General features: G+C 46.1%; 2 long non-coding RNA genes across 4 annotated transcripts; one reads left to right on the plus strand and one right to left on the minus strand.

Moving 5' to 3' along the window:
* The first annotated feature begins 6,662 nt into the window (after positions 1 to 6,662).
* LOC135018040 (uncharacterized) lies at positions 6,663 to 93,709 on the plus strand. 3 transcript variants are annotated; one of them, XR_010215809.1, is made up of 4 exons: positions 6,663 to 7,201; positions 15,598 to 15,723; positions 93,106 to 93,351; positions 93,462 to 93,709. It is a non-coding gene; the product is annotated as an uncharacterized LOC135018040 (long non-coding RNA). The 3 variants fall into 3 exon arrangements; XR_010215815.1 differs by lacking the exon at positions 15,598 to 15,723 and having other exon boundaries at positions 6,672 to 7,201; XR_010215803.1 differs by lacking the exons at positions 6,663 to 7,201; positions 15,598 to 15,723 and adding an exon at positions 77,680 to 77,902.
* Positions 93,710 to 122,385: 28,676 nt separating this feature from the next.
* Positions 122,386 to 125,119, minus strand: LOC135050771 (uncharacterized). The gene is made up of 3 exons (XR_010241805.1): positions 125,035 to 125,119; positions 124,184 to 124,254; positions 122,386 to 122,838 (listed from the first exon to the last, which is right to left on the minus strand). It is a non-coding gene; the product is annotated as an uncharacterized LOC135050771 (long non-coding RNA).
* Between the last annotated feature and the right edge of the window lie 19,060 nt (positions 125,120 to 144,179).

A 144,179-nucleotide genomic window follows, 5' to 3' on the forward strand; every position in this document is an offset into this window, starting at 1 on the left:
GGACCATCACACTCCTTGCTGTATAACTTCCCTAGCAGCCTCCCACGTGGGAGGATGATAGAGAAGTAATACTCCGGCCTCCTCCACCCCTCAATAGCCGGACCATCACACTCCTTGCTGTATAACTTCCCTAGCAGCCTCCCACGTGGGAGGATGATAGAGAAGTAATACTCCGGCCTCCTCCACCCCTCAATAGCCGGACCATCACACTCCTTGCTGTATAACTTCCCTAGCAGCCTCCCACGTGGGAGGATGATAGAGAAGTAATACTCCGGCCTCCTCCACCCCTCAATAGCCGGACCATCACACTCCTTGCTGTATAACTTCCCTAGCAGCCTCCCACGTGGGAGGATGATAGAGAAGTAATACTCCGGCCTCCTCCACCCCTCAATAGCCGGACCATCACACTCCTTGCTGTATAATTTCCCTAGCAGCCTCCCACGTGGGAGCATGATAGTGAAGTAATACTCTGGCCTCCTCCACCCCTCAATAGCCGGACCATCACACTCCTTACTGTATTACTTCCCTAGCAGCCTCCCACGTGGGAGGATGATAGAGAAGTAATACTCCGGCCTCCTCCACCCCTCAATAGCCGGACCATCACACTCCTTGCTGTATAACTTCCCTAGCAGCCTCCCACGTGGGAGGATGATAGAGAAGTAATACTCCGGCCTCCTCCACCCCTCAATAGCCGGACCATCACACTCCTTACTGTATTACTTCCCTAGCAGCCTCCCACGTGGGAGGATGATAGAGAAGTAATACTCCGGCCTCCTCCACCCCTCAATAGCCGGACCATCACACTCCTTACTGTATTACTTCCCTAGCAGCCTCCCACGTGGGAGGATGATAGAGAAGTAATACTCCGGCCTACTCCACCCCTCAATAGCCGGACCATCACACTCCTTTCTGTATTACTTCCCTAGCAGCCTCCCACGTGGGAGGATGATAGAGAAGTAATACTCCGGCCTCCTCCACCCCTCAATAGCCGGACCATCACACTCCTTACTGTATTACTTCCCTAGCAGCCTCCCACGTGGGAGGATGATAGAGAAGTAATACTCCGGCCTCCTCCACCCCTCAATAGCCGGACCATCACACTCCTTACTGTATTACTTCCCTAGCAGCCTCCCACGTGGGAGGATGATAGAGAAGTAATACTCCGGCCTCCTCCACCCCTAAATAGCCGGACCATCACACTCCTTACTGTATTACTTCCCTAGCAGCCTCCCACGTGGGAGGATGATAGAGAAGTAATACTCCGGCCTCCTCCACCCCTCAATAGCAGGACCATCACACTCCTTACTGTATAACTTCCCTAGCAGCCTCCCACGTGGGAGGATGATAGAGAAGTAATACTCCGGCCTCCTCCACCCCTCAATAGCCGGACCATCACACTCCTTACTGTATTACTTCCCTAGCAGCCTCCCACGTGGGAGGATGATAGAGAAGTAATACTCCAGCCTCCTCCACCCCTCAATAGCCGGACCATCACACTCCTTACTGTATTACTTCCCTAGCAGCCTCCCACGTGGGAGGATGATAGAGAAGTAATACTCCGGCCTCCTCCACCCCTCAATAGCCGGACCATCACACTCCTTACTGTATTACTTCCCTAGCAGCCTCCCACGTGGGAGGATGATAGAGAAGTAATACTCCGGCCTCCTCCACCCCTCAATAGCCGGACCATCACACTCCTTGCTGTATAACTTCCCTAGCAGCCTCCCACGTGGGAGGATGATAGAGAAGTAATACTCCGGCCTCCTCCACCCCTTAATAGCCGGACCATCACACTCCTTGCTGTATAACTTCCCTAGCAGCCTCCCACGTGGGAGGATGATAGAGAAGTAATACTCCGGCCTCCTCCACCCCTCAATAGCCGGACCATCACACTCCTTGCTGTATAATTTCCCTAGCAGCCTCCCACGTGGGAGCATGATAGTGAAGTAATACTCTGGCCTCCTCCACCCCTCAATAGCCGGACCATCACACTCCTTACTGTATTACTTCCCTAGCAGCCTCCCACGTGGGAGGATGATAGAGAAGTAATACTCCGGCCTCCTCCACCCCTCAATAGCCGGACCATCACACTCCTTACTGTATTACTTCCCTAGCAGCCTCCCACGTGGGAGGTTGATAGAGAAGTAATACTCCGGCCTCCTCCACCCCTCAATAGCCGGACCATCACACTCCTTACTGTATTACTTCCCTAGCAGCCTCCCACGTGGGAGGATGGTAGAGAAGTAATACTCCGGCCTCCTCCACCCCTCAATAGCCGGACCATCACACTCCTTACTGTATTACTTCCCTAGCAGCCTCCCACGTGGGAGGATGATAGAGAAGTAATACTCCGGCCTCCTCCATCCCTCAATAGCCGGACCATCACACTCCTTACTGTATTACTTCCCTAGCAGCCTCCCACGTGGGAGGATGATAGAGAAGTAATACTCCGGCCTCCTCCACCCCTCAATAGCCGGACCATCACACTCCTTACTGTATTACTTCCCTAGCAGCCTCCCACGTGGGAGGATGATAGAGAAGTAATACTCCGGCCTCCTCCACCCCTCAATAGCCGGACCATCACACTCCTTACTGTATTACTTCCCTAGCAGCCTCCCACGTGGGAGGATGATAGAGAAGTAATACTCCGGCCTCCTCCACCCCTCAATAGCCGGACCATCACACTCCTTACTGTATTACTTCCCTAGCAGCCTCCCACGTGGGAGGATGATAGAGAAGTAATACTCCGGCCTACTCCACCCCTCAATAGCCGGACCATCACACTCCTTTCTGTATTACTTCCCTAGCAGCCTCCCACGTGGGAGGATGATAGAGAAGTAATACTCCGGCCTCCTCCACCCCTCAATAGCCGGACCATCACACTCCTTACTGTATAACTTCCCTAGCAGCCTCCCACGTGGGAGGATGATAGAGAAGTAATACTCCGGCCTCCTCCACCCCTCAATAGCCGGACCATCACACTCCTTACTGTATTACTTCCCTAGCAGCCTCCCACGTGGGAGGATGATAGAGAAGTAATACTCCAGCCTCCTCCACCCCTCAATAGCCGGACCATCACACTCCTTACTGTATTACTTCCCTAGCAGCCTCCCACGTGGGAGGATGATAGAGAAGTAATACTCCGGCCTCCTCCACCCCTCAATAGCCGGACCATCACACTCCTTACTGTATTACTTCCCTAGCAGCCTCCCACATGGGAGGATGATAGAGAAGTAATACTCCGGCCTCCTCCACCCCTCAATAGCCGGACCATCACACTCCTTGCTGTATAACTTCCCTAGCAGCCTCCCACGTGGGAGGATGATAGAGAAGTAATACTCCGGCCTCCTCCACCCCTCAATAGCCGGACCATCACACTCCTTGCTGTATAACTTCCCTAGCAGCCTCCCACGTGGGAGGATGATAGAGAAGTAATACTCCGGCCTCCTCCACCCCTCAATAGCCGGACCATCACACTCCTTGCTGTATAACTTCCCTAGCAGCCTCCCACGTGGGAGGATGATAGAGAAGTAATACTCCGGCCTCCTCCACCCCTCAATAGCCGGACCATCACACTCCTTGCTGTATAACTTCCCTAGCAGCCTCCCACGTGGGAGGATGATAGAGAAGTAATACTCCGGCCTCCTCCACCCCTCAATAGCCGGACCATCACACTCCTTGCTGTATAATTTCCCTAGCAGCCTCCCACGTGGGAGCATGATAGTGAAGTAATACTCTGGCCTCCTCCACCCCTCAATAGCCGGACCATCACACTCCTTACTGTATTACTTCCCTAGCAGCCTCCCACGTGGGAGGATGATAGAGAAGTAATACTCCGGCCTCCTCCACCCCTCAATAGCCGGACCATCACACTCCTTACTGTATTACTTCCCTAGCAGCCTCCCACGTGGGAGGATGATAGAGAAGTAATACTCCGGCCTCCTCCACCCCTCAATAGCCGGACCATCACACTCCTTACTGTATTACTTCCCTAGCAGCCTCCCACGTGGGAGGATGGTAGAGAAGTAATACTCCGGCCTCCTCCACCCCTCAATAGCCGGACCATCACACTCCTTACTGTATTACTTCCCTAGCAGCCTCCCACGTGGGAGGATGATAGAGAAGTAATACTCCGGCCTCCTCCATCCCTCAATAGCCGGACCATCACACTCCTTACTGTATTACTTCCCTAGCAGCCTCCCACGTGGGAGGATGATAGAGAAGTAATACTCCGGCCTCCTCCACCCCTCAATAGCCGGACCATCACACTCCTTACTGTATTACTTCCCTAGCAGCCTCCCACGTGGGAGGATGATAGAGAAGTAATACTCTGGCCTCCTCCACCCCTCAATAGCCGGACCATCACACTCCTTACTGTATTACTTCCCTAGCAGCCTCCCACGTGGGAGGATGATAGAGAAGTAATACTCCGGCCTCCTCCACCCCTCAATAGCCGGACCATCACACTCCTTACTGTATTACTTCCCTAGCAGCCTCCCACGTGGGAGGATGATAGAGAAGTAATACTCCGGCCTCCTCCACCCCTCAATAGCCGGACCATCACACTCCTTACTGTATTACTTCCCTAGCAGCCTCCCACGTGGGAGGATGATAGAGAAGTAATACTCCGGCCTCCTCCACCCCTAAATAGCCGGACCATCACACTCCTTACTGTATTACTTCCCTAGCAGCCTCCCACGTGGGAGGATGATAGAGAAGTAATACTCCGGCCTCCTCCACCCCTCAATAGCAGGACCATCACACTCCTTACTGTATAACTTCCCTAGCAGCCTCCCACGTGGGAGGATGATAGAGAAGTAATACTCCGGCCTCCTCCACCCCTCAATAGCCGGACCATCACACTCCTTACTGTATTACTTCCCTAGCAGCCTCCCACGTGGGAGGATGATAGAGAAGTAATACTCCAGCCTCCTCCACCCCTCAATAGCCGGACCATCACACTCCTTACTGTATTACTTCCCTAGCAGCCTCCCACGTGGGAGGATGATAGAGAAGTAATACTCCGGCCTCCTCCACCCCTCAATAGCCGGACCATCACACTCCTTACTGTATTACTTCCCTAGCAGCCTCCCACGTGGGAGGATGATAGAGAAGTAATACTCCGGCCTCCTCCACCCCTCAATAGCCGGACCATCACACTCCTTGCTGTATAACTTCCCTAGCAGCCTCCCACGTGGGAGGATGATAGAGAAGTAATACTCCGGCCTCCTCCACCCCTTAATAGCCGGACCATCACACTCCTTGCTGTATAACTTCCCTAGCAGCCTCCCACGTGGGAGGATGATAGAGAAGTAATACTCCGGCCTCCTCCACCCCTCAATAGCCGGACCATCACACTGCTTGCTGTATAATTTCCCTAGCAGCCTCCCACGTGGGAGCATGATAGTGAAGTAATACTCTGGCCTCCTCCACCCCTCAATAGCCGGACCATCACACTCCTTACTGTATTACTTCCCTAGCAGCCTCCCACGTGGGAGGATGATAGAGAAGTAATACTCCGGCCTCCTCCACCCCTCAATAGCCGGACCATCACACTCCTTACTGTATTACTTCCCTAGCAGCCTCCCACGTGGGAGGATGATAGAGAAGTAATACTCCGGCCTCCTCCACCCCTCAATAGCCGGACCATCACACTCCTTACTGTATTACTTCCCTAGCAGCCTCCCACGTGGGAGGATGGTAGAGAAGTAATACTCCGGCCTCCTCCACCCCTCAATAGCCGGACCATCACACTCCTTATTGTATTACTTCCCTAGCAGCCTCCCACGTGGGAGGATGATAGAGAAGTAATACTCCGGCCTCCTCCATCCCTCAATAGCCGGACCATCACACTCCTTACTGTATTACTTCCCTAGCAGCCTCCCACGTGGGAGGATGATAGAGAAGTAATACTCCGGCCTCCTCCACCCCTCAATAGCCGGACCATCACACTCCTTACTGTATTACTTCCCTAGCAGCCTCCCACGTGGGAGGATGATAGAGAAGTAATACTCCGGCCTCCTCCACCCCTCAATAGCCGGACCATCACACTCCTTACTGTATTACTTCCCTAGCAGCCTCCCACGTGGGAGGATGATAGAGAAGTAATACTCCGGCCTCCTCCACCCCTCAATAGCCGGACCATCACACTCCTTACTGTATAACTTCCCTAGCAGCCTCCCACGTGGGAGGATGGTAGAGAAGTAATACTCCGGCCTCCTCCACCCCTCAATAGCCGGACCATCACACTCCTTACTGTATTACTTCCCTAGCAGCCTCCCACGTGGGAGGATGATAGAGAAGTAATACTCCGGCCTCCTCCATCCCTCAATAGCCGGACCATCACACTCCTTACTGTATTACTTCCCTAGCAGCCTCCCACGTGGGAGGATGATAGAGAAGTAATACTCCGGCCTCCTCCACCCCTGAATAGCCACACCATCACACTCCATATTGTATTACTTCCCTAGCTCTCTCACCTGAGCGAGGATGATAAAGAAATTATATTCCGGCCACCAGCCAAATCTAAAATTAGATGACATACAAAAAGATACCTTAAAACTAATTCAAAACAAGGCTTAGAAAAACCTTTGCAGGGTATAAAAACATGGAAAGCATAGATTTCACAAAATTTATTTTGTCTACAAGATGGGAGCATTTTCAGCACATTGCCTTATAGTATTTTTTTTTTTTTTACATATTATATGCAAAAATGTATTTTCTGGTATGCTTCCATCTATTACATGGTGGGCATAAATCTGATTTTTTTATTGTATGGATTGCAGTTCTTGCACTTTACATAGATTACACAGTTTAAGTCTCTGTTGTTGCAGTCTATATTGGACATGCATTGTCCTTTTTTGCTTGGAGTGACCTTTTGCAATATTGTATTATATGGTTTATATTATTTAATGTGTTTTCTTATGGTTTTATTATGCTCACTTTTCACTTATATTCTGTCAACTGTGTTTGTTTTGTCTATATATAGGTCAGTCTTGATGTGATTTTGATGTTTGTAGCCTGACTGCTGTACATTGTTGTTTATACCATGCACTTTGTTTACATTGTGTTTCTATGGTCCCATGTCTCACTGAGTGACATCACTTCTGGTGCATCGGAGGTGCCATGTCTGGAGGTGCTCGGGCAGGAGATTTGGCTGGTGGGATCGTGGAACACATGCTAGGGGGAGTCTCATGGCCAGGTAAATTTGTTTTAAACTTTACATATTTCTTTGCTTGTAGTGTTTATTGATTGTCCTGAGGAAGGGAACACTATCCCCAAAATGTAGACTGTGAATAAACCACTTTTGTTAGGATGTTCATGGATATAGGGCCTAATTCAGACCTGCTCGCAGCAGCAACATCTTTCTCTAATGGGCAAAACCATGTGCACTGCAGGTGGGGCAGATGTAACATGTGCAGAGAGATTTGGGTGGGTTATATTATTTCTGTGCCGGGAAAATACAGGCTGATTTATTTTTACACTGCACTTTAGATTTCAGTTTGAACACACCCCACCCAAATCTAACTCTCTCTGCACATGTTGTATCTCCCCCACCTGCACTGCACATCGTTTTTCCCATTAGTGAAAACATTTGCTGGCGTGATTATGTCTGAATTAGGCCTATACAGCCTCTGAGTGCCTCCTAAGATACCTGCTTGCATATTTGGGGGAGCATAACCTGTAGGAGGGCACCAGAGCAAGTTACCCGGCTTGAGCGTTTGGAGTGCCAGGGTGATGTGTGGAGATATGAATACACAGTATATATATATATATATATATAAAATCACATTAAAGTAACCAGCGCCTATTAATGCCCCCCCCCCCCCCCCCCCTCAATAAAGAATCTTCAGTCCTCAGACCAATAATGATTCATGGTAAGATGCAAAAAAGAAGCAAAAAATGGTGTGTAACGACTTAACTTGCATGCATTCATAACACTTTGCTAGTAAGTGGGTGTTAATGGGTTCTAGAGTGATCCCAACATATCACACTCCATAGTATTATAGCAAGATATTACACATATGTTTAATTTAAAAAATACACAAATAAATCCAGGGTAGATTTGAGCAAGTATCACATGTACAAAAAAATATAAGTTTTAAAAGCTTATCTGTCCATCATAAGGATGTCCAGAGTAGTTCCTTGGAACCCGTGTTCAACCCGGCAAACTACCCGAGTTGGAATACCAGGTCACTCAATCCGGATTATTAAAACTTGGCCCTTTTACACTAACCAGCAACATGAGTTATGTACGTTCATGTGCAATAAACCGTGTTAAATGCTGGCGGTGTAAAAGCGCTATAAGTCTGGTAGCGATACGCTAGATCAGGTGATAAATGTGATATCTTTATGTGTCTGCAGATAAATTCAGTCTCAGCGTTCTGAGCCAGCAACCAGGACATACTTTTCATTTTTTTCACACTCTTTATGCACTTTTTAAAGACTCAGCCACCTGTATAGTCTTTCTGCATATGTCATTAGACTAATGTGAAATTAAATATTTTAACTCTATTTGCAATCAATTGCATTGCAGTTTTACATAACAGAATGTAGTAATAAACAGTAAGTTTATTTTAGATTGATATATGTATCTTTTATCTATCTGCCATGTCAGACCAGTAATTATATTTTTTATTGAATTACTTTTTATCCTTATTTCTATGTAATATAATAATGGTGGCAGTATGAATTGCAAGTAAAAAATAATAAGGTTTCACAAATTATATTTATCAAGATACTAAATGGAACATTTTATTTATTAATATACTAATGGATACACATTATATTTCATAAAAAGGTGCCACAGATCATTAATATATCTAATAAAGGGCGCCCGCAGTATTTCTATTCTACTAAGGAGCAACAACCAATATCTATTTACTAAAGGTGGCACAGGCTATGTTATTAGTAGACTAAAGGATGCACAGATTATTACTATTATTATTATTATTATTATTATTATTCAACTAAAGCAGACATAGGTTATTCATTAGACTAAAGGGGACACAGATTATTATTATAAAACTAAAGGTTATTAATATAAAACTATACGGGCTACAGATTGGCATTAGACTAAAACGGACACACAGACTATTCCACATGCCCAGACCTTAGAATTCCCCTTGTAGGGCCGTCATTTTCCAAGCCAGCTCTGATAACATGGGCATGTTATGTTAGAAAAGGATTATTTGTTGTTTTTACACTGTTGTCAGATTGAATAATAATAAAACATACAAGTAAACATTTCCATATTACCGTGTATATGATTCTTACATATGTGTACAGTAATGTGTGTTAGGGATGAACTGCGTGTCATGTCAGGGGACACATGAGGCTCACACAGTATCTTTGCACAGTGCACTTAGAAGCAGGCCCGGCGCTACCCACTCAGCAGAGTCCGCAAAGCAAGGAGGCGCCAGGCTGGAGAGGGGCTCCCCCTGCTCTGCTACTCTGCTGCCAGCTACAATGACTGAATGACAAGCAGTGGCACCGGCAGCACAGGGATCGGAGGAGGGGGTTAGATTATATGATTCAGACTGTGAGAGAGCAGTAGCAGCAGCGGGGGAAGTCCCTGCAACTCACTGCAGTGCCTCTCCTCCCTGATCTCAGCAATAGGATCAGAAGAGTATGCGCCGAGCTGTGATTGGAGGAGCTCGACACATGCTTATTAGAAAAGACCCTGATTGGAGGAGCTGTCACATGCTCCTCTGACCTCTGGAACACAGAGGATCTGACAGCATGGCTGTGGCTAAAATCAAGATGGAGAAAGGACCTCTGACGTCATCAGGGGGAAGAGCTAGGGGTGAACAGTGTATCCGAAATGAACGATTGCCATGCTTCGGGCACGGTGGCAATCGAAGCGAGCGAAGGGAGTAGTTGGTGGCGTGGGTAGTGGAAGAACTATTCCGCTGACCTAGCACCTCCCCCTGTCATCAGAGGTCATTTAGACCACTTGTTTCTAGCATCTACCCTGACAGCATGGCCTCCTGTCTGTGAGTAATCAGCCTGCCTCCTCTGTCTCCTTAGCTCCGCCTGTCTCTGTCACCTCTCTGTGCAGCTCCTGTCTATTTATCTCAGCCACCTTCTCTATGCAGCTTCCTCTCTCTGACTGCTACATGGTTCATTCTGTCTATGTAAAGTTCGTACCCAGTAACTGCCCACCCCCCTCTACCCATCATCTGCCCCCTCCCTCTCCCCAGCATCTGTCCCCTCCCCCTCTGCCCATTATCTGACCCCCCCTCTCTCTGCCTATCATCTGTACCTCCTCTTACTGCCCATCATTTGCCCCCTCTCCCCAACATCTGCCCCCCCCTCCTTTCTCTCCCCAGCATCTGTCTCTCCCCACTCTCTCTCTGCCCAGCATCTGCCCCTACTCTCTTTGCCCAGCATCTGCCCACCTACTCTCTCTGCCTAGCATCTGCCTCTTCTCCTCTCTCTCTCTGCCCATCATCTGTCCCCATCTCTCTCCAGCATCTGTCCCCCTTTGTCTCTAGCATCTGTCTACCCCCTCTCTCCCCAACATGTCTCCCCCCTCTCTCCCCAGCATCTGCCCACCCTCTCTCCATCATCTGTTACCCCCTCTCTCTACCCAGCATCTACCTCCCCTCCTCTCTCCCTCCCCAGCATCTGTCTCCCCCCTCTCTCCCCAGCATCTCTCTTCCCCTCTCTCCCCAGCATCTGTCTCCCCCCTCTCTCCCCAGCATCTCTCTTCCCCTCTCTCCCCAGCATCTCTCTCCCACTCTCTCCCCAGCATCTCTCTCCCACTCTCTGCCCAGCATCTGCCTCCTCTACTCTCGCTCTGCCCAGCATCTGCCTCCTCTACTCTCGCTCTGCCCAGCATCTGCCTCCTCTACTCTCTCTTTGCAGCCTCTGCCCCACCTCTCTTTGCCCTGCATCTTCCCCCTCCTCTATCTGCCCCCTGTCTCTGCCCAGCGCCCTCCACCCTGCCCAGCATCTATCTCCCCCTCTCTCTGGCCAGCATCTGGCTGCCAACTTCCCCCCACCCCCTTCCTCTGCTCTGCCCAGAATCTGGTTACTTTGCCATTTCTCACACTTTTCTATATCCAGTATCTGTATCCCTCCCTCTCTCTTCCTAGCATCTGGCTGCCTCCCTCCTTTCTTTGTCTCCCTGTACTCCATTTATCATATCTGTACTCCATCTTTTCTCCACCATTTTCCAACAACACCCACTTTTCTCTGCTTCCCCTCACAACACACTGTTCCTTCTTACCTTTCACCTTCTCTCGCCTCCCCTTTCTTATTCCTCTTCTGCTCTTCACACCTTACATCACTACTACGGTGGGCATTTCTGGATATAAGGGACACTATTGTGGGCATTGTGTATAAGGGCCACTACTTTGGGCTTCGTGTATAAGGGACACTACTATGGGCTTTGCGTATAAGAGGAGGCACAAATGTATGGTATAGGGTGTATATGGGGCATTACTGTGTGTTGTCACATAAATAAGGGACACTACTATTAGTGTGATGTAACTATGGGGCTCTACGTGTGGTGCAATGTGAATAAGATTGTGATAAAGTGTGGTGTCATTTAATTGGGGGTACTGTCCTTTGGCCATGCCCCTTCATTGTGAGACGGCACCCCTTAGTTGCGGCTCATGCCTCTGGCGTGTACTGTCCCTTTATTAAATGTAGGAGGAAGGGTGCAAATTTAAAGTCTGCAAGGGTGGCGCTGAACACCCTAGCAGCGGCCCTGCTTACAAGTAACACAAAGTGAAACACAGAACATAAAAAGGAAACTTACTGGAATTGTTTATATTGAGCCAGTTTGATGTTGAACTTGTGGCGCTTTTTATATAAGCAGGAAACGTGCAATCGAAGAACTACATGGGATCATTCCAAGTCGATCACTCGCTACTAGTTTTTAGCAGCCATGCAAACTCATTGCCGCCGCCCACTGGGGAGTGTATTTTCGCTTTGCAGAAGTGCGAACGCTTGTGCAGCAGAGCGCCTGCAAAATCCTTTTTGTGCAAACCAGACCAGCCCTGTAGTTACTCTTCGTGTGCTTTGATTCTAACGATGGTGGGACGGCTTTTGATGTCACACACCCACCCAGCGTTCGCTCAGCCACGCCTGCATTTTCCCCGACACACCTGCGTTTTTCTAAGCACTCCATAAAAACGGTTGGTTGCCACCCAGAAACGCCCCCTTCATGTCAATCTTCCTGCGTTGTGCTGTGCAACTGAAAAGCTTTGCTAGAACCTGTGCAAAACCACAAAGGACTTTGTACCCATAAGTCACGCGTGAGCATCACGGTGCATACGCATGTGCAGAAATGGCAATTTTTAGCCTGATCGCTGTGCTGCGAACAACGGCAGCTAGCGATCAACTCGGAATGACCCCCTTTGTACCCGTACGTCGCGCGTGCGCATTGCGGTGCATACGCATGCGTAGAAATGCCGATTTTTAGCCTGATCGCTGCGCTGCGAACAACAGCAGCTAGCAATCAACTCGGAATGACCCCCACAGACAAAAGGGGGAGATGTATTAAGCATTGGAAAGAGATAAACTGCGGAAGTTGCCCATTGGCTGCTAACTCTCATTTACAGTAATTCAAAGTACAGAATCTGATTGGTTACTTTGGGCAACTTCTCCACTTTATCTCTCTCCAATGTTTGATACATCTTCCCTAAAGTATTACAGACCCATTTAGTCTATCATATGGCTGTTTTATTTAAATGTGCACTAAACATCATACATTCCCTACACAATGGTGACTTCCCACCCACATATATGTAGGACAGCTCACGCAAATATCAGTAATATATTATGTATAACTATTATTATGATAGAGTGGAGATGGGATTTGTGTCACTCATTTAGCAGCTGCAATACTGGGTTATAGGGACTACCTTTATTGTTTGTAATATTGTTTATTTCTCATCACACTAATAGCTATGTCTCACTAACATCTTACTAACAAAACACTAACATTTTGTTTTGCAGCATTTAAAATTGTATTTCAACAAACACTAAGTACAGTAGTGCTTGGTATAACTTGGCCACAAGCAGGTTCGATGAACATCCAGATGCTGGAGAAATGCCACAGCCGCACTCTTCATCTGGGACAAATCCCAAAACAACCACAGTGCAATAACAGATAACTACAGCAGCGCAGTCTCTGACAGCAGAGGTAGCGATGTACAGGCAGCACAGCTGGGGGGCGGGGCTAGACAGCACAACAGACCAACTGTCATTTTCGTGCCCCAGGAAAGCAACAGAGATCATCATATGCGATTAATAAAAGGGCCGATCCCAAGTAATCCCAGGCAGGGCCTCTAACAGCTATGTACCCAATACAGTAACAACCCCCAACACTGAAACACTGTGAAAGTACCACAATGTAGTATATTTGTTATTTATTTCTGCAGTGATGAAATATGCCCTGTATGAGAATGTGGCACTATTAGGTAGTACATTTAATAGCTGACAATAGTGGGGATCGCATTAAGCTTACAGGCCTCTAAGGCCCATTGGTTTGGCAGATTGAATTCAAGTCATAAAATGTACTTCAATCTCTCATCTTATTTATGGATGCCACAATACCACACTCTCAGGCAGAGGTACTAAGCCTTGGGAGTGATAAAGTGGAGAGAGATAAAGTACCAGCCAATCAGCTCCTAACTGCCTTGTTATAGACTGTTTTTGAAAAGTAACAGTTGGGAGCTGATTGGTTGGTACTTTATCCCCCCTTAAGGCTTAGTACACCTGCCCCTCTATGTGAATGAAACACTAAGAAAAAAAATGACAATCAGCTACAGATTGATTGATCCATACTTAGTAGCGGTAGGAGGTCACATTCTCCATATCAAGAAACATTTTACTGTGAAAACCATGTAAGCCTCCTTACCTGGTCTTTCCAATGGAGGAGTGAAATCGGTGGGATCTCGTATTTTCCAAGCTCGTTGATTGTAACTTGAGCTGTAACTCGATAATATCCTCTTTATTGGGATTTTGCAGACTGCTAGATGGCACAGCACCTCTGCTACTAACCTCCACGCTCTTCATGTCTCCGCTCTTGTCTCCACTCTTCTCTCCATTCTTTCTCTGTCCACTCCTCTTCTCTCGTTATGTCTCCACTATGCTCTTCTTGTCTCCTCTCATCGCAGTTTGGGGTTGGGGTCGTTGCTTTCCTTCACCGGGCCCCATCGCTGGCTGCTCAGCTGCAGTCAGTTATCACCAACTGTCACTGTGGCTCATGGAACTCTGGGCAGCCAGTGGCAGTGCGACCAGCTGCATGCTCCCTGCACTGGCTGTCATGTATTGCGGAGGCATTTATTTTTAAAGCATTTCTGGGCCCTATGTAGTAGCCTGTGAGCTGCAGTAACAAGCCCAGTTTTGGCGAGTGAGCCTGTATTATATGTGGCCCCCTTAGCAGCTACTGTCTGGTTATACAATGTTGCCAATGCTACGGAAAAAAAAAAGTTTTCCAATAACGTGGAAAGGCACATTGTGCCCTGTCTCCCCCAAACATGCTATTGGACACAGGAAAACACCCTGGCCTGAAAGGGGGAGTCTCATCTTTCAAACAATTTGGCCCTTTAGTAGTTATTGTCTCGTAATCACCAGATAATAACAGAAACAATACACACAAAAAAAGTGTTTTTTTATTGAAATATCAAGAAAGGGAACCAAAAGCAAACCTTAATTTCATCCTATAAAAACCACAAAGAAAAACTTTCTGTTTTTTGTTTAGCCAACAAACTACCTTTATAAAATAGGAAAAAGCAGGATTCTATGTGTAGGAGTTGTACTTGAAATGAAAATGCAGTTCTTACATTTTTGCTGTCTCTGTGTAAATGTTACTAACTTACTATGGGGGTCATTCCGAGTTGATCACTAGCTGCCGATGTTCGCAGCGCAGCGATCAGTTAAAAGAATGGCTACACTGCGCATGCATATGCACCGCAATGCGCACGCACATCGTACAGGTACAAAGAGCATCGTTGCTGTGCACTGGTTCTAGCGAAGAATCCATTTGCACAGCTGATCGCAAGGAGATTGACAGGAAGAGGGCGTTCATGGGTGTCAACTGACCGTTTTCTGGGAGTGTTTGGAAAAACGCAGGCGTGTCCAGGCGTTTGCAGGGCGGGTGTATGACGTCAATTCCGGGACATTCGTTGCTGGATTCATCGCACAGGATAAGTAACTGCAGGGCTAGTATTGTTTTGCACAAAACTTGTTTTGCAAAGCAGTGCTGCACAAGTGATTGCAGCCTTGCAAAGTGAAAATACACGCCCCTGTGGAGGCGACTATGCGTTTGCATGGCTGCCAAAAGTAGCTAGCGAGCAATCAACTCGGAATGAGGGCCTATGTGTAGGAATAATACAGTAGTACAACAAGGCCTATTATTTTATAAACTAGACACCCTATCACATTAATTGAGGGACCACTTTCTTTTTTTGACAGATGTGGGAGATGTGGGCTTTAGATCCCCCTCATCTGTGGAAAATGTTATTTTGTCCATAGGGGTTTAACGCTGTTTGATGAGTTAGAATGAGTAAAAGAACTAATGGTACTGTATTTACTGAAAATACAAAGTCTTATGAAATATAATTTGTATAATTTGTTTAGGTACCATATCACTAAAAGTGATTCTGACATTGGCATGTGACAAGCACTAATTTTAGAAAATGGCCTCAGCACAAGGGTGAAGAAACCTTCAGCAGTGACAGGGTTAACGCATATTTTTTTACCCAGGTTGGTTTTGTCTTTTAAATTATCACCACATGTAAAATATAGGATAACTCGCCTGACTCTCACTCATGGCTGCATATTACATACGATACACAAAGATCTTGGTATTTCATTAGTAAAACAATTTGTCTATGGATTTTATTCTATTACAGCTTGAGCAGTTTGATGGCTGAGTTAATGCTAATCCTCTTATTTTAACTAAAACCGGGAACAGTTCACTTAGGTATATTGTCAGTTCCTTTCCCAGATTATTTACTTCAGACGTGGGGCGGGATGTATTAAGATGCATCGCCGCCCCTCGTCGGTTACTGCAGCGATGTTGATCGCATATGTACTAACATATGCGATCAGTATCGCGATGCGGTGATGGATGCCCCCCGCGATACCTGTTAGGTGGTCTGCGGGGGGTCTCCGTCACCTCCCAGGGGTCCCCACACTGGCTAGACGCCGGCCTCCGGCTGCGTTGCTAGGGAAAGGAGGAGATTACCTTCCGGGTCCAGGGCAGCCTGGAGGAAGGTAAGCCGGGGGTTGGTGTCTGCGGCGGGGTCGGCGGGTTGCGGCGGTCGGCGATAAGAAGCCCATAGGCTTCTATAGGGTATCGCCATCCAGAGATGGCGATACCCTGGATGGCGAAAACGCTGCAGTACGGTCTTAGTAGATTTGAAAATGCGGTAAAACACCCGTTTTGGGGGGTTTTACCGCATTTTTGCTTTAGTACATCCCGCCCGTGATCTGTTACAGCATTGTCAATGATTTATTCATTCATCTGTAATATTATGGATAATATAAATGTATACAAAAGAAGTATAACATGTGAGATAGGTATATAAATACCTTCACCAATTACATGTATAAATATTATGTATGTTTTACCAAAAGATAGATTTGGAGGGGGACAGTGTCCAACTTTCCTGCTACAATGAAACGATTATTGTCCAACTAGTTGGGAGAAATCAAACATGCCATTACTCCTGCTAATTGGAGCATCCGTTTTCCTGCGTGTAAGAGCAAACAGCAGATAATCATCCGCTTTCACACACCAACAGATTATCGTTCCAACCAGCCAACTGGAACAATAATTGTTTAGTGTATGGCACAACAATGCATAATCCCTTGAGCACTCGATAAAGGGGTTATGTCCTACTTTCTCTACTCATCAAACAGCGATAAACTAAGTTTACTGCTGTTTACCCGTGTATAGCTCTTGCCACCTCTAGATGGCGAAGTTGTAAGGCCCCCATCGCCAGCAATGGGAACCCAGCACTGCCTTTCCAGCTTAAGCCTTCCCGGCATTGCTGGCTCCCCACTGGGTAATGGGGTCACGCACAGGTCACGCACTGGATGCAGTGTATGACTCAGGCTGCCAGAGCGGAAGATACTGCTGAGGGGGAAGACAGAGTCGGACCTCGCTGTAGAGTTAATTCTGAATACCAGCTGCATATCCGTTAGTATAGCAGTGATACTAAACAAAGTATGCCGCTGGTATTTAATATCATTGATAAATGATGCCTTAAGTGAGCTTTGCCTATATCTTATATACTGATTTCTAATGATATGTGGTTATTACACACAGATCAGTAACATTGTACATTATTATTATTTTCTCTAACGTCCTAGTGGATGCTGGGGACTCCGTCAGGACCATGGGGAATAGCGGGCTCCGCAGGAGACAGGGCACATCTAAAAAAGCTTTTAGGTCACATGGTGTGTACTGGCTCCTCCCCCCATGACCCTCCTCCAAGCCTCAGTTAGGTTTTTGTGCCCGTCCGAGAAGGGTGCAATCTAGGTGGCTCTCTTAAAGAGCTGTTTAGAAAAGTTTTTTTTTTTAGGTTTCATTCAGTGATTCCTGCTGGCAACAGGATCACTGCAACGAGGGACTTAGGGGAGAGATCTCCAACTCACCTGCGTGCAGGATGGATTGGGATCTTAGGCTACTGGACACTGAGCTCCAGAGGGAGTCGGAACACAGGTCAGCCTGGGGTTCGTCCCGGAGCCGCGCCGCCGATCCCCCTTACAGACGCTGAAGAAGACGGCAGAACGGAGGTCCGGAAACAGGCGGCAGAAGACTTCACAGTCTTCATGAAGGTAGCGCACAGCACTGCAGCTGTGCGCCATTGTTGTCACACGGCTCACTGACCTAGTCACGGAGGGTGCAGGGCGCTGCTGGGGGCGCCCTGGGCAGCAATATAAGTACCTTATTGGCAAAATAAATACATCACATATAGCCATTAAGGCTATATGTATGTATTTTAACCCAGGCCAGTTCTTAAAAACCGGGAGAAAAAACCCGCCGAAAAGGGGGCGGAGCTTATTCTCCTCAGCACACAGCGCCATTTTCCCTCACAGAAAGGCTGAGGGGAAGGCTCCCATGCTCTCCCCTGCACTGCACTACAGAAACAGGGTTAAAACAGAGAGGGGGGGCACTGATTTGGCAATATAAATATATATTAAATGCTATAAGGGAGGAACACTTTTATAAAGGTTGTCCCTGTATAATTATAGCATTTTGGTGTGTGCTGGCAAACTCTCCCTCTGTCTCCCCAAAGGGCTAGTGGGTCCTGTCCTCTATCAGAGCATTCCCTGTGTGGGTGCTGTATGTCGGTACGTGTGTGTCGACATGTATGAGAAAAATGTTGGTGAGGAGGCGGAGCAAATTGCCTGTAATGGTGATGTCACTCTCTAGGGAGTCGACACCGGAATGGATGGCTTACTTGTGGAAGTACGTGATCATGTCAACACGCTGCGAGCCGGTTGACGACATGAGACGACCGGCAAACAAATTAGTACCTGTCCAGGCGTCTCAGACACCGTCAGGGGCTTGTAAAAACGCCCATTTACCTCACGGACACTGACTCCAGTGTCGACGGTAAAGAAACAAACGTATTTTCCTTTAGGGCCACACGTTACATGTTAAGGGCAATGAAGGAGGTGTTACATATTTCTGATACTACAAGTACCACAAATAAGGGTATTTTGTAGGGTGTGAATAAACTACTTGTAGTTTTGCCTGAATCAGATAAATTAAATGAAGTGTGTGATGATACGTGGGGTTCCTCCGATAGAAAGTTATGGGCGGTATACCCTTTCCCGCCAGAAGTAAGGGCGAGTTGGGAAACACACCTTAGGGTGGATAAGGCGCTCACACGCTTATAAAACAAGTGGCGTTACCGTCTCCAGATACGGCCGCCCTCAAGGAGCCAGCTGATAGGAAGCTGAAAAATAGCCTAAGAAGTATATACACACATACTGGTGTTATACTACGACCAGCAATCGCCTCAGACTGGATGTGCAGCGCTGAGGGGGCTTGGTCGGATTTCCTGACTGAAAATTTTGATACCCTTGACAGGGACAAGATTTTATTGTCTATAGAGCATTTTAAGGATGCATTTCTATATATGCGTGATGCGCAGAGGGATATTTGCATTCTGGCATCAAGAGTAAATGTGATGTCCATTTCTGCCAGACGAAGACACGACAGTGGTCAGGTGAGGCAGATTCCAGACGGCACATGGAAGTATTGCCGTATAAAGGGGCGGTCCATCGGACCTGGTGGCCATGGCAACAGCTGAAAAATCCACCTTTTGTTCCCCGAGTCACATCTCAGCAGAAAAGGACACAGTCTTTTCAGTCTCAGTCCTTTCATCCCCATACGGGCAGGCGGGCAAAGGCCAGTCATATCTGCCCAGGGGTAGAGGAACGGGAAGAAGACTGCAGCAAGCAGCCCATTCCCAGGAACAGAAGCCATTCACAGCTTCTGCCAAGTCCGCAGCATGACGCTGGGGCAGTACAAGCGGACTCAGGTGCGGTAGGGGGTCATCTCAAGAGTTTCAGCACGCAGTGGGCTCACTCGCAAGGGGACTCCTGGATCCTACATGTAGTATCCCAGGTGTACATTGGAAATTCGAGACGTCTCCTCCTCACAAGTTCCGGAAGTCTGTTTTACCAACGTCTACCTCCGACAGGGAGGCAGTATTGGAAACAATTCACAGGCTGTATTCCCAGCAGGTGATAATCAAAGTACCCATCCTACAACAAGGGAGGGGGTATTATTCCACACTATATTGTGGTACTGAAGCAAAACGGCTCGGTGAGATCTGAAATATTTGAACACTTACATACAAGCGTTCAAATCAAGATGGAGTCACTCAGAGCAGTGATAGCGAACCAGGAAGAAGGGGACGAGATGGTGTCACTGGATATCAGGGACATTTACCTACATGTCCAAATTTGCCCTTCTCACCAAGGGTACTTCAGGTTCGTGGTACAGAACTGTCACTATCAGTTCAGACGCTGCCGTTTGGATTGTCCACGGCGCCCCGGGTCTTTACCAAGGTAATGGCCGAAATGATGATTCTTCTTAAAAGAAACTTGGACGCTTTCCTGATAAGGGCAAGGTCCAGAGAACAGTTGGAGGTCGGAGTAGCACTATCTTTAATAGTTCTACGACAGCACGAGTGGATTCTAAATATTCCAAAATCGTAGCTTTTCCGAGGACACGTCTACTGTTCCTAGGGATGATTCTGGACACAGTCCAGAAAAAGGTGTTTCTCCCAGAGGAGAAAGCCAGGGAGTTATCCGAGCTAATCGGGATCCTCCTAAAAACAGGAAAAGTGTCAATGCATCATTGCACAAGAGTCCTGGTAAAAATGGTGGCTTATTACGAAGCAATTCCATTCGGCAGATTTCACGCAAGAACTCTTCAGTGGGATCTGCTGGACAAATGGTCCGGATCGCATCTTCAGATGCATCAGCGGATAACCCTATATCCAAGGACAAGGGTGTCTCTCCTGTGGTGATTACAGAGTGCTCATCTTCTAGAGGGCCACAGATTCAGCATTCAGGAGTGGATGCTGGTGACCACGGAGGCCAGCCTGAGAGGCTGGGGAGCAGTCACACAGGGAAAAAATTTCCAGGAAAGTGTGATCAAGTCTGGAGAATTCTCTCCACATAGATGGAGCTAAGAGCAAAATTATAAGGCTCTAAACTTAGCAAGACCTCTGCTTCAAGGTCAGCCGGTATTGATCCAGTGGGATAACATCACGGCAGTCGCCCACGTAAACAGAAAGGGCGACACAAGAAGCTGGAGGGCAGTGAAAAAACTGCAAGGATTTTTCGCTAGGCGGAAAATCATGTGATAGCACTGTCAGCAGTGTTCTCTCCGGGAGTGGACGACTGGGAAGCAGACTTCCTCAGCAGGCATGACCTCCACCTGGGAGAGTGGGAACTTCATAGGGAAGTTTTTCCGCATGATTGTGAGCCATTGGCAAAGACCAAAGGTGGAAATGATGGCGTCCCGCCCGAACAAAAAACGGGACAGGTATTGCGCCAGGTCATGAGACCTTCAGGCGATAGCTGTGGATGTCCTAGTAACACCGTGGGTGTAACAGTCGGTGTATGTGTTCCCTCCTCTGCTTCTCATAACCAAGGTATTGAGAATTATAAGACATAGAGGAGTATGAACTATACTCGTGACTCCGGATTGGCCAAGAGGGACTTGGTACCCGGAACTTCAAGAGATGCTCACAGAGGACTAAGGGCCTGGGGAGCTAAGAAGGGACTTGCTTCAGCAGGTACCATGTCTATTCCAAGACTTACCGCGGCTGCGTTTGACGGCATGGCGGTTGAATGCCGGATCCTGAAGGAAAAAGGCATTCCATAAGAGGTCATACCTACCCTGGTCAAAGCCAGGAAGGAGGTGACCGCACAACGTCATCACCACATGTGGTGAAAATATGTTGCGTGGGTGAGGCCAGGAAGGCCCCACGAAGAAAATTCAACTAGGTCGAATTCTACACTTCCTGAAAACAGGAGTGTTTTGAGCCTAAAATTGGGGTTCTTTAAGGTTTTAAGTTTCGGCCCTGTAGAATTTCTTCCGAAAAGAATTGACTTCAGTTCCTGAAGTCCAGATTGTCAAGGGAGTATTGCATATACACCCCTTTTTGTGCCTCTAGTGGCACCGTGGGATCTCAACATAGTGTTGGGATTCCTTAAAATCATATTGGTTTGAACCGCTCAAATCTGTGGATTTGAAATATATCACATGGAAAGTGAACAAGCTGTTGACCAATATCTCACATGGACAGTGACCATGCTGTTGGTCCTGGCCTCGGCCAGGCGATTGTCAGAATGGGCGGCTTTGTCTTACAAAAGCCCATATTTAAATTTCCATTCGGACAGGGCAGAACTGGGACTCGTCTCCAGTTTTCTTCCTAAGGGGGTGTCAGGTTTTTCACCTGAAACAACCTATTATGGTGCCTGCGGCTTCTAGGGACTTGGAGGACTCCAGGTTAATAGACGTTGTCAGGACCCTAAAAATATATATATATATATATATATATAGTTTAGGACGGCTGGAGTCAGAAAGTCTGACTTGCTGTTTATATTGTATGCACCCAACAAGATGGGTGCTCCTGCGTCTAAACAGACGATTGCACGTTGGATCTGTAGCACAATCCAACTTGCACATTCTGTGGCAGGCGTGCCACAGCCTAAATCTGTAAAGGCCCACTCCACTAGGAAAGTGGGCGCATCTTGGGCGGCTGCCCGAGGGGTCTCGGCATTACAACTTTGCCGAGCAGCTACGTGGTCAGGGGAGAACACGTTTGTAAAATTTTACAAATTTGATACTCTGGCTAAGGAGGACCTGGAGTTCTCTCATTCGGTGCTGCAGAGTCATCCGCACTCTCCCGCCCGTTTGGGAGCTTTGGTATAATCCCCATGGTCCTGACGGAGTCCCCAGCATCCACTAGGACGTTAGAGAAAATAAGAATTTACTTACCGATAATTCTATTTCTCGTAGTCCGTAGTGGATGCTGGGCGCCCATCCCAAGTGCGGATTGTCTGCAATGCTTGTACATAGTTATTGTTACAAAAATCGGGTTATTCTTGTTGTGAGCCATCTTTTCAGAGGCTACTTCGTTTTGTTATCATACTGTTAACTGGGTTCAGATCACAAGTGGTACGGTGTGATTGGTGTGGCTGGTATGAGTCTTACCCGGGATTCAAGATCCTTCCTTATTGTGTACGCTCGTCCGGGCACAGTACCTAACTGAGGCTTGGAGGAGGGTCATGGGGGGAGGAGCCAGTACACACCATGTGACCTAAAAGCTTTTTTAGATGTGCCCTGTCTCCTGCGGAGCCCGCTATTCCCCATGGTCCTGACGGAGTCCCCAGCATCCACTACGGACTACGAGAAATAGAATTATCGGTAAGTAAATTCTTATTATTATTATCCTTTATTTATATGGCGCCACAAGGGTTCCGCAGCGCCCAGTTACAGAGTACATAAACAAATAATCAAACAGAAAAACAGCAACTTACAGTTGACGACAATATAGGACAAGTACAGGGTAAATAAACATAGCTACATCAGCAGATGACACTGGAATAAGTATCAGGTGGCCGAAGACTGCTGGATTTGGTGCAGCTGAAGATTTTTAAAGTAAGAAAGGGGTAAGCACATGAGGGAAGAGGGCCCTGCTCGTGAGAGCTTACATTCTAAAGAGGAGGGGTAGACAGACAGGGGTGAGACAGATGGGGTACATAGAGAGCGTGGAACAGAGGTTTAGGATGAGATTTGGCTGGGTTTGGTGAAGAAGTGGGTCTTGAGAGCCCGTTTGAAGTTTTGTAGAGAGGTGGAGAGTCTGAGGGGGAGAGGTAGGGAATTCCAGAGAAGTGGTGCAGCACGTGAAAAATCTTTGAGGTAGGAGTGGGAGGAAGTAATCCGTAGGCAGGAGAGTCGGCGTGCATTAGCAGAGCGAAGAGGACGGGTGGGAGTGTAAAGCGAGATAAGGTCAGAGATGTAGATGGGAGAGGAGTGGGTGAGGGCTTTGTAAGCAATTGTGAGAAGCTTGAAATGGATTCTGAAAGGGAAGGGGAGCCAGTGAAGGTCTAGTAAGAGAGGAGAGGTGGACGTAGTGCGTTTGGTGAGGAAAATGAGTCTTAGTAGCATCCTGGGTCAGAAAGGGTCTGATCCTGGAAATATTTTTAGATGAAAACGGCAGGTTTGTGAGAGGTGCTGAATGTGTGGTTTGAAGGAGAGGGAGGAGTCAAGGATTACTCCGAGACAGCGCACTTGGGTAGAGGAGATAGTAGTGCCATCAATAGGTAATGAGATTGTAGGAGGTGAGGTTATGCGGAGGGAGGGAAGATGATCAGCTCGGTCTTAGACATGTTAAGTTTAAGAAAGCGCTGGGACATCCAGGAAGAGGTAGCAGAGAGACAGTTGGAGATACGAGTGAGGAGAGCAGGGGAGAGGTCTGGAGAGGAAAGATAGATTTGAGTGTCATCAGCATAGAGATGATATTGGAAACCAAAAGAACTAATGAGCTTACCTAGTGAGGACATATAGAGAGAGAAGAGAAGAGGACCAAGGACAGAACCTTGGGGTACCCCTACAGTTAGTGGAAGTGAGGGGGAGGTGGAGTCATGAGAGGAGACAGAAAATGAACGGTCAGAAAGGTAGGAAGACAACCAAGAGAGGGCAGTGTCACGCAGACCAATGGAGTGAAGGATTTGCAGTAGGAGAGGATGGTCCACAGTGTCAAAAGCAGCAGAGAGATCAAGTAGAATAAGTAGAGAGTAGTGTCCCTTAGATTTAGCAGCATGGAGGTCATTGCATACTTTTGTAAGGGCAGTTTCAGTGGATTGGAGAGGATGGAAGCCAGACTGGAAAGGGTCAAGCAGTGAGTGTGAGGAAAGAAAGGAAGTAAGGCGGTTGTAGACAATGCGCTCAAGGAGTTTGGAGGCAAAAGGGAGGAGAGAGATGGGTCTGTAGTTGGAGAGAGTGTTTGGATCAAGGGTAGATTTTTTAAGAATAGGAGAGATAAGTGCATGCTTGAAGGCAGAGGGGACAGTGCCTGATGAGAGGGAGAGATTGAGAAGGTGGGAAAGATGGGAACAAGCAGAAGGAGAGAGGTAGCAGAGGAGGCGGGAGGGGATAGGGTCAGGTGGGGAGGTGGTGAGGGGACAAGAACGAATGAGGGCCATGACTTCCTCTCCAGATGCATGGGAGAAAGATGACAGAGTTGGTGCGAGGGATGGGGAGGGTTGGTAAGGGATGGGAGAAAGCTGGTTACTGATGGTCTGGTGTGATGTGATGTCCTGACGTATGGAGTAAATTTTGGATGTGAAGTAAGTGGCAAAGTCAAGAGCAGAGAGTGAGGAAGGGAGACGAGGTGGAGGTGGGCAGAGGAGTGAGTTGAGAGTGGCAAAGAGGCGCCGGGGGTTGGAAGACTGGGAGGAGATGAGGTTCTTGAAGTATGACTGTTTAGCAAGAGAAAGGGCAGCACTGAAGGATGAGAGAATAAGTTTGAAATGGAGGAAGTCTGCCTTAGAGCGTGATTTCCTCCAATGTCGCTCAGCAGTACGTGAGCATTTTTGCAGATATCGGGTGCATTTGGTGTGCCAGGGTTGAGGTGTTAATTTGCGAGGGTGAATAGTGGTTGGTGGAGCAACAGAGTCAAGAGCAGAAGTAAGGGATGCATTGTATGTAGAAGTGGCTTGTTCAGGGCATGAGAGAGAGAGAATAGGAGAGAGAAGTGAGTCAAACAGGGAGGAAAGGAATGTGGTGTCAATAGCTTCAATGTTACGCTTAGTGATGGTAGCCTTAGGAGGTAGAGATGGGGAAGTCGAGAGAGATAGGTTAAAGGAGAGCAGGTGGTGGTCAGAGAGGGGAAATGGGGAGTTGGAAAAATCAGAAATATCACAGCTGTGAGTAAAAACCAGATCCAGTGAGCTCCCATTCACATGGGAGGGTGAGGAGGTCCACTGGGAGAGACCAAGTGAAGAGGTGAGGTTAAGGAGTTTAGAGGCAGGGGATTGTGTGGGGATGTCTATAGGGATGTTGAAATTGCCTAGGATAATGGTGGGAATGTCAGAAGAGAGGAAGTGAGGAAGCCAGGAAGCAAAGTTGTCGATGGATTTGGAAGCAGTGCCAGGGGGGGCGGTAAATGACAGCTACTCTAAGATGGACTGGTTGGAAGAGGCGTATGGCATGGACCTCAAATGTAGAGAATGTAAGGGATGGTTCTGGTGGTATGAGTTGGTAGGAGTAACTAGAAGGTAAAGGGACCCCAACACCACCCCCATGGCGACCCCTAGGTCGGGGTGTGTGTGTGAATGTGAGGCCCCCAGCAGAGAGAGCAGCAGGAGAAGTAGTGTCAGAGGGCGTAATCCAAGTTTCAGTAAGGGCTTGTAGGTGTAGGGAGTTGGAAATGAAAAGGTCATGAGTGGGGACCAGTTTGTTACAAACAGATCTGGCATTCCAGAGGGCATAGGATATGGGGTATGAGTTTGTGGGAGAGATGTGAATAAGATTTTCAGGGTTGCTGTAGTGATGAGGTGAGATTAACTTTGAGGGCAGGGATGATGAGAGAGTAGTGATGGTACGGGTGCCTGAGCTAGGAGGGGAAACTGCAGGAGGTGGGCAGGGAGGGAGGTCAGTGTGATGTGGATGGGGTTGTGGGGTGGTGACAGTGAAGGGAGAGAGGGAGCAGGCCTGAGTTGTGGGGTAGCAGGACCATGGGGCAGAGGTGAATGAAAGTTGGGTAACAGGAAAGGTGGGGGAAGGAAACAGAGGGATGGAGGAGAGACAGAGGAGGGGAGAGAGGAGGAGGTGTAGGAGACTAGGGGGGAAGGATAAAGACATGTGATTAGGTAGACACTGAGTGATGTGGGGAGTATAAGAAAGCCTTGACATAGTGTTAAGTAGGTAAGTAGGTTGGGGGAAAGTGGAAGTAGGAGAGGAGACTGTAAGGGAATCCGAGCAGAAGAATTGCAGAAATGCAGGTGAGAAAAGCAGTGTAGGCTCAAGGGGTGTAGATTTAGTATGAAATGAGTCAAAAGCGTAGATAAAGTGGGTGCAGAAATGTACACAAACAGAAAGAAAAATAGCAGCGCTAAATTCAATTAGTACTAAAAAATGAGATGGATTAGGATGAAAACAGGTTAAAATATTTATTTAATAACTCTGATTAATAGTTTAATACCAATTAAAAGTCACTATGACCACCGACAGAATTAATGAACCAGAAATGTCCGTTTCTTTTAAGTAACTGGACACCAGTTTAAGCAGAATATATAGGCTTAGGAGCTGATTGCACAGTCCCAAAAGGATTATTACCGCTTCTTGTACCGCTGGAGGAGAAATGTCCCATGTGAGATCCTTCAGTTGGGAATTAGTGACGTGATCTCAATCCTCACCAGTATGCGGAGCTTGACTTGCGGAGGAATCCTTGATATGCCTGTTTGTATCCACCAAATTGTAGACTCTGGATGTCCAGTATGGTCCGGGCACTGATTCAGCAACAAATTGACGGTGATCAGGATGGCACCTGACGCGTTTCGCTGCAGGTCCTGCAGCTTTTTCAAAGACCTTTGAAAACACGTATCTGCCGGAGGGGGGGACAGAGGAGGGAACAATATGAAATAATGCCAAGGCTGGGTCCGGGGTAAGGTGGGTATTAAGGACCTTATTGATCAAACCAAAGACTTCAGACCAATATTTAGTTAAATGTGGGCAGGACCAAAATATGTGGAAAATGTCACCTATCGATCCACATAGCCTCCAACATTTATTACTACAGGAGGGCCAAAATCTGTGTAAACGGTCGGGGGTCAGGTATAGTCTGTGGATTAGTTTTATGTGCATCTCAGTGTGGTTCAAGCATTGAGACATGGAGTGGGAAGCTAAAAAGATATGGCGCCATTCAGTCGGAGACAGCACTCTACCTAAATCTGATTCCCATTTTAATTGTGCGTTAGATTTGGATGGGGAAATAGGGGTAACCAATAGTCTGTACCAGAACGTGATGTCACCTCTAGATTTATGTAAGGAAAGACGGGAAAAAAGCTGATGTGAGGTCGTGTCTGGTGTCAGTAAGGCATTGGGAACCGATCTCCACCAATGTGCGAGTTGCAAGTAATGAAAGTGTTCGGAAGTGGGTAAGGAGAACCTTAGTTGGAGGCAGTGGCGTAACTAGAAATTTTTCTCCCCCAAGCCAAAAAATTCTTCTGCGCCTTCCCCCCCCCCACTTCACGCTCCATAATTGGGAGCAAGAAAGGGATAAATATGCGCGCGCCTTGACAAAAAGGGGCGTGGTTTCATTGGAATGGGCGTGGTTTCGCATAAAGGGGCGTGGCATTGCAGGAAAAGACTACCTTATACCCCAGTTTTGCAACCTGCACGCCCAGATGTTGGCCACCACAGGAAAGAAAAATAATCCTGATTCATGCCCCTTACATTATTTGTCATTTTTCCTCCTTATAGTAATGCCCAGTATACATTATGCCACATACTGCAATGGCCCTTAGACATTATGCCGCACACAATAATGCACATGACACAATATGCACACACTGTAATGCACCCGACACATTATGCCACACACCGTAATGCCTGTGACACATTATGCCACACACCGTAATGCCTGTGACACATTATGACAGGAATCGCAATGCCCGTTATACATTATGCTACACACTGCAATGCCCCTGATACATTATAGCACATACAATGTCTGTGACACATTATGACACACACCGCAATGTCCGTGATACATTATGCCACACACTGCAATGCCCGATACATTATAGCACATACAATGCCTGTGACACATTATGCCACACACTGCAATGACCTTGAGACATTATACCACAATGCCCGTGATATAGTATACCATACACCGTAATGCCTGTGACACATACCGCAATGCCCTGCCCGTTATACCCTATGCCACACACCGCAATGCCCGTTATGTATTATGCCACACTGCAATGACCCTGAGACATTATACCACAATGCCCGTGATATAGTATACCACACACCGTAATGCCTGACACATTATGACACACACCGCAATGTCCGTGATACATTATGCCACACACTGCAATGACCCTGAGACATTATACCACATATCACAATGCCCACGATATAGTATACCATACACCGTAATGCCTGTGACACATTATGACACACACCGCAATGTCCGTGATACATTATGCCACGCACCGTAATGCCCATTACACATTAAGTCCTACAGTAAGGCTTCTAATTACTTTTCAATTACCTGCTCGTTGTCAGGGGTTTCATGCACTGGGTGTCATGCTCGTTGCCAGGGGTTTCATGCTCTTGGTTCCATGCACGATGCCAGGGGTTTTCATGCTCAGGGTGTCATGCTCGTTGCCAGGGGTTTCATGCACTGGGTGTCATGCTCGTTGCCAGGTGTTTTATGCACTGGGTGTCATGCTCGTTGCCAGGTGTTTCATGCACTGGGTGTCATGCTCGTTGCTAGGAGGTAGTCCTTGTTGCTAGGGCTGTGCTCCCAGTGCCACATATGTCCCCAGTGCCAGATATTCCCCCACGGTGCCAGGTACTCACATGCCCCAGTGCCAAATATAGCCCCTCCCCCCCATGTGCCAGGTACACATATACCCCCCCAGTGCCACATATGCCCCCGGTGCCAGATATTCCCCCCCGGTGCCACATATTACCCCAGTGTCAGATATGCCCCCAGTGCCATATATTCCCCCCCAGTGCCAAATATGCCCCCAGTGCCATATATGTCCCCAGTGCCAGATATTCCCCCCCAGTGCCATATATGCCCCCAGTGCCAGATATTCCCCCCGTGCCATATATGCCCCCAGTGCCAGATATTCCCCCCCAGTGCCATATATGCCTCCAGTGCCAGATATTCCCCCCCAGTGCCATATATGCCCCCAGTGCCAGATATTCCCCCCCAGTGCCATATATGCCCCAGTGCCAGATATCCAGTGCCAGATATTCCCCCCAGTGCCAGATATGCCCCAGTGCCAGATATTCCCCCCCCCAGTGCCATATATGCCCCCAGTGCCAGATATTTCTTCCCCCACCTCCAACCCCCCCGCCGCTTTTTGGAGGGACACGGAGGACACAGTTCGCCTCTCCTGTGGTCCCTCCTGCTGCATCATCTCCGGCGGCTGCGGGTCTAATAAGGGGAAGTGCCGGTTCGTGAGCCAATTAGAGCTCATGGACGGCACTTCCCCCTATTAGACCCACGGCCGCCGGAGATGATGCAGGAGGGACACAGGGAGGCGCGCTGTGCCCTCCGTGTCCCTCCAACAAGCGTCGGAGGGAAGGAGACCGCAGACTGACATGCGGACGCTCGTCCGCATGTCAGTCTGCTGTAAATCAGTGGCGCCCCCGCAGCCCCTCGCCCCCAAGCCACCGCGAGGGCTGCGGGGGCAGTAGTTACGCCACTGGTTGGAGGGTTGGGAAGGGCAGCAGAAAAAGTCCGTCAAGCATATCACCTAATCGTGACATGCCTGCTTGTTTCCACTTAGAGAGATTCAGATGGGGTATCATCTTTGTGAGTGTAGTGATGGAGATCTGAGTGATACAACAAAATGGGGACTTAAGAGTGGCCGACAGCTTGTCCCAGGTTTTCAACGCAGCTTGTGTGGATGGGAGTAGGCCTGGGAGGGCCGGTCGGATCGTCTTGGGGATACGGAAGAGATCAGCAAGAGGGAATGAATGAGCTCGAGCTTGTTCAAGTTCTACCCAGCCTACCCGAGTATTGACATTAAAATAGTACTTGAGGGAGGCCAGAAGAGAGGCTTCCTGGTATAGGGAGATGTCAGGCAGACACAGACCCCCCAGAGCTCTCGGTAGAAACATCCTAGAATGCGCTAGCGAGGGCGGTTTTGAAGACCAGACATATCTAGACATTATAGAAGAATAGGTTCGAAGGGCCTTCTGCGGAAAGTTATACGGGATTGTGCGGAGTAGGTACATTAGTTTGGGTAAGAGAGACATTTTAAATGCGGCCATACGGCCCAACCAGGAGACCTCCTACGACACCCAGGAGTTCGTTAGAGCTTCTAGTGTCTCTATTAGGGGGGAAAGATTTGAGGCGAAGACATCAGGAGTGTGAGTTTGGATGTTGATGCCCAGGTATTTTATAATATGCTTCTGCCAGTTATACGGGTAAGAAGATTGGAGGGTTTGCAAGGAGTGACATAGGTTAATGGGTAAGGCATCTGTCTTTGTGGTGTTGAGCTTGTAGTAGGAAGCCAGGCCATCTGCATCTAGAGTAGAATGTAAGAGAGGGAGAGTATTGATGGGGTCAGAAATAAAGAGAAGGACATCGTCTGCAAATAGACTTAATTTGTTGCGAGAGGAACCAAGTTGCAATGCTGGAAGTTGGGGATTGTCCCGGATTGTAATGGCTAGGGGTTCAATCGATGAGACAAATATTAGAGGGGAAAGGGGGCAGCCTTGTCTGGTACCATTTGTAATTAAAAAGGAGTCTGAAAGGAATCCATTGCTGAACACCCGGGCCATGGGGGAGCTATACAACGCTAAGATAGAGGTCAAAATACTATCTCTAAAGCCAAAGCGAAGGAGGACTTCACGCATATATTCCCAGTTTAGCCTATCGAAGGCCTTCTCGGCATCCAGGGATAGCAAGAGGAGGCCCTGATCTTTCGAGAGTGAGTCGATCAGGTTGAAGACTCTGCGCGTATTATCCAACGCTTGTCTCCCTGGCACAAAGCCAGTTTGGTCCGGGTGTACCAGCAATGGAAGGATTTGGTTGATACGTGTTGCAATCAGTTTAGCGTAGAGTTTGATGTCGCAATTAAGCAGCGCTATAGGGCGATAATTATGGGCGTAGGCTGGATCCTTGCCGGGTTTGGGAATAGTGACTATACGGGCTTCCAATAATTCTGACGGGAGGGTGCCTAGATCTGAGAATGTATTGAACAGGGCAGTCAAATGGGAGGAAAGAACATCATGAAATCATAGGCGTGCGCAGCACATTTTATTAGGGGGTGCACGACTGGAGTTGTGTGCCTAGCCCCGCCTACTGGGCGTGACTAGCCCCACCTACTGGGCGTGACTAGCCCCGCCTACTGGGCGTGACTAGCACCATATATTAGCAGTTAATGCAATCTAAATAATACAGGGAATTTGATTAAATAGAGTGTACAGTGAGGGCTGACAGAGGTTTATTAAACCTAACAATCTGTAAGCCTGGGACCTCGCTGACATCTGGCAGTGTATATTAGCTTTGCAATAGTGCGAACGCTTTCATCGCAGAACGGCTACAGAAAAAATTGTGCAGTTTTAGAGCAGCTGAAAACCTACTCAGCGCTTGAGATCACTTCAGACCATTCAGTTCCAATCCGGATTTGACGTCACAAACATGCCCTGCGTTCTCCCAGCCACGCCTGCGTTTTTCCGCACACTCCCTGAAAACAGTCAGTGGCCACCCAGAAACGCCCACCTCATGTCAATCACTCTACAGCAGCCTGTGCGACTGAAATGCATTGCTAGACCTTGTGTGAAACTACATTGGCCATTGTGAAAGTATGTCGCGCATGCACATTGCGCCGCATACGTACCGATTGTTTGCCTCAGCGAACAATTTCAGCTAGCGATCAACTCGGAATGACCCCCGTAGTGAGTGCCGACCACCAACTATCTGTATATATACACACACAAAACTTGCAAGGAAAAAACAGATGCACTCGGAGGCTTTTAAAAGTGCAACTAATGTGTTAAAACATAATAGCATAAAACTCCCAACGTTTCGGGGAAATTTCCGCCCCTTTGTCAAGGTAAACTGTTAACCTTTTTCTCGCAAGTTTTGTATCTGTCCAGTCAGAGGGCACCGGAGTGCTCACCGCGCTTTTTTACTTGTATTCAGCATTGAAGCTGTCGCTGACAAGCGGTAACATAAAAACACCCATCAGCGCTGTATGTCAAGGCCGAACAGCGCCGAGGAATGCTCTTTTTCGCCGGCATCCCTAACTACTGTGCATGCGCCATTGTATGCATACTCCCGACACATGCGCGGTAGTGATTTTCTGGACGCGGCGCCCATTTTGGTGTTCATGCTGACTGGTTTTGTTGCAGCGGAGTCCTGTCTCTATAGCAACCCGGCTGCTGTGATGTATGCCGGGATTGCTGCGGGAGGGGGGAATTGGAGCACAGGACAGACACTGCTGTGCATAACGTCTGCCCGGAGCAAGCAAAGCCATTTTAGGTAAGCGAGCGCTATTTCAGAAATAGCGCTTGTTGTTAAATAGACTTTAGTGTGCAGCAGTATAGGGAAAATGAAAGGCTAATAGTGCTGATAGTTAGCAGCGCTATTAGCCTTGTTAAATAGAAATTGGTCCCATTTACCAGCTAAAACGAGTTTCCAGCAAGGAAACTTGTTGATAAATGGGGTCTTTATGTATCTATCTTTCTGAGCAAGTTGTGCTTTTATGGGAGTGATTATATACATAGATAGATATATATAGATATATATATATGTATATAGATATACACATACATATACCTGTGTGCTCGTGCTCAAATAATATAATCCCCCATTGCCGTATTCTGCAATGTGTACGTCACTCCAGGATTGGTAGAAAAAAGTTGATGTTTAGTCCATGTTAAATGAGCATCATACTACAAAAGTGCTGAGTGCAACTATAAGCAGTCTGCACTCAGCACTTTTGTAGTATTATGCTCATTTCTCTATCGTCCTAGTGGATGCTGGGGTTCCTGAAAGGACCATGGGGAATAGCGGCTCCGCAGGAGACAGGGCACAAAAAGTAAAGCTTTTCCAGATCAGGTGGTGTGCACTGGCTCCTCCCCCTATGACCCTCCTCCAGACTCCAGTTAGATTTTTGTGCCCGGCCGAGAAGGGTGCAATTCTAGGTGGCTCTCATAAAGAGCTGCTTAGAGAAAGTTTAGCTTAGGTTTTTTATTTTACAGTGATTCCTGCTGGCAACAGGATCACTGCAACGAGGGACAGAGGGGAGAAGAAGTGAACTCACCTGCGTGCAGGATGGATTGGCTTCTTGGCTACTGGACATCAGCTCCAGAGGGACGATCACAGGTACAGCCTGGATGGTCACCGGAGCCGCGCCGCCGGCCCCCTTGCAGATGCTGAAGTAAGAAGAGGTCCAGAATCGGCGGCTGAAGACTCCTGCAGTCTTCTAAAGGTAGCGCACAGCACTGCAGCTGTGCGCCATTTTCCTCTCAGCACACTTCACACGCAGTCACTGAGGGTGCAGGGCGCTGGGGGGGGGCGCCCTGGGAGGCAAATGTAAACCTATATAAAGGCTAAAAATACCTCACATATAGCCCCCAGAGGCTATATGGAGATATTTAACCCCTGCCTGTATTCACAAAATAGCGGGAGACGAGCCCGCCGAAAAAGGGGCGGGGCCTATCTCCTCAGCACACGGCGCCATTTCCTCTCACAGCTCCGCTGGTCAGGACGGCTCCCAGGTCTCTCCCCTGCACTGCACTACAGAAACAGGGTAAAACAGAGAGGGGGGGCAAATTTAATGGCAATATCTTGATATATATAAAGCAGCTATAAGGGAGCACTTATTATAAGGCTATCCCTGTCATATATAGCGCTTTTTGGTGTGTGCTGGCAGACTCTCCCTCTGTCTCCCCAAAGGGCTAGTGGGTCCTGTCTTCGTTTAGAGCATTCCCTGTGTGTCTGCTGTGTGTCGGTACGTGTGTGTCGACATGTATGAGGACGATATTGGTGTGGAGGCGGAGCAATTGCCAAATATGGGGATGTCACCTCCTAGGGGGTCGACACCAGAATGGATGCCTTTATTTATGGAATTACGGGATAGTGTCAACACGCTAAAGCAGTCGTTTGACGACATGAGGCGGCCGGACAATCAATTAGTGCCTGTCCAGGCGCCTCAAACACCGTCAGGGGCTGTAAAACGCCCTTTGCCTCAGTCGGTCGACACAGACCCAGACACAGGCACTGATTCCAGTGGTGACGGTGACGAATCAACCGTATTTTCCAGTAGGGCCACACGTTATATGATTTTGGCAATGAAGGAGGCGTTACATTTAGCTGATACTACAGGTACCACTAAACAGGGTATTATGTGGGGTGTGAAAAAACTACCTATAGTTTTTCCTGAATCAGAAGAATTAAATGACGTGTGTGATGAAGCGTGGGTTGCCCCTGATAAAAAGCTGATAATTTCAAAGAAATTATTGGCATTATACCCTTTCCCGCCAGAGGTTAGGGAGCGCTGGGAAACACCTCCTAGGGTGGACAAGGCGCTAACACGCTTATCAAAACAAGTGGCGTTACCTTCTCCTGAGACGGCCGCACTTAAAGATCCATCAGATAGGAGGATGGAAAATATCCAAAAAAGTATATACACACATGCAGGTGTTATACTACGACCAGCTATAGCGACTGCCTGGATGTGCAGTGCTGGGGTAGTTTGGTCAGAGTCCCTGATTGAAAATATTGATACCCTGGACAGGGACAATATTTTACTGTCGTTAGAACAAATAAAGGATGCATTTCTTTATATGCGTGATGCACAGAGGGATATCTGCACACTGGCATCACGGGTAAGTGCTATGTCCATTTCGGCCAGAAGAGCTTTATGGACGCGACAGTGGACAGGCGATGCGGATTCAAAACGGCATATGGAAGTTTTGCCGTATAAAGGGGAGGAGTTATTTGGAGTCGGTCTATCAGATTTGGTGGCCACGGCTACAGCCGGGAAATCCACCTTTCTACCTCAAGTCACTCCCCAACAGAAAAAGGCACCGACTTTTCAACCGCAGCCCTTTCGTTCCTTTAAAAATAAGAGAGCAAAGGGCTATTCATATCTGCCACGAGGCAGAGGTCGAGGGAAGAAACAGCAACAGGCAGCTCCTTCCCAGGAACAGAAGCCCTCCCCGGCTTCTACAAAAGCCTCAGCATGACGCTGGGGCTTCTCAAGCGGACTCGGGGACGGTGGGAGGTCGTCTCAAAAAATGACAGCGCGCAGTGGGCTCACTCGCAGGTAGACCCCTGGATCCTGCAGATAATATCTCAGGGGTACAGGTTGGAATTAGAGACAGATCCACCTCGCCGTTTCCTGAAGTCGGCTTTACCAACATCCCCTTCCGAAAGGGAGACGGTTTTGGAAGCCATTCACAAGCTGTACTCTCAGCAGGTGATAGTCAAGGTACCTCTTCTACAACAAGGGAAGGGGTATTATTCCACTCTATTTGTGGTACCGAAGCCGGATGGCTCGGTAAGGCCTATTCTAAATCTGAAGTCCTTGAACCTGTACATAAAGAAGTTCAAGTTCAAGATGGAGTCACTCAGAGCAGTGATAGCGAACCTGGAAGAAGGGGACTTTATGGTATCCTTGGACATCAAGGATGCGTATCTCCACGTTCAAATTTACCCCTCACACCAGGGGTACCTCAGGTTCGTTGTACAAAACTGTCACTATCAGTTTCAGACGCTGCCGTTTGGTTTGTCCACGGCACCTCGGGTCTTTACAAAGGTAATGGCCGAGATGATGATTCTTCTTCGAAGAAAAGGCGTATTAATTATCCCATACTTGGACGATCTCCTAATAAGGGCAAGGTCCAGAGAACAGCTAGAGATGGGATTAGCAATATCTCAAGAGGTGCTAAAGCAGCACGGATGGATTCTGAATATTCCAAAATCCCAATTAATGCCGACAACTCGTCTGCTGTTCCTAGGGATGATTCTGGACACGGTTCAGAAAAAGGTTTTTCTTCCCGAGGAAAAAGCCAAGGAGTTATCCGACCTGGTCAGGAATCTCCTAAAACCAGGAAAGGTGTCTGTACATCAATGCACGCATCTTCAGATGCACCTGCGGATAACCCTGTCTCCAAGGACAAGGGTATCTCTTCTGTGGTGGTTGCAGAGGGCTCATCTATTGGAGGGCCGCAGATTCGGCATACAGGATTGGATCCTGGTGACCACGGACGCCAGCCTGAGAGGCTGGGGAGCAGTCACACAAGGAAGAAACTTCCAGGGAGTGTGGTCGAGCCTGGAAAAGTCTCTTCACATAAACATTCTGGAACTAAGAGCAATCTACAATGCTCTAAGCCAGGCGGAACTTCTGCTTCAAGGAAGACCGGTGTTGATCCAGTCGGACAACATCACGGCAGTCGCCCATGTAAACAGACAGGGCGGCACAAGAAGCAGGAGTGCAATGGCAGAAGCTGCCAGGATCCTTCGCTGGGCGGAGAATCACGTGATAGCACTGTCAGCAGTGTTCATCCCGGGAGTGGACAACTGGGAAGCAGACTTCCTCAGCAGACACGATCTTCACCCGGGAGAGTGGGGACTTCATCCAGAAGTTTTCCACATGCTAATAAACCGTTGGGAAAGACCAATGGTGGACATGATGGCGTCTCGCCTCAACAAAAAACTGGACAGGTATTGCGCCAGGTCAAGAGATCCGCAGGCAATAGCTGTGGACGCGCTGGTAACACCTTGGGTGTACCAGTCGGTGTATGTGTTTCCTCCTCTGCCTCTCATACCAAAGGTATTGAGAATCATACGGCAAAGCGGAGTAAGAACGATACTAGTGGCTCCGGATTGGCCAAGAAGGTCTTGGTACCCGGAACTTCAAGAGATGGTCACGGACGATCCGTGGCCTCTACCTCTAAGACAGGACCTGCTTCAGCAGGGACCGTGTCTATTCCAAGACTTATCGCGGCTGCGTTTGACGGCATGGCGGTTGAACGCCAGATCCTAAAAGGAAAAGGCATTCCAGAAGAAGTCATTCCTACCTTGATTAAGGCAAGAAAGGAAGTCACCGCGAAGCATTATCACCGCATTTGGCGGAAATATGTTGCGTGGTGCGAGGATCGGAGTGCTCCGACGGAGGAATTTCAACTGGGTCGTTTCCTACATTTCCTGCAATCAGGATTGTCTATGGGTCTCAAATTGGGATCTATTAAGGTTCAAATTTCGGCCCTGTCAATATTCTTCCAAAAAGAATTGGCCTCAGTTCCTGAGGTCCAGACTTTTGTCAAAGGAGTACTGCATATACAGCCTCCTGTGGTGCCTCCGGTGGCACCGTGGGATCTAAATGTAGTTTTAGATTTCCTCAAATCCCATTGGTTTGAACCACTAAAAAATGTGGATTTGAAATATCTCACATGGAAAGTGACTATGTTACTGGCCCTGGCGTCCGCCAGGAGAGTATCTGAACTGGCGGCTTTATCTTATAAAAGCCCTTATTTAATTTTCCATTCGGATAGGGCAGAGCTGCGGACGCGTCCGCATTTTCTCCCTAAGGTGGTATCAGCGTTTCACCTGAACCAGCCTATTGTAGTGCCTGCGGCTACAAGCGACTTGGAGGACTCCAAGTTGTTGGACGTTGTCAGAGCTTTAAAAATATACATTTCAAGGACGGCTGGAGTCAGAAAATCTGACTCGCTGTTTATACTGTATGCACCCAACAAGTTGGGTGCGCCTGCTTCTAAGCAGTCGATTGCTCGTTGGATTTGTAACACAATTCAACTTGCACATTCTGTGGCAGGCCTGCCACAGCCTAAATCTGTTAAGGCCCATTCCACAAGGAAGGTGGGCTCATCTTGGGCGGCTGCCCGAGGGGTCTCGGCATTACAACTCTGCCGAGCAGCTACGTGGTCAGGGGAGAACACGTTTGTAAAATTCTACAAATTTGATACCCTGGCAAAGGAGGACCTGGAGTTCTCTCATTCGGTGCTGCAGAGTCATCCGCACTCTCCCGCCCGTTTGGGAGCTTTGGTATAATCCCCATGGTCCTTTCAGGAACCCCAGCATCCACTAGGACGATAGAGAAAATAAGAATTTACTTACCGATAATTCTATTTCTCGGAGTCCGTAGTGGATGCTGGGCGCCCATCCCAAGTGCGGATTATCTGCAATACTTGTACATAGTTATTGTTAACTAATTCGGGTTATTGTTTAGGGAGCCATCTTTCAGAGGCTCCTCTGTTATCATACTGTTAACTGGGTTTAGATCACAAGTTGTACGGTGTGATTGGTGTGGCTGGTATGAGTCTTACCCGGGATTCAAAATCCTCCCTTATTGTGTACGCTCGTCCGGGCACAGTACCTAACTGGAGTCTGGAGGAGGGTCATAGGGGGAGGAGCCAGTGCACACCACCTGATCTGGAAAAGCTTTACTTTTTGTGCCCTGTCTCCTGCGGAGCCGCTATTCCCCATGGTCCTTTCAGGAACCCCAGCATCCACTACGGACTCCGAGAAATAGAATTATCGGTAAGTAAATTCTTATTTTAACATGGACTAAACATCAACTTTTTTCTACCAATCCTGGAGTGACGTGCATATTGCAGAATACGTCAATGAGATATATTTATAATATATATTAATAATAACCCTATATTTTCTAAGTTTTATCCCACCCCCACACCCTGTCTGGCCTGAACTTTGCCCTGGACCTTGGTGCACACAGACAGTGACTGAGTGAGTCTATCACTCACATTCTGAAGGCTCAGGCAGCAGGCACCGACTCCTCTACTGCAGCGGTAGAAAACGGCAGGGCAGGCACACAATACTAACTGCCAATGCCACTGCAAATGAGCACGGGCGGGAGCCTGGAAAACAGCCCACAGCGCAGAGCGAGGAAGGTAGAAGAGGGGAGGGCGCGCGGTGTGACGTCAGCACGTCACACCGCGAGGCAGTCGGATGATGACGGTGGGTGGGCTGGGCTGTGCGGCCAGCCCACCCATCCACGAAGAAGCCGTTTAGGTTCAGTGCAGCTGACAGGGAGCTGTCAGCTGTCACTGTGTGAGTGGTGTGATCGGCGGCGGCGCAGCGGGAGGGGGGTGAAAGCATGCTGTAAGGGCAGCACCAGCGAGCGATGCAGGAGCCAGGAGGACTAGGTTATATCCGATCATCGCTATCAGTGTGCTGCTGCTGTAGTAGCAGTAGCACACACACTGCTACAACAGCAGCACACAGACAGCAATGACCGGAGCGCAGGCGTAACGTGCGGGGGGTGCCGGACATTAGGGGGTGCCTGTGCGCACCAGGCACCCCCCGTGCGCACGCCTATGCATGAAATGCAGTATAAAAATCAGTAATGAACCCATCCGGGCCAGGGGCCTTGTTACGAGGTGACGAGTTAATAGCCGCAGAGATTTCAGCAAACGACCACGGGGCATTAAGTGTGGATAATTGATCTTGGGTGAGAGTGGGAAAAGAAAGGTTATTTAAAAAAGAAGAGATAGAGAGCGGGGTAGGTTGAGGGGTTGAAGGGTCAGCCTGCAAGTTGTAAAGTTTGGCGTAATATTGTGCAAATTGATCTGTTATGTCCTTAGGATGTAAGATCTTTCGTCTGGAGGGAGAGTAGAGGAATTTGATTTTATTTCTGGCCTGTTGGGCTCGTAATTTACGGGCCACCAGTCTACCAGATTTACTGCCTAGGAGATAAAACTTCTGCCTCAACCTATTCAGTGCCGCTTGGGTACGAGCAAGGAGTAGTTTTTGGAGGTGACTGCGAACATTAGAAATTTCTTTTTTAAGAGTTCTAGAGGGATTGGCTGCAATCTTTGATTCGAGATCGGTCAATTTCGACTGTAGTTGAAGGGCTTGTTTTTTGAGGGTGGCGCCAGCTTGGATAGCCGCGCCACGAGTGACAGCTTTAAAGGCACACCAGTGGTTTATAGTGGAGGTGTCCAGGGGGGAATTAGTAGCCAGATAAGAATTTATAGAGTCAAGAATAAGTTTCTTGGACAAAGGGTTATTTAAGAGATAGGGATAGAGGCGCCACGTCTTAAAGGGTATCGGGTGTCATGGAGATTCCATTTTCAGAGAACTGGGGCGTGATCAGACCAAGTAATCGGAAGGATATCAACATCCCTAGTCCTCTGGAGAGACCATTTATCGCACAGAATCAGATCTATTCTGTAATAGGAGTTGTGTACTAGGGAGTGGAACGTGTATTCCCGACCCGAGGGGTTTCGGGTTCTCCAGACATCATATAAATCAAATTCTGTGAGCAAATTGCGAAAGGCTAATGAGGGGCCGGAATGAGCGGATGGGATGGGGTGGGAGGGGTAGCGGGATTTGTCTAGTTTCGGGTCTTGGACTAAGTTGTAATCGCCCAGTATAACCAGAGAGCCCTGAAGTGATTTGCGTATTGTGAGAAACAGCTTGCGTAAAAATGGTTCTTGGTTAGAGTTAGGGGCGTATAGGCAAACTAGCGTAGAGGGTTTATCGTCTAGCAAACCAGTAAGGATCAAGTATCGGCCACTCTTGTCTGAGGTCTGTGAATGGAGGACAAAGGAGACATGTTTACTAAATAGGATAGCCACTCCGTTGCATTTCAACGGGCCATTTGCATAATATCCTACGGGGAAGTTACTGTTTTTAAAAAGGGGAGGGTTAGCAGAGGTAAAATGGGTTTCTTGTAGTACGACAACATCAGCTTTTTGATGGTGGAAGAAAGAGAGGGCCAATCTACGTTTATTGGGTGAGTTCAGTCCCTTAACATTAAGAGAAAGAAGGTTCAACATTGGAAGTATATATCAGAAATAAAAGACAGAAATCTATACAGAGCATTGTAAGTGGGAACATGCCAAACATCAGAATACCACAATGAATAAATGATGGAAAAGCGTCTGGAGCTCAGGGGGGAGGGGGGGGGGACAAAAGGGGGACTAGTAAAAAAGGGTCTAAACCGGGGGTTGGGGAAACAAACAAAAAAGGTCCGCTACATTGGACCTGCATGACTACTGCAGGGGAGGAAAAACAAAAATATGGGAACTTGCAGTAGTGTACAAAAAGATTGGGGCGGGCTGACGGAGCAGACACCTCAGCATAGTATCAAAACACAACGCAAACATGTAGAGTAAGTCACCTGAGACGTAAGTGAGAGCATAGGGGGCTGAAGCACAAGTTTCATCTGGACATATCATCCACCTGCAACAGCACCCCTTAACAATAAAACAAACAGGGCAACAGCAAATAACAGTACAAAACAGCGGCCTCCAGACCCCCACAGCGGCTATGCGTCTCCGGCTGGTAGGCGATGTAGCTAAGGGCCTCAGTACTGGGGTCGAGGGACCACCGGACAGGCAGTGCACTATCTGAGCGCGCAGCTGCGGAGGGTCACAGGAGGGTGAGCACACCAGCACACTGGCGGAGTGAGAGGCAGAGGAACGCTGGCATCAGGGCAAGGTCTGGTGCAGTGTGGTATCAGGTACTCACAGTTCGGGTGTACCAAGATGGCCGCCGCCGGGAGCACAGGCAGGAGATCCTCCAAAGAAACTGCAGCTGCAGCAGGCAGAGAGGACTCCCTCCCACGCCTGATGGTGCCCGAGGGCCAGATGCAGGTAGGAGATGTTGTGGGAGGAAGTTCAGATGGCGGGGTGGCTGCCAGGAGTCCCGTTTCGGCCGCGCTCCGGTCCCGGAGCTCGTTTTCGGGGAGGCGGCAAACTCGAGGGCCAGGCTTCAGAGCCAGGCGAAGGCCTCAATCGTAATTCGGCTGGAAGGGGCACCCGTCTCTTGAACTCGGATTACTGCCCACAGCTCTGAGTAGAGCCGGTAGAGGTAATATGGGCACAGAGAGCAGCAGGAATGGGCAAGTTTTGACCCTTTAGTGGCTGGAGTTCTGGTGCCACACATCCACTCAGAGCAGCGTCCAGGCCACGCCCCGTGACGGGACCATTTTTGTAGTTTATTAAATTCTATACACTGGAGGTGCAAATCAAATTTTGATCCGATTGTCCATTTGGACGTTATCATTCACTCAACGTAAGTCACTCATCAGTAATGACATGGGGGTCTGATCCCTCCTAGTACTCCCCTCTGCCACTGCGGGTCTCCTGGGGCTAAAACCCGGAAGTTCGATGACTGGTACTGATCAAAGGGCAGCTTTTCTCAAAAAAAGCTGTCATTTGCAATACTAATAACATATGTTATTACATATGCGATATTTAGCGGAATGTATAGCCCACTCTTAATCAGACAAGTCTGTTCCATACTGTTAAAGGAAAACTGGGAATTTTTTCCTTTTTTACTGCAATGCTGTAGTGGGGCATAGAACTGTCTAATTGGCTGTACCGTTTGCCATTATTCCTCTGGGCTTTACAGCAGACAGGCGTGAGTTCTTGTCCATAGTTCTGCAGATTTGCATGTTTAGCAAAATGAAAAGTGTATCACTTAAATCAAGGTTCAACAAATACCAGTCACCATGGTGACTAAGATTTCAGACTCTGCAAAAGGATTTTCCTGTGATGGAGGAATCTCCAGTGGCCCCAACAGCCAGGCATCCCCTGTGGAATTGTTGGCATGCCAGTGCACTGTAGAGTGACCTGTTGACTTCAGCTGCATTTAACTCGCAACCCTACAAGGACCAACTCTCTTTTGCTGTGTGTAACTTGGTTCCAGATCCAACACATCCATGCAGTATTCCAGAGCACCTCTGCTGGGCCACAAGTTTTAATCCATGTGAGCAGTTACTCAGTGTTTGTATATTTGTAGATTCTATGCTTATCCAAAATGTAAAGTTTATTTTGTAATGAGTAAGTTGTGCCTAATGTCAGAAATGAAACTGACATTATCCTGATAATGGCTTTAGGCAGCTTTCCAGATTGTTGGAGGAGGTTTGCTTGCTCATCACCAGTGAATTACATACCTGCTTTGTGGTATGTTATGAAGCTGGTACCAGAGATGGGCATGTGCTGTCTTAAGAAGCATAGTGAAGTTGCTTTGGGCCTAATTCAGACCTGATCGCTCCACTGAGGTCTGCGATCAGATAGTCACCGCCCATAGAGAGTGAAAACCTGCCCCGTACAAGTCTAAGAATGCATGTGTACGCCGTGCAAAACCTTCGCCAGACAGCGGACATCTGCAAATCCATTAGCAACTCACTCACCATAAAATGATTTTTCCAATGTGTGCAATCTGTGCGTAGCCCAGGACTTACTCCTACAGTGCGATACAAACAGGCTGATCGAGGCCGGAGTTGACGTCATACACCCACCCTGAAAACACTTGGTAACGCCTGCGTTTTTCCTGACACTACCAGAAAAGGGCCAGTTACCACCCCCAAACGCCTCTTCCAGTCAATCAGCCTGCTTTGGCCTAGCGATAAAAAAAGCAGGATTTTTTCGCTGTTTGGCATCGCGCCTGTGCACTACGATCCGTACACATGCGCAGTCATTCGATAATCGGCTGCTGTGCGAATTCGCACAATAGCGATCTTGTCTGAATTAGGCACTTTATATGGTAATATGTACACATTTCTGTATTGGTTGCGGGAAATGGTCTGGCTTCTAGACTTGAGAAATTTGACCGCTGGCTTAAATGTTAGTTTCAAAACAGCATTCTGCCCATGCGATGGTCACCCAAATTTCCGAGAGTTCTACATCAAAATAATGCTTTAAAAGCATTGAACTGCAGTCAGAAATGTGCTCATGTCAATCCTGGAGGCTGACATCAAGCATTGTTGGCTTTTAAGCCACACCTAAAAACACCCTCTGACTCATTAGACCCGGAGACCAATGTCGCCCAGTATACATCTGTGGGGAGTGATGCTTCATTAGTGGGCTTACTTAACCATTTGTGGGATGTAAGGAGTCCGTTCCTGTAGGTGAAGGTCACTGACTTTTCCTACTACATTGTAAGAGGTTTAGTTGCTGCAACAATCAGTCTCCTGGTGTTTGCACTTGAAGCTCTCACTCCTATGTATGTGTTATGCTGCTGCTACACCAACTGCAGGATGATGGCAAACCCCCCGTAGGTCGATTACTGTGGGCAGTGTTTTGGTAACAAAAATGTTCAGAGACTCTGGGCTTAAATTCATTGCAGCTAGAGAACAGATAAGCATTTGTATCTTACAACTACCACATAAGCGCCGAGAACAAAATTCCCAGTTATATGTACAAGGAATCTCTCAACATACAGATCTTCATAGAAGTTCAGATACGTTTTCTGGCCTCAAAGAGCCTCCTTTTATTCAGTGCAGACAAAATACAGGAGGGGGTAATCCAGTTCTGGTCTTTAAACCAATCCACGTGGTTGCATGCACTGTGCTCCAGTCTGGCAAGTAGTTGAGTGGGGCTCCCAGTTCAGTAGATGGTAAGACTCGGAAGTTGCTTTTGCTGCTGCTGTTGGTAACCTTGGGGTTTGTGCTTTAGCCATACCTCCATTAGAATACCTGGGATAAGGGGGCACCCCAGTAGAACAATTGGTGCACTGTTTCCTACAAAACAGACCAAATCAACACAGACCCTCAGGGTTCCAGATCCTACTAGGCCACCAGAGTTGACTGCATACACTTATTAATTTATAAATTAGTTACCATCTCGTGAAAATGACAGAACAACATTAAAGTAATGTCAGCGCTGGCGGCTGTGCATGCCTGAAAGGAACAACACTTGAATTTCTCCATCGAGGGGCCATATAGTGGCCACCGGCATGCACAACACTTGAATTCACCCCCATAGCGGTGAGGAGCAGTGTTAGCCTTTTATTATATAGGATATTATGGACTAACCACTTCAGTGCTGTAGCAGACAGTCTCCATCTTGTGCTGCAGTGTAATGTTTAAGGAGCCAATTTATACTTACCAGTCCAGGGAGCCGGTGATTGCTGCTCCTTAAGGGCTGCCGGGAATCGGATCCTGTGCGCTGCTATGACCCCTAGTGCTGTAAAGTGAGCTACAGTTTGGTTTGTTCTGGATTGCACAAGTAGAGCTATTGTGCCTTTTCCGCCAATTTCCTGTATCTTCACTGCAGTCAGGTCTACTGTACTTGTGATAAGGCACATTCACCCAGGTCCCTGGGCCTACTGGGTCTACAAGCTGTTCTACCCGATCTTTGCATGGGAGTTTCTGATTTTCACGGTTGTAAATATAAATTATAAAAATGTGGTAAATCTATAGAGCTGTAAATTTGAGATGTCTTAATGTAAGTAAATATTAATCCATGGTTCTTGGCGTTACCCAAGGAGCACCCGTAGCAGATACGGTAATAAGTGACAGGACCATTTTTGTAGTTTATTAAATTCTACACACTGGAGGTGCAAATCAAATTTTGATCCAATTGTCCATTTGGACGTTTTCATTCACTCAACGTAAGTCACTCATCAGTAATGGCATGGGGGTCTGATCCCTCCTAACACTCCCCTCTGCCACTGCGGGTCTCCTGGGGCCAAAACCCGGAAGTTCAATGACTGGTACTGATCAAAGACCAACTTTTCACAAAAAAAGCTGTCATTTGCATTACTAATAATAACATGTTATTACATATGCGATATTTAGCGGAATGTATAGCCCACTCTTAATCAGACAAGTCTGTTCCATACTGTTAAAGGAAAACTGGGAATTTTTCCTTCTTTACTGCAATGCTGTTCTGGGTCACAGAACTGTCTAATTGGCTGTGCCGTTTGCCATTATTCCTCTGGGCTTTACAGCAGACAGGTGTGAGTTCTTGTCCATAGTTCTGCAGATTTGCATGTTTAGCAAAATGAAAGGTGTATCACTTAAATCAAGGTTCAACAAATACCAGTCACCATGGTGACTAAGATTTCAGACTCTGCAAAAGGATTTTCCTGTGATGGAGGAATCCCCAGTGGCCCCAACAGCCAGGCATCCCCTGTGGAATTGTTGGCATGCCAGTGCACTGTAGAGTGACCTGTTGACTTCAGCTGCATTTAACTCGCAACCCTGTCCTACAAGGACCAACTCTCTCTTTTGCTGTGTGTAACTTGGTTCCTGATCCAACACATCCATGCAGTATTCCAGAGCACCTCTGCTGGGCCACAAGTTTTAATCCATGTGAGCAGTTACTCAGTGTTTGTATATTTGTAGATTCTATGCTTATCCAAAATGTAAAGTTTATTTTGTAATGAGTAAGTTGTGCCTAATGTCAGAAATGAAACTGACATTATCCTGATAATGGCTTTAGGCAGCTTTCCAGATTGTTGGAGGAGGTTTGCTTGCTCATCACCAGTGAATTACATACCTGCTTTGTGGTATGTTATGAAGCTGGTACCAGAGATGGGCATGTGCTGTCTTAAGGAGCATATTCAGGTGGCTTTGGGCCTAATTCAGACCTGATCGCTCCACTGAGGTCTGCGATCAGATAGTCACCGCCCATAGAGAGTGAAAACCTGCCCCGTACAAGTCTAAGAATGCATGTGTACGCCGTGCAAAACCTTCGCCAGACAGCGGACATCTGTAAATCCATTAGCAACTCACTCACCATAAAATGATTTTTCCAATGTGTGCAATCTGTGCGTAGCCCAGGACTTACTCCTACAGTGCAATACAAACAGGCTGATCGAGGCCGGAGTTGACGTCATACACCCACCCTGAAAACACTTGGTAATGCCTGCGTTTTTCCTGACACTACCAGAAAAGGGCCAGTTACCACCCCCAAACGCCTCTTCCAGTCAATCAGCCTGCTTTGGCCTAGCGATAAAAAAAGCAGGATTTTTTCGCTGTTTGGCATCGCGCCTGTGCACTACGATCCGTACACATGCGCAGTCATTCGATAATCGGCTGCTGTGCGAATTCGCACAATAGCGATCTTGTCTGAATTAGGCGCTTTATATGGTAATATGTACACTAGTGATCAGCGGGTTCGGTTTCCGAGAAACCGAACCCCCCCGAGCTTTACCTTTTTTACACGGGTCCGAGCCATACTCAGATTCTCCCGTATGGCTCGGTTAACCCGAGCGCGCCCGAACGTCATCATCCTGCTATCGGATTCTCGCAAGATTCGGATTCTATAAGCAGCCGCGCGTCGCCGCCATTTTCACACGTGCATTGGAGATGTAGGGAGAGGACGTGGCTGGCGTCCTCTCCGTTTCGTAGAAGACAGTTGATTTGATTGCTTGTGCTTGTGTATTACTATAATTGTGGGGAGGATTGGGGAGCAGCTGTTAGGAGGAGTACAGTGCAGAGTTTAGATTTTATCCGTTTTCTGCCTGAAAAAAACGCTCCATACCATATCTGTGCTCAGTGTGCTGCATGATATATCTGTGCTGAATGCTCACACTGCTTAATTGTGGGGACTGGGGAGCAGCTATAGCAGGAGTACAGTGCAGAGTTTTGCTGACAGTGACCACCAGTATACGTTTGTCTGCCTGAAAAACACTCCATATCTGTGCTCACAGTGTGCTGCTTTATTGTGGGGACTGGGGACCACCAGTATAATTAATATTATATAGGAGGAGTACAGTGCAGAGTGCACTGCTGTACCTACCTCTGTGTCGTCATCCATTAAGTATACTATCCATCTACATTTCTATACCTGTGGTGCATTTTACTTTAGCAGTTTGCTGACAGTGTCCACCAGGTCCAGTATACTGTATATAGCAGTACGGTAGGCCACTGCTGTGTACCTACCTCTGTGTCGTCACTCGTCATCCATTAAGTATACTATCCATCCATCTACATTGTATACCTGTGGTGCCTTTTAGTTGTGCGCAGTAAATATAGTAGTAGGCCATTGCTATTGATACTGGCATATAATTCCACACATTAAAAAATGGAGAACAAAAATGTGGAGGTTAAAGGGAAAGATCAAGATCCACTTCCACCTAGTGCTGAAGCTGCTGCCACTAGTCATGGCCGAGACGATGAAATGCCATCAACGTCGTCTGCCAAGGCCGATGCCCAATGTCATAGTAGAGAGCATGTATAATCCAAAACACAAAAGTTCAGTAAAATGACCCAAAATTCAAAATTAAAAGCGTCTGAGGAGAAGCGTAAACTTGCCAATATGCCATTTACGACACGGAGTGGCAAGGAACGGCTGAGGCCCTGGCCTATGTTCATGGGTAGTGGTTCAGCTTCAAATGAGGATGGAAGCACTCATCCTCTCGCTAGAAAAAAGAAAAGACTTAAGCTGGCAAAAGCACAGCAAAGAACTGTGCGTTCTTCAAAATCCCAAATCCCCAAGGAGAGTCCAATTGTGTCGGTTGCGATGCCTGACCTTCCCAACACTGGACGGGAAGAGCTTGCGCCTTCCACCATTTGCACGCCCCCTGCAAGTGCTGGAAGGAGCACCCGCAGTCCAGTTCCTGATAGTCAAATTGAAGATGTCACTGTTGAAGTACACCAGGATGAGGATATGGGTGTTGCTGGCGCTGGGGAGGAAATTGACAAGGAGGATTCTGATGGTGAGGTGGTTTGTTTAAGTCAGGCACCCGGGGAGACACCTGTTGTCCGTGGGAGGAATATGGCCATTGACATGCCTGGTCAAAATACTAAAAAAATCAGCTCTTCGGTGTGGAATTATTTCAACACAAATGCGGACAACAGGTGTCAAGCCGTGTGTTGCCTTTGTCAAGCTGTAATAAGTAGGGGTAAGGACGTTAACCACCTCGGAACATCCTCCCTTATACGTTACCTGCAGCGCATTAATCATAAGTCAGTGACAAGTTCAAAATCTTTGGGTGACAGCGGAAGCAGTCCACTGACCACTAAATCCCTTCCTCTTGTAACCAAGCTCCTGCAAACCACACCACCAACTCCCTCAGTGTCAATTTCCTCCTTAGACAGGAAAGCCAATAGTCCTGCAGGCCGTGTCACTGGCAAGTCTAACGAGTCCTCTCCTGCCTGGGATTCCTCCGATGCATCCTTGAGTGTAACGCCTACTGCTGCTGGCGCTGCTGTTGTTGCTGCTGGGAGTCGATCGTCATCCCAGAGGGGAAGTCGGAAGACCACTTGTACTACTTCCAGTAAGCAATTGACTGTCCAACAGTCCTTTGCGAGGAAGATGAAATATCACAGCAGTCATCCTGCTGCAAAGCAGATAACTGAGGCCTTGACAGCCTGGGCGGTGAGAAACGTGGTTCCGGTATCCATCGTTAATTCAGAGCCAACTAGAGACTTGATTGAGGTACTGTGTCCCCGGTACCAAATACCATCTAGGTTCCATTTCTCTAGGCAGGCGATACCGAAAATGTACACAGACCTCAGAAAAAGACTCACCAGTGTCCTAAAAAATGCAGTTGTACCCAATGTCCACTTAACCACGGACATGTGGACAAGTGGAGCAGGGCAGACTCAGGACTATATGACTGTGACAGCCCACTGGGTAGATGTATTGCCTCCCGCAGCAAGTACAGCAGCGAGGGCACCAGTAGCAGCATCTCGCAAACACCAACTCGTTCCTAGGCAGGCTACGCTTTGTATCACCGCTTTCTAGAATAGCCACACAGCTGAAAACCTCTTACGGCAACTGAGGAAGATCATCGCAGAATGGCTTACCCCAATTGGACTCTCCTGGGGATTTGTGACATCGGACAACGCCAACAATATTGTGCGTGCATTACATCTGGGCAAATTCCATCACGTCCCATGTTTTGCACATACCTTGAATTTGGTGGTGCAGAATTATTTAAAAAACGACAGGGGCGTGCAAGAGATGCTGTCGGTGGCCCGAAGAATTGCGGGCCACTTTCGGCGTTCAGGCACCGCGTACCGAAGACTGGAGCACCACCAAACATTCCTGAACCTGCCCTGCCATCATCTGAAGCAAGAGGTGGTAACAAGGTGGAATTCAACCCTCTATATGCTTCAGAGGAAGGAGGAGCAGCAAAAGGCCATTCAAGCCTATACATCTGGCCACGATATAGGCAAAGGAGGTGGAATGCACCTGACTCAAGCGCAGTGGAGAATGATTTCAACGTTGTGCAAGGTTCTGCAACCCTTTGAACTTGCCACACGTGAAGTCAGTTCAGACACTTCCAGCCTGAGTCAGGTCATTCCCCTCATCAGGCTTTTGCAGAAGAAGCTGGAGACATTGAAGGAGGAGCTAAAACAGAGCGATTCCGCTAGGCATGTGGGACTTGTGGATGGAGCCCTTAATTCGCTTAACCAGGATTCACGGGTGGTCAATCTGTTGAAATCAGAGCACTACATTTTGGCCACCGTGCTCGATCCTAGATTTAAAACCTACGTTGTATCTCTCTTTCCGGCAGACACAAGTCTGCAGAGGTTCAAAGACCTGCTGGTGAGAAAATTGTCAAGTCAAGCGGAACGTGACCCGTCACCATCTCCTCCTTCACATTCTCCCGCAACTGGGGGTGCGAGAAAAAGGCTAAGAATTCCGAGCCCACCCGCTGGCGGTGATGCAGGGCAGTCTGGAGCGAGTGCTGACATCTGGTCCGGACTGAAGGACCTGCCAACGATTACTGACAAGTCGTCTACTGTCACTGCATATGATTCTCTCACCATTGAAAGAATGGTGGAGGATTATATGAGTGACCGCATCCAAGTAGGCACGTCAGACAGTCCGTACGTATACTGGCAGGAAAAAGAGGCAATTTGGAGGCCCTTGCACAAACTGGCTTTATTCTACCTAAGTTGCCCTCCCTCCAGTGTGTACTCCGAAAGAGTGTTTAGTGCAGCCGCTCACCTTGTCAGCAATCGGCGTACGAGGTTACTTCCAGAAAATGTGGAGAAGATGATGTTCATTAAAATGAATTATAATCAATTCCTCCGTGGAGACATTCACCAGCAGCAATTGCCTCCAGAAAGTACACGGGGACCTGAGATGGTGGATTCCAGTGGGGACGAATGAATAATCTGTGAGGAGGGGGATGTACACAGTGAAAGGGGTGAGGAATCGGAGGATGATGATGAGGTGGACATCTTGCCTCTGTAGAGCCAGTTTGTGCAAGGAGAGATTGATTGCTTCTTTTTTGGTGGGGGCCCAAACCAACCAGTCATTTCAGTCACAGTCGTGTGGCAGACCCTGTCGCTGAAATGATGGGGTCGTTAAAGTGTGCATGTCCTGTTTATACAACATAAGGGTGGGTGGGAGGGCCCAAGGACAATTCCATCTTGCACCTCTTTTTTCTTTCATTTTTCTTTGCATCATGTGCTGTTTGGGGACAATTTTTTGGAAGGGCCATCCTGCCTGACACTGCAGTGCCACTCCTAGATGGGCCAGGTGTTTGTGTCGGCCACTTGTGTCGCTTAGCTTAGTCACACAGCCACCTTGGTGCGCCTCTTTTTTTCTTTGCATCATGTGCTGTTTGGGGAGTATTTTTTTGAAGGGCCATCCTGCCTGACACTGCAGTGCCACTCCTAGATGGGCCAGGTGTTTGTGTCGGCCACTTGTGTCGCTTAGCTTAGTCACACAGCCACCTTGGTGCGCCTCTTTTTTTCTTTGCATCATGTGCTGTTTGGGGAGTATTTTTTTGAAGGGCCATCCTGCCTGACACTGCAGTGCCACTCCTAGATGGGCCAGGTGTTTGTGTCGGCCACTTGTGTCGCTTAGCTTAGTCACACAGCCACCTTGGTGCGCCTCTTTGTTTCTTTGCATCATGTGCTGTTTGGGGACTGTTTTTTTGAAGTGCCATCCTGTCTGACACTGCAGTGCCACTCCTAGATGGGCCAGGTGTTTGTGTCGGCCACTTGGGTCGCTTAGCTTAGTCACACAGCGACCTTGGTGCGCCTCTTTTTTTCTTTGCATCATGTGCTGTTTGGGGAGTATTTTTTGGAAGGGCCATCCTGTCTTGATTGACACTGCAGTGCCACTCCTAGATGGGCCAGGTGTTTGTGTCGGCCACTTGGGTCGCTTAGCTTAGTCACACAGCGACCTTGGTGCGCCTCTTTTTTTTCTTTGCATCATGTGCTGTTTGGGGAGTATTTTTTGGAAGAGCCATCCTATCTTGATTGACACTGCAGTGCCACTCCTAGATGGGCCAGGTGTTTGTGTCGGCCACTTGTGTCGCTTAGCTTAGTCACACAGCCATCTTGGTGCGCCTTTTTTTTTCTTTGCATCATGTGCTGTTTGGGGAGTATTTTTTTGAAGGGCCATCCTGCCTGACACTGCAGTGCCACTCCTAGATGGGCCAGGTGTTTGTGTCGGCCACTTGGGTCGCTTAGCTTAGTCACACAGCGACCTTGGTGCGCCTCTTTTTTTTCTTTGCATCATGTGCTGTTTGGGGAATATTTTTTGGAAGGGCCATCCTGTCTTGATTGACACTGCAGTGCCACTCCTAGATGGGCCAGGTGTTTGTGTCGGCCACTTGGGTCGCTTAGCTTAGCCATCCAGCGACCTCGGGGCAAATTTTAGGACTAAAAATAATATTGTGAGGTGTGAGGTGTTCAGAATAGACTGAAAATGAGTGGAATGGTTATTGAGGTTAATAATACTATGGGATCAAAATGACCCCCAAATTCTATGATTTAAGCTGTTTTTGAGGGTTTTTTGAAAAAAACACCCGAATCCAAAACACACCCGAATCCGACAAAAAATTTTCGGTAAGGTTTTGCCAAAACGCGTCCGAATCCAAAACACGGCCGCGGAACCGAACCCAAAACCAAAACACAAAACCCGAAAAATTTCCGGTGCACATCACTAATGTACACATTTCTGTATTGGTTAGGGGAAATGGTCTGGCTTCTAGACTTGAGAAATTTGCACTACGATCCGTACACATGCGCAGTCATTCGATAATCGGCTGCTGTGCGAATTCGCACAATAGCGATCTTGTCTGAATTAGGCACTTTATATGGTAATATGTACACATTTCTGTATTGGTTGCGGGAAATGGTCTGGCTTCTAGACTTGAGAAATTTGACCGCTGGCTTAAATGTTAGTTTCAAAACAGCATTCTGCCCATGCGACGGTCACCCAAATTTCCGAGAGTTCTACATCAAAATAATGCTTTAAAAGCATTGAACTGCAGTCAGAAATGTGCTCATGTCAATCCTGGAGGCTGACATCAAGCATTGTTGGCTTTTAAGCCATACCTAAAAACACCCTCTGACTCATTAGACCCGGAGACCAATGTCGCCCAGAATACATCTGTGGGGAGTGAGGCTTCATTAGTGGGCTTACTTAACCATTTGTGGGATGTAAGGAGTCCGTTCCTGTAGGTGAAGGTCACTGACTTTTCCTACTACATTGTAAGAGGTTTAGTTGCTGCAACAATCAGTCTCCTTGTGTTTGCACTTGAAGCTCTCACTCCTATGTATGTGTTATGCTGCTGCAACACCAACTGCAGGATGATGGCAAACCCCCCATAGGTCGATTACTGTGGGCAGTGTTTTGGTAACAAAAATGTTCAGAGACTCTGGGCTTAAATTCATTGCAGCTAGAGAACAGATAAGCATTTGTATCTTACAACTACCACATAAGCGCCGAGAACAAAATACCCAGTTATATGTATACGGAATCTCTCAACATACAGACCTTCATAGAAGTTCAGATACGTTTTCTGGCCTCAAAGAGCCTCCTTTTATTCAGTGCAGACAAAATACAGGAGGGGGTAATCCAGTTCTGGTCTTTAAACCAATCCACGTGGTTGCATGCACTGTGCTCCAGTCTGGCAAGTAGTTGAGTGGGGCTCCCAGTTCAGTAGATGGTAAGACTCGGAAGTTGCTTTTGCTGCTGCTGTTGGTAACCTTGGGGTTTGTGCTTTAGCCATACCTCCATTAGAATACCAGGGATAAGGGGGCACCCCAGTAGAACAATTGGTGCACTGTTTCCTACAAAACAGACCAAATCAACACAGACCCTCAGGGTTCCAGATCCTACTAGGCCACCAGAGTTGACTGCATACACTTATTAATTTATAAATTAGTTACCAGCTCGTGAAAATGACAGAACAACATTAAAGTAATGTCAGCGCTGGCGGCTGTGCATGCCTGAAAGGAACAACACTTGAATTTCTCCATCGAGGGGCCATATAGTGGCCACCGGCATGCACAACACTTGAATTCACCCCCATAGCGGTGAGGAGCAGTGTTAGTCTTTTATTATATAGGATATTGGGGGTAATTCCAAGTTGATCGCAGCAGGAAATTTTTTAGCAGTTGGGCAAAACCATGTGCACTGCATGAGGGGCAGATATAACATTTGCAGAGAGAGTTAGATTTGGGTGGGTTATTTTGTTTCTGTGCAGGGTAAATACTGGCTGCTTTATTTTTACACTGCAATTTAGATTGCAGATTGAACTCACCACACCCAAATCTAACTCTCTCTGCACATGTTATATCTTCCTCCCCTGCAGTGCACATGGTTTTGCCCAACTGCTAACAAAGTTCCTGCTGCGATCAACTTGGAATTACCCCCATTATGGACAAACCACTTCAGTGCTGTAGCAGCCAGTCTCCATCTTGTGCTGCAGTGTAATGTTTAAGGAGCCAATTTATACTTACCAGTCCAGGGAGCCGGTGATTGCTGCTCCTTAAGGGCTGCTGGGAATCGGATCCTGTGCGCTGCTGTGACCCCTAGTGCTGTAAAGTGCGCTACAGTATTCAGCTTCACTTTACTGTAGCGGGGGTCACAGCAGCGCAGATGAGGTCCCGATTACCGGCAGCCCGCACCAGAGCACCGATCACCAGCTCCTGGGACTGGTAAGTATGGTTGTTGTTTTTTTTTACTTTTGTTTTGTTTTTTTCCCCCAGTGATCAGCTTGTGTGCCAATCGGCCACACATAGCTGATCACCGGAGCCTGGACCCTGCACAGCTGTGCAGAAGTAAGAATCTCACAATGATACCTGTGATAATGGCAGCTGGAGCTGGCATAATTATCACAGAGCTCATTGCAGGGTTTTTTCTGATTTTTTTAAGGTAAATTCATCCCAGAACGCATTTCCCATTATAAGTATGGGAAATGCGATCTGATTACTAAAAAAAAAGTGAATTAAAGGATTTGGAGCAGTTTTTCATGAAAACTGCTCCAAAAGCTCTTTAACACATTTATGTGATACTAAAATAATGTGAAAAGGGCATGAAAACACCCTTTTTCACATTTTTATTCGTAAGAATAATGTTAATAAATAGGCCCCTAAATACTTTATTTTCACTATACAGAACTGCAGGCCTGCCACTTTACATTCCCGGTGCTGCAGAGTAAAACCATTTCAAACTTTGAGAACTACAAGAGTGCTGGGACTTATTACTATAGCTGCCAGTTGGTACAGTTCAGTGGCACACATCGCCACATAGCGGGAAATTGTTAGTGCCAGCAGATGACACCCAACACAGCTATTCAATTGTAGCTCTGTTTGGGCACGATAGACTGTCAGCATCTGCATTTTAGTTCGCACCCCTTGGGGGTAGTAAGAAGAAATGCTCGAAAAGTGAGCAGTTTGAGTGCTCAATCGGGACTTTTTTGCACTAAGCCTATTAGTTTGGGTTAAGCTGCTTTACGCCCAATCTCTCTGAAAGTGATCAGGGTGAAACAAACAATTGAATTGCACCCTGTGATTTCCTGTCACTTTAGAGGGGAGACTGGCTGCACAAGACAATTGAATTCTCTCCCCCCCTCCCCCTATCTGTGATGTTAGTGTATTAGAATGCTTAATATTTATAGACACTCCGTTACTAATCTGTGTAAGCCTGAATCTTCAGTGATGGTCCCTAGGACCAGGGGGATGCTGGGAAGTGGGTGGTCCAGTGTGCAGTGTGTCTGGACTTGGTGATGGAATAAACAGCACAGCAGTGAACTCACATGTATCTGTGTCCTTATGACTGGATTTACAAACATGAACCAAACATGGTGTCAGAAGAAATGTAACTTGGACTGCTAGTGCTCTCAGAGTGTGAAAGAATCCTGCAGCAGTCTGTAAGGCTGTGATACTCAGTGTCTGCAAAGCCTGCTATGTGCTCCTCTCTTCAAACAGTGAGTAACCATGGATAAACTGGCTCCTCCAACCGGCATGCTGATGTCTGGTAACTTGTCTGAAAACTGGAAAAGATTTAAGCAAAGGTTTAATATATATCTTGCTGCATGTGGAGCTGATACAGAGGCTGACAAAACTAAGGCATCCATTTTCCTCCATGTGATAGGAGAGGATGTGCTGGACATTTATAATAGTTTTCAGTTTGATGAGGGGCAGAATATGGTGCTATCTTCTATAATGCAAAAGTTTGAAGATTACTTTGTGCCAAGGAAAAATGTGACATATGAAAGATATAAGTTTTCCACATGTGATCAGAAGTCTGTAGATGGATTTGATCAGTATGTTACAGAGCTGCAATCACTGAGTAAAACATGTGAATTTGGTGATTTAAAGGGTTCACTGATTAGAGATCGTATTGTCTGTGGAATACCTGATAATGGACTCAGAGAAACTGCTGAGAGAGCAAGACCTAACACTAGACAAGGCAGTGACTATGTGTAGATCTGCAGAAATAACTAGATTTCAAGCCAAAAAGTTACACAAGAACGCTGATGGTGCTGTCTATGTAATGCAGAAAACAGAGCCAAGCAAACCTCCATTCTCAAGAATGAAGCAGTCTAAGCCACAGTCTAATAAGGAAATGTGTAGTAGATGTGGAAATGCTCACAATCCTAAAATGTGCATGGCTTATGGTAAAACCTGCATGAAATGTGGTAGACTTAATCACTTTGCCAAATACTGTAAAATGAAAAGTGAAACAACCAATGTGCATGCTGTTAAACAGAGGAATTCTTTGTGGATTGCATTGAACTTTACAGTGCAGATAAGAAAGAATGGATTGTCCCTTTAACTGTGAATGAGATTGTCATTCCCTTTAAGCTTGATACTGGCGCGCAGGTGAATTTAATATCGTTTCAAGACTATAAGACTTTTAGAGTAAAACCTAAAATTCACCCAGCGAAAGTGAAAGTTACAGGGTACGCTGGGGAGGAAATTCCTGTGAAAGGTACATGCTTAGTGACACTGAAATATAAGGGACAACAGTTTAAAACATCTCTACTGATTGTGGATAAAAATGTGCAACCGATTCTAGGATTAAGTTCCTGTGAGAAACTAAGCTTGCTAAGGAAAGTTTTTATGGTGACATCACAAGTAGAAGATGATTGCAAATCGATGTTTACAGAATACAGAGACTTGTTTGAAGGTCTAGGTTGTTTGCCTGGAGAGCATAAAATAAATATAGACACGCAAGTTTCTTCAGTGGTACACCCCTGTAGAAAAGTGCCATTTGCGCTGAGAGAAAAACTGAAACAAGAGTTAAATCGCATGGAAGCCTTGGGTGTGATACAGAAAGTTGATGAGCCTACTGAATGGGTAAGCTCCTTAGTAATTGTTGAAAAGAAAAATGGACAACTCAGAATATGTCTAGACCCCAGAGATTTAAACAAAGCTATTAAACGAGAACATTTCAAACTACCAACCAGAGATGAAATCATGTCGCAATTTGTGGGAGCAAAATGGTTCAGTAAATTGGACGCATCTTCAGGATTCTGGCAAATGAAGCTAGATGAGGACAGCTCAAAGCTTTGTATATTTAATACACCAGAAGGTCGATACAGATTTCTTTGACTACCATTTGTAATATTGTCTGCTCCAGAAGTATATCACAAAAAGATACACATGATTTTTTAACATATTCCAGGTGTTGAAACAATGATGGATGACACTATTGTCTGAGGATCTACAAAGGAAGAACATGATTCTAGATTGAGACAAGTAATGGAACTTGTCAAGAAAGTGAATCTAAAGCTAAACAAGGAAAAATGTGAATTTGGCGTGAATACACTTACCTTTATGGGCGACGTGGTCACGGATCAAGGTGTAAAACCAGAACCAAGGAAAATATCAGCCATAGTGAACATGGAACGTCCTAACAACAAAGGCAACGTCAGAAGATTCCTAGGAATTATTACTTATTTAGGAAAGTTTATTTCTCAACTCTCTGAACGAACAGCCTCTCTTAGATGGTTGTTGGACAAAGATAACGAGTGGATGTGGTCTCATGAACAAGAAGAAAGTTGGCAAAACTTGAAACAGATCATTACAGAGCAACCAGTGCTAAAATTCTTTGATCCTGCGAAAAGAATAAGAATTTCAGCAGATGCTTCGCAATTTGGCCTAGGCTCAGTGCTGTTACAAGAACATGAGGATACATGGCAACCAGTAATCTATGCATCAAGAGCACTGACAAGTGCTGAAACAAGGTATGCTCAGATAGAAAAAGAACTTCTAGCGATCACATATGCATGTGAGCGATTTCATCAGTTTGTGTATGGTCAAACATTTACAGTGGAAACTGACCACAAGCCATTGGTAGCTATCATGACTAAATCATTACATGACTGTCCCATGAGAATTCAACGAATGCTTATCAGACTACAGAAATATGATGTACACTTGCTGTACTGTCCCGGCAAATACATGTACATTGCTGATACACTTTCTCGTGCTGTGGACAAAAGTGAAGGTTCCAAAAGTCTGATGGATGAAGAGATAGAAGCCTATGTTAATTTGATCATAGCTTCTCTACCAGTGTCTCTTGCAAGACAAGAACAGATTAGGAAAGAAACTGAGACAGATGACACAATGAAAGTGTTGAAAGATATCATTCTGAAAGGTTGGCCAGCAGAAAAACATGCGTGCCCGCTGTCTATCCATGATTATTGGATGTACCGCAGTACACCTTTACAGAATGGACTTTCTCCTGCACAAATGCTGATGGGAAGGAGGATTAGAGCAAATCTCCTGATACATGATGAACTGCTTAATACACATAACTCAGCGTTGGTCAGACTGAGTAAGGAACGTCAACAGGCGAAACAGACACTGTTCCATGACAGACGAATAAAAAGCTTATCTGATCTAAAATCGGGTGACCAAGTCCATCTCAGAGATCACGAGAAAGGTATTTGGGTACAGAAAGGCATTGTGCAAGCACAAGTAGCACCAAGATCTTATACTATACGTACAGAGCGTGGAACGGAAGTAAGAAGAAATCGGGTGGATTTAAGATCTCAACCTAACCATAATGAAGACAACATGACTGAAGAATACCCTTCACCTGACATGTATGATGATCCTGATAATGGTGAACCAGCCACGATTCTAGAAAGGTCCAACATGGTCAATGAAACACAGAATGTGTATGAAAGACCCAAAAGGGAAATACGCAGACCTGAGAGACTCATTGAAACATGTTAGATGATGTTCTTAATATGACGTTGTTAATTGTTGCATTGAAGCGTATAGGGCTTATCTTTTAAGAAAAGAGGATATGATGTTAGTGTATTAGAATGCTTAATATTTATAGACACTCCCTTACTAATCTATGTAAGCCTGAATCTTCAGTGATGGTCCCTAGGACCAGGGCGATGCTGGGAAGTGGGTGGTCCAGAGTGCAGTGTGTCTGGAGTTGGTGATGGAATAAACAGCACAGCAGTGAACTCACATGTCTCTGTATCCGTATGACTGGATTTACAAACATATGAACAAAACACGGAGTACCATTAAGAAATATACGTACCACCAGCCCACCGCTGGGGCATAATTTATAAGGGACATTTTTGTGTGTGGGACATAACATGGTGTCAGTGGCATAACTGTGTGTGGCATAATATGTAATAGGCATTACAGAGTGTGGCATAATATGTAATGGGCATTACAGTGTGTGGCATAATGTGTAATGGATGTTACGTGTCTGGCATAATGTGTAATGGGCATTACGGTGTGTTTCTTTAACCTAATTTTATCTGACAGACTGCTACCGCTGAGCAGAATTTTTTGAAAGAGGTTGTGGCCACACATCTCAGTTTTAGCCACACACCCCAGTACCCGGGCCCATGTCAGCTCTCGGTGGCCCTGACAGTGTCAAAAGACATAAGTATAGGCATTCATATGCTGTATGCTGTTTAAGACGTTCTCCATGTACACATTTAAGTACCCTTTTTTGTGACAGAATATTATTTTATTGTGACAGAATCTTTACAGGCACAGTGTTAACTGCATCAAATTCTAAAACGCTAACTGAAGCCCTAATTGTATTTCTATTTATGTCTGGATTTTGTGTAGCAAAGGTGAAAAGCAATAATATCATATGTACGTGTGATTTCTCATTGGTAAAACATCCATATCTTCTAGGAATTTAAAAATCATCCAAGATCTACAATCAGTAATGAGGGCACAGTGACTATAATACTGTATACAGTGTTTTATTACCACCACATGGGGTTTATATTATTTATTTTAATATCCTATTCATGTGTTTTTGAGAAATATAACTGAGTTTGTTTGCAGGATGCCGATTGGCCATTTAGCTTAAAGGTGACAACATGCTTTAAATTACAATTTAGAGACTGAATTTTCTGTTTGTAGTATATTAATGTTTCTGTGAAAAAGCGAATTTCACTGTCACAATTTTATGAGTAACGTGTGAGACCTTCTAACCCAAGAGCAAGGCACTTTACAGCAGCAAAACGCTTGTTGTATTGCAACACTTAATAACTGAAAAGCTATGTGCACAAAGCTTTTAGTGTAATGTGAAACCAGATTTTAGTATTCCTAGATTTATACCAGAGAATGTTATGAAACTATGCTATGTATGCCCCCAGTGTGCATGTTTGCACATACTATATACTGTATTAACTTTTAGTTGCTGTGCGAAAAGCATGTAGAAATAAATGTAAACATGAATAATAAGGTGAAAACCACGTTGGTTAACACATTTTTGTGCTCCCTGATAATATAGGGACATATTCAGACCAGACCTGATAAATTTGTTAGCTAATGGGCAAAACCATGTGCACTGCAGAAGAGGCAGATATAACATTTGCAGAGAAACCAGATACCAGAGGACACATGGGGACTGGACAAATAACACAATTAGCCCAGGAGACTGGACCATTGCAGAAAGGATGCTGGGAAAGATGACGAACCACTGGAGGGGTCCAGCACTTGAGACACCGGTCCTGACGGTGAGGTAGGCCAAACAGCATAGGTCGATGGAGCAGACTTCCCAAATCCAGGAAAAAGTCCCTCAGAGTATAGGCTCAGAAGTGGAGCCCACGGGTGTGATATAAAAGATCTACAATTTTTAGATGGACAGTCGATAAGTTAACATCATAAGGTTGGCAGGTAAAAGGTAGACTGTACAAAAGGGTGACAGACTCAACAGGTCGACATCGGATTGGTCAACACAAAAAAGGTAGACCGAGGTTTTTATGGTTTTTTGGTGTCATTTTGTAGGTTTCATCATCTGTGACCCCAATTAGTGGAATGTAGACCCTCACTGGCTCATTTCGCTTGCCACACTTCAGGCAATGGGCCTCTCTCCACTACCAAAGTACTCTGCACAGGTTACTATGCCCATCCGTAGTCCACATGGATGGTGACCCAAGTAGAAGTTGAAAAAGTGAACCCCCCCCCCCAAAAAAAAAAAAAAAAAAGAAAACATATAAAAGAAAGAACACTTGTCGACCATATGTTTTGAACTTGTCAACCTTTTGTACCTGTCAAACCTTTTGACCTGTCTAGCTTTTGCCTGTTGTCCTTTTGACCCTGTTGACCTAATACCTGTAGACCTATAGACAGTGTCTATCCATAGTCCAGAACCTGAAACTAAAAAACAGCAACAAGTCTGGAGCTGAGGTGGACTGCTTCCTCCCAACATGGTTGCCAAGCTATGCCCCCATATTGGAGACAATTTTTGACTTGTCAAAATTCGTAATGGTGCCACTACAATATGATAGTTGTCTCTAGTGTTATCTCTGAATGGATGCAATATGTGTTTTTTCCATGTTTTTTCTTTATTACTTTCACCAGAACTTGATGATTGAAAAGAGTCGACTATCGTTAAATATTGCTTAAGTTATGTTTGTATGCCATTCAGGGGACCTACTGTATAGCAGATGTTAGGGGCTCACCTGGAAATCAAAGTACATACTTTCCTAATTTTAAAAAACTATTTCAGGTAGATAGTGCAACACCTAGTCCACAGAAGGGGGCATATCTTACTGCACCCTGTGGGAGGTGCATGGGGGGTGATTCAGATCTGATCGTGGATGTGCTAAATTTAGCACATCTACAATCAGCTACTCAGACATGCGAGGGGATGACCAGCACAGCCCTGCCCACCTCCCGCACAGGTGCAAAAGCATCACACGACGGCGATGCTTTTGCATCCGCCGAGGAGCGCCCTGTCTGCGCAGCCTAGCCCAGTGTCCCGGGTCGTGGCAGTTGTGTGTTACATCACGCAGCCACCGCGGCCAGCCCCCACAACGGTCTGTGCATGCCTGCATTGTCCAGACCGCGCCCCACCAACGGCGTTCTAACGCTCCTTACCACCCATGCCTCTGCCTGTCAATCAGGCTGAGGCGATCGCAGCCCTGAGATGGTTTTAGCATCTCACTGGGCCTCCCAGGGTGCGCATGCGCAGTGCCCCCAAAGGGCTTCAGACTGCGATCGCTGCCACTGCAGTGATCCAGTCTGAATTAGGCCTATGGTCATCACCTCCATTTGGAACCTACAGTAAGTATGCCACTGTGCAAGTGACATGTCAAAAGCTTTAGTGTCTTTGGGGTCTATTTACTAAGACTTGGATGGTGATAAAGTAATTGGAGATAAAGTACCAGCCATTTGGCTCCTAACTGCTATGCCACAGGCTGCGTTTGAAAAATGACAGTTAGTAGCCGATTGGCTGGTACTTTATCTCCAGCGATTTTATATCCATTCAAGGCTTAGTAAATAGACCCCTGTAACTTTTAAACATCTCTTATAATGTATTATAAAAACAAAAAATACAAATACACATACAAGGAAAAAAATACTTGTAATACAAGCCGTGGGCTGAATCATTTGAGTCACGAGAATCCTCCTTCTTCTTGCTGTTTCTTGATATACAGTATACACATACTGGCTAATGTGCTTGTGCTAGCCCAGACTTGTGCGATGCAGCTTTATCTTGTGCACAAGCCAGCGGTTCATGAGACACACTGGGGAGCTGGGAGGTTAGCCTACAGTATATAGTCATCGTACTGCATTACAGAACTCAATAATCAAACCTATGGTATACCTCAAATAATAACAACTAGCTGTTCTACCTGTTCTTCACACTGGAGTTTCTGATTTTCATGGTTCTAAATATAAATCAGTGTTAAAAATTTGGTAAATCTATTGAGATGTAAATTTGAGATGTCTTAATGTAAGTAATTATTAATCTATGGTTCTTAGCATTACCTGAGGATCACCTGTAGCAGATACAGTATAAAGTGACAGGGCCATTTTTGTAGTTTATTAAATTCTACACACTGGAGGTGCAATCCAAATTTTGATTCGATTGTCCGTTTGGGCGTTATCGTTCATGCACCTCAAGCCATGCTTCGGTGATGACATCATTATGTCAACCCCCTGTTATCTTCTTAGGGGAGGTTTATTAAAATTTGAATTACGTAGTTTTCCTATTTCCCACCTGAAGAATTCCCATACTTGCTGATATTGTGGCTGCCCCCTCTGTGAGGAGGCTGCCAGCTCGGCAAGGTGGGGGGCATGGTGTAGCACACAGGTGGGGTGAACACGGGTGCTGCAGCTGGGGTGGCGGTGTGTCTGCAAATTTGCATCATTGCAGACCCGCCTATTCCACACAATGCCAAGAGCATAGTAAGGCAGGGGGCGGGGCCATGATGACGTGATTCGCCGCAAATCACTTCATCGGCCCCGTTCGGCTGTGGAAGTATTTGAGTGGCAGCAGAGGGTTGTGGGCAGGTGGCGGTGGGTCAGGAGACTTGCCCACTGTTCCAGGGGGTCGGGAGCCATCCGATTTTCTGGAGCATCCCGGCCATTCCGAGAGACTAGGCAAGTATGAGAATACTTTTGTAAAATTTCAGCTTACTGACATATTGGGAGTGAGTGAGGGCTTTCGCATTTATATAAATAGATAATGTAGCCAAAATATATACATCTTATTAAATATATGGGGGTACAATTATTAGATACTCATGTACAAGTCAAGGGGAGCACAAGCCAATACAGGGGTGCACAACATATATTTATCGCTGTGGTACCAGAAGGAGGCTTATTGCTACTTAGCACTGGATCAAGCATCTCTAATGAATATATTAATCATAATGTTGATAGGTGCTACCTTTTCCTTTGGACATTAGCTTTAGTTTAATGTATTGTACATGTTAAGTTGGGAATACTAGAAGCAGAACATTAGCACAATGTGTAAATGTGTCATGTTGGATGGAAAAGATGCTGGTAATCAGAGGCGTATCTAGGAGGGCGAGCGGGGCACGTGCCCTGGGCGCCTTGGCAGGCCCAGGAGAGGGGGGCGCGGCCGGAGGCCAGGGCATTATGCCCCACTCGCCCCCGTCAACCCTAAATGTGAGGGGAGGAGAGCGCAGCGTCTCTCACTCCCCTCACTGCCGCTGCCAGCACTAGCAGAGCTGCCAGCAGCGCTGCTGTGTCCGGTCTCCTGCGTTAGCCAATCAGAGCTTGCGGACCGGCTCCTGATTGGCTGCCGGTCTGCGAGCTCTGATTGGCTAGCGAACTGGCGCCAGACACAGCCGCCGAAGACAGGACGGGAGACCTGGACGGAGCGGTGAGGAGAGAGGCGCTGCGCTCTCCTCCCCTCACATAAGCGGCAGGTAAGTGAACGGGTGGGGGGCACGGGCACAGGCACAGTGGGGCATGTATCTGGCACTGAGTGGGGCATGTATCTGGCACAGTGGGGCATGTATCTGGCACTGAGCGGGGCTTGGCACTGTGGGGCATGTATCTGGCACTGTGGGGCATGTATCTGGCACAGTGGGGCAATGTAACTGGCACTGTGGGGCATGTATCTAACACAGTGGGGCAATGTAACTGGCACTGTGGGGCATGTATCCGGCACTGTGGGGCATTGTATCTGGCACTGTGGGGCAATGTAACTGGCACTGTGGGGCATGTATCTGGCACTGTGGGGCATGTATCTGGCACAGTGGGGCAATGTAACTGGCAATGTGGGGCATGTATCTGGCACTGTGGGGCATGCATCTGGCACTGTGGGGCAATGTAACTGGCACTGTGGGGCATGCATCTGGCACAGTGGGGCAATGTAACTGGCACTGAGGGGCATGTATCTGACACAGTGGGGCAATGTAACTGGCACTGTGGGGCTTGTGTCCGGCACTGTGGGGCATGTATACGGCACTGTGGGGCATTGTAACTGGCACTGTGGGGCATTGTATCTGGCACTGTGGGGCAATGTAACTGGCACTGTGGGCCATTTTCAGTGGCCACACCCCTTCTGGAGGGTGGCAACACACCTTCTGGTGTGTGGCCACGCCCATTTTTCCATTGCGCGCGCCTTCGGTGCGTGCGCATGCTTCTTTTTGTGTGCTTTTTTTTTGGGGGGGGGGGGGGGCGCCATTTTACATCTTGCCCTGGGCTCCAAAAACCCTAGTTACGCCTCTGCTGGTAATAGTACACTGGCTTATGTCAGAGATGGGCAGTAAATAAGAAAGAACCACCTTATGGCAGATGCTAAGGGCACTGGCATGGAGGAAGAACACATCAGGTCCTTAATATGCTGTTTTGTGCTACACATACCAAGAACACACTGTATGCACATGCTTTTCATTTTAGTTTTAAAGGTTCATAGTTGTATTGCAATACATTTTAAGCATATTTTAAATTAAACAGGTTAGCAGGGCAGAGTATTCACCCCATTAATTTTCATGAGTAGGCTATTCAAAATATTTAGAGACTTTACAATGTTGTATAGTTACTAATTTTATATATTGAACAGTGCATTTTATAGGATATCAATGACATAAGGCGGTAATTTAGATCTGATCGCTGGGCTGCGTTTTTTGCTGCCCTGTGATCAGATAGTCACCACCTACAGGGGGAGGGTGAATTCGCTGTGCAAGTGTGCGTTCGCATGTGTAGCAGAGCAGCACAGCAGTCTCTGCTCAGCCCAGGACTTACTCAGCCACTGTGATTGCTTCTTGCTGTTCGGGACTGGATTTGACGTCAGACACCCTCCCTTCAAACGCTTTGACTCGCATGCGTTTGTCCGGACACTAACTGAAAACACTCAGTTGCCGCCCACAAACGGCCTCTTCCTGTTCGAAGGATTCTTCGCACAACCCGTCGCTGACCGGTGATCCACTTTGCAGCCGTCCGTTGCGCTTGCGCATTGCGGTGCATATGCAAGCGCAGTTCGGATCTGATTGCCCACTGTGTGAAAACGCACAGCAGCGATCTGATCTGAATTACCCCCATAATCTTAATTACTTTACATTGGTATAATTTACTCAGAATATTGCTACATCTAGGGGATACTTCTGCAATGATAGTAAAAGGATACTATCCAGTGAGAATTTCATCTTGCACCTTCCTCGGGGATAACAAAAATAGCGTATAGAGTTGGTATTGTTAATGGAAGTGAGGGCAGGGACGGAGCCTGACTAAGAGCTGAAGAGACCTGGGTAAAATGCTAGATCAGGTAAGGGCCACTCAGTGCTCACTAGGCTATAGGACGACAGCCAAGCTTAGGCTGCCTAATGGCTGGTCCGGCTCTGGGTAACAGGATACAATAACCAGGATAATCTGCTTCTCAGGCATTATGATTAAATGAGTGCAAAGAGAAACTAATCTGACAATCTGGTAATTCTAGCAGTATCCTGGTGCCAGTGCTATACTAGATAATCAATGGATTTATTTTGGGTACAAAATGAAATAAATTATTTAAGATACAGTAGCTGAGTGAAATATGTCTGACTGAGTACTTACGCCCCATGAATTGTTATAGATTGAGAAAGTATCCAAGTGATTGTTCCATGTGGACACTATAACCAAGGCACTGCATCAGTGGCGTAACTAGAAATTTTGCTCTCTCAAGACAAAAAAGTTTCTGACGCCCCCCCCCATTTCCATTTGAAAAGGAAAGAATATGCGCTCCAAAAGAGGGGGTGGCCTCACTGCAAGGGGCATGACATTGCAGGAAAAGACTACCTTATACACCAGTTTTGCAACCTGCATGCCCAGACATTGGCCACCACAGGAAAAAAAAATATTGATTGATAATTAATAATAATAATTTTATTTATATAGCGCTCTTTCTCTAATAGGACTCAAGGCGCTTAACAGATACATAGCATAATATAGTACAGAAAATAATGAAGTACAGAACAGATTTTCATAACATACAGAAGCATGGAGACACTAAAGGGACAATTATGGGAATGCTTGAGTAAAAAGGAAAGTCTTGAGTCTACTTTTGACAGATTCTATAGTTGGGGCCTCTCGCACTGTCCGGGGAAGTGAGTTCCATAGAGTCGGAGCCGCATGACTAAAAGCTCGACCCCCAGATGAATTACGGGAGATTCTAGGTACTGCTAAAAGTCCTTCATCTACAGATCGCAGTAATCGAGTGGGGCAGTATGGGGTCAGTAGCTGCTTCAGGTACCTTGGGCCATGGTCATGTAGTGCTTTGAAACTCAGTAAGCCAATCTTGAAGATGATTCGCCATCTTACAGGCAGCCAGTGAAGGGAGTAGAGGATGGGTGTTATGTGGCTAGAACGGGGCTGGTTGGTTAATAGCCTGGCAGCTGTGTTTTGCACCAGCTGTAAGCGGTGCAATTATTTTGCTGGGAGACCAAGGTAGAGGGCATTACAGTAGTCTAATCGAGATGATACAAATGCGTGGATGACTTTTGGCTGATAATCTGAGGCAATTAAGTGCTTGATTCTGGCTATGTTCCTCAGGTGAAAGAATGAGGATTTGATTGTGGCTGATATCTGATGTTTAAGTGTCAAGCCACCATCCAGGACAATGCCAAGATTCCGCACACGATCAGTGGTCTTTAATTCTGAATCCCCGAGTGTAAGTCCAGTTGGTTGGCTATGCTGCAGTCTTGTCCTTTGATGTTGCGGTCCTATCATAAGGACCTCTGTTTTATCCGGGTACAGTCGCAGCCAACTAGCACTTATCCACTCCTGGAGTTCAGCTAGACAGCCATTTAGCAGGGACGTGCAGTCAGGGGAGGCAGTGCCTCCCCTGTGATTAATTATTAAAATAATGCAAAGAAGATACTTTTGACACATATCCTGTGTCATAAGTATTTTCTTTATTTTATTCTAATAATTTTGACCCTTCAAATTAGTTTGGGAGGCACTGATAGCAGTGCCTCCCATAGACAATGGGAACGGGATAGAGCGGGGGGCAGGGCCAAGCACTGGGCTTTAAAAGCCCATTAAAAAAAATGCTGAGTGCGGCACTTAAACAAGTGCCTCACTGACAGGGACACCACCCCCATGTCAGCGAGGCAGCTGTGATTGGACAGCGGATCCAGTGCTGGATCCGCTGTCCAATCACCCATACACAGTGTGACGGGCGGTAGAAGCGGCGGGTCCCGGCGGCAACTGGCATTGAGGCTGTCCCGGGCTCGTGGCAACAGCAGCGGTGGAGCGGTGGCCGTGAAGGTGGTAGCGGTGGGAAGCGGCGGAGGCCAGCGCTCTTCCCTCTCCTTCCTCTGCCCTCCCAGCCAGCAGTAGCGCCTTAACTCAGCTGTCCGGACACGCAGGTGAGGGGGGGGGGGGGGGCGCCGGGCTGGATATTGCGCTGATTGAGACTGTGTTTGAGCAAAGTAAAGGTTACTTTTATGAATGTGAATATAACTTCTTCATTAGCGCGCCCATTGTCATTGTTTCTTTGGTTACTGCGTGCATTTTTAGTCTTCAGTAAATATATTTTTAATCTCTGCATGAGGTATTTGTTTGATGTGAGTTATGGGAACAGTCATTATTTATTTATTTATTTATTTTATTTATTTATATATTACAGTTTTTCATATACTCCTAGTCACTTAAACATACTGTATTAGCGGGTATCCCTATAATCCGGAATAAACTCTTGAGAACTACCTGGCCACATTTTCTTTCTTTCTTTCTTTCTTTCTTTCTTTCTTTCTTTCTTTCTTTCTTTCTTTCTTTCTTTCTTTCTTTCTATTAAATCTGCCTTAACGTGTAAAAAAGGGGACGCTGTCTGCCGTAATGTGTAAAGAGGGGACGCTGTCTGCCGTAATGTGTAAAAAGGGGACGCTGTCTGCTGTAATGTGTAAAAAGGGGACGCTGTCTGCCGTAATGTGTAAAAAGGGGAATCTGTCAGCCGTAAGGTGTATAAAGGGCTCTACCTGGTGTAGTGGTGCTACTGTGCGGCGTAATTTGAATAAGGGAGACTACTGTGCACCGTTATAGGAATTGGTATTATTTGTGGCCACACCCCTTCCCACGAAGCCGTGACCCTATATTTTTTGCATGGAGGGCGGGGGGGGGGGGGGGCTCCGATGCCGTTTCTTGCACACAGTGCTAAAATGTCGGGTTACAGCACTGTTGCTAGGTATCCATTTCTCTGGCCCTGAGCAGGTCCCCCTCACCAGATCCTCTCCAAGGATGAGGGGGCCCAAAGCATTTTGTCGCAGCTGGGACCACCGCTCGCTAGTTCCGCCACTGTATATGTGTGTGTGTGTGTGTATATATATATATATATATATATATATACATATCTATATCTCTATCTATATCTGTATCTCAATCAGTGCCTCTCCAGCCTATGATCTCACCGCACGTTACTGCCATTTAGGGTTGCTATTGGGTTATCAGTGCCCGGAGCAAAGGACAAGTACAGTTGTGTATCATCTGCATAGCAGTGGTAGACTAGCCCATGGCGCCTGATTATTTCACCCAGCGGGAGCATGTATACTGCAAAAAGCATGGGGGATAGTATAGAACCTTGTGGGACACCACATGGCAGTGGCACTGGTGGTGATGAGTATAATCCAGACGATACTCTCTGTGACCTGCCTGTGAGAAATGATTTGAACCAATTTAGGACTGTGCCATCCAGTCCACAAAAATGAATCAGACGCTCAATCAGAAGCCCATGGTCCACGGTATCAAGGGATAGACGGTCTCCGCAGGAGACATGGGCCCTTTCAGAAAGACTTTGACTCTGGGTGTGCACTTGCTCCTCCCTCTATGCCCCTCCTCCAGACCTCAGTTTGATACTGTGCCCAGAGGAGCTGGGTGCATTTCAGGAGCTCTCCTGAGTTTCCGGTAAGAAAGCATTTTTGTTAGGTTTTTTATTTTCAGGGAGCCTGCTGGCAACAGACTCCCTGCATCGAGGGACTGAGGAGAGAGAAACAGACCCACTTCTCTGAGTTTCAGGGCTCTGTTTCTTAGGCTACTGGACACCATTAGCTCCAGAGGGAGTCAGAACACAGGTCTCACCCTGGAGTTCGTCCCAGAGCCGCGCCGCCGTCCTCCTCACAGAGCCGGAAGAGAGAAGCCGGGTGAGTATGAGAGGAAAAGATCTTCAGAGGCGGCAGAAGACTTCATTGATCTTCACTGAGGTAACGCACAGCACTGCAGCTGTGCGCCATTGCTCCCATACACCTCACAAACGGCAGTCACTGTAGGGGTGCAGGGCGCATGGGGGGGGCGCCCTGGGCAGCAATATAAACCTCTTATTTGGCAAAAGAGAGCATATATACAGCTGGACACTGTATATATGCATGAGCCCCCGCCAATTTTACACTTTTAGCGGGACTGAAGCCCACCGCCGAGGGGGCGGGGCTTCTCCCTCAGCACTCACCAGCGCCATGTTTTTCTCCACAGCACCGCTGAGAGGAAGCTCCCCGGACTCTCCCCTGCTTATACCATGGTAGAAGAGAGGGTTTTAAAGAAGAGGGGGGGGGGGGCACATAATTCAGCGCAGATAATAATAACAGCGCTGCGGGGTAAACATTAAATTGCTGTGTTTTTCCTGGGTCATATTGCGCTGGGGTGTGTGCTGGCATACTCTCTCTCTGTCTCTCCAAAGGGCCTTGTGGGGGAATTGTCTTCAGTAGAGCATTCCCTGAGTGTGTGGTGTGTTGGTACGTGTGTGTCGACATGTCTGAGGTAGAAGGCTCTTCTAAGGAGGAGATGGAGCAAATGTGTGTGTGTGGTGTCTCCGTCGACAACGCCGACACCTGACTGGATATGTGGAATTAAGTGCTGAGGTAAATTTATTGCACAAAAGATTAGAGAACAGACAGGGAATCTACCCATGTCTGTCCCTATGTCACAGAGACCTTCAGAGTCTCACAACACTCGCTATCCAAAGTAATAGACACTGATATCGACACGGAGTCTGACTCCAGTGTCGACTACGATAATGCAAAGTACAGCCAAAACTGGCAGAAAAGTATTCAATATATGATTATTGTAATAAAAGATGTTTTGCATATCACTGATGACTCATCTATCCCTGACACGAGGGTACCCATGTTTAAGGGGAAGAAAGCTGAGGTAAATTTCCCTCCTCTCATGAAGAAAAAGAGCGGGAATCTCCAGACAAGAAGCTGCAGCTTCCTAAAAAGAATTCTCAGGGAGTATCCTTTCCCTAATGGGGCCAGGATACGATGGGAATCTTCCCTTAGGGTGTACAAGGCATTGACACGTTTACCCAAAAAGGGTAGCGCTGACTTTACAGCTATCCTCAGGGATCCTGCAGATAGCATGCAGTAAAAGTACTTTGAAGTCCATTTACACACATTCTGGTACACTACTCAGACCGGCGATTGTGTCGGCATGGGTTTATAGCGCTGTAGCAGCGTAGACAGATACCTTATCAGCGGAGATTGAAACCCTAGATAAGGATATCATGTTATTGTCCCTAATATATATATATATATATATAATGTGGAAGATGGTGGCACTCACAGGACTTGTTCCAATAATAAATGACACAGCGGTCAAGAATCAAAAGTCAACGTTTCGTTAATTTAATAACGTCATCAGGATACAAACAGAACAAAAGACAAACAATTTATAGCCACTTACCCCACCTCGTGTGTCCCTGCCATCGCCGTCGGCGCCGGGTCCTGTGACAACACCCTCCGGCGCTGCGCACTTCCTGTGCGCCCGGCCCCATCTGGCGGTTGCTAGGGAACCAAACAACAATAACAGTGACAGCATGAATGGAAACAGCGCAACAGTGCTCGCTCCTATTCCTCTCCCCCTCTATCGTCTACCCAGGATGGCATAGCGTTCTGCACATTGTACATTTATAAAGACAAAGGGAACAAAGTCCCCAAGGAACCAGACACACTATATCAACCAAGATATAGGACAGTGTCACAACTACAATAGCATGGTGGACAGGGGCATAGCGGGTGGACAGGGCTACATCTGAGTGGTACGGAGCAATAAACACAACTTGAATGTATATTATAAGATAGAGACATTAAACCTTATAGGAAGCAATTCAGGGGGAGGTGCTCATTGAGACCTTTAGGAGTAATAGTGTTGAGACAGTGGATCTACCGAGCCTCTTTCTGCAGCAGTTTTATATATATATATATATATATATATTTATATGTAAAAGATGTTGTCATATATATATATATATATATATATCAGACATGCCCAAAGAGACGTTAGTCTACTGGGTTCTAGAGTCAATGCTATGTCGATTTCCGCTAGACGTGTCCTGTGGAACATGCAATGGACAGGTGATGCCGACTAAAAGAGGCATATGGAGTTGTTGCCTTACAAGGGTGAGGAATTGTTTGGAGAGGGCCTCTCGGGTCTCGTCTCCACGGCTACGGCAGGTAAATCAAATTTTTTGCCATATATTCCCTCACAATCTAAGAAAGCGCCTCATTATCAAATGCAGTCCTTTCGTTCCAATAAAAGCAAGAGAGCACGTGGATCATCCTTTCTTGCCAAAGGTAAGGGCAGAGGGAAAAAGCTGCACACCACAGCTAGTTCCCAGGAACAGAAGTCCTCCCTGGCCTCTGCTAAATCCACCGCATGACGCTGGGGCTCCCCTGAGGGAGTCAGCTCCTGTGGGGGCACGTCTTCGACTGTTCAGCCACGTCTGGGTCCACTCACAGGTGGATCCATGGGCAATATAAATTGTTTCCCAGGGTTACAAGCTAGAATTCGAAGAAGTGCCTCCTCGCCGGTTTTTCAAATCGGCCCTACCGAAACAACCCCTGGAAAGGGAGATAGTTTTACAGGCAATTCACAAATTGTGTCTGCAACAAGTGGTGGTAGAGGTTCCCCTGCTTCAAAGAGGGCAGGGGTACTCCTCAACTCTGTTTGTGGTTCCGAAACCGGACGGTTCGGTCAGACCCATTTTGTATTTAAAATCCCTGAACCTTTACTTAAAATGGTTCAAGTTCAAGATGGAATCGCTCAGGGCGGTCATTGCCAGCCTGGAAGGGGGAGATTTGTTGGTATCTCTGGACATAAAGGATGCATACCTGCATGTCCACATATATCCTCCTCATCAGGCGTACCTGAGATTTGCGGTACAGGATTGTCATTACCAATTTCAGACGTTGCCGTTTGGGCTTTCCGCAGCCCCGAGAATTTTCACCAAGGTAATGGCGGAAATGATGGTGCTCCTGTGCAAGCAGGGTGTCACAGTTATCCCGTACTTGGACGATCTCCTCAGAAAAGCGAGATCAAGGTAGAAGTTGCTGAGCAGCGTATCACTTTCACTGAATGTGTTACAGCGACACGGCTGGATTCTCAATATTCCAAAGTCGCAGCTGAATCCTACAACTCGTCTGCCCTTCTTGGGCATGATTCTGGACACAGACCAGAAAAGGGTTTTTCTTCCGACGGCAAAAGCACAGGAACTCATGACTCTAGTCATGAACTTGTTAAAACCAAAACAAGTGTCAGTACATCATTGCACTCAAGTTCTGGGAAAGATGGTAGCAACATACGAAGCCATTTCATACGGCAGATTCCATGCAAGGACCTTCCAATGGGACCTATTGGACAAATGGTCCGGGTCGTATCTGCAATTGCATCAGAGGATCACCCTGTCCCCTAGGGCCAGAGTATCTCTCCTGTGGTGGCTAAACAGGGCTCACCTTCTAGAGGGCCGCAGGTTCGGCATTCAGGACTGGATCCTGGTGACCACGGACGCGAGCCTCCGAGGTTGGGGAGCAGTCACACAGGGAAGAAATTTCCAGGGACTTTGGTCAAGTCAAGAGACTTGTCTTCACATCAACATCCTGGAACTAAGGGCCATATACAACGCCCTACGTCAAGCGGAGATCTTACTTCGCATTCGACCAGTTCTGATCCAGTCAGACAACATCACCGCAGTAGCTCATGTAAACCGCCAAGGCGGCACAAGGAGCAGAGTGGCAATGGCGGAAGCCACCAGGATTCTTCGATGGGCGGAGAATCATGTAAGCGCTCTGTCAGCAGTGTTCATTCCGAGAGTGGACAACTGGGAAGCAGACTTCCTCAGCAGACACGATCTTCATCCGGGAAAGTGGGGACTTCATCAGGAATCTTCGCGCAGATTGCAAGTCGATGGGGACTACCCCAAATAGACATGATGGCGTCCCGTCTCAACAAAAAGCTACAAAGGTATTGCGCCAGGTCAAGAGACCCTCAGGCGGTAGCTGTGGACGCCCTAGTGACACCGTGGGTGTTCCAGTCGGTATATGTGTTTCCTCCTCTTCCTCTCGCACCCAAGGTGTTGAGGATATTAAGAAAAAGAGGAGTGAGAACAATTTTCATTGTTCCAGATTGGCCACGAAGGACCTGGTATCCGGATCTGCAAGAAATGCTCACAGAAGATCCGTGGCCTCTTCCTCTAAGGCAGGACCTGTTACAACAAGGTCCCTGTCTGTTCCAAGACTTATCGCGGCTGCGTTTGACGGCATGGCGGTTGAACGCCGGATCCTAGCGGAAAAAGGTATTCCGGATGAGGTCATTCCTACGCTAATAAAGGCTAGGAAGGACGTGACATCTAAACATTATCACCGAATATGGAGAAAATATGTTTCTTGATGTGAGGCCAGGAATGCTCCTACGGAAGAATTCCTCCTGGGCCGTATTCTTCACTTCCTACAAACTGGAGTGAATTTGGGCCTAAAATTAGGCTCCATTAAAGTTCAGATCTCGGCCTTATCCATTTTCTTTCAAAAGGAATTGGCCTCATTACCTGAAGTACAGACTTTTGTGAAGGGAGTTCTGCATATTCAGCCTCCTTTTGTACCTCCGGTGGCGCCTTGGGACCTTAACGTGGTGTTAAGTTTCCTTAAGTCACATTGGTTTAAACCACTTAAGACTTTGGAGTTGAAATATCTCACCTGGAAGGTGGTCATGTTGTTAGCCTTGGCTTCGGCTAGGCGAGTGTCGGAATTGGCGGCTTTATCACATAAAAGCCCCTATCTGGTTTTCCATATGGATAGAGCGGAATTGCGGACCCGTCCTCAATTCCTGCCTAAGGTGGTCTCATCCTTTCATAGGAACCAACCTATTGTCGTGCCTCCGAGTCCCTTGATGTGGTCAGGGCTTTGAAAATTTACGTGGCCAGAACGGCTAGGATCAGAAAAACAGAAGCACTGTTTGTCCTGTATGCAGCCAACAAAGTTGGAGGCCCTGCTTCAAAGCAGACTATTGCTCGCTGGATCTGTAACACGATTCAGCAGGCGCATTCTACGGTAGGATTGCCGTTACCGAAATCGGTTAAAGCCCATTCCACTAGGAAGGTGGGCTCTTCTTGGGCGGCTGCCCGAGTGGTCTCGTTACTACAGCTGTGCCGAGCTGCTACTTGGTTGGGGTCAAACACCTTTGCAAAGTTCTATAAGTTTGATACCCTGGCTGAGGAGGACCTCCTGTTTGCTCAATCAGTGCTGCAGAGTCACCCGCACTCTCCCGCCCGTTTGGGAGCTTTGGTATAATCCCCATGGTCCTTATGGAGTCCCCAGCATCCTCTAGGACGTTAGAGAAAATAAGATTTTAAACCTACCGGTAAATCTTTTTCTCGTAGTCCGTAGAGGATGCTGGGCGCCCGTCCCAAGTGCGGACTACTTCTGCAAGACTTGTATATAGTTATTGCTTACATAAGGGTTATGTTATAGTTTTATCGGTCTTGGACTGATGCTATGTTGTTTTTCATAGTGTTAACTGGGTAGTATATCACAAGTTATACGGTGTGATTGGTGTGGCTGGTATGAATCTTGCCCTTGGATTACAAAAATCCTTTCCTTGTACTGTCCGTCTCCTCTGGGCACAGTTTCTCTAACTGAGGTCTGGAGGAGGGGCATAGAGGGAGGAGCCAGTGCACACCCAGAGTCAAAGTCTTTCTTAAAGTGCCCATGTCTCCTGCGGAGCCCGTCTATCCCCATGGTCCTTACGGAGTCCCCAGCATCCTCTACGGACTACGAGAAAAAGATTTACCGGTAGGTTTAAAATCTTATTTTAGCACACACACCAGGGCTGTTTCAGTGCTATGTCTTCTCCTGAATCCTGATTGGAATGGATCATAGATATCATGGGTTGTCTGGCAGGTATCCAGTTGATTTGCAACCACTTTCTCAATAAACTTTCCTAGAAAAGGAAGGTTTGATACCAGTCTATAGTTGGTCATGCAGTCGGGATCTAAATTAGATTTTTTAAGAAGAGGTCTAACAATTGCTTCCTTTAGGGGTCCAGGAAATATGCCTGTCACACAACATTTTTCATATTGCACGTAATGAAATCCTTCAATTTCCAAGTAAAACCATTAATAACAATTGTATCCAATTTCTTTGTGCCGTCACTCTTGTGTTGTGTATTATAACTTGTAATAAAGGCCTTTATTACAAGTTATAATACACAACACAAAGGAAAATTCTGCTTAAAGACCCAATTTTGGGAAGAGTAATCCCTGAACGTCCAGTTTTTATATATAAAAAGGCGCCGAATTTGAAGAATGCTCTAGTGAAGAGCTGTGTTCCACAAAAGAAACGAGAAGGTAGAATTATGACTAAGGGTTTCCATCGTTGTGGAGAATGCTTAGGGTGTAGAGAGATTAAGAGTGACGGCACAAAGAAATTGGATACAATTGTTATTAATGGTTTTACTTGGAAATTGAAGGATTTCATTACGTGCAATATGAAAAATGTTGTGTACATTATAGAATGCTCCTGTCATCTCTTCTACATAGGGCGAACCTCACGTCCCTTAAAAGTACGTATAGGAGAGCACTGTCGCAACATTAAGAAGGGACTGGAGACGCATGCTCTCTCTAACCATTTTAAAAGGCACCATAGTTGTTCAACACAGGGAATTGTAAGATTTGCTGGGATAAAGTTAGTCAAATGCAACCAGCGACAGAGAGATATAGCCCTTCCCTTCTGGCCAAATGCGAAATGCAGTGTATTTACAATTTTAATACATTACATCCGCATGGGATTAATAATGATTTTGAATTAAAATGGTTTTTATAGATGGTGTTCATTTTAGGGGGTGTTTATTTTTATTTTCATTTTTATCTTTATCATTGAATAAATTATTTTTTTATTGTAGAACTTGAAGTGTTCATGAAAATTCAGGAATCCTTTTAGATCTTTAAGAGAATATTTTTATTGAAAACATCTTCATTTAAAATTTTTAAGTAATCTAATGAGATCATTTGTTTGTTCTAATTGTAATATGTTTATCCCATAAAGGGTCTTGCTGCACTTTGGAAATAGAAGCTACAATACTACAATGAAATGCTGTTCTTCATGTATAACTGAGAGAACCCGACAGCACATGGAAACGCCTGACCGGAAGTGACGTGACGTAATCACAACCCGCGGGCGGGACTCCAGAGATAGACGCACGAAGGAGACCATGTGGACGCGTCCACGGGGATCAGATGACCGGGCGGAAGTGACGGAGTCCCGAACTTCCGGTGAGGACGCGCCGGGGAGACCACGTGGAGGCACACATGGGGAGGACTGACCCGACGGGCGGAAGTGGATGGACGCACTTCTGGGCGGCGATTTAGTATGCTGACTGACAGGGGAGTCTCCAAATAAGAGTTTAGACAGGGGGAGGAACCTGTATATTTACCTTTGAGTGACAGCCAAATTTATCATAACATATCAGTAAGGAAGGATGTCATTGGGTGGAATTTGCCTGTGATCCACGATTGGTGGAACATGGTTTAAAAGGGGACCAAGGAGGGAACATTGTACACATCGCCTTGAGAAAGACCCATAGCAGTTTGGGTTGAAACGCGTTGGCTGTTATTGTGGATCCTGTGTTCCGGTGAAGGGTGGACTGCCTTGCTTTTACCAGAGAAGTACACCTGACTACCTACCCAGGAGGATCGTTGTGGTGACTATCTAATTACACGCTTGTTTGAGGACTGTTTCGACCCAGTTCTCCAATTGCTCTGGTAATTGTTCCATCTGTAGCACCTTACACCTGGACTCATGAAATTTTCATTTTAGAAGCATTTCGGTTTATGTATATGTGTTGTATTAAATCTTAAACTTTACTACACATGATATGTTCTCATTCTATTTCATGTACTGAGAGTGAAAACGTACTGACCAAAAGAGAATCTTGAGGAACGTCCTCCGCAAAAGAATGTATAAATCCATTTTTTACAAGTGACTCACATGTTGTACAGGGGCGCCTAACCTCAACCACTGCCCATCCATATTATGGACATCAAACTGTTTGCCAAACTTATGGCAAACAGGTTGAAGTTGTTGCTCCCCAATATCATTGATTCGGACTAGGTGGGATTCGTCCCTAGAAGAGAGGCACAAGACAATAACACTAAAATTATTGACCTGATACACCTAGCCTCCTCAGGTCGTAACCACACAGTGGTGCTATCTACTGATGCCTAGAATTATAGAATTAGCTGGGTCTTCATGGAGGGGGTTTTGAGACATTTAGGAGTGGGTGCGGTTAGCCTTAAGTGCATTTTGGTGCTTTATAGCTCCCCCACGGCAAGGATCAAAATTAATAGGGCCCTATCTGCACCAGTTTTGATCAGAAACGGTACCAGACAGGGTTGTCCTCTCTCACCCCTCATTTTTATTCTATGCATGGAGGCTTTGGCTGGCTCTATTAGATGCAATCCCGATATCTCAGGCCTTGTCGTGGATGGTAGGGAATACAAACTAGCATTATTTGCAGACGATCTGTTGGTTGTCCTTTCGAATCTGTTGATCTCGATCCCCAACCTCATGCACGAATTTAATAATTTTGGCTCCCTGTCCAATTTCCAAATTAACTTTTCTAAGTCAGTGGCTGTAAATGTGTTGGCTCCTTCTCAATCCCTGATGGGTTTTAAACACTCCTTTCCATTCATTTGGAACCCCAATAGCTTTAAATATCTGGGAGTCACTGTACATACCCATCCTACATGCCTTTTTGACGAGAACCTCAAGCCCCTACTCGCCACACTTCGATCAAAGTTTAGGGACTAGGGCAACAGAAGACTCTCCTGGTTGGGGAGACTAAGTGTAATTAAGATGAATTTACTCCCTAGGGTCCTATATCTCCTCCAGACGCTACCAGTACACATCCCTGAGTCTTGGTTTAGAGAGCTGCACAATGCGGTCTGAGACTTTGTGTGGGGGGCAAGAGGCCACGTTTTCAGCATGCTATACTTTTTCGCTGTAAACTCATGGGAGGCCTTCAGTTGCCCCATTTTTCTTTATACCATGACGCTATTATTTTCGACAGGATCATGGAATGGTCCCGCACAACTGACATTAAACAATGGGTACTTATAGAAAATGCCACCGTAGCCTCACCAATACACCATTGTCCTTGGCTTTCAAGATTCCTTGTTGTTCTCCATCCCACTTTTAGCCCTACCTTAACACGCTGGAGCAGATTGCAGGCCTTTTCATATGTGTCTTCAACAGTATCTCCCTTGACCCCACTATTTCATAATCCAGATTTTCCCCTGAGGGTCACCGGTCAGGGGCTTGAGGCATAGTCATTGAAGGGGCTCTCACGTGTTGGCCAGCTGGTAGAAAATGGGGAAATTCTCCCCTTCCCTACTTACAGTTGAAATGGCGTTTTCCGTCCTCGGAAATTTGGAGGTTCCTTCAGTTGAAGCACTTTGTAGCGGGGAGCAAGATTTGCCCTGACACCACTAGACCCACAACTATATTTGAGAGTATATGTCTCGATTCATCCCGTCTAGCGCACTTTTTGTCCAAATGCTACAAACTCCTGATTGAACATAAGTTCCCGACCCTTCCTAAATACACTAGTGAGTGGGGTAGGGACCTGAAGGTTGAGCTGATGGAGGAGGACTGGACTCACTGTTTTCAGTCCACCTTTGCCAGCTTGAGTAGTTACTCGGTACTTGAGACGCACTTCAAAGTTTTGATGCGTTGGTACAGATGCCCCCTGACGCATGCCAAAATGTTCCCTGGTGTACCGGACCTGTGCTGGCGCTGTAACACTGAAGCAGGCTTTTGGAAGGATGTGATCTCTATTTCTAAATTGATTGTGGGACCTGAGGTTTCCTCTGATCCTGCTTTCTGGCTCCTGAATCTAGTTACCGGCCCTTTGATGGCATATAAAAAATCCCTTTTGAAATTCCTCAATATTGCTGCTAAGGCAGTGATCCCTGTTTGTTGGCGTAACACCGCCCCTCCCACAGTGAAAGAGTGGTTTACTAGGATAGACATGTACATCTCAATGGAGGAATTACGGGTAACGCCTGAACACCAACGGGTTTACAGCTACTTGGTTTCCCTGGCTGGAGTTCAAGTCTACACAGATGTACTTACTGCATTCGGAATGTGTACAAGTCTCACACACTGAGTTTTCCTTTGGTAATTTATCGATTTTCCAATGTTATGAGGAGACTCTTCTTCCTGTTGGTTTCACTAGATAAATTGATCTTCCGCACAACGCCTCTCCCCCTTCCTACCTCCCGCTTGTCCTCCTTTCCTGCTCTTCTCTGCTCTGCTCTCTGCTCTATTCTTCTGTTCTCTCTTTCTTTTTTCTTTTGGTTTACTAATTTTTTGGGGATTTACTAATGATCAGGCAGGATTTGTGCTGTGTTTACTAGGATGAATGATTTATGGAGACCACTGTCTTGATGAGTACTGGGTACCAGAGTATGCTTGATATATCCTTACTTGATATTTGCTGTTGTTTCTTAAGAGTACTGAGTTCTCCTGACATGCCTGCTCAAGTTTGTATGTCTCTGATGTTTTTTGTTAAAATCTAATAAACATTTATTGGAAAAAAAAAATCACATATCTAACTCTATGGAATATGCTCATTTTCAATATAAGGTATATTATATGATAGGCAGTAGTGGATCTTGCTACGGGGACACGGGATTTTTGCCTGGGGCGCCTCCTTCCGGAGGACGTCGGCGCCATCCGGAGGGCTCCGCGCCATGGCAAGATCCGCTACTGTTTGTCAGTGTCCCCCGGTGCTGTGCAGCGCTGTGAAGGAAACTAGTTGACCTCTAGTGTCTATGCTGTTGTATGGGAGAGACGTCATGACGTCTCTCCCATAGAGCCGAGGAGCGGCGCCGGCAGAGGTCAGCAGCGCTCGGGAATCAGGAGCGGGGATAGTAAGTATTAATTTTTTTTTTTTTTATAAGCGGCGCTAATGGGGGACACAACTCTCCATGGGGCACAACTCTACAGGGGGCGTGACTGACCATGCCCCTGTATGAAGCCATGCCCCTATTTTCGCCCAGGGCGCCACAAGGGCTAGAACCAGCCCTGATCATAGGTATACTTGTATATCTACAAAATATGCAAGTATATAGAATTAGTAAAATAAATTATATTCCTTATGCAGTTTGAGATTTAACAACATTGCCCCTAATTCCGAGTTGATCGCAGCAGCAAATTTGTTAGCAGTTGGCCAAAACTACGGGGGTCATTCTGACCCGATCGCACGCTGCAGTTTATCGCAGTAGCGCGATCGGGTCAGAACTGCGCAGCAGTGTGCCAGTGCATTCCCGACAGCTGAAGGCCGTCGCTGCGCTACGATCGCCTCTGCCTGATTGCAAGGCAGAGGCGGTCGCTGGGCGGGGGGCCAGAATCTCGGCGTTTGGCTGCCGTTTCGTGGGAGCAGTCTGGCCAATGCAGGTGTTGCCGGACCGTGCGGGAGGGGGGGGCCGCAGTGGCTGCGTGACATCACACGCAGCCGCTGCAGGCCGGGGAGTGACGAATAGCTCCCGGCCTGCACGCTAAAGCTGCGCTGGACGGGAGCTACTCCTAAAGTGCAAAAGATCGCTGTGCGATGCTTTTGCACTACTGCGAGGGAGCCGGTACTGACATGCGGGGCGGGGTAGCCCTGTGCTGGGCGTCCCCTCGCATGTCTATGGACATGATCGTAGCCCTGCAAAATTTTGCAGGGCTGCGATCAACTCTGAATGACACCCTATGTGCACTGCAGCAGGGGCAGATATAACATTTGCAGAGAGAGTTAGATTTGGGTGGGGTGTGTACAAACTGAAATCTAAATTGCAGTGTAAAAATAAAGCAGCCAGTATTTACCCTGCACAGAAACATTATAACCCACCCAAATCTAACTCTCTCTGCACATGTTATATCTGCCCCCTCCCCTGCAGTGCACATGGTTTTGCTCAAATGCTAACAAATATGCTGCTGCAATCAACTCTGAAATACCCCCATTGCACTCACATTTCAAATAATCGAACAGGCATATCTACCACCACACACAGGTGGGGTACTCCTTGGGTATTGGGGGATGATGCAGTCTCCCTCCTTGACCAGATGGCAGGTAAAGAGAACAGGTCCCGGAAACTAGATGTCACTGCAGAAGATGAAGACTTTAATGTACTGAATATTTTTTTATAAGATGCTATTGTAATTCTGTACAGTACTGTAAATGGCGCTGTCCTCTGACGTTCTTCTGTCAGGCAGAGTTGGTATGTGTGGGGGCACCATTCGTTTTGGTGTGTTTTTATTACTACAATGCACTTCTTTATCTTCTGTTACCTGTCTGTCGAATTTAAGTAGATCTTGAGTTTGGTTCGGTATGGTTTACCGCCGCACAGGATGCCGAATGTCAGTATACCGACATAGGCATCCCGAGCGGTAGAATGCTGGCAGGGGGCGAGCGCAGTGAAGCCCCTTGTGGGCTCGCCGTACTGACCATGCTACGGGCTTGATGGCGAGCTATGCTCGCCGCTGGTTCTATTCACCCTCTATAGGTGTCATGGACATCCATAGAGGGGAAATCACCTACCTCGCCGGTATACCAGTGGCGTTATGATGCCCCTATCGGAATTCCGGCGTCGATATTGTGACAGCTGGGATCCCGAAAAGTGATTTGTCAACCACATATCCTTGAGACTGCTAAAAGGCGGTGGTGCTAATCTGTTCTGTGCTTGTCTACCATACTGTATTTGGGAATTTGGACAATGCTGCCACAACTGTAGTTTGCTTTAGAAAGCTATAGTGCTTTTGTTTCTCGTGGTTCTCAGCAGTAATGTCACCTTCCATTGGTTTAATTCTTCATTCTTATAGCTGGATTCCTTGTCATTTTCTCTAAAAGGCAGAACAATGGGTATGATGATGTGGGATATGTATGTTGGGTGTTGAATTGATTGAAAATTGGTTTTCAAACTTGCAGATGACAGTTGTGCCCCCCCCCCCCACACTGTTTTAATAACGTATATCTGCACACTTATAAATCACAATATATACATTTAAATATACCCCAAAATACATATTTAAAAAAAAAATCCTATGCACAAATGGGGCAACACCATATTACTGTATGGTCCTTGCACCATATTAAGTCCACACAGTAATGTCCCTGACACCATATTATACCCCCACATTAATACCCTTGTCACCATAATATGCCCACACAATGGAGGAGCGTGTACTCCTGTGAGAGGAGCGTGTACTCCTGTGACCAGCGTGTACCTGTGATGAGCGTGCTGAACAGGCTGCGGGCAGAAGCGGCTGTGCAGGCTGTGGGCGGAAGCGGATGTGCGGGCAGTGAAGAAGCAGAAAATGCACACGAGGGTGCGCGCGTGCACAAGAGAGCTGGGAGCCAGGGAGCAACCTGGGCACCAGGGGGGAGCCGTAAAAAGCGGTTCCATCAGCGGGGGAGACAGGGGCTAAGAGATGGTGGGCAGCGGCGGTGAGCAGCAGAGTAAGATGCCGGGAAAGTGAAAGCAGTGGGGGCTGACTGAGGATGAGGCTGTAGCAGAGCTGCTGGAAAGAGCCAACCCAAGGGAAGCAAGTAGCAGTGAGTAGGTGCTGCTGCAGGTGGTCGTGACTCCCCCGGACATGCAACTATTATATTTATTATTGAATTAACTGTTTTCCATTGATACATTTTTTTATACATTGCATTACCAATTACTTTACTGTGTTGAAAATTGATTCCCTCCACAGCTAGGCTATAGTATCGTATTGTGTAGCATAGTCTGTACTGTTTGTATTGTATTGTATTGCAGTCTGTATCATTTGTATTGTACTGTATTGATTTTCTAAATGTACAGGGAGTTAGAGTTTTTTAAACAAAATGGGGGTGGCCATGATTGAGAATCTCACTCAGTGCATGTTGTGCATGATATATGCACACCTGGAGCAACCGGCCCAGTATGAATACATCTGCGTGAGGTGTATACGAACGGTTGCCCTGGAAGCCCAGGTAACTGATCTAGAGCAAACCATTACGCGACTGAGGGAGATTCACAATCTCGAGCAGAGCTTAGATAGAACGGTGGAGGAGTGGCCACCGGTAGATGAGGACGAGGATAATCAGGTAGCTAGCTGGGTCACGGTTAGATGGAAGAAGAAGAGGGAGAGACAGGACATCTCCGATCTGCCAAACCCCAATAAATTCACCCGATCAGATGAAGATTCTGGGGATGGCAGTGAGGAAATGACGGCACTGGAGGATACCGTTCCCTCTAGCAACCGGAGGAGTGGTCCCTCCAGGACAAAGGGAGCAAAAGAAAACGAGGTACCTAGCCAGATTTTGCTGGTAGGGGATTCTATTATCAGTAGAACAGACAGGGCAATCTACTACCGGGACCGTGTTCGCCGTACAGTCTGTTGTCTCCCAGGTGCTCGGGTACGGCACATTGCGGACCGGGTAGAAAGATTGTTGGGAGGGGCCGGGAACGACCTGGCGGTCTTTGTGCACTTTGGCACCAGCGACAAAGTTAGTGTAGGTGGGATGTCTTTAAGACAGATTATAGGGACCTAGGCCAAAAATTAAAGGCAAGGACATCTAAGGTAATATTCTCTGAAATATTACCTGTGCCACGCACTAGTCCAGGGAGGCAGAGGGAGATTAGGGAGGTAAGTGTATAGCTCAGGGACTGGTGCAGTAAAGATGGGTTTGTGTTCTTAGAACACTGGGCGGACTTCTCAGTCAGGCGCCATCTTTTTTGTTGTGATGGATTGCACCTGAATGAGGAGGGGGCAGCGGTGCTGGGGGGAAGGATGGTTAGAAGGTTGGAGGAGATTTTAAATTAGGTGCCTGGGGGGAGGGATTAGAAAGAATTAGTGGAACAACTAGAGAGCAAAGAAAAATGGGATGTATAAAGTATAATGAGGGGGGAAGGAGAAAAATAGTCAGCAAAGGTAATTTAAGGGAAACTCAGGTTCCTAAGGGAACGTTAGCCAAAACAAAACTTACGGATCAGGGAATTACCAAAGTTAAGTGTATGATTACAAATGTAAGAAGCCTAACAAGTAAAATGGGGGAATTAGAAACAATTGCACTTAATGACCAATATGATATAAGAGGCATTACAAAGACATGGTGGGATGATTCTCATGACTGGGCGGCAAACACCCTCTTCAGGAGAGATAGTACTAATAAAAGGGGGAGGGGGGTTATTTGTCTATATGTTAAACCTTTCTTAAAACCATATTTAAAAGAGGTAATTTACAAGGGGACTGGCGATAACGTGAAGTAATTGTGGGTTGAGATTTCGAATGGGGGTAAAGATACAATAAAACTTTTAATAGGGACATGCTATAAACCGCCAGATATTAGTGTGTCTGATGAATTACTACTCCTGCAGCAAGTCAAAAATGCTGCAGGTATGGGGGACGTCATTATTGTTGGGGACTTTAATTACCCAGACATAAACTGGAACACCGAAACAGTAAATACAACTAGGGGTAATAGGTTCTTAAACATGCTAAAGATCACTATTTGTCCCAGGCAATCGAGGAAACAACTAGGCATAGGGTTATACTGGACCTAGTACTAACTAATAATGAGGAAATGATATCAAATACTAAAGTAGGGGAGACCCCAGGAAATAGCGATCACAATATGATCACATTCGATAGCAGCTTCCAAAAACAACAATATAAGGGTCAACTAAGACTTTTAACTTTAAGAAAGCTAATTTCATATTGCTGAAACAAACAATGAGGGACATCAATTGGGAAATTGTATTTCATGGTAAGAATACTGCTGAAATGTGGGATGTTTTTACAACTATGCTCAATAATTACACTCGTTTGTATAATCCCAAAGTCAATAAAAACAGGAGTAATAAATACAAACCGACGTGGCTTAATAAGAGAGTCAAGGAACATATGGATAAAAAAAGTGCGCTTTCAAAGCATTTAAGTCTGACGGAACGGTGGAATCATTCCAGTTCTACAAGAAATATAACAAAAAATGCAAAAAAGAAATCAGAGCAGCTAAAATAGAAAACAAAAAACAAATTGCAAAGGAGAGGATAACAAACCCCAAAAAGTTCTTTAAGTATATAAACGGTAAAATGTTAAAAAGGGAGAATATTGGGACTTTAAGGGGCGAGTTGGATGTCTTGATTAATGATGATAGGGAAATAAGAATAAATTCTTTTAATCAGTATTCACGAATGAGGACAGGTTGACAAGAGTAGAGCATTACATTAGCTATTATAACGACACGATGCTAGGTACTTGGTTAAACGAGGAAGTAGTCCGGGTGAGACTAAGTACAATTAAGATAAATAAATCGCCTGGGCCATATAGACTCCACCCCAGGGTTCTTATGGAACTTAATGTAGAGATATCGAGACCCCTGTATTTGATTTTCAGAGAGTCAATTAGATCAGGAACGATACCAGAGGACTGGTGTATAGCAGAGGTAGTCCCAATATTTAAAAAGGGTATTAAAACTCACTCCAGTAACTATAGACCAGTAAGTTTGACATCTATAGTGGGGAAATTACTAGAAGGTATATTAAGGGACAGCATACTTAAGTACTTGGTACCTCCAAGGTTATTACCAGGAATCAGCATGGTTTTGTGAAGGACAGGTCCTGTCAAACTAACTTAATAAGCTTCTACGAGAAAGTGACCGATAATATTGATCAGGGTCAAGCAGTGGATGTGATCTTTTTGGACCTCGCTAAGGCCTTTGACAAAGTTCCACATAAGAGACTAATTCTCAAATTCAGGGAGCTTGGGGTAGGTGACACTATTTGTACTTAGGTGAATATTTGGCTGTTCAATAGGGAACAGCCAATAGGGAACAGCGAGTGGGGATTAATGGGATGTACCCTGAATGGGCTTCAGTGCGCAGTGGAATATCGCAGGGTTTAGTACTCGGACCATTGTTGTTTAACATATTCTTTAATGACCTAGGAGAGGGAATGGAAAGCACAGTGTCAATTTTTCGCAGATGATACTCAGCTATATAGAGTTTTTAATTCATACAAGGATGTTGAGTCTCTACAGAATGACTTATCTAGACATGAGGTCTAGGCGGATAAATGGAGAATGAGGTTCAATACAGACAAATGTAAAGTTATGCACTTTGGGACTAAGAACATTCAGGCAGACTATAAACTAAATGGGGAAAATGTAGGGATAACAGTAGTTGAAAAACATTTGGGAGTGCTCATCGACAATGAATTTAGTAGCAATATGCAATGTCAAAATGCAGCAACAAAAGCAAGTAAGGTGTTAGCATGCATAAAACGGGGAATGGAGACAAGGGATGAGAGTGTAATCCTGCCACTGTATAAATCATTGGTGCGGCCACATCTGGAATATAGTGTACAGTTCTGGGCACCTCACTATAAAAAAGATATCTTGGAATTCGAAGAGGTTCAGAGGTGAGCCACTAAACTGGTTAAGGGATTAAAGGCACTGGATTATGAGGAAAGACTTAAAAGGTTAGATCTGTTTACATGGGAAAAGAGGCAACTGAGAGGAGACATTATTAATATTTTTAAATACATTAAGGGACAATACAAGGATTTATCAAACAATTTATTTATAAAAAAAAAAACAACACTACATAGGACACGAGGACATCCCCTGAGGCTAGAAGAAAAAAAATTCCATACACAACGTAGAAAAGGGTTCTTCACAGTAAGAACAGTAAGGATTTGGAATTCTCTGCCAGAGAAGGTAGTAATGGTGGACTCAATCAATAAATTTAAAAATGGATTAGATAAATTCCTAGTTGAAAAAAATATCCAAGGATACAGCATTTAATTAATATTAAAAACATTTTTAAAAATAGAATACAGGTTGAACTCGATGGACAATTGTCTTTTTTCAACCTCAACAACTATGTAACTATGTAACTATGTAACAATAATTATGCAGTACCATCTCAGGGGGGTTCTGCTTGTCAAGGGGATTTGCTTGTTGTCAGGGGGTTATGATCACTGCAAGGGTTTTTTTTTCATTGTCAGGGTGTCCCCCCAACCTCGCCCAGCGCTGCCTCCTAATCGTGCCTGCCTGCTTCCTTTCAATAGTTAGAACTATTGAAAACATCCCTTCCAAAATGGTAGCCGTCTCAGAGGAGACAGTTATTAAAGATACTAGAGCCTCCTCTTTATTAACTGTCTCCTTTGTAGCGGTGGCCATTTTGAGAGGGATTTTCATTAGGACGCTGCGGGCGTAATACGGGTACCAACAACGGCAGTCGGACGGTGGCATGAGCGGCCCAGGTCCTCTCCTCTCTGTTAGAGAGGCCGGGCTCGAGACAGCTGTGCCCGCATCATTCCCCTGATGGTGGGCCTGCTGGTTATAATTTTTATCCATTAATAAAAGTTGTTGACTGATAAAATTCTACCCTATGATACCTTATAACAGCCTCCGATACATGGATTATGGCCACTATAAGCCTTCTACACTGCTCTTATTTGAAACTTTTTGGGGGATCAGGGTGATTTCCTCACTTCTATGCACTTTACATAGTGCATTGCAGAATTAAAGCACAATACTAGTGCAATGTCAACGACTTGACATATCTAATTGAATTTGGCAAGCTCTTCCAATTTTATTAGCAACATTTTAAGGTGACATGTACAGATTAATATCTTGCAACTTCACAGGTGAGTATGGCATTTTATTCTGGGTACTGGTAACTTTTTTTCTGAGAAAAAACAGTGGAAAGCTGCATCTACTTTTGTGTAATTGTGAGGCTATAACTTTTCTGTCATGCCCATTTTTCTGTCACTTGCATTATGCACTAAATAAGTAATGACAGTGACGGACAATTTGGACTGTCTTTATTACCCTTTTCATTATTGTACATTTAAATGTTTGTATGATATTGTTATCAACGGTCATATAATTGTACTTCGAAGGTGTAGAACAACAGTTTTTGCAACTTAATGTTTAGTGTTACAGGAAGTGAAAACTCATTCAGGTATTTTCTGTTATTATAGGGACCCATTTGAAGTAGTCAGAAATCCTATAATATCCCTTTGAAAATAGTCTAGTTAGTGAGATAATCACTAGAAAGGGTGAAGTACAGTGACTTAGGTTTAATAAGTTCTCAGGATATGAGTTCCTCAGTCTTCTCAAGCTCTTTAAGAAACCCCACAGAAATGTAGTGATCAGGAATGTAAGGAAGCAATCTAAATGTGGATTCAAAAACTGTTCAGAGGTTTTAAATTAGTGACATTGTTTCTGCTAAATACCTTTTGGGGTTTGAAACATTTTTGGCATTCCAAAAAATAATTATTATTAAAAACTGTTTTATGGTCTACAAGATTATAGTATATTGTCTCAATCGCTCACCTGCTGTCTTTTATATATCAAAGATCTGAATAGTTTAATGTAGTGCTGGGAATTTGATGGAACTGAGTAACTTAACTGGTTTTGTGTACAAAAGTAATCATCTGGATGTCCTTATGGATAATTTGTAGCATGTGCCTTATCTATCGGCCTCAATATTTTGTCAATTTTGCAGGATAAAACAAGACATTTGTAAATAGTTAGAAAGATGATTGATCGGTAATACCTTATACTGTAGTAAAGCTTTTCTTAGAGAACATGCACACTTTCCTAAGTGCTATTTTTCTGGAGAAACAGGTTCAGGAAAGCCGGGTCTGTGGGTGGAGTATTAAATATTATACAGGTTGAGTATCCCTTATCCAAAATGCTTGGGACCAGAGGTATTTTGGATATCGGATTTTTCCGTATTTTGGAATAATTGCCTACCATAATGAGATATCATGGTGATGGGACCCAAGTCTAAGCACATAATGCATTTATGTTTCATATACACCTTATACACACAGCCTGAAGGTAATTTTAACCAATATTTTTAATAACTTTGTGCATTAAACAAAGTGTGTCTACATTCACACAATTCATTTATGTTTCATATACACCTTATACACACAGCCTGAAGGTCATTTAATACAATATTTTTAATAACTTTGTGTCTTAAACAAAGTTTGTGTACATTGAGCCATCAGAAAACAAAGGTTTCACTATCTCACACTCACTCAAAAAAGTCTGTATTTCGGAATATTCCGTATTTCGGATATTTGGATATGGGATACTCAACCTGTATATTTTTTTATTCTATATAAAACAATCACAGCAGACCAGCACCACTTCCATAGGTGTGCGCACAGGGGGTTCCTGGTGCACACAGGCACCCCCTAATCATGTCCAGCCCCCACCTCACATGCAGATCGATCCCGTGCACGTTCGTTCTAAATTTGGTGTTGGCTGCCAGCCAATCAGAGCTCGCGGACTGGCCGTGGCGGCTCTTGATTGGCTGCCGGACTGCGAGCTTTGATAGGCTAACGGCCGACGCCATGTTTCAAATGGTTGCTGCTGCAGTAGGGCTTCGGTCAGTGAGTAGCGGGATTTAGAAATAGGAGAGACGCCCCCTAAATCTCCCATACTTTACAGATTGGCCCACTTAAAAACAGGGTGTAGATGCTTGGGGATGGGGGGCGTGGGGGGGAAGGGGTGGGGGGGGGTGCATATGCACCTCGGCTCACCACTTGCTACTAGTTCTGCCACTGGGTCAGGGATAGGTTGGGGAAGTGTAAGCAGCGATGCGATGCAGTGGCAGCTATAGCTCAGGGTTATGGCATAGTAGATAGAAAGTACTGGCTGGTTTCATTTTATTTCTCTGGGATGTATTATATCTTCATTATCATTAGGAACCAGAGAGAAATTAGATTAAGCTATGTGATTTTACTGAGAGACTGTAAAATAGTGCTAGACACGCTCAAAAGGCAGTGGTAGAGACGCCTAAAAGGCAATTCTAGACACTCCCCTCCTGCGGTGCACCCCCTAATAAAATTAACTGCGCACGCCTATGACCACTTCAGTTACCACATGTAACGATCATTGCCTTCCTAGGTAACCCTCGGCAAGGTTCCAATATATACATATAGCTTCCAATATATATATATAGCTTCCAGATAAATAAAGTACACTGCAAGAGGGTAATTCAAAATCTGAAGTTTTACGTCACTTCGTCACCATTTTCCTTATGACAAAGTGAAGTAAAACTTCGAAACATTGAATTACCTGCTTGCAGTATACTTTATCCAGGTGCCACCTTTTTGCTTTATATAATATATATTAGTGTATTGTGAGGAAATCAGGACAGGGGTACCCTCTACTGGGGTAGATGGGCACCTCCAAACACACAGCAGCCAGGAAAACAGCACACCAATCCAGAGTTTTTGTGCAATCTAGTCGTGGCTAGTTTTATTTGTGCAGTACATAAAAATAAATCCTAGCCCATCTGGGCACTAACTAAACATAAAAGATTCCCTCTGAGTGGTAGGACCCAATGCCACTACCACAAACACAGGCATATGCACAGTACTTACAGTCATTAAATTACAGTGTCTTATAACAGGCCTGCTGCATGTTTCTCAAGGTACAGTAGTGAGACCCTGAAGTAAGTTCTGATATAGCTTTTATCAGCCTGTTACATGTGCAGGCACTAATTAGCCTGCTCTCAGCCTGAAAGCCTTAACACCCGAAATGGGCCTTGGTGATGGAGCCCTACCTTCTCTGTCAAATCCACACCCCAGGAATCCTTATCCCGCTTTTACCAAAAGCACAAAAAATCTCAGTAGAGCAACCACAACAGTTAAAATACATATGCCAGAAACCTGGGACAAACATATCTCCAGTTTATCACTTACCAGTGCTTCTATCACAATATATCTCTCTCGTATTTACTTACTTTCTTGAATGTCCGGGAGACATACAAATCTCGTGTGGCTCTCCACGACAGCTGGAAAATTGGGTACCTCCCATTTTTCTAGCAAAGTGAGTAGTCTTGGAGGACATTGATGTGATTTGCCCTGATGCACATCATCATGGTCTTGTTGCCATTCATAATGTCAGTAATGGCTGCACTGTGTAGCAGGAGGTGTGTCCATGATGCTGCAATAATGCCATGATGCTGCCAAGTGGCTCAATAGCCACACCATGCCCCCTGCATCACAATCCTGGCTGTCCCCTCACTATATATAGTTCATCACAAAGCACCATATTTTTTTCTTTAATTATTGTACTATGCACACTGCAACAAACTTTTCCCCATCTGCATACAACATCTAATATATGTCAATGCAGAGGGCACAGTATCACAACAGCTACAAACACTGACAAACTATAGTTGACTACTGTTTCTAATGTTGATATAGTATGTGTACTATTCTGTGGTGTGCACAATGTTGTTATTAGACCATGTAAAACAAGTGTTGGAGCACACCAGCTGGATAGACCGTACTATCTTGCCCATTTTTTGATGATTTTACTGATTTTTCTACATGCTAGGGGCCTACAGTCCAAATAGAGCACTGTTTATGTATGGGGTTTCGAGATTTGAAAGTGGTATTTGACTCTCACCACTTGTTCTTTCATACAGACAGGCCCCTCTGAAGCACTGCAGCAGGGTTCGTCGTAGCGTCATTAATTATGTCCGAGGAGATTGGGAATTTGCTAAAGGCACTTCCAAAAGGTCAATCGTAAGGCAAAGATGAGGGCGATATTTCAAGAAACAGTGATTCTGATAATGAAGCAAGAAAGAGCGCAGCAGAGTGTTCAGAAAAATTGGTGGAGATTGACAATGATGGTCCTGATGACCCTTCACCTGTGTGTGGTCACAGAAAAGGTAAGTAATAAGAAAATAATTCTATTGATCATGTGTCTTTATTCTTGGTCACAATAAAAGCTTTTGTCCTATAACAAACACCCCCCCCCCCCCCATTCACTTCCCTCCAGGTGTCACCTTGTCCAGATGACAACCACGTGATCGAGGTGCTAGAGATGGTTCAGCTGCTAAGCTACATGGTGCTGATGCAGCTGCTACGGTTGGCATTCTGCAATATGTCAATAATGACCAGGATATAGCAGGAGACAATGCCGGTGATGCTCATGATGAAGCACAGGATGCAGGACTATAACTTTCTGAGATGACTGTAGTTAATGTTTAAATAAAAAAAAAACCACAATGTTATTTGATCACTAAAGGGTCTCTTCCATGCAAAAGACACCCATCTCTTACACAAAAAAGACAAGTAGCCAGCCCAGTACATGGCACATTTTTGTCCCGGTGATGGTATTGGGGGGTTCACAAAGTCTGGCAGTTGTATTGTTAAATTCTTCACTGTTTGGGAGGAGTGTGGTTGGGGGTGTGTGCTCCTTTTGCACAGGGTGCTAGTAGACCTAGAGCCGGCCCGGTCAGTATGTTACACAAGTATATGAAATGTTATTCCAGAAACCTGAAAAGGTTAAACAAGTAAGAACATATAGACATTTTCAAGTATAGTCTTTTCCACAACTTCAGGAACAAGACTTCAAATTGTAGCATAGGGGTCTATTTACTAAGCCTTGGATGGAGATAAATCCGATGGAGATAAGGTTCCAACCAGTTGGCTCCTAACTGCCATGTCACAGGCTGGGCTTGAAAAATTACAGTTAGTAGCTGAATGGCTGGGACTTTATTTCCGTCGGATTTGTCTCCATCCAAGGCTTAGTAAATAGACCCCTTAGTCTTTTTTGTGAGCACATGATCAGAGTTCTTCTCACTAACAATATTTACCAACAAAACCACTTTCCACAAGCTCACAGATAAATGATGTTTAAGTTCAATGTGCTTGGATCATGCATGAAACTCGGTGCTGTAGGACAGACCAATTGCACTTCTAAGGTCACATTCAATGCTTAAGGTATCATCCTGGCTTACAATACTTTGGGCCTGATTCAGGTTAGATTGCAAATTTAGCTGAGCAGCAGGATTTGCAATCAATGAGATTGCATGCTGGGGGCTGCCCATCGCAGGGCAAGGCTGCCCAGCATGCTGATCCCCCCCCCCCCTCCTTATCAAGTAGAAATTGCGATCGCATCACAATTTCTGCTTTTTAGCAAAAATTAGGGATGCCTCCTGCAGCTGCGCCGGCAGGAGGCCCGCCGCCATCTTTCCAACTGTGACTTCATGCAGCCGCCATGATCATGCTCACTCCACGCCCCCATTCGCACCACATCGGCCCCATTTTTTAGACACGCCCCTGCAACTAGGATGCGGAGCGTTGCTGCCCCATGAACGCCTCTGCCTGATTGACAGGTAATGGCGATAACAGTTTCTGGGGCCCCCACAGAAAATGTGGGTACATGCGCAGGACGGGCGCTGCGAAGGCACCCGCAAACTTTTTAGCAATATTTGCGGTTGGATCGCGATTAGCGATCAAACCTGAATCAGCCCTTTAGTTCACATAAAGTCTCCAAAAATGTAATGCTTCCTTGGCTGACTTTGTTAATACCATATATTCTGCTTCGGTAGTAGATTGGGCTATATGGGGTTGTTTACTGCTTGACCAGCTTACCGCTGCACCTGCAAGTAGAAATAGATATTCTGTCTGGGAATGATGATCATCTTTATCTGTTTCCCAGTCAGCATCGCATCTGATCCTTGAGGCCTGGTACACGTATCCCCTTTGAGCCCTCCTGTCTCCGGCCCTGACTGAGAGATGTCATCTTCTTGTTTATTACTGATTTCCACTCACACCAGTCATCGCTTGACTTTGCCTCTTGGATATTTTGTGGTTCACAGAATGAGATATTTTCAGACTCCTTATCATATTTCTTTGGTGGTTTTCCACTATTTGCTTTTGCAGAAGTTATTTTCTGTGGTTGGATGTCCACATCGGTAGTTTCAGTTTCAGACACACCTCCAGCAGCTGGAGTATCCAATATCACATACAGTTCTCATTTCCAATTCCAGATTTGTTTTAAATGGTGCTGTTTCTTCTAATTTAACATCTCTCCATTTAATATGCTTTCTTTACTTTGGATTCCAGAGCCTGTATCCTTTACTTTCCTGCCAATATCCATGCATGATGTCTTAGTAGTCTGAAATCTTATTCATCACTTCATTTATTTCTTTGTTCATGTGTTGTTCTTATGAAGTCATCGATGAGCATTATGGAGTATCTGTATTCACCAATTGCAGGAGTGCTTCAGCTCTGTTTGATGATTTTGGAAGGGGCAAGACTTCACTTGACTAATACAGTTTTCACAGATTGCCCTTTCTTTATCAGTAACGGATATATCCGTAGCCATCCGTCAAGGAGATTCTGGACATTGTCATATCCAAGATGACCTAACCTTCTTGCCATAGACTATGAGTCATAAGCCATCATTGCATGTCCCGTGTCAAGGACATACAGCTGTCAGTATCACTTACCTGTTGCTATTACAGTTCCTCCTATTGCTATTACATTATTGAACCTGTTGCTATTACAGGAGAAAAGGTGGTGAATAGTAGACCGCAGCAGAAAGAAATGTTGGAGTATACCAGCCAGATAGACTTAAGCAGGAGCTTTGGTTTATTTTTAGTGCACAGATATTGTACAGCTGTACTCACAGATACACAAATGGATATTGGAGATGTTGCGGAGCATTTGGTGGACCAGCCGGTCATGTACTGTATGTAGGCACTTGGCAAAAGGGTTCGCAGGGTCCTTCACAGAGCTAAGTGGTATGCAGCCATGAACCTGCAGCTCTCAAACACATGTCTGTACAGGGGCGCTTTAACAGAGGAGGGGGTGACCAGTATCGGTGGTCATTTTGTAATGGTAAGGTATGGGAAAATGCTTCAAGTAAAGCATTATGGAGGGAAGCGCAGTAGCATTCCCCATATTCCTACATCTAATTTCCAGGGGCATTCCAAGGTTTTCGAAATTTGTTCCTCACATTTTTGTTTATCTCTTGAAATGCCCCTATTTTTCAGTATTAACTGCACAATGAAATTTCTTTTTGTTTTAGGGTCAATTATCATCTATTTTGTTCTCTCTGTGGGGGACACGATATATCAAACCATAGAGAGATAAAGTGGAGAGCGATAAAGTATTAGGCAATCAACTCCTAACTGTCCTTTTACAAGTTGTGTTTGATAAATGACAGAAGCTGATTGGTTGGTTTACCACCTGATATTTAGAGGAGTATTTAAAATGCAAAAACTATGGTAAAACTCACGCGCACCATGTTTACCTGAAGCATTGTCCCTGGAAACTATTTTCGAAAGATGGCAACTCTGTAATTAATGATCACAACTGTCATATTGAACCCAATAGTACTTTTTTTTTTAATTATGTACCAGGAAATTTAATCCATGAATACAATTTCATTAAAAAGTTTGCCTTTATATTACTTTGACTCATTAACACTCAAGCAACCCTTCATACAGACACGTTTCTATAATGGGTGCAGTGCCAATTTTAATACTTACCTTTCCAGAGTCCAGTGATGGACACTAATGTTGCAGCAAAAATTGCTACCAAAATGGTCACCGTGCATGCGCAGTAGACTCCGGCACTATGCCGGAGACTATTGCGCCATGCAGAGGAGGGGGCCCACCCGGAGGTGCACACAGGCCCCCTTCTCTGTTAAAGCTCCCCTGTACAGACATGTAAACTGACTGAGATAAACATTTTATGTGTTAAATGTTGATAACTTAAATGAGTTTGATGCCTACAGACAAAAAAGAGTACATAATCTATTAGTTATATTTATTGAACAAATAAAGACTTCCTCAATATTTCACCATTACATAACACAGTTTCATATCAATAAAACTAAACGGCTGTTTTTTTTTTCCAAACAAGCATTATATCATGAACAATGTGTTCTGATTTAAAAAAAAAAACAGACACAAATGAGCGACTTGGAGGTTCTCCATCAGACTTTGAACTCTGGAGAAGTGCGGCGTTGCGATACAGGTGTTTCCTGTTTGGCCCTAAGCACTTCATAACACATGGTCGCGTTGCTTTTCCCATCTGGATAGAAATGTGGCCTAAACTTGAATACTTTCAACTAGTGTAATGAAAACCAGGGATTAACTATGCTATAAAAATAGAAGATGGTCCTACAGTATTTACTCCATTGAATACCTGAATAGTGTTCATGTCTTACTAAAATAAAAGAAAACAAGATACGTACTTAGCATGCTGGTAAAAAAATAATAATAATGTGCTGTTAATACTTGTAACATTATTGATAGCAAATATGTATATTGAGGATTGAGAGAGAAATAGAAATATATAGGGAGAGATTTATCAAATCTTGGAGAGAGATAAAGTACCAACCAATCATCTCTTAACTGGAATTTTTCAAAAAAAGCCTGTAACATGGCAGTTAGAAGATGATTGGTTGGTACGTTATCCCTCTCAGAGGTTTGATACACTCCCCCCCTCCCCATGCCCGCAGCCTATCCCTAACCCTCCCCAGCATACTTACGTTTGTGATTCCGGACGTTGGGATTCCGGCGTCAGCATTCAGGCAGGTGTCGGGATATTCCAATGTTGATCTCCTGACTGCTGGCATCTCGTACCTCGGGATGCTAACTACATACCGTATAAAATATGTACTGCATGGAAGGAGTAAGGCACTATGACTAAAGTGAATATTACATGATATAAAGCAGTATTTCATTTGCTATTTGTGCTTTATTAATAATTGTTCAAAAAGAAAATCTTTTTAATCTGTTAATTTCTGCCCCACCTGCAGTGCAACATAGTTTTGCCCATTAGTGTGCTTTTTTGGTTTGCTAACAAACCCGAGTAACCCCCTATATTATATACCCCTTTTTTTTCTTACATGGTATCCAATTATTTGGAAAAAGAAAAGGACTTCTATTTAAAGGCTGCCGTGAAACAGTGCGTGCCCTAGTGGGAGGGGTGTAATTTAGCAGAAGGGCATGGTCTCATTGCTCAATCACCTGTTTTTGCCATTCCAGGGGTTCGGGTTATACGGACTGCCCCCAGGGGTGTTATGGCTGCAGTGCTGGCTCCTACTAGGTGACAGGAGCCAGGTGCTGCACGTAATGTTAAAGTGCAGCACCCGGCCCCTGTCACTGAGCAGGAAACGGCATTTTGTTGTCACCCCTTGGTGGGTGAAAACCGGGAGTGGCACGCACCCCCCTTATTATGCCACTGGACAAAACACATGTGTCTTGTGAAGAGACATAGGCAGATCCAGGGGGGGGGGGGGGGGGCACTCAGGCCCGTGCCTCCCCTGTCGTTTTTGACTTTTTTTTAAAAGGAGAACAGCAGCAGCACTTCTGCTATTTCTGTTAGACAGATTTGATAAATGAGCCGGCAGGCACTAGGACCCACCGCGGCTCTAACAGCAAGTCCGTGTGGTAACCAATGGGGAGGCTGGAGCTGCAGCTCCAGCCTCCCCCTGCTCGCACCGCAACCTACCTCCCCCACTGCCAGCCGGCCAGAGTCCAGCCCAGACGCGGGGTTCAAATGCCAGCATGGAATAAAACTGTTACTTATGACAGAGCAGAAGGCTTCATTAGCCCTCAGTGCACCGCAAACTTTCCCATCACTTCCTCCTCCATTTCCTTTACCACCATGCTAGGTGCAGTCACACTCAGCCCCAGCTTTGAGAAGGCGGCCCGTGTTATTGTGACAGGGCTGTCCTGCAGATGTCTTATGCTGCTTAAAGGAGATCCAGCTTGCTGCTTCTGCTGATCAAAGATGGGCTGTTCATGTCTTGCAGTCTGAGTCTCCGTGCCTTGCCCAAAACAAGGTATGCTGCACCTGCCACTACCAACTAAAAACTATAATAATTATGTTGTGCTGGGGTGCATTCCAGGCTCCCATAACTAATGGAACAGGTGACCAACATTTCAAGGCCCAATCAGTCTTTTCATCAGGGTGAAACATTGGCAATAAACCAGGATGCGCTCCTAAAGCCAATCATTAGCTGATGGTGTATTCTGTGAGGCCACGTGCCCTGTGATACCACACCCCTTATCTGGGAGTATGCGTGCCTTAGGTGCATGTAAATATAACTATTATCGTTCCCCTATCATGGTGCCCTCCCCCTTTCATTTTCTTCTGGATCCGACCCTGTGTAGAGATGAGCGGGTTCGGTTCTCAGAGAACCAAACCCTACCGGACTTTGCCTTCTGAGTCCGGATACAAAGGCTCGGATTTTCCCTCTTTACTCGGAAACCCGAATGCGGCAAAACGTCATCATCCTGCTGTCGGATTCTCGCGGGATTTGAATTCCATATAAGGAGCCGCGCATCCCCGCCATTTTCACTCCAGTCTCGGAGAGTGTATAGCAAGGATGTGACCTCAGTGTTCAGTGTCTGTGTGTTGGGGCGAGAAAGTGGGGTGGCAAGTGTTGTGCTGCTCAGCCCAGTCCAGTGTAGTCACTCAGTGTATTGTGCTGCATCAGTCCAGGCAGTCACAGGGTTGGTGTTTCCTGCTGCCATATATCCAGTGTAGCTGTAAAGTGGTGCTGTGTTGTGCAGACCAGTCCAGTGTAGTCAGTGTATTGTGCTGTATCAGTCCAGCCAGTCACAGTGTTGGTGTTCTCTGCTGCCATATATCCAGTGTAGCTGTATAAAGTGGTGCTGTGTTGTGCAGACCAGTGGTAGTGTCCTGTGTCATCAGCAGAGGCGGATTGGCCATAGGGTCCACAGGGAAGATTCCCGGTGGGCCGACGCACCTGTGGGGCCTGTTTTGTTTGAGGACATGTGGTCCTTTTTATAGACATAATGAATAAGATGCTAAATAATTTGAATATCTGAAAATTACTTTGCCACTTAGCCTGTGATTGCAGATGATCTAGTGTATGCTCTGTCTGCCTGCTTGGCTGACATATAAGATTGAGTGAATAGTGATTGGGATACGGTTGGTGTAATAAGCAAGAAAATATATATTTCTAAAGAATGATATAGTTTCCTAAATTCTGAAGGTGTATCATATAATGTGCTCATAATATTTAATTTTACTTCTTTTTAACTTCCCCCTTGATGGTGGACATGCCCACTATCTGGAAATTTTTTATGGGGGGAGGGTGCTGCTGCCATGGCCCATGGCTAGACCTTACACCTCCGGTGTTGCCCATGTGGGGCCACTAGTACAAATTTTTCCAGGGCCGCTTTTTGTTCCCAATCCGCCCCTGGTCATCAGTAATTCCAGTGACCATATACGCTGCTGCTATATGCCCACTGCTGCAGTATAACAATTATAACAACCTGTTGGGCTGCATCAGACCAGTGGTAGTGTCCTGTGTCATCAGTAATTCCAGTGACGATATACGCTGCTGCTATAGTCCGTTATTATAATAGGGATGTTATGGCTGCAATTGATATTATCGCCCCTGTGCGTATAAAACCTTGTAAACCACAATGGCAAGCTCCATGGTTCGACAACAGTGTTAGTGAGCTCAAGAAAAAGGGGCGTAGACTGGAAAGACGATGGAGGAAGACTAACCTAGTGGATGACAAAACAAAACTAATAAAGCATAATGAAGAATATCAATCGACAATCACTCGTAAGAAATCACAGTTCCTGTCAAATGAGATCACAGCAGCAAACAATAGGCCAGCTCAACTTCAACTTTTCCGCACAGTGGAGATGCTTTGCAAGCCAGCATGCCTGCAGACTGATGAAACCCTCTCCCAGGCAAGATGCAACGAGTTTGCAAACTTCTTTGCAGATAAAATATCAACCATTGGGCTGGAATCTCCACAGTGCCATCAAAGGAGTGCCAAACTACAAAGCCTGCCAACATAAGCTACCTGCCTTCATGGACCAGCTTTGACCCAGTGGATGTAAAGGACGCTGCTGAAATTGCTCGGATTTTGCGTCCCACCACCTGTGATCTGGACCCGGCCTCAACCAAGCTTCTAATAGGTTGTATGGATATAATTGGTCCTGTCTTTGCAAAAATTGTTCAATGCTCTTTGCAGACAGGCATTTTTCCTGGACCCCTAAAGGAAGCAATTGTTAGACCGCTTCTTAAAAAATGTAATTTAGATCCCGACTGCATGACCAACTACAGACCGGTATCAAACCTTCCTTTCCTAGGAAAGGTTATTGAGAAAGTGGTTGCAAATCAACTGGAAACCCGCCTGACAACCCATGATATTTACGATCCATTCCAATCAGGATTCAGGAGAAGACATAGCACTGAAACAGCCATGGTGTGTGTGTTAAATGATCTTCTGATGGCAAGAGACAGAGGTGACTGTTCAATATTAATCCTTCTGGATCTCTCGGCAGCATTTGATACTGTGGAGCATGGGCTTCTGATTGAGCGACTGATACATTTCTGTGGTCTGGATGGCACAGTCCTAAGCTGGTTCAAATCATTTCTCACAGGCAGGTCACAGAGAGTATCGTCTGGATTATACTCATCACCACCAGTGCCATTGCCATGTGGTGTCCCACAAGGTTCTATACTATCCCCCATGCTTTTTGCAGTATACATGCTCCCATTGGGCAAAATAATCAGGCGCCATGGCCTGGTCTACCACTGCTATGCAGATGATACACAACTGTACTTGTCCTTTGCTCCGGGCACTGATAACCCAATAGCAACCCTAAATGGCTGTCTAGCTGAGCTACAGGAGTGGATGAGCGCCAGTTGGCTGCAACTGAACCCGGAAAAAACAGAGGTCCTTATGATACGACCGCAACATCAAAGGATAAGACTGCAGCATAGCCAACCAACTGGACTTACACTCGGGGATTCAGAATTACAGACCAGTGATCGTGTGCGGAATCTTGGCGTTGTCCTGGATGGTGGCTTGACACTTAAACATCAGATATCAGCAACAATCATATCCTCATTCTTTCACCTGAGGAACATAGCCAGAATCAAGCACTTAATTCCCTCAGATGATCTGCCAAAAGTCATACATGCAGTTGTATCATCTCGATTAGACTACTGTAATGCCCTCTACCATGGCCTCCCAGCAAAAGAATTGCAACGCTTACAGCTGGTGCAAAACACAGCTGCCAGGCTGTTAACCAACCAGCCCCGTTCTAGCCACATAACGCCCATACTTTTCTCTCTTCACTGGCTGCCCGTATTTTGGCGAATCATCTTCAAGATTGGCTTACTGAGTTTCAAAGCATTACATGACCAGGGCCCAAGGTACCTGAAGCAGCTTCTGACCCCATACTGCCCCACTCGATTACTGCGATCTGTAGATGAAAGACTTTTAGCAGTACCTAGAATCTCCCGTAACTCATCTGGGGGTCGAGCTTTTAGTCATGCGGCTCCGACTCTATGGAACTCACTTCCCCGCACAGTGCGAGAGGCTCCAACTATAGAATCCTTCAAAAGTAGACTCAAGACTTTCCTGTTTACTCAAGCATTTCCATAATGTCCCTTTTAGTATCTTCATGCTTCTGTATTTTATGAAAATGTACTTCATTATTTTCTGTACTATATTATGCTATGTACTGTATCTGTTAAGCGCCTTGAGTCCTATTGGAGAAAGAGCGCTATATAAATAAAATTATTATTATTATTATTATTATTATTATATGTCCACTGCTGCAGTATAACAATTATAACAACCTGTTGGGCTGCATCAGACCAGTGGTAGTTTCCTGTGTCATCAGTAATTCCAGTGACGATATACGCTGCTGCTATATGTCCACTGCTGCAGTATAACAATTATAACAACAACGTGTTGTGCTGCATCAGACCAGTGGTAGTGTCCTGTCTCATCAGTAATTCCAGTGATGATATACGCTGCTGCTATATGTCCACTGCTGCCGTATAATAATAATAACAACAACCACAAGTCTCTTACAGTATTGTTGTGTTGCGTTGCATCAGACCAGTGGTAGTGTCCTGTCTCATCAATCATTCCAGTGACGATATTTGCTGCTGCTATATGTCCACTGCTGCCGTATAATAATAATAACAACAACCACAAGTCTCTTACAGTATTGTTGTGTTGTGCTGCATCAGACCAGTGGTAGTGTCCTGTCTCATCAGTCATTCCTGTGCCGCATATTGTGTTATATAACTCCAAAAAAATAATGGAGTACAAAAAATTGGAGGATAAAATAGGGAAAGATCAAGAACCAATTCCTCCTAGTTATGAAGCTGCTGCCACTACCCATGACATAGACGATGAAATGCCATCAACGTCGTCTGCCAAGGCCGATGCCCAATGTGACAGTAGAGGGCATGTAAAATCCAAAAAGCCAAAGTTCAGTAAAAAGAACCAAAAAAGAAATTTAAATGGTCTGAGGAGAAACGTAAACTCGTAAACTTTCCAATATGCCATTTACGACACGGAGTGGCAAGGAAAGGCTGAGGCCCTGGCCTATGTTCATGACTAGTGGTTCAGCTTCACATGACGATGGAAGCCCTCATAACTGAGGCCTTGACACTTATGTTGGTGTTAGACGTGCGCCCGGTATCCGCCATTAGTGCAGTGGGATTTAGACAAATGATGGAGGTATTGTGTCCCCGGTACCAAATCCCATCTAGATTCCTCTTAACTAGGCAGGCGACAGCGAGATTTTGCCATTTAATTCCAGTGATTTGGACATATAATTACAGTGATTTTGCCAATTAATTTCAGTGATTTATAATTATTAATTACAGTGATCTTGACAATCAATTCCAGTGATTTGGACGTATAATTCCAGTGATTTGGATGTATAATTCCAGTGTGAATTGTTTGTGTCGCTTGGCTTAGTCATACAGCTACCTCATTGCACCTCTTCGACATCTTTGCATGAGGTGCTGTTTGGTGCCTAGTTTTTGAAAAATGCCATCCTGTGTGACACTGCCGTATGAGTCCAGGGGTACTGCTGTATTAGTCCAGGGGTACTGCCGTATAAGTCCACCAACTGCAGAATTCTTTTAAAAGTGACTGGAACGTGCTGGACATGCTGTCAGTGGAACGAACAATTGCGTCCCACTCTCGACATTCAGCCACTGCGTGACACTACTAGATGGGCCAGGTGGTTGTGTCACTTAGCTTAGTCATACAGCAACCTCTGTGCACCTTTTTTCTTCTTTGCATCATGTGCTGTTAGGGGCCTTTTTTTTTATATTTGCCCTCCTGTCTGTCACTGCAGTGCCACTCCTAGATGGGCCAATTGTTTGTGTCACTTGGCTTAGTCATACAACTACCTCATTGCAATTCTTTTTCTTCTTTGCATGATGTGCTGTTTGGGGCCTTTTTTTTTATATCTGCCCTCCTGTCTGCCACTGCAGTGCCACGCCTAAATGGGCCAATTGTTTGTGTTGCTTGGCTTAGGCATACAACTACCTCATTGCGATTCTTTTTCTTCTTTGCATTATGTGCTGTTTGGGGACAAGTTTTGAATAGTGCCATCCTGTCTGTAACTGCAGTGCCACTCCTAGATGGGCCAGGTGTTTGTGCTGCACACTTGTGTCGCTTAGCTTAGTCATCCAGCAACCTCGGTGCAACCTTTTGGCCTAAAAACAATATTGTGAGGTGTGAGGTGTTCAGAATAGACTGGAAATGAGTGGAAATGATTGTTATTGAGATTAATAATACCGTAGGAGCAAAAGTATCCCCAAATTCTGTGATTTTAGCTGTTTTTATGTTTTTTTTCAAAATTCAACCAGATCCAAAACCAAAACCAAGACACAAAAGGGTGGTTTTGGCAAATCCAAGCCAAAACACGAAAAGTGCCCGCCGCACATCTCTACTTACAACATATGGGTCATACTTGCCTACCTTTCTTTTTTCCTTTCCAGGAATAGCGACAGGGGGCGGGTTATACTTGTGCATCATTCCGCCCCTCACAGGAAGATTGCTGCAATTGGTTTTTATTTGTATAGGGCGGGACCAAAATGGTGCATTTTTATATAAATGAGGCACTAGGCCCTGTCCCCTCCTCAAGGACTCCAGGATTCCCTATATTAATCACATTCTGCCCACTTCACTAGAACGTAGGCAGGATGCGGGAGGGTTGACCACTCTTCCGGGGCTGCGGGGAACTACCCAAATAATTGTGTGTCTCCCATAAGTTTTCTTTCCCCCGTCCTCTCTCTCTCACCTCCTTCTCTGTTTCTTTTTCTTTCTTTCTTTCTTTCTTTCTTTCTTTCTTTCTTTCTTTCTTTCTTTCTTTCTTTCTTTCTTTCTTTCTTTCTTTCTTTCTTTCTCTCTCCCCATCCTCTCCCTCTCACCCCATTCTCTTTCTCTTTCTTTCTTTCTTTCTTTCTTTCTTTCTTTCTTTCTTTCTTTCTTTCTTTCTTTCTGTCACAACTGAGGGCCTGAGCTGACGGGAGGCAGCCTCAGTTGTAGGGGCTGAGATGTACCGGAACCTGGGAGGTTGTATCAGACCCCTGGACATGTAAGTAACATGAAGAAGAACCGCCCGAAGGCGTGACCACGACAACTTGAATAAAAGTCAATGATGTTTATTTATGACAAACTCCATGCATCACAGTAGCAGTAAAAGAAACATAAAATCAGCAGAGAAATAATACAGATCCTGGGTACTACAGGGTGGCAGGGGCCACAGAGCTCTGGTAGTATGAGACAGTTCTTATTATCTGCGAGTTGGAAAGTCCTTACCAGGCCTGACTGTAGCAATGAAGAAAGCCCAGGATCGTACCAGCTGGTGTTCCAGGGAAAGCTGGACTGCTGTAAATAAAATAGCTGCTGTGGGTTCTGGTTGGAACCAGACAGATGTTGGCACGGAGTGGATACTGTCTGGAACCAGTTAAATAATAAATGAAGCTTGAGAGCGATGCAATATGAATGAAATGTAGAACTTGAGAGCGGAGAAATAATAATACCGGTGGAGAGTGGTAAAGTGTAGAAAGGACACCGGCCCTTTAAGAGAAGCTGTACTCTGCTGGAAGCTGGGCTGGAAGCAGGTAATGTTGTAGCTGGAAACAGATGAATCCACAATGGATCGGAGAGTCAGGCTACACCGCAGGTGGAATGCTGGTGCGGGTCTCTATGGTGGAAGTCTTGAGACAGGAGCTGGAACCTGGAAGACAAACACAGGAGAGAGACAAACAGGAACTAGGTTTGACAACCAAAGCACTGACGCCTTCCTTGCTCAGGCACAGCATATTTATACCTGCAGCAAGGAAGGGGTTGGCTAGGCAATTATGCAAATCAACAATGCAGACAGCAGATTGGTGGAAATGAACAGATGACAGAATCCAAGATGGCTGCGCCCATGCAGACACTTGGAGGGAAGTTTGGTTTGTAATCCATGTGGTAATGAAAACAGTAATGGCGGCGCCAGCCACCGGAGACAGGAGACGCCATGCTGATAAGTGCACATCTAAACCACGCGGGCACAGCGGAGGCCGCGGCTGACGTAATCGCCACTCTGACACTCTGCATGCAGAAACTCAGGGACGGCGGCGGAGGCCGCGGGAGACGCCATGCCAGATGTAATATGGCGCTACTGTGACAGCGTCTCAGAGAAACAGGAGAGGAGGCAGGAATGTGGACATCAGGATAACAGATGGGATCCGGTCCTGGAGCGCTGAGCCAGCCTTAGGAGGCATCTGATGGGTAAGTAATGGCGTCCAGATACCCGGATCGTGACAGCACCCCCCCCTTTAGGAGTGGACCCAGGACACGTCTTTGGCTTTTGAGGAAACTTGGAATGGAATTTCCGGACCAAGGCAGGAGCATGGACATCAGAAGCATTGGTCCATGAGCGTTCCTCAGGGCCGTAACCCTTCCAGTCAATAAGATACTGTAGTTGACCGTAACGATGACGTGAGTCCAGGATCTTGGCCACCTCATACTCAACGCCTCGTTGAGTTTGGACTTTCGGAGTTGGAGGAAGTGAGGAATGAAACCGATTCAAGATCAGCGGTTTCAACAGGGAAACATGGAATGTCCTGGGTATTTTTAAGAAGGGAGGCAACTGAAGTCTGTAAGCAACAGGATTGATGACTTGTTCAATCTTGAAAGGACCGATATAGCGAGGTGCAAACTTCATACTGGGAACTCTTAACCTCAAATTCTTCGTGGATAACCATACCCGATCACCCACCTTGAGAGCAGGAACTGCTCGACGCTTCTTATCCGCAAACTTCTTGTACCTGAACGATGCCTTGAGCAGAGCTGATCGTACGCTCTTCCAGATATTGGCAAACTGATGCAAGGTGATATCCACTGCGGGAACAGAAGTTGCTGGAAGCGGTTGGAACTCAGGGACTTTAGGGTGGAATCCAAAGTTAGTGAAGAATGGTGTTGAAGCAGATGAAGAATGATACTGGTTGTTATGACAGAACTCGGCCCAGGGAAGTAATTGAACCCAGTCATCTTGAGAGGAGGACACATAGATGCGGAGGAAGGCCTCCAAGTCCTGATTCACCCTCTCGGTTTGACCATTGGTCTGAGGATGGTAAGCCGTGGAAAACTTTAGCTTGACTTGGAGGACTTGACATAAACTTCGCCAGAATTTGGCTGTGAATTGAACTCCTCGATCTGAGATAATTTCTTCAGGAAGACCGTGGAGTCGGAAGATCTCTTGTATGAATACTTGAGCCAACTTGGAAGCTGACGGAAGACCGGTGAGAGGAATGAAGTGTGCCATCTTGGTGAACCGGTCAACTACCACCCAGATGGTATTGAACTTGTTGCACATGGGTAAATCTGTAATAAAATCCATCGACAAATGGGTCCAAGGTCGACGGGGAACAGATAGTGGAACCAGTTGCCCCGCAGGCGACTGGCGGGATACCTTATGTTGAGCACACTTTGGGCAAGATGCAATAAACTCCAAGACGTCCTTTTTCAGAGTTGGCCACCAATAGGACCTAGAGATAAACTCCAGGGTTTTTTGGATACCTGTATGTCCGGCAAAACGGGAAGCATGGGCCCAATGTATGAGCTTCTTCCTTAGCATCGGTTTCACAAAACTTTTCCCTGATGGGGGCGTAGAGTCCATCCCTACCGTGGAGAATGCCAACGGATTTATAATAGGATGCTTGTCTGAAGACTCTGACTCATTTTCTTGCTCCCATGAGCGGGAAAGGGCATCGGCCTTGCGATTCTGAGAGCCCGGACAGAACTGGAGTTTAAAGTCGAACCTGGAAAAGAAAAGTGCCCATCTGGCCTGACGAGGGTTGAGACATTGTGCGCCTTTCAGATATAAAAGGTTCTTGTGGTCTGTAAGTATGGTGATTGAATGAGAAGCTCCCTCCAACAGATACCTCCACTCTTCTAGAGCGAGCTTGATGGCTAGCAACTCCTGGTCGCCAATGGCATAGTTGCGCTCAGCTGGGGAGAACTTCCGGGAGAAGAAACTGCAAGGGTGTAAATGGCCATCTTTAGCCCTCTGAGATAACACCGCTCCTACTCCAACGGAGGAGGCATCCACCTCTAAGATGAAAGGAGAGTCGATGTCAGGCTGTTTCAGAACAGGCGCAGAGATGAACCTTTGTTTTAAAAGATGAAATGCTTGCATGGCTTCTTCAGACCACTTGGACGGGTTAGCACCCTTCTTAGTGAAAGCAGTAATAGGCGCCACAATGGTGGAAAAGTCTCGTATAAACTTTCGGTAATAGTTGGCGAACCCTAAGAACCTCTGGACCCCTTTGAGGGTTAAGGGTACCGGCCAATTTTGGATTGCTTGTAGTTTCTCAGGAGCCATCTCTAGTCCGGAACCGGACACAATGTACCCTAGAAACGGAATGGACTTGACTTCAAAGACGCATTTCTCTACTTTGCAATAGAGATGATTGACACGGAGACGGGACAGAACCTCTTTAACCCAAAAACGACGTTCCTCTAAATCGTTGGCAAAAATGAGGATATCGTCTAGATAGACCACGACATGACGGTATAGAATGTCTCTGAAGATCTCATTGACAAAATGCTGGAAGACAGCTGGAGCATTGCTCAATCCGAAGGGCATGACGAGGTACTCATAATGTCCGTCACGGGTGTTAAAGGCGGTCTTCCACTCGTCACCCTCACGGATCCGGATGAGATTGTATGCACCTCTCAAGTCCAGCTTTGTAAAGATGGTAGCTCCGCTAACTCTGTCAAAGAGCTCAGTAATCAGGGGTAAAGAATAACGGTTCTTGATGGTAATGTCGTTCAAACCTCTGTAGTCGATGCACGGCCGCAGACCACCATCTTTCTTTTTTACAAAAAAGAAGCCTGCGCCGGCTGGGGAAGAAGAAGGTCGAATGAACCCCTTTGCTAGGTTCTCTTTAATGTATTCCTCCATAGAATGCGTCTCAGGCAGAGACGACGGATAAGTTCGGCCTCGAGGTGGAACCTTCCCTGGAACGAGATCAATCGGGCAGTCCCATTCTCTATGAGGAGGAAGAATATCAGCAGAAGCTTTACTGAACACATCCGTGAAATCTTGATATGGAGGAGGTGGAACATCAGACGACCTGGGGGAGGAAGAACAGACAGGCAAAACTTTAAACAAACATGTCTCAGCACAGGAGGAACCCCATGCCAGGATTTGCGTAGTCGTCCAATCAATTGTAGGATTGTGAAGACGGAGCCATGGAAGGCCCAGGACCACAGGATGTGTGGCTCTTGGAATCACTAAAAAAGAAATAAGTTCGGAATGAAGAACTCCCACTCTCAGACGAACTAGTAGAGTCCTTAAAGAAATAACTGCATCAAAAATGTTGCTGCCATCCACGGCAGTTAAAGAAATGGACGAAGGAAGTCTCTCGGTGGGTAGGGACCACCGTTTAACATAGGCTTCGGTAATAAAGTTCCCAGCTGCTCCGGAATCAAGGAGGGCAATGACGTTCCGATAACGTTGAGCAACTTGAAGCGAGACTGGGAGATTACAATCTTGAGGAGATGGAGAGGAGATCATTACTCCTAGCCGGCCCTCTCCTTGGCGAGCTAGGATTTGGAGTTTCCCGGACGTTTGGGACAGGCATTAATGGTGTGAGACGGAGCTGCACAATAAAGACAGAGAGACTCGGAGAGACGTCTTCGGCGCTCAGCAGGAGTTAAACGGGAACGGCCAATTTGCATGGGCTCATCTTTAGTTGGTGACAGTTGGCGAGGAGGAGGAGCAGAAGATTTTGGAGCAGATGATCTTCCACGCTCAGTTGCTCTCTCTCTGAAACGTAAATCAACTTTCGTGCAGAGTGAGATTAGCTCATCTAACTTAGAAGGTAAGTCTCTGGTAGCTAACTCATCTTTAATACGCTCAGATAAGCCATGCCAGAATGCAGCATACAGGGCCTCGTCGTTCCATGCCAGTTCGGATGCCAGGATCTGGAACTGTATCAGATATTGTCCTACAGTACGTGACCCCTGGCGTAAACGGAGAATCTCGGATGAAGCTGAGGTTACCCGGCCTGGCTCGTCGAAGATGCGCCTGAATGTTGACACGAATGCAGTGTAAGAAGATAGCAGGGTGTCGGACCTCTCCCATAACGGTGATGCCCAATCAAGGGCTGAGCCACTGAGAAGAGAAATAATGTAGGCAATTTTTGTACGGTCACTGGGAAAATTGCCAGGTTGTAGCTCAAACTGAATCTCACACTGGTTGAGAAATCCCCTGCAGAATCTTGGAGATCCGTCAAATTTTGCTGGCGTTGGAAGATGAAGACGTGGAGCAGAAATGGGTAAGGTGGGTGGGGTTATAGCTGGAGTCACTGTGGTTGACGCACCAGACGCGCCTGATCCACGGAGAGTTGTCTGAATCCCATCCAGCCGAGTAGAGAGATCCTGGAGACAGCGGATGATGTGGCCCTGTGCAGCCTCCTGATGTTCTAGTCGGGCTGCCAGTTCTTGCATCGGCCTGGCCGCTTGATCCTGGTCTCCGGCTGGATTCATTAGGTCAGTGCTTACTGTCACAACTGAGGGCCTGAGCTGACGGGAGGCAGCCTCAGTTGTAGGGGCTGAGATGTACCGGAACCTGGGAGGTTGTATCAGACCCCTGGACATGTAAGTAACATGAAGAAGAACCGCCCGAAGGCGTGACCACGACAACTTGAATAAAAGTCAATGATGTTTATTTATGACAAACTCCATGCATCACAGTAGCAGTAAAAGAAACATAAAATCAGCAGAGAAATAATACAGTTCCTGGGTACTACAGGGTGGCAGGGGCCACAGAGCTCTGGTAGTATGAGACAGTTCTTATTATCTGCGAGTTGGAAAGTCCTTACCAGGCCTGACTGTAGCAATGAAGAAAGCCCAGGATCGTACCAGCTGGTGTTCCAGGGAAAGCTGGACTGCTGTAAATAAAATAGCTGCTGTGGGTTCTGGTTGGAACCAGACAGATGTTGGCACGGAGTGGATACTGGCTGGAACCAGTTAAATAATAAATGAAGCTTGAGAGCGATGCAATATGAATGAAATGTAGAACTTGAGAGCGGAGAAATAATAATACCGGTGGAGAGTGGTAAAGTGTAGAAAGGACACCGGCCCTTTAAGAGAAGCTGTACTCTGCTGGAAGCAGGTAATGTTGTAGCTGGAAACAGATGAATCCACAATGGATCGGAGAGTCAGGCTACACCGCAGGTGGAATGCTGGTGCGGGTCTCTATGGTGGAAGTCTTGAGACAGGAGCTGGAACCTGGAAGACAATCACAGGAGAGAGACAAACAGGAACTAGGTTTGACAACCAAAGCACTGACGCCTTCCTTGCTCAGGCACAGCATATTTATACCTGCAGCAAGGAAGGGGTTGGCTAGGCAATTATGCAAATCAACAATGCAGACAGCAGATTGGTGGAAATGAACAGATGACAGAATCCAAGATGGCTGCGCCCATGCAGACACTTGGAGGGAAGTTTGGTTTGTAATCCATGTGGTAATGAAAACAGTAATGGCGGCGCCAGCCACCGGAGACAGGAGACGCCATGCTGATAAGTGCACATCTAAACCACGCGGGCACAGCGGAGGCCGCGGCTGACGTAATCGCCACTCTGACACTCTGCATGCAGAAACTCAGGGACGGCGGCGGAGGCCGCGGGAGACGCCATGCCAGATGTAATATGGCGCTACTGTGACAGCGTCTCAGAGAAACAGGAGAGGAGGCAGGAATGTGGACATCAGGATAACAGATGGGATCCAGTCCTGGAGCGCTGAGCCAGCCTTAGGAGGCATCTGATGGGTAAGTAATGGCGTCCAGATACCCGGATCGTGACACTTTCTTTCTTTCTTTCTTTCTTTCTTTCTTTCTTTCTTTCTTTCTTTCTTTCTTTCTTTCTTTCTTTCTTTCTTTCTCCCCCACGTCCTTTCTCTCAACCCCTTCTCTCCATTTCTTTTTTTTATTCTTTCTCTTTCTCTCTTTTGCTCTTTCTTTCTCTCTCTCAAATTTTCTTGTTCTCTTTCTCTGTCCCCTCTCCCCCCTCTCTCTCACTGCCTTGTTCTCTCTCCCCCACCTATCTCCCTCTTTCAACCCTGTCTGACTCCTCATCTCACTCAACCCTCTCTCTCACCCTCCCTCTTTCTCTCTTTCTTTCTTTCTCTTGAACCCTCTTTCTCCCCATCTTTCCCTCTTTCTTTTGTGCTCTTTCCCTCCCCTCTCTCTCTTACACCCTGCTACCCCACTCTCTCAACCCTCTTTCTCCCCCTCTCTGTCTCACCTCTCTTTCTTTCTTTCTTTCTTTCTTTCTTTCTTTCTTTCTTTCTTTCTTTCTTTCTTTCTTTCTTTCTTTCTTTCTTTCTTTCTTTCCTTTCTCTCTCTCCCCTCTCTATCTTTCTCCCCCTCTTGGCTATCTCTTTCCTCTCTCACACTTCCCTCTCTACCCTGTTGTCTGTCTCACCTCTCTTTTTCTCTCTTCCCTTTTTTCCCTCTCTTTCTCTCTCACCCCCACTGTGTCTCACCTCAGCCTCTCTTTCTTTCTCTCCCCCACCTGTCCCCTCTTTCTTTCTTTCTTTCTTTCTTTCTTTCTTTCTTTCTTTCTTTTTTCTCTCCCTCCCCCTCTCTTCTCTCTCACCCCCTTTCTTTCTTTCTTTCTTTCTTTCTTTCTTTCTTTCTTTCTTTCTTTCTTTCTTTCTTTCTCCCTATCCCATGTCCCGTCTCTCTCACTCCCTTCTCTCTATCTTTTTTTAATTCTCTTTCTCAATCTTTCTTTCTTTCTTTCTTTCTTTCTTTCTTTCTTTCTTTCTTTCTTTCTTTCTTTCTTTCTTTCTTTCTTTCTCTCTCTCTCTCTCTCTCTCATATTTTCTTGCTCTCTTTTTCTGTCCCCTCTCCCCCCTCTCTCTCTCTCTGCCCTGTTCTCTCTTCCCCACCCCCTCTCCCTCTTTCAACCTTCCCACACCCCTCTCACTCTTTCAACCCAGAAGAGGTGGGCCCTCTCCTTTTTACAGAGCAGTCGACTCTGGCATTGTGCCAGAGTATACTGCGCATGCGCAAGTCTCCGGAAACATGGCGCCCGCCATGTTCCAAAGACTAAAACCTTACTGAAGCTCTAACGTGGGACTCCAGAAAGATGAGTAAAAAAACACGGGTGCAGTGTGTGCCCTCCGTAACCCAGGGGCCAGTGTGCACCACACGCATTGCACCCATTATAGAAATGCCAATGGGTGGGAACACAAATCCTGTAGTAGGAGGGAGATTAGCAGATGTTACTCGGAGTAAGTCAGGTAATTAGTCCAGGCATAGGAAGTCAGTAGGCAAGAAGAGAGGATGTGGAGGAGGTGGGCAACGCATGTCTGGCGAAGAGCTGGTATACTATAAAGTAGATGGTGCTCTCATACTGTATGCCCTTCTTTCCAAAAGAATGCATTGACGTAGCCTTACCCATCACAGATTAGTTGATTGAAGAAGTATGATGTTGTTTTACTGTTCATGTTATATGGGGAGATATATCACAATCATCTTGTAATCATCTCCACCTGTCACCGGCGGCTTACCGACATTTGATCCTCTTCTGGCCTCCCAATATAGAGCTGTCCCGGCGATGTAGTTAGTTCCGGATATCAGACCTGGAGGAGGAAATATGTACTATGCATGTCCATCGGCATATGCTTGTAAAAGCCTCAAGTCATGAAAGGCATCCTTCAGATCCCTCTCCTTTGAATTTCACAGAAAGCAGCGGGCTTCAATTATTATTATTATTATTATTATTATTAATATTATCCTTTATTTATATGGCGCTACAAGGGTTAATTCTAAAGAATGAATTCTACATTCAATAGCCAAGGCCACCTAATGATGGTGTTTGCTTTTTGGGCACAAGCTCTATTTGTTGCATGCGGCCACATCGCAGTCCCTTATACACCTATGGTTCTGCTGTGCTGCAGGAGTGCAGCAGGTATCTTCAATATCTTCTGAAGATCGTGTTACTACATATGGATCATACTTGCCTACCTTTCTTTTTTCCTTTCCAGGAGTAGCGACAGGGCGCGGGTTAGACTTGTGCATCATTCCACCCCTCACAGGAAAATTGCTGCGATTGGTTTTTATTTGTATAGGGCGGGACCAAAATGGTGCATTTTCATATAAATGCGGCACTAAGCCCTGCCCTTTCCTCAAGTACCCCAGGATTCCCTATATTATTAATCACATTCTGCCCACTTCACTAGAATGTAAGCAGGATGCGGGAGGGTTGGCCACTCTTCTGGGGCGGCGGGGGAACACCCAAATAATTGTGTCTCCCACAAGGTTTCTTTCCCCCATCCCCTCTCACCCCCTTCCCTTTCTTTCTTTCTTTCTTTCTTTCTTTCTTTCTTTCTTTCTTTCTTTCTTTCTTTCTTTCTTTCTTTCTTTCTTTCTTTCTTTCTTTCTTTCTTTCTTTCTTTCTTTCTTTCTTTCCCCCACGTCCCCTCTCAACATTGGCCTAATGTTTTTCATTATGGTGAGTGCCCACAAGTTCTTCAGAACCATAGAAAAAATACAGAATGCTTCTGAGTAGTTGCGGGCACTTACCAAGATGAAACACTTTAAGCTAATAGCCCATTTGGACACTGGACCATCACATTTACTCATCTGGACCAGCATATTGGGCCTGCCAGTGGATAGACACATCTGGAGTGGGATGTAATGATGTCTGAGTCTAGTCACATCTTCGGGCATTGGTGGTAGAAGTCCTCTATGTCTAGGAGTCCTATTCAGCCACCTAGATTCACCTTTACACCAGCCCCTACAACTGAGGCAGCCTCACACCAACACCAGCCCTAAGTTGTGACAGTCACACTTTAATTAAAGTTAGAGAGTGGGCCTGATTCAAGCAACAACTGTGCAAAACCAAGTTGCACTACAGGGGGGAGGGCTGGTACAACATGTTCACAGAGTTAGATTTGGGTGTGGTGTGTTCAAAATAATATCTAAAAATTGCAGTGTAAAATAAAGCTGTCCAATATTTGTGGGATACATGCAAAAGCAGCCCGTATTTACCATGCACAGAAAAAACACTACCCACCCAAATCTAAATCTCTCTGCACGTTAAATTAGCCCCACCTGCAGTGCAACAAGGTTATGCCCAGTTGTGTGCTTTTTGGCTTTGCTTGAATCTCTGAATCAGGCTTAGTGTACAGTATGTGGGTGGGCAGTAAGAGTGTGTGTGTGCGTGCATGTGTGTGTGTGTGTGTGTGTCTGTGCATGTGTGTGTGAGCCTCATAGCTAATTGTGCTTAGTAAACAAGTAATCAAGCTTATTAGTGGCATAAGACACTATTGAGATTATAGATTTTCATAGGATTAATATAAGGAATGGTAATATTGTGTCCATACACACTACAACATAGTTACCCAATAACACCTACATGTGTGGCCAGTATGTCCAGTCTTTTACAGGACAAGTCTAGTAACAGAACTTACACTCCACTACCACACATGTGTCAATTTTACTATTTGTTCTTATATAAGGACATTACTATATAGATTTAGTGTTCTGTAATGCCATATAAAATATCCAACACTCAGACAAGATGTGACGAATAACGCTGGATAAACACGAGGACGACCGTCTTCCTATCTGACGATTGTAAGTGCTCAATGTGTCATGTCTGATGTCACAACTGGGTAGGCATTTACATGTGCCCGCCCACTTGTGATGTCAGTCACCGACAGCCTCTGCAGCAAGTGTATGGGTGGTCAGCTGACCGCCTACACACATAGCATGATGCGCTGATATATTTGCAGATATATCGGCCATCGGCTGTGCTGCAGAGTCGACACAATACAGTATGTCTGTGAATGACGCCGTTCACAGACACATCGCTGGTACACATCCACCGGCGACCACGATATATCAGCCAGTGTGTACCCAGCTTAACACCTGTGCTTGCAGTTTATTGTGTTACTTTATACAAATGACAAATTTAATGTAAACATGTCAAAATATTTGTACATAGAAAATATACAAATGAATTGTAGTAAAGAATTAAAACTAGTGATGTGCACCGGACATTTTTCGGGTTTTGTGTTTTGGTTTTGGATTCGGTTCCGCGGCCGTGTTTTGGATTCGGACGCGTTTTGGCAAAACCTCACCGAAATTTTTTTGTCGGATTCGGGTGTGTTTTGGATTCGGGTGTTTTTTTCAAAAAACCCTAAAAAACTGCTTAAATCATAGAATTTGGGGGTCATTTTGATCCCATAGTATTATTAACGTCAATAACCATAATTTCCACTCATTTCCAGTCTATTCTTAACACCTCACACCTCACAATATTATTTTTAGTTCTAAAATTTGCACCGAGGTCGCTGGATGGCTAAGCTAAGCGACACAAGTGGCCGACACAAACACCTGGCCCATCTAGGAGTGGCACTGCAGTGTCAGGCAGGATGGCACTTCAAAAAAATAGTCCCCAAACAGCACATGATGCAAAGAAAAAAAGAGGCGCACCAAGGTCGCTGTGTGACTAAGATAAGCGACACAAGTGGCCGACACAAACACCTGGCCCATCTAGGAGTGGCACTGCAGTGTCAGACAGGATGGCACTTCAAAAAAATTGTCCCCAAATAGCACATGATGCAAAGAAAAATTAAAGAAAAAAGAGGTGCAAGATGGAATTGTCCTTGGGCCCTCCCACCCACCCTTATGTTGTATAAACAGGACATGCACACTTTAATGAACCCATCATTTCAGCGACAGGGTCTACCACACGACTGTGACTGAAATGACTGGTTGGTTTGGGCCCCCACCAAAAAAGAAGCAATCAATCTCTCCTTGCACAAACTGGCTCTACAGAGGCAAGATGTCCACCTCATCATCATCCTCCGATTCCTCACCCCTTTCACTGTGTACATCCCCCTCCTCACAGATTATTAATTCGTCCTCACTGGAATCCACCATCTCAGATCCCTGTGTACTTTCTGGAGGCAATTGCTGGTGAATGTCTCCACGGAGGAATTGATTATAATTCATTTTGATGAACATCACCTTCTCCACATTTTCTGGAAGTAACCTCGTACGCCGATTGCTGACAAGGTGAGCGGCTGCACTAAACACTCTTTCGGAGTACACACTGGAGGGAGGGCAACTTAGGTAGAATAAAGCCAGTTTGTGCAAGAAGCTCCAAATTGCCTCTTTTTCCTGCCAGTATACGTACGGACTGTCTGACGTGCCTACTTGGATGCGGTCACTCATATAATCCTCCACCATTCTTTCAATGGTGAGAGAATCATATGCAGTGACAGTAGACGACATGTCAGTAATCGTTGGCAGGTCCTTCAGTCCGGACCAGATGTCAGCACTCGCTCCAGACTGCCCTGCATCACCGCCAGCGGGTGGGCTTGGAATTCTTAGCATTTTCCTCGCACCCCCAGTTGCGGGAGAATGTGAAGGAGGAGATGTTGACGGGTCACGTTCCGCTTAACTTGACAATTTTCTCACCAGCAGGTCTTTGAACCTCTGCAGACTTGTGTCTGCCGGAAAGAGAGATACAACGTAGGTTTTAAATCTAGGATCGAGCACGGTGGCCAAAATGTAGTGCTCTGATTTCAACAGATTGACCACCCGTGAATCCTGGTTAAGCGAATTAAGGGCTCCATCCACAAGTCCCACATGCCTAGCAGAATCGCTCTGTTTTAGCTCCTCCTTCAATGTCTCCAGCTTCTTCTGCAAAAGCCTGATGAGGGGAATGACCTGACTCAGGCTGGCAGTGTCTGAACTGACTTCACGTGTGGCAAGTTCAAATGGTTGCAGAACCTTGCACAACGTTGAAATCATTCTCCACTGCGCTTGAGTCAGGTGCATTCCCCCTCCTTTGCCTATATCGTGGGCAGATGTATAGGCTTGAATGGCCTTTTGCAGCTCCTCCATCCTCTGAAGCATATAGAGGGTTGAATTCCACCTCGTTACCACCTCTTGCTTCAGATGATGGCAGGGCAGGTTCAGGATTGTTTGGTGGTGCTCCGGTCTTCTGTACACGGTGGCTGAATGCCGAAAGTGTCCCGCAATTCTTCGGGCCACCGACAGCATCTCTTGCACGCCCCTGTCGTTTTTTAAAATAATTCTGCACCACCAAATTCAAGGTATGTGCAAAACATGGGACGTGCTGGAATTTGCCCAGATGTAATGCACGCACAATATTGCTGGCGTTGTCCGATGTCACAAATCCCCAGGAGAGTCCAATTGGGGTAAGCCATTCTGTGATGATCTTCCTCAGTTTCCGTAAGAGGTTGTCAGCTGTGTGCCTCGTCTGGAAAGCGGTGATACAAAGCGTAGCCTGCCTAGGAACGAGTTGGCGTTTGCGAGATGCTGCTACTGGTGCCGCCGCTGCTGTTCTTGCTGCGGGAGGCAATACATCTACCCAGTGGGCTGTCACAGTCATATAATCCTGAGTCTGCCCTGCTCCACTTGTCCACATGTCCGTGGTTAAGTGGACATTGGGTACAACTGCATTTTTTAGGACACTGGTGACTCTTTTTCTGACGTCTGTGTACATTTTCGGTATCGCCTGCCTAGGGAAATGGAACCTAGATGGTATTTGGTACCGGGGACACAGTACCTCAATCAAGTCTCCAGTTGCCTCTGAATTAACGGTGGATACCGGAACCACGTTTCTCACCGCCCAGGCTGCCAAGGCCTGAGTTATCTGCTTTGCAGCAGGATGACTGCTGTGATATTTCATCTTCCTTGCAAAGGACTGTTGGACAGTCAGTAGCTTACTGGAAGTAGTGGTCTTCTGACTTCCCCTCTGGGATGACGATCGACTCCCAGCAGCTACAACAGCAGCGCCAGCAGCAGTAGGCGTTACACTCAAGGATGCATCGGAGGAATCCCAGGCAGGAGAGGACTCGTCAGACTTGACAGTGACATGGCCTGCAGGACTATTGGCTTTCCTGGGTAAGGAGGAAATTGAAACTGAGGGAGTTGGTGGTGTGGTTTGCAGGAGCTTGGTTACAAGAGGAAGGGATTTAGTGGTCAGTGGACTGCTTCCGCTGTCATCCAAAGTTTTTGAACTTGTCACTGACTTATGATGAATGCGCTGCAGGTGACGTATAAGGGAGGATGTTCCGAGGTGGTTAACGTCCTTACCCCTACTTATTACAGCTTGACAAAGGCAAAACACGGCTTGACATCTGTTGTCCGCATTTGTGTTGAAATAATTCCACACCGAAGAGCTGATTTTTTTTGTATTTTGACCAGGCATGTCAATGGCCATATTCGTCCCACGGACAACAGGTGTCTCCCCGGGTGCCTGACTTAAACAAACCACCTCACCATTAGAATCCTCCTTGTCAATTTCCTCCCCAGCGCCAGCAACACCCATATCCTCATCCTGGTGTACTTCAACAGTGACATCTTCAATTTGACTATCAGGAACTGGACTGCGGGTGCTCCTTCCAGCACTTGCAGGGGGCGTGCAAATGGTGGAAGGCGCAAGCTCTTCCCGTCCAGTGTTGGGAAAGTCAGGCATCGCAACCGACACAATTGGACTCTCCTTGGGGATTTGTGATTTAGAAGAACGCACAGTTCTTTGCTGTGCTTTTGCCAGCTTAAGTCTTTTCATTTTTCTAGCGAGAGGATGAGTGCTTCCATCCTCATGTGAATCTGAACCACTAGCCATGAACATAGGCCAGGGCCTCAGCCGTCCCTTGCCACTCCGTGTCGTAAATGGCATATTGGCAAGTTTACGCTTCTCATCAGACGCTTTCAATTTTGATTTTTGGGTCATTTTACTGAACTTTTGTTTTTTGGATTTTACATGCTCTCTACTATGACATTGGGCATCGGCCTTGGCAGACGACGTTGATGGCATTTCATCGTCTCAGCCATGACTAGTGGCAGCAGCTTCAGCACGAGGTCGAAGTGGATCTTGATCTTTCCCTATTATAACCTCCACATTTTTGTTCTCCATTTTTTAATGTGTGGAATTATATGCCAGTATCAATAGCAATGGCCTACTACTATATATACTGCGCACATCTAAAATGCACCACAGGTATAGAATGTAGATGGATAGTATACTTGACGACACAGAGGTAGGTACAGCAGTGGCCTTCCGTACCGTACTGCTATATATACTGGTGGTCACTGTGTCAGCAAACTGCAAAACTAAAATGCACCACAGGTATAGAATGTAGATGGATAGTATACTTAATGACGACACAGAGGTAGGTACAGCAGTGGCCTTCCGTACCGTACTGCTATATATACTGGTGGTCACTGTGTCAGCAAACTGCAAAACTAAAATGCACCACAGGTATAGAATGTAGATGGATAGTATACTTAATGACGACACAGAGGTAGGTACAGCAGTGGCCTTCCATACCGTACTGCTATATATAGTATACTGGTGGTCACTGTGTCAGCAAACTGCACAACTGAAATGCACCACAGGTATAGAATGTAGATGGATAGTATACTTAATGATGACACAGAGGTAGGTACAGCAGTGGCCTTCCGTACCGTACTGCTATATATACTGGTGGTCACTGTGTCAGCAAACTGCAAAACTAAAATGCACCACAGGTATAGAATTAGAATGTAGATGGATAGTAGACTTAATGACGACACAGAGGTAGGTACAGCAGTGGCCTTCCGTACCGTACTGCTATATATACTGGTGGTCACTGTGTCAGCAAAACTCTGCACTGTACTCCTATATAATATTATGCTGGTGGTCCCGACTCCCCAGTCCCCACAATAAAGCAGCACACTGAGCACAGATATGGAGTGTTTTTCAGGCAGACAACGTATACTGGTGGTCACTGTCAGCAAAACTCTGCACTGTACTCCTGCTATATAATACAGCTGCTCCCCAGTCCCCACAATTAAGCAGTGTGAGCACAGATATATGCAGCACACTGAGCACAGATATGGAGTGTTTTTTTCAGGCAGAGAACGGATAAAACTGGTGGTCACTGATCAGCAAAACTCTGCACTATACTCCTCCTATATTAATATAAAGCTGCTCCCCAGTCCCCACAATGATATAAGCAAGCACAAATATTTGCATCAACTCAACAATGAATAAACGGAGAGGATGCCAGCCACGTCCTCTCCCTAACATTTCCAATGCACGAGTGAAAATGGCGGCGACGCGCGGCTGCTTATATAGAATCCGAATCTCGCGAGAATCCGACAGCGGGATGATGACGTTCGGGCGCGCTCGGGTTAACCGAGCCATACGGGAGAATCCGAGTATGGCTTGGACCCGTGTAAAAAGGGTGAAGTTCGGGGGGGTTCGGTTTCCGAGAAACCGAACCCGCTCATCACTAATTAAAACCTAGATTTTGGTACAGGTGAGTCTCCCAAATCCAAAAGTCTCGTAAACGGGTAGGTAGGGGCCCCAGTGCATTGCTTTGCTCAGGGGCCTACACTGCTGTTAAGATGGCCCTGGCCCTGTCCCCTCTCATTCCTTCATCCTCATCCTCTCCAATCTTACCCTCTTTCCCCAATGTGGTGCGGTCAGGTAGAGAATCATCTCTACTCACTGAAGACCAGGAGAGGCGAAGTTACAGATTGTGGCAAAGACACAGATAATGATTTTAATGGAAAGCGATCTTTTATAATTATGCAATGTGGTTTTCCAGCAGAGGGTACACGTTATATATACAGTATTGTACAAGGTGGTACTCCAGCAGGTGGTATAGGTTTATACAAGAACTACCTATAAGAAAGTCGCCATATATTAAGTACGTCTTAAAGTTACAGAACAATTGGTGGCTTTCCAATAACTGACTGTAGACTGGAGTTATAGAGAGCCTGTATATAACGCAAGATGACAGCCGATGGTATAGGCTTTGAACTGGATACATCACATGATGACAGCCGGTGGTATAGGCTTTGAACTGGATACATCACATGATGACAGCCGATGGCATAGGCTTTGAACTGGATACATCACATGATGACAGCCGGTGGTATAGGCTTTGCATAGCGCGTAGATTTACAGCAGATGTTTCTATTAATGCTGGATCGCTTTCCTCTACGCGTCTTCTACCATGGGGCTCCTCCACGGCGTCTGTTCTTGTATGGTCTAAATTAGAACAAAAAAAAAGTACAATTATGGCAATAAGCTCTACATATGGATGATTACTATTAGACAAATAATTAGAGAACATCTATAAAGGCACAATCATCATTTTTATCATATTCTCATTAGGACTTTCTATCATAAGGAATTGTAGCTGTCATTTTTTTATCTACCTTAAAATTATGCAGCTACATGTGTGCATTTTACTAAAATATATAAAAGGTAATTTCATTAGTGAAGTTCTGTGATAATGTACTACACGCATTTTCCTACAGGCACCATGGGGAGTTTTTTGGTTTTGTATGGGGGAAACATTTACTATAAAGAGGCGGCAGGGTTTGTGGCATATAAAACTCTTACTGGTAGAAATCATGCAGATACTAATAAGCAGAGCTCATTTATTGATTTTGTTCCCTTTCAACACTTAATATTCCAAAGTCAGTGATACCAGGCCCTTAGAGGATTTCACCACCACAGTGCAAGTAAAATAACTACATTTGCAATTGTCCATTCAAACCCCATTGCCTGCCTACTGGCCTAGCCATCTGTATGCTCTCTGGCCAGGAGCAGTACTACAGCTCAGCCTAGAGGAGGCAGACCTGCTAACTCTAGCTCTAACTTTATCTTGTTGTACCGGTTTCTACCGCTAGAACACATGGTACAGGCCTCCAGATGGGCAGAAGGGATGAGAACTGGACTCGGCAAGTATATAGTTCATTTAAAAAAAATCTTCTTGGTAGGACCAACACTTACTATAAGGAAAAGCAAACACACATAAGAGTACTACTAGACAGGCGTACAGAGACACAGAGGGTACGTCATAGCTACTAATGGGGATACGATTGTCTAATAGCACTCAGGCATGCTTAATCATTTACGTGGGCATTTTGTTTTAGAGAACATAGCATTTGCCAGTACATATTATGTGCAAGTACACAAGCATGTCAGTTTCTGAATACAAGTTTACGGGGATTTATATACGTTGAAGTTCAAAAGACGCAACACGTTCATAAACGGGCAATGGGTGTATGCTGACATAAAGCTGTTATATCCATAGCATAAAACATAGAATTAATGGTGACATCTCCCCTCACAGATAAATAGACGCTTACAGCTAATGGCACAGAGCACTGAGGTCGGCAAGGTAAGACAGCCCAAGACACTATTTAGACAATTTAGGTCAGTGCTCTCTTTGGTTTGCCGGGTAAATGTATGGGGATTGTCATGTGACCAGTGTGTATGGAAATATCCTATTTTTAGTAATAAAGTAATGTAATAATATTCTTAGTTGTCCTAGGATACTTTTATAATGAACCAAAATGCAACCTATACTATTCAGCCAGCTTACCCATTGTGGCCCCTGCGCCGTGCAGTAAGGATATCCCTCAGGTCCCGTGGGGCATCACAGTTTCTGATGTTCTGCAAAGCAAAATATGGATATTAGCTATTCTGTTTGTACAGACAAAACAGACGAGACTAACACAAGCACAATGGGTTCTTATGGGAGAAGAAGCAGGAAGCCAAGATATAGAAAGTATCAGAACTACACAGGGATGACACACTTCAGCATCTGGACAATGAGTGAATTTTAGGCATATATGTGGCCTCGATTGGAATATTTCCAACAGCCATTACCTTGATCAGTATATCATGAGGGGATGGCAGTGATAACAAACTCTTGGCAGTCCTGTTAGGATAACAGTCTCTGCAGTCTCTGTGTGGCCAGGGAAGAGATGGTAAGATGCAGCTTCCCTGAACCCCCCTGAGCTTGGGATGCAGGCAGACTGTCTTCCTGCAGTTGCAGGTGAGCGATACTTCTAAGCACACCCTTCTTTACATGGCTGGGAGGTGGATCCTGGGGGGAAGGGGGTGGTGTTTCCACAGTAGCAGAGAGGCTGACTGGGTGTGCAGAACCTGGCAGCTGAGAGAAGATTACCTTCCAGCAACCACCGATGGGCATTTCTGACACTGTTGCATCAGATGGAAATCACAGCTCAGCAGATGTGAGCAAACCAGACACGTCGTTACAGCCATGACAACAGAACACTATGGCCTGCACTCAGTTACATGACAATTGTTGAAATAAAAAATGTCAATAACTTAAAAATCTTTATACAATTTAACATTTGTGAATGTGACATGAAACCCTTTTATTTTTAAATTAAGTGTAATGTCCCTCAGTGTTGCAGATTTCATTACCTCCACGCCTCTGCATCGGCCATAGGCAATGCTCCGTTGGTTTCGGATTTTGAGGTCTCTTTTGATCCTCAGGATGTCCCTGAGGTCCGCAATATAATGCCTGTAACATTAAGTAAAGAAAGTAAATCCAGCGCTGTGATTATAACAATGCAAGCACTTTCCCACTATCACAGTAACACACAGACACCATTGTTTTTTTCATATAAGACAAGTGACAAAAAAATGTCTCTCAGTCACATGACCGTAGTCGAATCAGGCACTGAGGTAGCCAGAATTTTCCAGCTTCACCAAAACATAGAATTAATGGTGATATCTCCCTTCAGAGATCAATAGACGCTTACAGCTGATGGCACAGAGCACTGAGGTCGGCCTGGTGGGTAAGACAGCCCAAGACCCTATTCAGACAATTTAGGTCAGTGCTCTCTTGGGTTTGCTGGTTAAAACGTATGGGGATTGTCATGTGACCAGTGTGTATGCAAATATCCTATTTCTAGTTATAAAACCATATAATTATATTGTTAGTTGTCCTGGCATACTTTTATAATGAACCATAATACAACCTATACTATTCAGCCAGCTTACCCATCATTGCCTCGGCTCCGGCGCGCGTTGAGGACTTCCCTCAGGTCCTGAGGGGCGGCACAGGGTCTGCGGTTCTGCAAAGCAAAATATGGATATTAGCTGTTCTGTTTGTACAGACAAAGCAGACTACACTAACACAAGCACAAGGGGTTCTTATGGGAGAAGAACGCAGAAAGCCAAGATTTATGAAGTATCAGAACTACACAAGAATGTCACACTTCAGCATCTGGACAGTCAGTGGAATTATTATAGCCCTATATGTGGCCTGGATCAAAATATTCCCAACAGCCATTACCTGGACCAGCATATCATATAATCCCATATTTATATGCCGGACTGTCTGATTACAGAGAGTGACTTTACAGTAATCTGATGTCAATGACGACATATTACAGGCACCATGTAGGGTTACCAGACTGTTCCCCTTTTAAACACTGTCCTTTTCAGTACCTCTCTGATAATGTATAAGGTCCAGTAATACTACACATGCTTCCATAGCTATACCAAGGGGAACAGTGTGACTTATCTCTGCATCAGGGATATATGTATTTATTATCATCATTCATTGCACAACAAATTTACAGCTATTACACATCACAACAAAAGTAATACAATTCCTTATATGGAGTTTGTCAGTCCTACATATAGATAACAAACTAAATTTCTCCAGTGTCCCCAGTGGATGAAGGAGAAAACAGAGATAAGGTGCAGAGATTGAAAAGCCAACCAGACTGGTGACCTGATAACCAAACACTAGAGAGAACATCATCATCGGTATCAGTATGGGTCAGATCCAATCAGTCTCTACATCTATGGGCTGCATGCATATCACAGTATCTTACATCTAAACATCTAACACTCAGACATAACAGCGACTAGGGAGGGGGAAGGAGAAGGTTTGTGATCTCAAAAATAACATGTTTGGTTATAGAAACATACTTCCCAACTGTCCCAATTTTCGCGGGACAGTCCTGTTTTTTTTGGGACAGCCCCGCTGTCCCACCCACGGGCCGCAGTGTCCCATGGTGGGATGGGCAGTTGGGAGGCTCTGTCACTTGCTGCCCTGCTTAGCAGAGCAGCAGTGAATAGACAGATGTGCACAGCGTCTATTCACTAGAGACGGAGGGAGAGGGGGCATGCCAGCAGCTCACAGAGCGCTGGGCATGCCCCCTCAGTGATGAAAACTGAGGGCATGGCCCACTATCGCAGCACTCCCATAAAGCCATGCCCCCTTCCCTGAGGCCATGCCTCTTTTTTCTGGCAGGGCGTGCAAAGTCCCTCTTTATGCACCCGTAAAGTTGGGAGGTATGTAGTAATTAGTAGAGATGAGCGCCTGAAATTTTTCGGGTTTTGTGTTTTGGTTTTGGGTTCGGTTCCGCGGCCGTGTTTTGGGTTCGAACGCGTTTTGGCAAAACCTCACCGAATTATTTTTGTCGGATTCGGGTGTGTTTTGGATTCGGGTGTTTTTTTCCAAAAACACTAAAAAACAGCTTAAATCATAGAATTTGGGGGTCATTTTGATCCCAAAGTATTATTAACCTCAAAAACCATAATTTACACTCATTTTCAGTCTATTCTGAATACCTCACACCTCACAATATTATTTTTAGTCCTAAAATTTGCACCGAGGTCGCTGTGTGAGTAAGATAAGCGACCCTAGTGGCCGACACAAACACCGGGCCCATCTAGGAGTGGCACTGCAGTGTCACGCAGGATGTCCCTTCCAAAAAACCCTCCCCAAACAGCACATGACGCAAAGAAAAAAAGAGGCGCAATGAGGTAGCTGTGTGAGTAAGATTAGCGACCCTAGTGGCCGACACAAACACCGGGCCCATCTAGGAGTGGCACTGCAGTGTCACGCAGGATGGCCCTTCCAAAAAACCCTCCCCAAACAGCACATGACGCAAAGAAAAAAAGAGGCGCAATGAGGTAGCTGACTGTGTGAGTAAGATTAGCGACCCTAGTGGCCGACACAAACACCGGGCACATCTAGGAGTGGCACTGCAGTGTCACGCAGGATGTCCCTTCCAAAAAACCCTCCCCAAACAGCACATGACGCAAAGAAAAAAAGAGGCGCAATGAGGTAGCTGTGTGAGTAAGATTAGCGACCCTAGTGGCCGACACAAACACCGGGCCCATCTAGGAGTGGCACTGCAGTGTCACGCAGGATGTCCCTTCCAAAAAACCCTCCCCAATCAGCACATGATGCAAAGAAAAAGAAAAGAAAAAAGAGGTGCAAGATGGAATTATCCTTGGGCCCTCCCACCCACCCTTATGTTGTATAAACAAAACAGGACATGCACACTTTAACCAACCCATCATTTCAGTGACAGGGTCTGCCACACGACTGTGACTGATATGACGGGTTGGTTTGGACCCCCCCCCAAAAAAGAAGCAATTAATCTCTCCTTGCACAAACTGGCTCTACAGAGGCAAGATGTCCACCTCATCTTCACCCTCCGATATATCACCGTGTACATCCCCCTCCTCACAGATTATCAATTCGTCCCCACTGGAATCCACCATCTCAGCTCCCTGTGTACTTTGTGGAGGCAATTGCTGCTGGTCAATGTCTCCGCGGAGGAATTGATTATAATTCATTTTAATGAACATCATCTTCTCCACATTTTCTGGATGTAACCTCGTACGCCGATTGCTGACAAGGTGAGCGGCGGCACTAAACACTCTTTCGGAGTACACACTTGTGGGAGGGCAACTTAGGTAGAATAAAGCCAGTTTGTGCAAGGGCCTCCAAATTGCCTCTTTTTCCTGCCAGTATAAGTACGGACTGTGTGACGTGCCTACTTGGATGCGGTCACTCATATAATCCTCCACCATTCTATCAATGTTGAGAGAATCATATGCAGTGACAGTAGACGACATGTCCGTAATCGTTGTCAGGTCCTTCAGTCCGGACCAGATGTCAGCATCAGCAGTCGCTCCAGACTGCCCTGCATCACCGCCAGCGGGTGGGCTCGGAATTCTGAGCCTTTTCCTCGCACCCCCAGTTGCGGGAGAATGTGAAGGAGGAGATGTTGACAGGTCGCGTTCCGCTTGACTTGACAATTTTGTCACCAGCAGGTCTTTCAACCCCAGCAGACCTGTGTCTGCCGGAAAGAGAGATCCAAGGTAGGCTTTAAATCTAGGATCGAGCACGGTGGCCAAAATGTAGTGCTCTGATTTCAACAGATTGACCACCCGTGAATCCTTGTTAAGCGAATTAAGGGCTGCATCCACAAGTCCCACATGCCTAGCGGAATCGCTCCGTGTTAGCTCCTTCTTCAATGCCTCCAGCTTCTTCTGCAAAAGCCTGATGAGGGGAATGACCTGACTCAGGCTGGCAGTGTCTGAACTGACTTCACGTGTGGCAAGTTCAAAGGGCATCAGAACCTTGCACAACGTTGAAATCATTCTCCACTGCACTTGAGACAGGTGCATTCCATCTCCTATATCGTGCTCAATTGTATAGGCTTGAATGGCCTTTTGCTGCTCCTCCAACCTCTGAAGCATATAGAGGGTTGAATTCCACCTCGTTACCACTTCTTGCTTCAGATGATGGCAGGGCAGGTTCAGTAGTTTTTGGTGGTGCTCCAGTCTTCTGTACGTGGTGCCTGTACGCCGAAAGTGTCCCGCAATTTTTCTGGCCACCGACAGCATCTCTTGCACGCCCCTGTCGTTTTTTAAAAAATTCTGCACCACCAAATTCAAGGTATGTGCAAAACATGGGACGTGCTGGAATTTGCCCATATTTAATGCACACACAATATTGCTGGCGTTGTCCGATGCCACAAATCCACAGGAGAGTCCAATTGGGGTAAGCCATTCCGCGATGATCTTCCTCAGTTGCCGTAAGAGGTTTTCAGCTGTGTGCGTATTCTGGAAAGCGGTGATACAAAGCGTAGCCTGCCTAGGAAAGAGTTGGCGTTTGCGAGATGCTGCTACTGGTGCCGCCGCTGCTGTTCTTGCGGCGGGAGTCCATACATCTACCCAGTGGGCTGTCACAGTCATATAGTCCTGACCCTGCCCTGCTCCACTTGTCCACATGTCCGTGGTTAAGTGGACATTGGGTACAACTGCATTTTTTAGGACACTGGTGACACTTTTTCTGACGTCCGTGTACATTCTCGGTATCGCCTGCCTAGAGAAGTGGAACCTAGATGGTATTTGGTAACGGGGGCACACTGCCTCAATAAATTGTCTAGTTCCCTGTGAACTAACGGCGGATACCGGACGCACGTCTAACACCAACATAGTTGTCAAGGACTCAGTTATCCGCTTTGCAGTAGGATGACTGCTGTGATATTTCATCTTCCTCGCAAAGGACTGTTGAACAGTCAATTGCTTACTGGAAGTAGTACAAGTGGGCTTACGACTTCCCCTCTGGGATGACCATCGACTCCCAGCGGCAACAACAGCAGCGCCAGCAGCAGTAGGCGTTACACGCAAGGATGCATCGGAGGAATCCCAGGCAGGAGAGGACTCGTCAGACTTGCCAGTGACATGGCCTGCAGGACTATTGGCATTCCTGGGGAAGGAGGAAATTGACACTGAGGGAGTTGGTGGGGTGGTTTGCGTGAGCTTGGTTACAAGAGGAAGGGATTTACTGGTCAGTGGACTGCTTCCGCTGTCACCCAAAGTTTTTGAACTTGTCACTGACTTATTATGAATGCGCTGCAGGTGACGTATAAGGGAGGATGTTCCGAGGTGGTTAACGTCCTTACCCCTACTTATTACAGCTTGACAAAGGGAACACACGGCTTGACACCTGTTGTCCGCATTTCTGGTGAAATACCTCCACACCGAAGAGCTGATTTTTTTGGTATTTTCACCTGGCATGTCAACGGCCATATTCCTCCCACGGACAACAGGTGTCTCCCCGGGTGCCTGACTTAAACAAACCACCTCACCATCAGAATCCTTCTGGTCAATTTCCTCCCCAGCGCCAGCAACACCCATATCCTCCTCATCCTGGTGTACTTCAACACTGACATCTTCAATCTGACTATCAGGAACTGGACTGCGGGTGCTCCTTCCAGCACTTGCAGGGGGCATGCAAATAGTGGAAGGCGCATGCTCTTCACGTCCAGTGTTGGGAAGGTCAGGCATCGCAACCGACACAATTGGACTCTCCTTGTGGATTTGGGATTTCAAAGAACGCACAGTTCTTTGCGGTGCTTTTGCCAGCTTGAGTCTTTTCAGTTTTCTAGCGAGAGGCTGAGTGCTTCCATCCTCATGTGAAGCTGAACCACTAGCCATGAACATAGGCCAGGGCCTCAGCCGTTCCTTGCCACTCCGTGTGGTAAATGGCATATTGGCAAGTTTACGCTTCTCCTCCGACAATTTTATTTTAGGTTTTGGAGTCCTTTTTTTTCTGATATTTGGTGTTTTGGATTTGACATGCTCTGTACTATGACATTGGGCATCGGCCTTGGCAGACGACGTTGCTGGCATTTCATCGTCTCGGCCATGACTAGTGGCAGCAGCTTCAGCACGAGGTGGAAGTGGATCTTGATCTTTCCCTAATTTTGGAACCTCAACTTTTTTGTTCTCCATATTTTATAGGCAGAACTAAAAGGCACCTCAGGTAAACAATGGAGATGGATGGATTGGATACTAGTATACAATTATGGACGGACTGCCACGGTTAGGTGGTATAAAAAAACCACGGTTAGGTGGTATATATTGTAATACAATTATGGATGGACGGACTGCCTGCCGAGTGCCGACACAGAGGTAGCCACAGCCGTGAACTACCGCACTGTACACTGGTTGATAAAGAGATAGTAGTATACTCGTAACAACTAGTATGACTGACTATGACGGTATAAAGAATGAAAAAAAACCACGGTTAGGTGGTATATATTGTAATACAATTATGGATGGACGGACTGCCTGCCGAGTTCCGACACAGAGGTAGCCACAGCCGTGAACTACCGCACTGTACACTGGTTGATAAAGAGATAGTAGTATACTCGTAACAACTAGTATGACTGACTATGACGGTATAAAGAATGAAAAAAAAACCACGGTTAGGTGGTATATATTATAATACAATTATGGATGGACGGACTGCCTGCCGACTGCCGACACAGAGGTAGCCACAGCCGTGAACTACCGCACTGTACACTGGTTGATAAAGAGATAGTAGTATACTCGTAACAACTAGTATGACACTATGACGGTATAAAGAATGAAAAAAAAACCACGGTTAGGTGGTATATATTATAATACAATTATGGATGGACGGACTGCCTGCCGACTGCCGACACAGAGGTAGCCACAGCCGTGAACTACCGCACTGTACACTGGTTGATAAAGAGATAGTAGTATACTCGTAACAACTAGTATGACTGACTATGACGGTATAAAGAATGAAAAAAAAAACCACGGTTAGGTGGTATATATTATAATACAATTATGGATGGACGGACTGCCTGCCGACTGCCGACACAGAGGTAGCCACAGCCGTGAACTACCGCACTGTACACTGGTTGATAAAGAGATAGTAGTATACTCGTAACAACTAGTATGACACTATGACGGTATAAAGAATGAAAAAAAAACCACGGTTAGGTGGTATATATTATAATAATACAATTATGGATGGACGGACTGCCTGCCGACTGCCGACACAGAGGTAGCCACAGCCGTGAACTACCGCACTGTACACTGGTTGATAAAGAGATAGTAGTATACTCGTAACAACTAGTATGACTATGACGACGGTATAAAGAAAGAAAAAAAAATACCACGGTTAGGTGGTATATAATTATACAATTATGGATGGACGGACTGCCTGCCGAGTGCCGACTGCCGACACAGAGGTAGCCACAGCCGTGAACTACCGCACTGTACTGTGTCTGCTGCTAATATAGACTGGTTGATAAAGAGATAGTATACAACAATATACTACTATACTGGTGGTCAGGCACTGGTCACCACTAGTCACACTGGCAGTGGCACTCCTGCAGCAAAAGTGTGCACTGTTTAATTTTAAATTAATATAATATTATGTACTCCTGGCTCCTGCTATAACAACCTGCAGTGCTCCCCAGTCTCCCCCACAATTATTATAAGCTTTTATACATTGATGTGCAGCACACTGGGCTGAGCTGAGTGCACACAGACTGAGTCACACTGTGTGACTGCTGTGTATCGTTTTTTTCAGGCAGAGAACGGATATAGCAGAGAACGGATATATTAAATAAAAGTTAACTTAACAACAACTGCACTGGTCACTGTGGTAAACTCTGTCTGCACAATCTCTCTCTCTCTCTCTCTCTTCTAATCTATTCTAATGGAGAGGACGCCAGCCACGTCCTCTCCCTATCAATCTCAATGCACGTGTGAAAATGGCGGCGACGCGCGGCTCCTTATATAGAATCCGAGTCTCGCGAGAATCCGACAGCGTCATGATGACGTTCGGGCGCGCTCGGGTTAACCGAGCAAGGCGGGAAGATCCGAGTCGCTCGGACCCGTGAAAAAAAAAGTGAAGTTCGTGCGGGTTCGGATTCAAAGAAACCGAACCCGCTCATCTCTAGTAATTAGCTGCTAACAGATGTAATATGTGCAATAGGGGCGTCTCTCTTACAACATGTAACATTAACAGTTTAGGAAAATGTCTTAACCCTTTACTAAGCCCAGAGCAGCCGACTGTATAAGTCATTAGTCAGGGCCTCCATCATCCAGGCCATCTGTTCTCAGACACTTCCCAGATTTTCATGTTGCCATGCATTCCCAAAATTAGCCCATAGAGAGGTGATATCCAACTTGTGAGATTTAAGCAAAAGTACCAAATTCTATGGGCCAGAGTCAAATGTCCCATCTTCCCTCCCGGCCGTGATCATGCCCGCCGGCAGTATTGGCGCCAAAGCTGGTCTTTTCACGCTCGCGAATATTACTTTCGTCATGTTTAGGTGCTTTGCGCACCTAAACCTGACTGTAATGGGCGCAATCAGAGCAATAACTGTGGGCATTTGAATATTGCCCTTCTATCTTCTGTCACTTTAAATGGGAGATGGGGGTGCAATAAAATTTTAATTCCCCCCTATGCAGGAGAAGGTAAGTAATTCATGAAGTGCCTCAGGCCTGGGTAAGGCTCTGAGCTATTGTATAAGCTATAGATATAGCGACACACTGGGAAACACAAGTGAGAATTTCAGAGCTCAAGTTTCTCTTTCAACTGCTGATAAACTAAAGATAATGGCCCTCATTCCGAGTTGATCGCTCGCAAGGCGAATTTAGCAGAGTTGCTCACGCTAAGCCTACGCCTACTGGGAGTGTATCTTAGCTTCTTAAAATTGCGACCGATGTATTCGCAATATTGCGATTACAAACTACTTAGCAGTTTCAGAGTAGCTTCAGACTTACTCGGCATCTGCGTTCAGTTCAGTGCTTGTCGTTCCTGGTTTGACGTCATAAACACACCCAGCGTTCGCCCAGACACTCCCCCGTTTCTCCGGCCACTCCTGCGTTTTTTCCGGAAACGGTAGCGTTTTTATCCACACGCCCCGAAAACGCTGTGTTTCCGCCCAGTAACACCCATTTCCTGTCAATCACACTACGTTCGCCAGAGCGAAGAAAAAGCCGTGAGTAAAAATACTATCTTCATTGTAAAATTACTTGGCGCAGTCGCAGTGCGAATATTGCGCATGCGTACTAAGCGGAATTTCACTGCGATGCGAAGAAAATTACCGAGCGATCAACTCGGAATGAGGGCCAATGCCTGGATCAGAGACATCCTCACTGATCAGAGTACCTACAAGCCTCCCAATACAGAAAGCAGGGGCTTCCAGAGACAGAGGAAATCCAGGGTTACCCCAAATGGCAATATAATGATTACACAGGGGACAGCTGGAGCTTTCTACAGATACAAAGTAAAGACCTATGTGCATCTTTTATAACAATGTTCTGTTGTAGGTGTATGAGAACCCCTCGTTTTTTATTTTAATGGGAAGTACTAGTTTCAGGCGATCTGTTAGTACTTTGGGAAATATTTTATAATCTGAGTTGGGAAGAGATAGGACAATGGGCCCAATGTAACAGACTGTGACTTGAAGCAAGTGCTGAGATTTAAGCAATTTAGCTGCGAGATTTAAGGGGGAATTCAATTACAGGTGGATGTATCCACCCAGCCAAATCAGCGCGGCAACCGCCACGCTTTATGGGAGTCTGATCTGACACAAAACTGCAGGCACCTCCTATGGCTGCGAGCAGTCTTCTGTGAATTCAGGATTCGACCGGGTGGGCAAGGGGTGGGAGATGTGGTGCCGTTGCTGGCATTAAAACGCAGCGGCATCGCCAATTCACACCCTTTGCCTGCAATTGAATTCCATCTCTAATTTTATTTCCAAGGAAAATGCAAGTTTAAAATTAAATTAACTAAAAAAAAAATTGTTACTTTAAATATCACGGCAAAATTACCAAAATCCCTGCACTTGCTGCAACTCGCAGGCCTGTAAGAGGACGGAGATTGAGGGTCCTGACAAAATTTAGCAAGGACTTTAATGAGCGTGTTATTGAAGTGTAAAGGGAATGAACGCTATGTATAATATTATTATTATAGGACTCATGGTGCCACGACATGTTGTGGGATCAATATATCACACACAGGTTTTTATCATTTCAAATGGCAATGTATGGATGTGGCAGATCACAGTTGCTATAAACAATCTGTAATAAATAACAATATAACTAAACATCTAAGAGGCATCTCCTGTTATTATGATGGGCGATGTACAGAAGACAGTGTGCTTAAGGTAAGTATAGAATATATTACCTCCACTCGCAGTTGACGCTTCGTGGGCCCAGCACTAATCCCAGATGATGCAACTTGCACTGGTTGGGCTGTGCAAGTGCTTGATGGATTCGTTCCACCAGTTCTTTTTTCTGCACCTATGTGACAAATACAATCATCATTAAACTGTCTTTCCTTAGGATTCTAACAGCCTATAACATGCATGATGGATGAAAGCAGTGACAGGCGGAGGTTATTGACATGTTACAGATATCACCTTTCTATCTTACAACAAAATGAGGCATTGGAGACCCCCCTCAGTTACAGACTATGGAAGACACAGGACTTATTACACACCAAGCAACATAGCTACCCTATATACTATAAAAACCGGCTGAAGCCCGGGGTGCACAATGGGGGGGGGGGTTCTGGTCTCAGCAAAAGCCGTGACCACAGATTGGCAGCAGCAGCAGAGAGCTACTGTATGTATGCTTACAGACATCTGGGGGAGCTGCTGGCTGCACACGCTCATTCACAGCAGCTCCCCCCACACTCACAGTGCCGCCCATCTGCTCCCAGCCCCTGGTGATATGTATAAAATATATGTAAGTTTGAAGTCTGTGTTTATGTATGTGTTTATAGTTATGTATGTATGTATGTATTTGTAGGTATGTAGGTATAAATGTATGTATGCATGTGTTTGTAGGTATGAATGTATGTGTGTATGCATGTATGTGTTTGTGTATGTTTGTATGAATTTGTGTGCTATATATGTATGTGTGGTAATATATACTGTATATATATATATATATGTATGTATATATATATATATATACAAACACATGCATGCACATACAGATGTAGCCATGCTCATCGTTGCCGCAATGTGTATGCACAAGCATATGCATCACGGCAAGGCGCATACGTGCTGCACTGCAACTAAGTGCAGCCAGTGATCGCACCATAGAAGTTGTGGCAACAATGAGCGTGGCTGCATATCTACATGCACATATACATGCACACCCACCCACCGAAGCCCCCTCTGACGAAATCCTGCGTTTGCAACTGGAAGCGTCAGACCTTAAGCTTATCACATTGCCCTTGTGTGGAAAGACTGACAGTGGGGTAATACAGGCTGAAATATAAATACGTACCTCTGGCCTCAGGTAGTTTGGGCGCAATGTCACTCCTAAGTTCATCTGCAGCAAACAGAAAAGTAAATAAACAAAATGCAATATAAATATGCAGCATACTGCTAAGCAACAACTATTATTACTAGCACTAAATAATTCTAAATTATATGATGTGACAGCTAAATTCATCAGATGCTTTTAGTTAGATCATTTAAAGAAAAATCCCCCATACAACATATAAATAAATAGGAAGCACAAGTAACTGTCCAAATAAAAAAGTACACACGTACAGTGCCATATAGCTCACTCATTAGTAGCGGGGCAGTATGGATGGTGTAATGGTTAGCATTACTACCTCACAGCCCATGGGTTAAATTCCCACCATTGCCCTAACTGTGTGGAGTTTGTACATCCGGGTACTCCAGTTTCCTCCCACAATCCAAAAATATACTGGTAGGTTAATTGGCTCCCAAGAAAATAAACCCTCGTGTGAATGTGACTGCGTGTACAGTATATAAGATAGGGAATATAGATTGTAAGCTCCACTGGGGCAGGGACTGAAGTGAATGGCCAAATACTATCAGTAAAGCACTGCGGAATATGTGTGCGCTATATAAATAACCGGTAATAAATAATAAATAAAGCTATAACAAGTGCTCCCTAACCAGGTGATGGAAGATCTTCCAAGGATATAAAATCCATGAGGTCACATAGTTCATCCAGGTCCTCTGATAATTTAGCCATGATGGCAGCAGCACCTGTCAAGATGCTGCTCGAACTCAGAATGATGCGACAACTGATGCAGCCGAGTAGTCTAAACCCTTCTGGTGATCTGTGACATCACAAAAGGCCTTTGCCCACTACAGCCATCTGTGACATCATAAAGGGCATATGGAACACTGCAGAGCTAAGCAGCAACCATCTTTGTGAGGTGCTGCTGCTACTGACGTTTGCCCTCAGTGACAGTGTGTGAGACCGCATATGGAAGGTATATAAACGAGACCGCATATGGAAGGTATATAAACCCTGGGCATGCTTGCACAGATGAACACACGGTTGGAACGTTAATTACTATATAATGAACAACTCATTAAAACTCCCATTACAACTTTATTAAACAATAGTTGCCAGCGGTCAAAATTACGGAACAATATAAAAGTAATGTCAGCACCTATGGCTGTGCGCACCTGAACAAAACAATTGACTTGCTCCATCAGACGCCATTTAGTGGACGCCAGCGCGCAAAACAATTGAATTCCCCCAAACTTTTATTACTAGCACTAAATAAATCTAAATGGTATAACCGCTATAAATAAATAGGAAGCATACGTAACCGTACAAATAAAAAAGTACAAATAATCAGCGCGTGCACACGTACAGTGCCACACAGCTCGCTCACTAGTAGTGGGGAAAGCTATAACAACAAGGGCTCGCTCACCAGGTGATGGCAGATCTTCAAATGTTAAGAAATCCATCAGGTCGCACAGTTCTTCCATTGCGTCTGAAAACTCAGCCATGATGGCAGCAACACCTGCAGCAACGCTGTTCAAACTCAGAATGAAGACAACTGATGCAGCCAAGTAGTCTAAACCCTTCTGCTGATCTGTGACATCACAAAGGGCCTTTGCCCACTACAGCCATCTGTGACATCATAAAGGGCATTTGCCCAATACAGCCATCTGTGACATCATAAAGGGCATTTGGAACACTGCAGATCTAATCAGCAGCCATCTTTGTGAGGCGCTGCTGCTGATGTGCACCCCCAGCAGCAGTGTTTGAGGTCGCACAATACTAGTTACCAGCCCGTCAAAATTATGGAACAACATAACAGTATTGTCAGCGCTAATGACTGTGCGCGCCTGAAAACAACAATTGACTTGTTGAAATTTTCCACCTGCTTAACACGTACAACACCTCTGAAATGAGCGTGGGGAATATTATCATGTAGGGTAAGGCCACCATAGTAGAGACTCCTTGCCTACCATATGTTTGCAAATGTATGTAACGGACATCTTTGAATTACTATTATCATGTAGGATGTAAATCTCTTTTGCTGACCCACTGCAGTGCGCTGAGGGAACTTATTTTGTTTCTACTTATCTAGATTAGCCCTTCCCCTTACATGCACCTGTGATGGGCCAATAAATTGATCAGCTGCCATTTTGTGTATCAGATGTCTGGAATGAGACATCTCTGTGCACACTAATCAGCATAACCAGCAATTCCGCCTACACCAATTCCGCTTACTCCATAGCATATGCGCTAACGCCGTGTTGTGTTCGTTCAGACACAAGTGAAATTGCAACTGGGATGCGTTCACCCATAGTGGCATACAGTCGGATACGGGTCATGTGCTGTGCTTTAAATTGCAAGGTCCATCAACAATCTATTGGAATGAACTAGCCCTAAACATAAACAGTTCAACATATACTCTTATGTGGCAATAGTTGTACTTGTCTATAAAATTAGTGTATATAAATACTATATTAAATCCATGGAGTGGTTGTTTCAATATTTTCTGTCTCACAAAAAAATGATGAGACCACACAATTCTTTGTTTAAAATAGAGATGAGTGGGTTCGGTTCTCAGAGAACCGAACCCTACCAAACTTTTCCTTCCGAGCCCGGATCCGAGTCAGGCTCGGGTTTTCCCGCCTGACTCGGAAACCCGAACGAGGCAAATAAGGAGACGCGCGTCGTGGCCATTTTCACTCCAGTCTCGGAGAGTGTAGTGAGAGGACGTGTCTCCGTCCTTCAGTGTCTGTGTGGGGGCAGGAAAGTGGGGTGGCAAGTCTAGTGCTGTGTTGTGCTGCTCAGTCCAGTCCAGTGTAGTCACAGTGTATTGTGCTGCATCAGTCCAGGCAGTCACAGTGTTGGTGTCCTCTCCTGCCAGTGTAGCTGTATAAAGTGTTGTTGACTTTGTTGTGCTGCATCAGACCAGTGGTAGTGTCCTGTCTCATCGGTCATTCCAGTGACGATATACGCTGCTGCTATATGTCCACTGCTGCCATTATAATAATAATAACAACAACCACAAGTCCCTTACAGTCTTTTTGTGTTGTGCTGCATCAGACCAGTGGTAGTGTCCTGTCTCATCAGTCATTCCAGTGACGATATACGCTGCTGCTATATGTCCACTGCTGCAGTATAATAATAATAATAACAACAGCCACAAGTCCCTTACAGTCTTTTTGTGTTGTGCTGCATCAGACCAGTGGTAGTGTCCTGTCTCATCAGTCATTCCAGTGACGATATACGCTGCTGCTATATGTCCACTGCTGCAGTATAATAATAATAATAACAACAGCCACAAGTCCCTTACAGTCTTTTTGTGTTGTGCTGCATCAGACCAGTGGTAGTGTCCTGTCTCATCAGTCATTCCAGTGACGATATACGCTGCTGCTATATGTCCACTGCTGCAGTATAATAATAATAATAACAACAGCCACAAGTCCCTTACAGTCTTTTTGTGTTGTGCTGCATCAGACCAGTGGTAATGTCCTGTCTCATCAGTCATTCCAGTGACGATATACGCTGCTGCTATATGTCCACTGCTGCAGTATAATAATAATAATAACAGCCACAAGTCCCTTACAGTCTTTTTGTGTTGTGCTGCATCAGACCAGTGGTAGTGTCCTGTCTCATCAGTCATTCCAGTCATTCCTGTGCCGCATATTGTCTCATATAACTCCCAAAGAATAATGGAGAACAAAAATTTTAAAGATAAAATAGGGAAAGATCAAGAAGAACCACTTCCTCCTAGTGCTGAAGCTGCTGCCACTAGCCATGACATAGACAATGAAATGCCATCAACGTCGTCTGCCAGGGCCGATGCCCAATGTGATAGTAGAGGGCATGTAAAATCTAAAAAGCCAAAGTTCAGAAAAAAGAACCAAAAAAAAAGAAATTTAAATTGTCTGAGGAGAAACCAGTAGCGGATCTTGCCACGGGCAAGCAGTACTTTTGCCCGGGGCGCCGCCTTCCGGAGGGCGCAGGGCGCCGCACCAGGGCAAGATCCGCTACTGGTGTGTGCCCCCTGCTGCCCGCTGACCGCTGCCCCCGGCCGCTACCGCTGGGAAGGGAAACTAGACGCGTACGCGTCTAGTTTCCCTTCCTGGAGAGGTCCTTTACTGTGCGGTGCGCGATGACGTCATCGCGCAACGCACAGCAAAGGTCCTCTCCACGAAGGGAACTAGACGCTACGCGTCTAGTTTCCCTTCGTGGAGAGGACCTTTGCTGTGCGATGCGCGATGACGTCATAGCGCACCGCACATCAATTCAGCTGTACAGGGGGCGTAAATGACCACGCCCCCTGTACAAAGCCGCGCCCCCTAAAGCCGCCCGGGGCGCCACAAGCCCCGGAGCCGGCCCTGGGAGAAACGTAAACTTTCCAATATGCCATTTACGACACGGAGTGGCAAGGAACGGCTGAGGCCCTGGCCTATGTTCATAGCTAGTGGTTCAGCTTCACATGACAATGGAAGCCCTCATCCTCCCGCTAGAAAAATTAAAAGAGTTAGGCTGGAAAGAGCACAGAAAAGAACTGTGCGTTCTGAGATGGTATCACAAATCCCCAAGGACAGTCCAAGTGTGTCGGCGGTTGTGATGCCTGACCTTCCCAACACTGGACGGGAAGAGGTGGCTCCTTCCACCATTTGCACGCCACCTGCAAGTGCTGGAAGGAGCACCCACAGTCCAGTTCCTGATATTCAAATTGAAGATGTCACTGTTGAAGTACACCAGGATGAGGATATGGGTGTTGCTGGCACTGTGGAGGAAGTTGACAATGAGGCTTCTGATGGTGATGTGGTTTGTTTAAGTCAGGCACTGGGGGGGCACCTGTTGCTTGGGATGAATAAGCCCATTGTGATGCATGGGCAAACTACCAAAAAAGCCACCTCTTCGGTGTGGAATTATTTCTCCACAAATCTGGACAACAGGTGTCAAGCCATCTGTTGCCTCTGTCAATCTGTAATAAGTAGGGGTAAGGATGTTAACCACCTAGGAACATCCTCCCTTATACGTCACCTGCTGCATATTCATCACAGAACTTAGTGTCAAATTGTGAAACTGTGGGTAAGAGCGTAAGCAGTCCACTGACACCTAAATCCCTTCTTCCTCCTGTACCCAAGCTCCTGCAAGCCACACCACCAACTCCCTCAACGTCAACTTCCTCCTCAGTCAGGAACATCAGTAGTCCTGCAGGCCATGTCACTGTCAAGACTGAGGAGTCCTCTCCCCCAAACGGGATTCCTCCGTAGGATCCTTGAGTGGTACGCCTGCTGTTGCTGCCGCTGCTGTTGTTGCTGCTGGGAGTGGATCGTCATCCCAGAGGGGAAGTCGGAAGACCACTTGTACTACTTCCAGTTAGCAATTGACTGTCCAACAGTTCTTTGTGAGGAAGATGAAATATGACAGCAGTCATCCTTTTGCAAAGCGGATAACTGAGGCCATGACAGCTATGTTGGTGTTAGAGGTGCATCCGGTATCCACCATTAGTTCAGTGGGACTTAGAGAATTGTTTGAGGTACTGTGTCCCCGGTATCAAATCCCATCTAGGTTCCACTTCTCTAGGCAGGCGATACCGAGAATGTACACAGACGTCAGAAAAAGTGTCACCAGTGTCCTACAAAATGCGGTTGTATCCATCAACTTAACCACGGACATGTGGACAAGTGGAACAGGGCAGACTAAGGACTATATGACTGTGACAGCCCACTGGGTAGATGTATGGCCTCCCGCAGCAACAAAAGCAGCAACACCAGTAGCAGCATCTCACAAACGCCAACTCGTTCCTAGGCAGGCTATGCTATGTATCACCGCTTTTCCTAAGAGGCACACAGCTGACAACCTCTTACGGAAACTGAGGAACATCATCGCAGAATGGCTTACCCCAATTGGACTCTCCTGGGGATTTGTCATATCAGACAACGCCACCAATATTGTGCGTGCATTACATCTGGGCAAATTCCAGCACGTCCCATGTTTTGCACATACAATTAATTTGGTGGTGCAGACTTTTTTGAAAAATGACAGTGGTGTGCAGGAGATGCTGTCGGTGGCACGAAAAATTGCGGGCCACTTTTGGCATTCTGCCACTGCGTGCTGAAGACTGGAGCGCCAGCAAACACTCCTGAATCTGCCCTGCCATCAACTGAAGCAAGAGGTGGTAACAAGGTGGAATTCAACACTCTATATGCTTCAGATGATGGAGGAGCAGCAAAAGGCCATTCAAGCCTATACAACCACCTACGATATAGGCAAAGGAGGGGTAATGCACCTGACTCAAGCGCAGTGGAGAATGATTTCCGTCTTGTGCAAGGTTCTCCAACCCTTTGAACTTGCCACACGGGAAGTCAGTTCAGACACTGGCAGCTTGAGTCAGGTCATTCCTCTCATGAGGCTTTTGCAGAAGCAGCTGGATAAATTGAAGGAGGAGCTAAGACGGAGCAATTCCGCAAAGTATGTGGGACTTGTGGATGGAGCCCTTCATTCGCTTTGCCAGGATTCAAGGGTGGTCAATCTGTTGAAATCAGAGCACTACATTTTGGCCACCGTGATCGATCCTAGGTTTAAAGCCTACGTTGTATCTCTCTTTCCAGCAGACACAAGTGTGCAGAGGTGCAAAGACCTGCTGGTTAGTAAATTGTCAACTCAAGCGGAATGTGACCCGTCAACAGCTCTTCCTTCAATTTCTCCCGCCACTGGGGCTGCAAGGAAATGGATAAGATTTCCTAGCCCACCCGCTGGCAGTGATGCAGGGCAGTCAGGAGCGAAAGCTGACATCTGGTCCAGACTGAAGGACCTGCCAACGATTACTGACATGTCTACTGTCACTGCATATGATTCTGTCACCATTGAAAGAATGGTGGAGGATTATATGAGTGACAGCATCCAAGTAGGCATGTCAGACAGTCCGTACGTATACTGGCAGGAAAAAGAGGCAATTTGGAGGCCCTTGCACAAACTGGCTTTATTTTACCTAATTTGCTCCCCCCTCCAGTGTGTACTCCGAAAGAGTGTTTAGTGCAGCCGGTAAACTTGTCAGCCAAATACAAACATAAAGGATACCAGTGAACCAGCGCTGTGTGGAGGTGTGCCAGGAACATGATGTCATAGAGGGGTGTTCCTGGCACACGAGTGTCAAAGACTATTAGTAATTACTGTGTATAGTGACCAGCTGGGCAGGGACCAATTGGAATAGAGGGATGGATTTTTAAACCGGATTGAGAGATAGGGAAGGCATTCACAAAGGGAGCTGACCTTGAAAAAGACCCAGGCAGGGTCGGAACGCGTGGGTGCCCCGGTGGACTTACCTGTGAAAGGAGGACGTGGTACGATTGATGCCAAAGAAGGGAGGCGGACGGACACCAGAATAATTCTCCTGCTGCAGCTGGAAAGCCTGATGTCCACACGTTTGAGGAACAGTTTTGTGCCAGTTTCTACCTGCATTTGGTAATTACCCATTGCCCTACCTATACAGGATTCAGTCCACCATTGAATGCCATCACAATAATTGCTGTGTAACTACAGTGATAGAAAGTGGTTTATTTCAGCTAACCACCATTTTATTGTATTTTATAAATGATTTGTGCAATGTGATTCTGTGATATTAAATTTGTTTTAATAGAAGGTACTGTACTATGTTCTTCTATATTTCCTCTTTTTTGGGTACACCGAGTTAAAAGAAGGAA

The sequence above is a fragment of the Pseudophryne corroboree genome, chromosome 2, assembly GCF_028390025.1.
Source record: "Pseudophryne corroboree isolate aPseCor3 chromosome 2, aPseCor3.hap2, whole genome shotgun sequence".
Classification (NCBI taxonomy): Eukaryota; Metazoa; Chordata; class Amphibia; order Anura; family Myobatrachidae; genus Pseudophryne; species Pseudophryne corroboree.